This window comes from Esox lucius, chromosome 12, assembly GCF_011004845.1.
Source record: "Esox lucius isolate fEsoLuc1 chromosome 12, fEsoLuc1.pri, whole genome shotgun sequence".
NCBI classification, from domain to species: Eukaryota; Metazoa; Chordata; class Actinopteri; order Esociformes; family Esocidae; genus Esox; species Esox lucius.
This window is the reverse complement of record NC_047580.1, coordinates 5,411,517-5,528,981: the sequence shown is the minus strand read 5'-3', so window position 1 is coordinate 5,528,981 and position 117,465 is coordinate 5,411,517. Positions and strand designations below refer to the sequence as shown.

Below are 117,465 nucleotides of genomic sequence, written 5' to 3'. Positions count from 1 at the left end.
ACATTTGGAATACCCTTTTTTAATCTCCTATTCCTTCATTTCCTATTCTACAACTTCTGTACAAGGCTTTTGTCTTCATTTTCCTTCAGACTGATGGCCTGACCAATGATCCTTCAGCATTTGGGGTTTTATACAGAAAATGTTAGTGCTACTTAGATGGTTCAAAGGTGAAAGCCAGTGTTAATGGCCAATGTTTTTGTGTCCATGAGCAGACTGCCATGCGTCAAAGTGTTCATGCTTCTACTGCATAGGGGTGAATACTTATGCAAGTAACATTCCATTGTTTTATTTTTCTTGAAAATATTTCCCAACTTAAAACCAATATCAATTTAAAATAATATGTTTTGAGATTGTCTTTTAAAATAAAATATCAAAGCTACATCATTTCTGTGTAATATTTGTTATTCAGTAAGAGAGACTTTCTCTGGGGTTTGAATACAAAACAACATGACAATAAACATAAAGGATAATTCAATAATTTTTTGTTCTGAAATGGACCAAACTAGGAACCTCTGCTACTGTGAACATCAGCCAAATTCTCACAATTCTCACCCAACCATTTCTCTGTCTAGGGTTGCATCCTAAAATTCTTACATCATGAAATTCTTGATCTTAGATTAAAGGATTAGTTGAATGAATGGACAGACCTGAATAATTAGGCTTGTCAAAGATCTCCACATATTTACCACATTATTTCCAGAAGCCAGCAGCAGTCTTCACACTGAGTTAGCAGCTTTTGTGATTACAGTCTGGCAATTTGTATTTATTTAGAATGTTTTCTTTTAAGAATGTAGGTGGATGGCATTGGCATCATAATAAGTAAACATAATAAAAACATGCTCTTTTGTTAATTTGAGTGAAAATACCATAACTTACATAAGGTGGTCCTAATATATTCTTTTGTACAAAAGCCTTGGAGGCAAAAATTTTGAGAACCACTGCATTAGCTCAGCATTCAACATGACCATCCCCTCTAGGCGGGTCAACAAACTCCATGCCCTGGGGATCAGCCCCTCTCTCTGCAACTGGACTTTGGACTTCCTAACCAACAGACCCCAGTCTGTCAGGTAAGACAACTTCATCTCCTCCACCCTGATCCTGAACACTGGTGTTCCACAAGGCTGTGCGCTGAGCCCTCTCTTGTACTCCCTCTTCACCCACGACTGTGTTCCTGTACACAGTTCCAACACCATCATCAAGTTTGCAGACGACAGGCCTGATTAGTGACAGTGACGAGTCAGGGAGGAGGTCAAGAGCCTGGTGGCATGGTACGCTGAAAACAACCTGGCCATCAACCCAAATAAAACCAAGGAGCTCCTTATGGATTACAAGAAGCCTAGAGGCTGCAGACACGCCCCAGTTCTCATCGACAGCACTGAGGTGGAGTGTGTGTTGTTATGGAAATTTTGAACTAAGGTACATTTTAGAAATGTCTGTCTTTCTATTGGCTGGTATGTAAATCTTTACTTTGATAGTGACACACATGTCTGTATAATATCAGAGGATTATTAGGTATTTGGGCCATGTCCTCCTGCCTAGACAAAGAAGGGTGACAGTCCTTTCTGTTCCTTAGGAATGTAGGAAGGGGGATTGGGTATTTGTCCTAGGGGGGCATCCTCTGACCGGCACCAGTAGGTTGTAGGCTTAATCATCTGCCGACCTGTAGGTTGTCTAGATGCTTTAAGTTTCCCTCAAGGGTTGAGAAAGTTAACCAGGTGGGGGAAGACACCATGTCCCTTGTGTCAAGCCCAGGACATGTGATAGAACAAAGGGCATGTGTTTGATTGACATGAGACCGATGGGCAACAACTTACCACACCCCTTTTTCTATGTAATAAATACGGATTGTTCATGTATGGAGTTAGAGACTCCTTGGATGATTATGTCTGTAAGCGTTTGACGCGTCTCTCATATTTGCATAATAGTTAATAAAATCCATCCCACAAAGTGTTTGTCCTCCTACCATCAGGCAGGCGGTACAGGTGTCGTTGTGCCCACACCAGATGGTTCAGGAACAGTTTCCATCTGCTGTAACCCTGCTTAACTCTGTGACCCATCACTAAACACACACCCCCTCCCCACCTCTCAGAGACCTTGTTGCACTACTCCCTTCTACTACTCTGACAGTGCCTTGCAAAGTCAAAGTCAAGTTTTCAGTTGTTACAGGTACATGTCTAATTCAGGAACCACACTGCTGCGATCCCTGCATTTCAGTTGCACATGCACCTTGCACATTTAGTTTGCCTCTTTGCACATCTAGAACTGCCATCGTGCTTGCATTGGTTTTTTGTTTTTTACAGTTGTTACATACACATGTCTACCTTGGGGACCTCACTGCTGCTATCTCTGCATCCCGGTTGGACATGCTACCTTACTCCTTCAATTGCCTTTCCTGCACATCTACAATTGCCATCTGTACCCACACAACTATTATCCTACTTGTAACACACACTACACCTAATACTTGTAATTGTCTGCCCTCCCCTATTTGCCTTAATTGCACATTTAGTACTGCCATTTGTACTGCATTTGCCTTCATTGCACATCTTTAAATTCCACTTTTAATATACCTATACTTAATACTTGTAAATTGTTGTACATTTCCTGCCCTCTTCTATTTGCGCTTCTGGTTAGATGCTAACTGCATTGTACTGTGCTTGTACTTGTTCAATGACAAAGTTCAATCTAATCTTCAGAGAGCTGTACTGTATATTTTACTAAATTATTTTTAACAATCCAGATTTGGATTGTTAGGGGTGGGGCTCATTCGAATAATACCCTTTGTGCTTTGCAATTGATTATATTTCACATTGAATTTTAATTGGTAATTTAGTATCCAGAGGTATTACAGTTGTGGATTCAACTAAAGTAAATGAAATAATATCACAGTTAAAATAAGTAAAATTAACGAAAAAGTCCATTATCGTTACCAAAGTTTACCAATAATTTTGTTGACATTCAAAGGGTTGTTACAAAATATAAACAAAATCCATGTATTTGGTTTCAATTATGTTTTATTTTTAAGAATGTATTTTCTGATATTTGGAAATTGTAGCCATCTCTGCATACAGGGCTAGTGACTAGAATATGTGTAATAATAACAATTAATATTAATAATATTTCCTGAATGGTTGGCCGGTGTGAATTGATGTATTCTCGCGATGATGTATCTTGACGTCACGATCTGCATAAAAGATTCGAACCTCTCTTCTACTTCTCTTTTGTTAACGGCATTTTGTTGTCAGTTTGGGTAGCCGACCGAGGATTAATCACCATGCCTCGCGTCTATGTTGGAAAATTGAGTTATCATGCTCGAGAAAAAGATATTCAGAGGTTTTTCAGTGGCTACGGAAAGCTTATGGAAATTGATCTGAAAAATGGGTACGTTTAAACTGATGATCTCATAATAACTAGCTAATTCAGATAAAGAACAAATGGTAAGCTAGCGTTAGCATGTAATACAGTCAATGCTAACGTTAGCTTACCACCGATGGACCAAAGATTTGTATAACGAGAACAAGATGGCCCACAGGAGTGCTTAGAGTTGGAGGCTGTTGAAGCGGAGTAGTGTCGGAGGTGGTCCAAACATTAGCTAGCGAGATTCTATTGGGTGTAACACTGGCACGTTTTCGTATTGTTTCTGTTGGGAAACGTCTATTCTGAAGTATATATTGTAACTCTATTCACTTTATTCTTGAACAACCACTTAAAATATGTAAAATGGTAATGTCCAACTTGTCCAGTCTGTTCGAATCAATATAGAACAGAGTACGGTATTGAGAAGAAATGTTTAACCGATGAAAGTCGAGAGAACATTGGAAGAGTTCTATTTCGGTCCGCAGACTCTTACTTCCCTACCCAATGCTTCACATTTATTCATCTGGTGAACTATCTGGCTCGGTTCTGTGGCAATGCATCTTTGACGTAACGCTAGCTACCTTCCAAAGAAACAAGATAATAAATGGCTAGCTACTGTTACATGCGTATTTGCATTGTTGTAGCTTTTGTTTTTATGGATGGCAACTTTTGTGATGTAGCGATTATTACTACCATTATGTAAATGTACTAGAGTAGCTGTAGCTATTTACCTTAGCTAATGTTAGCTAGCTAACATGTCTAATACAAGTTGCCTAGCTAGCTGCTACAACTATACAGCGTGTTCAAAATGGCTGCTGACGACGTAGTCAGTATGCTGGTTAACCATAACTAACGAAGTAATGTTAGTTAACTGACTACACATTCCATTAGTCTAAGCAATTTTAAACATAATGCGTGGTTGAAGTAATGCTACCCAAACACAACACTGAAATATTTCCTCTTTTAGTTATGGCTTTGTAGAATTTGAAGACAACCGCGATGCGGACGACGCAGTGTATGAACTGAATGGCAAGGAGTTATGCGGTGAGCGCGTGACGGTGGAACATGCCCGAGGACCGCGGCGCGACCGCGATGGATATGGTGGTGGTCGCAGTAAGTGCATTCTGTTTCAATTTCCCCCTCCCCTTTTCCCAATGGACCAAGGCAATGTGAATGTGGACAGTACACACAGAACTGTGAAACTAAAGTGGAGTTTGACCTAGCTCGCAAATACCCAATGGTGTCACCACTGTCATTTAACAATGTAAGTAATGTTACTATTTGACCAAATTTAGAGCAGATGTCAGATTACTGCTATTGTTTAGGAGTAATGAAACCATGTTTCTAGTGTTTTCTTCCTGGTGGAAATATATTTAAACAACTGTTTAGCTAATAATAAGTCAAGACTTTATCACCATGTAGCCCAGCTGTATCGTTAAATACATAAAATGTGAATTGTACTTAACGTTTGATTATTCAACATTAACGAAGTCCTTGATGTTTCAATTTGAAAGAGTCCAGCTGCGGGCTGAGGCTGAGTCCGAGTCCATTGAGGCTAAGATGACTGCCTGTCCCGTTTGGCCTTGGCTTTCACCTTACAATGTGTGTGTGACCTATGCCCCTTGACCCTTGGCTGACCTAACCGGAAGCCATGATGACAGCATCCTTTTGCCAATAGACCAGGGGTGATGGTGAGGATTCCCATTGGTTTCTATGTTGAAAGAATAAGTGGGGCAGTTTTAAGTCAAACATGTTACCGCTCGCAAGTGGATAAAACCACTTAATTGCCCCCAGTTGGACAACCGGTTAGGCAAAGTCATGGCAATAACTTTGTAGCGTTATTTCAGTTGGCACTTAATGTTTTTGACAGCGACTTTTTGGGAGCTTCTATTTGTCTTTCAGGATTCAAGGGGTTTGTAAGAAGAACATCACTGTCCATTTGTTTGTACAGCTAAAGAATTGCAGCTATTAAACATTCGTCAGACTGGCTGTATGCTGCTGGTAACAGATGCAGTGGTGTTCTTTGCACAGATGTGAACTACTTCAGAAGCGGTACAGTGAGGAGAAAAAAAACTGAGCCACTTTGTCAAATGCCGCGGTTATAAGACTTCAGTCACTTATTAGGAGGTTTGTCTTGAGAATGGGTCTAAATGGACATCATACAGGTTAAACGTGACCACGACTTTTCCCGATAGCTGCAGTCTGTTTCTGGTCTGATCCACTAAGATGTCCATGTATCACTCTGTTGTGTTGATTGTTTGTTCATCCTGTCATTTAAAGGTAGTAGTGGTTACAGCAGCAGCCGAAGCCGCACTGGAAGGGATAAGTACGGGCCTCCCGTCCGTACGGAGTACCGTTTGATTGTTGAGAATCTGTCCAGCCGATGCAGTTGGCAGGATCTGAAGGTAAGTTATGGGAATTTTATTCATGGGGGATGGAGAAGAAGGAATCTGCCATTCAGTGATCACTCCTTTATCCTGTGCAGGATTTCATGCGCCAGGCTGGAGAGGTCACGTACGCTGATGCCCACAAGGAGCGAGCCAACGAAGGAGTCATTGAGTTTGGCTCACGCTCAGACATGAGAAGGGCCCTGGATAAGCTGGATGGGACAGACATCAATGGGAGAAAGATCCGCTTGGTGGAGGAGAAGTCTCGCCGCCGTCGCTCTGGCTCTCGCAGTCGCTCCGGGTAACGCGCTGTGCCCTGCATTTTGACTGTTTTGCAGTCTGCCTGCTACTACCCATGGAGTCCTATTGAAGGGTTTTGACGTGTTGTACTGTTGCCCCTGCAGTTCTCGCAGCAGACGACGCTCTCGTAGCCGTAGGAGCAGCCGCTCCAGGAGTAACTCTCGGTCCCGATCCCGGTGAGGTGACATTTCTGTCAGAACAGTGTTTCCGATTGACCGATGTGTACATTGAAACCTGAAAATCGGCGTTAGGGTTTATTCTATTTAGGAATGTCATTGGAATTTACCTAAACAATAAAACATTTATTGTCCCTCCAACAGATCCCATTCTCGCAGCAAGAGGCGCCGCTCCAGGTCTGGACGGAAATCTCGCTCTCGCACCCGCAAGTCTCGTTCCCGCTCTCGCTCCCGCAAATCCAGATCTCGTTCTGACAAAAGCAAGTCCCGTTCCAAGAGTCGTTCCAAAGTGAAATCCGAGCGGGACTCCCGCAGCCGTTCTAAGGAGAAGTCTGCCAGCAAGAAGTCCCGTAGCCGCTCCGCATCCCCAATGGGGAATGGAAAGGAGGACCGCGCCTCTCGCTCCCCATCCCCAGCAGCTGACCGCCGCTCCAAATCTCCAGACAAGCGCTCAGTCTCCCGCTCCAGGTCTAGATCTGCCTCCCGAGATTAAGGGCATTTCCTAGTTCTTGCTTCATTCGTGTTTTATGGATTAGAACAATCTAGTGATAAAAGAGAAATTCCAACTTGATTTGACATATTGCATCACCAGGTGCATCATGGCTTGCTCTGTTTTAATCAGCGCTAGCTGTCCTTGCCATTAAAATCTAACTACAATCTTGCAATGCATTACATGGCATGAGGGATTTAGTCTTATTTTTTGTCAGGCTGCACATCGTAGATTACAGCTCTCAGTATTTTGTATATAGAGGAGCTTGTCTGAAGGGCTCTGTATTTAAAACAAACCAGGCCTTTCTTTTATACTCTAAGTTTGTGTTAGTCTTCCGGTCTGCTTTTATTTACCTCTGGTGGTGTTTTGAAATTTTTTCATTTTCATGATTTGAGTCATTTCACCTTTTGAGCCAGAGGTTATTTGATACGCCCTAATGTAAATGCTTGTGTGTCTTGTAGACAAGCTTTTTTTTTTTTTTTTTTTTGGCAGTAAATAAAAGGATTTAAACGGGGATGGTGAAAATTGCTCCTTTTCACATGAAAGTCGATCTAATATGTATCCATGTCGATTTTTTTATTGTACATTAAAAGTTCTTATGAAAATGGAGTTGTGGTTTATCATACAATGGTGCCGCCCCCCAAACATATTTGAGATTTAAACTACACATCGATCAATTAAAATAATTTCTTGTAAAATGGTGTACAGTGTTTTTAGTGTGTGATTGAATTGGACATGGGTCCGTTGCGGTTGATCTGCGCACGCGTGATTTTAAGATTATGACCCGCAATAGAAACCGCTGGTAAGCTAAATTGAGTCCCAAATTGATCGGCTAGTAATACAAATTTGCTTTGAGTTCTATGCAATAAACGCTGCCGAATCCTGAAATTTGAACCTGTGCAGATGGTAAGATGTTTGTTTTTCTTTCGGTTGGTTTACAGCGTGTATAAATACAATTAACCACAAACCTGCTATCGAAAATAATTTACGAATTATACATTATGCCAAATTCGGTAGTTTTCAGAAGACAACAGGCTAACGGTTTGTAGCGTTATAATAGGCCTGGCAGGCTATTTTTCTCGTAGCATGACATGGACGATTCATTCATTCATTCATTCGAATTCTTGACGGTATTGTTGTACAAATTGTATCAAATTCCTATGTTTTTTCTTCTTGGCTTCAAGGATTTCTGAACCTCCGCCATTTTACAGCAGAATCTGTGATTTTTGGTCCATAATGTAGAATTTGCTTTAAATAGCTCACTCGTTATGCGAGTAGTTGCGCGCATTTGCCATTACCAACTAAATTTTTTTCTTATCCTTTCCCCGAATCTACTTTTTTACTACTGCTGTCAATCGAGACTTGGGAAGTACTGTACTGTAATTTGTGCATTTGAAAGGTTTCTCCAGAATACATGTGACAGCAAAGACAATTGGCTATTTATTCCTAAAATTTGAAAAACGTCAGCATCTGTACAGGTAATAGGCCCTGTATTTTGCCCCTAATACATATAACATGTGTAAAAGGGATAATGCAGGAAATACATGTAAAGCCTGTAACCTTTCTGACATAAAGGCCCAATGGCACTGCATGTTACATAGCTTGTCAATATAATACTAATACATTTGCAAAATTGTGATAGTTTAAAAGGCATCGCTACGATCTCTTTTCAGAGGCAATAAGTAAGGTCTGTCATGAGTTCCAAAGTAGAGGTGGATGTTTCAGCCAAAGAAGAAGATCCCACTTCTTTCACTGTCTCCAGTGACGCTCTGTCCTCCAATGATACCCTGTCACGGAGAACATGCCCGCAGACCACCACAACACTTATCCTGCCAGGTGAGATAAGGCTACCAATATACTACGGGATCTAGACTAAATTACTTTCTGTAATGTATTGCACCATAAACATTAAAGGATGGTCAAATGGGAATAAGGAAGATAGTATAGCTAAATCGGAATTCGTAAGATATGTTGCGTTATGTTATTCTACAGTCTGGTCGCTAGGGGCAGTGGTGAGCGCATTTAGTTTTAAATAAAGTGGCTGTTGGGAAGGGTGAAAACACCCCAGCATTTGCTGTAATGGTTTTCACCATGGAGAGGTTGTTGTTGTTTTCTAACTCTAATCTTAACCCCTATACTGTGCTACCTAACCTTAACCCTAACGTTAAATCACATTTGTAATAAATCATTTTTTTATGTAATAATATGTTTTTGTAAATTTGTTAAGATTTGTTTTAGTTGCATATGTTATGAAGATATGATTTGTTTTAGTTGCATATGTAAGAAATTGTACATTAAAGTAGTACATTGTTATGTACCCTAACGTAATGTAGCACATCATACAAATTAATCTGTTCCAAATTTTACCTCTACTAAATTAGGTTTTTCCCCAACTTCAGGTTGAATGTTCTTCAACTCAAAAATATGCTGTACAAAGACAGGTAGACTGTAGGTTCGCAAACCTTTCCTGGGTATCCCCAGCCATTCCATGTATCAGATGTATTCCAGAGCTAGCACAGCTGAATCAACTTGTCTACTTATTACCAAGCCCTTGACAAGTCAATTCAGGTGAACTGGGTGACAACCCAGAGGGGTTGCATGCTAACATAGACTTATTCACTCAGAACTCGGAAGCCTGGCCCCTCTTGGTACAGCCCCTGCTCCCAGTGCACAGAACGCGGAGGTCTCTTCAAGTGCAGTTGAGGGTAGTAATGGAGCCACAGCTGGAGAGGTAGAGACGCCCACTCTGGCCCCCCAGGTTGGGGGGACCTGTAGCATTGTCCATGTGCTGGAGTGGAAAGAAGGGATGGCCATTTTACCCAGCAGTAACCTTAAGGTGAATCACCTGTCATGAACATTCACACAACACTGTTCTCGAGCAGAAGATATTGTCAGGGTTAAGAGGTACAATCTATGCACATGGTTAGCATTTTTGATTTGCAATTTTTGTCTTTAGTTCTGTGTGAGTGACTGTGGAACACTGGAAATGATCAGCCCAGGGAAAATCAGCAGTGCTGAATCCGCAGTAGTGGTTTCTGGAAAAACGTCTGACTCCGAAAACAGGCCAACTAACAACACAGGTAGCCAACTGGCAATTGGTAATACTTTGTTCTAACAGTATCATTACTAAGCCATAATTAACTCTCAAGTTTACTCATTTTCTTAACAGAAACATTATCAAAAACAAAGCAATCCTTTCCTGGCCCTAAGCTGATGTAACATTTTTGTTGTAGATGTCATGTCTCCTCTCAACTCCGTGGGTGTTGTGGCCCCGGACCAGGAGAGGCCCCTCAAGATTGAGTCTAAGACCCAGGGAGGGCCAGGAGCACTAGGAGGGCCAGGTGCACTAGGAGGGCCAGGAGGACTAGGACGGCCAAGCCAACTTAAAAACTGTGATCCCATGGCACAGAGAACCTACCCCGAGCAGCTACGCAGGGAGCCCATGACTGATAAGTAAGTAACAAAGCGTAAACCCAATCCAAACTGCTTACAATGGTTTCTGTAATTTATGGTCAATTGAAGTTAAGAAAGCATCACAGTAAAATGCAAACACAAACGAGCGACCTACAGCAAGATAAACCAAGCAGAGCAGTTCCTGTAGGTCATAGCTAGCCTCAGACAAAGCTATTATGATTATGTAGTTGTGAACTATTGTTCAAGTACGGCCAATAGTAGAACCTCGGATTCAGGAGGAACAGTGTGGTTCACGTACGCAAGCGCCTGGTGGCCGGGCCTTTCCCCATGGGGCCCGGCCGGGCTTAGCCTGAAGGAGCGACGTGGGGCCGCCTTCCCGTGGGCTCACCACCCACAGGAGGGACCATAAGGGGCCGGTGCGGAGAGGATCGGGTGGCAGTCAAAGGCGGGGGCCTAGACAACCCAATCCCTGGACACGGAAACTAGCTCTAGGGACGTGGAACGTCAACTCGCTGGCGGGGAAGGAGCCTGAGATCGTGCATGAGGTTGAGAGTTTCCGACTAGAGGTAGTCGGGATCACCTCTACGCACGGCTTGGGCTCTGGAACCACACTCCTTGAGAGAGGATGGACTCTTCACCACTCTGGAGTTGCCCATGGTGAGAGGCGGCGGGCTGGTGTGGGTTTGCTTATAGCTCCCCAGCTCTGCCGCCATGTGTTGGAGTTTACACCGGTGAACGAGAGGGTCGTTTCCCTGGGCCTACGGGTCGGGGATAGGTCTCTCACTGTTGTTTGTGCCTACGGGCCGAACGGCAGTGCAGAGTACCCGACCTTCTTGGAGTCTCTGGGAGGGGTGCTGGAAAGTGCTCCGACTGGGGACTCTATCGTTCTGGTGGGGGACCTCAACGCCCACGTGGGCAACGACAGTGACACCTGGAGGGGCGTGATTGGGAGGAACGGCCCCCCTGATCTGAACCCGAGCGGTGTTCAGTTATTGGACTTCTGTGCTTGTCACAGTTTGTCCATAACGAACACCATGTTCAAGCATAAGGGTGTCCGTCAGTGCACATGGCACCAGGACACCCTAGGCCGCAGGTCGATAATCGACTTTGTTGTCGTTTCATCTGACCTGCGGCTGTATGTCTTGGACATTCGGGTGAAGATAGGGGCGGAGCTGTCAACTGATCACCACCTGGTGGTGAGTTGGATCCGATGGCGGGGGAGGAAGCTGGACAGACTCGGCAGGCCCAAGAGTACTGTAAGGGTCTGCTGGGAACGTCTGACCGAGTCTCCTGTCAGAGAGATCTTTAACTCCCACCTCCGGCAGAGCTTCAACTGGATCCCGAGGGAGGCTGGAGATGTTGAGTCAGAGTGGACCATGTTCTCCACCGCCATTGTCGAAGCGGTCGCTCTGAGCTGTGGCCGTAAGGTCTCCGGGCCTGTCGAGACGGCAATCCCCGAACCCGGTGGTGGACACCGGAAGTAAGGGATGCCGTCAAGCTGAAGAAGGAGTCCTATCAGGCCTGGTTGGCTTGTGGGACTCCTGAGGCAGCTGACGGGTACCAGCAGGCCAAGCGGACTGCAGCCCGGGTGGTTGTGGAGGCAAAAACTCGGGCCTGGGAGGAGTTCGGTGATGCCATGGAGAAGGACTATCGGCTGGCCTCGAAGAGATTCTGGCAAACCGTCCGGCACCTCAGGAGAGGGAAACAGTGCCCTACCAACGCTGTTTACAGTAGAGGTGGGCAGCTGATGACCTCAACTGGGGATGTCGTCGGGCGGTGGAAGGAGTACTTCGAGGATCTCCTCAATCCCGCCGTCACGTCTTCCATTGAGGCAGCAGAGGATGAGGGCTCAGAGGTGGACTCGTCCATCACCCGGGCTGAAGTCACAGAGGTAGTCAAGAAACTCCTCGGTGGCAAGGCACCGGGGGTGGATGAGATCCGCCCTGAGTACCTCAAGTCTCTGGATGTTGTGAGGCTGTCTTGGTTGACACCCCTGTGCAACATCGCGTGACGGTCGGGGACAGTGCCTCTGGGATGGCAGACCGGGGTGGTGGTCCCTCTTTTTAAGAAAGGGGACCGGAGGGTGTGTTCCAACTATAGGGGGATCACACTTCTCAGCCTCCCCGGGAAAGTCTATGCCAGGGTTCTGGAGAGGAGAATACGGCTGATAGTAGAACCTCGGAAATCAGGAGGAACAGTGTGGTTTTCGTCCGGGCCGTGGAACACTGGACCAGCTCTATACCCTCTACCGGGTGTTGGATGGTTCATGGGAGTTTGCCCAACCAATCCACATGTGTTTTGTGGATTTGGAGAAGGCATTTGACTGTGTCCCTCGCGGCATCCTGTGGAGAATGCTTCGGGAATATGGGGTCCTGGGTCCTTTGCTAAAGGCTGTCAGGTCACTGTACGACCGAAGCTGGAGCTTGGTCCGCATTGCCGGCAGTAAGTCAGACTTGTTCCCAGTGCATGTTGGACTCTTGCATGGCTGCCCTTTGTCACCGGTTCTGTTCGTAATTTTTATGGACAGAATTTCTAGGCGCAGCCAGGTGCCGGAGGGTGTCAGTTTTGGGGACCACACGATTTTGTCTCTGCTCTTTGCGGATTATGTTGTCGTGTTGGCCCCTTCCAACCAGGACCTTCAGCATGCACTGGGACGGTTTGCAGCCGAGTGTGAAGCGGTGGGGATGAGAATCAGTACCTCCAAATCCGAGGGCATGGTCCTCAATCGGAAAAGGGTGGCTTGCCCACTTCAGGTTGGTGGAGAGTGCCTGCCTCAAGTGGAGGAGTTTAAGTATCTAGGGTTCTTGTTCACGAGTGAGGGAAGGATGGAACGGGAGATTGACAGACGGATCGGTGCAGCTTCTGCAGTAATGCGGTCGATGTATCGGTCTGTCATGGTGAAGAAAGAGCTGAGCCGCAAGGCGAAGCTCTCGATTTACCGGTCAATCTACGTTCCTACTCTCACCTATGGTCATGAGCTTTGGGTCATGACCGAAAGGACAAGATCCCGGATACAGGCGGCCGAAATGAGCTTTCTCCGCAGGGTGGCTGGGCGATCCCTTAGAGATAGGGTGAGAAGCTCGGTCACCCAGGAGGAGCTCAGAGTAGAGCGGCTGCTTAGACTGCTGCCCCCGCGACCCGGCCCCGGAAATGCGGAAGATGATGAAGGAAAAACAGGATGAATCAACTATTGTTCTATCTGCCCCTAAGGAGGGTGGGAGGTGCAGAGAAGATACCAGGGGCCAGGTTGGCATCTTTGGACCCTGAGCTGCTGAAACCCATGAAGAAAAGGAAGAGGAAAGACTACATGAGTCCGTCAGAGGAAGAGTCTGAGCTGGACGGCATGGTGGGAAACACTTGAGTGTCACTGTATCCACAATGCATGCCTCATTTAGGAACACTTTCGTTAGTGACCTCACTTATATGTCTCTAACAGCCAAATACAATCTATTAAGAGAATTTCGGCTAGTGACAATATACTCAACAGTTTGGTGATGTAACAGTACAAGGCATCTCCCTATGAACCAAACGAACAGACGTATTGCTGTGTCAATACATTTCCTATGCGTTTTCACTAAACATCTTTAAAGGTTTTGAAATGATCTCAGGGGGAGCACACAACATAGAAGTGTGAACTATCACTTAGCAATGGCTATGTTGGTTAGTGGTGCTCTCTAAAAATTCAGAGACAAAAAATCTATTAGATAAACTCTCTCTTTAACTGTTCTTGCTGGGGGTACTATGTTTTTTATTGTTTTGAATCTATGTTGTATTTGTGGTTCTAGGATTATTTAAAGACAGAAGTCAGACACAACAGAGCAGGTACGAATTAGCAAATAATGTATGCATAATGAAAATCCATTTATACCCCCATTCAATTCATGTTTCTGCTGTTCCAGATCTCCCGTAACCTTTATGTCCTGTTTTGTTTGTGTGTACAAACAGGGGCTGGTGAGGTCAAGGTGGAGCCCTGGACATGGGCACAGTATCTGGAGGAGACCAAAGCAGTGGCAGCTCCAGCTAAACTCTTTCATGAGGTGTGATTCATTCTCTTTCAGTACATTATAAATTAGAAAAATAAAGGTTTCTTCTATATTCTTTGTAAAACTGTACAGGGATGTTTGAGACTATGCTTTTTCTAGATGTGACCCCCTGTGTTTTCAGTCTCAGAGAGTCCCACAGTGCCGAAGCGGATTCCGTCAGGGCATGAAGTTAGAGGGCATCGACCCACAGCATCCCTCCATGTACTTTGTTCTGACTGTGGCTGAGGTACTGTGTGCAGCACTGCTCAACCTACAGTCGCATGCTCTTTGAGGTTTGCTTTTACCTCTCACTACAAAACCTGACTGTACACTCTGATTGATCTTCAGAGAGAGAGAGAGAGATATCCATATGACTGGGAATGAATGCAGAGTGAGAGATCTGGGGAAACACGGTTTGACTCCCGTGTTTTTTGCCCTGTCATTAGGTCTGTGGCTTCAGGCTGCGTCTCCATTTTGACGGCTACTCAGATTCTCACGACTTCTGGGTAAACGCCAACTGTCCCGACATCCACCCGGCGGGATGGTGCGAGAGCACCGGACACAAACTCTACACCCCCAGAGGTTAGGCTTTAGGGGCTGTGGTTTGAGGATGGGCTGCGATTTGTCTCCTGTTCACATTTTGATTAGTGCGCTGATCTTTTGGCATAGAATCAGAATCATAACATTCTCCAAACTTTTATTCGAATAGCGGTCCAATGACACGCCCGCTAAGTGTGTTTTCTGTGTGCCACAGGCTGTAAAGAGGAGGAGTTTTCTTGGGCAAATTACCTGAGAATGAGTAAAGCACAAGTTGCCCCCGAAGAGGTGTTTGCCAGCCCTGGAAGAGTAAGTCAGAACATGTCTCTAGTCCTCAGTTGGTGGCGAGCGTCTATCTGAAGTGATTGACGGTCAGCAGCTAATGGGGTGTGTTTGTGTTGGTGGGCCCCTGGTCAGACGGATATGCAATGTGGTTTCGAGGTGGGCATGAAGCTGGAGGCGGTCGACCGCATGAACCCCTCTCTGATCTGTGTCGCGACTGTGACCGACGTGGTGGACGACCGCTTCCTGGTTCACTTCGACAACTGGGACGACACGTATGACTACTGGTGAGGTCATTTTTATGTTTTTTTGGGACATTCTGTTTTAGTAGCCGCAATTTCAGTTGTAATCTGATTGGTAACTTTTCCGATACCCCACCCAGGTGTGATGCCAGCAGTCCCTACATCCATCCAATTGGATGGTGCCAAGAGAGAAGCCTCTCCCTCACGCCACCTCAAGGTGTCTGACAAAGTTCTAAGAAATTAATTCAGATCTAAACTATAGGTAACAGAGTGGCATTTCAAACAGCACTAAGAACTGGGTCTTATGGTTCTGTCTGTCCTGTCAGGTTACCCAGACCCAGGCAGGTTCTCTTGGCCAAGGTACCTGGATGAGACTGGCTCTACCGCTGTGTCTGCTGACTCCTTTAAAGTGGTCAGTACATCTCTGAAGATGGGTTACAATGAAAACTAATTCCAGATGGATGAATCCAGTGTAGTGTGGATTAATCCATACTCTTTTTAGTAGAGGTGAAGTGATGTCAATAATGTAATGAGAGTGTTGAGATCTGACCCTGCCCTCCGCAGCGTCCCGCCCATGGTTTCCAGGCTCAGATGAAGTTGGAAGCAGTGGACAAAAGGAGTCCCGGCCTTATCCGGGTGGCCACGGTGGAGGAGGTCGACACCCACCGCATTAAGGTCAACCAGCAGTGTGCGTGCATGTTTGCATGTTTAATGGTTGTACGTGCCATAGCAACATCATACTAACTATACCATATTATAAACCAGGTGGTTCAAACCCTGAATGTAGATCAGTCATGGTACTGTTGTGCTCACACTTCTGCATACCCCGGCAGAAATTGTGACATTTTGGCATTGATTTAGAAAATAAGACTGATCATGCAAAAAAACATGCACAGTATTTTATTTAAGGATAGCGATCATGTGAAACCATGTATTTTCACATACAGTGAGGGGAACATTTATTTGATCCCCTGCTGATTTTGTACATTTTCCCACTAACAAAGAAATGATCAATCTATAATTGTAATGGTAGGTTTATTTGAACAGTTAGAGGCAGAATAACAACCAAAAAATCCAGGAAAACTTATGTCAAAAATGTAATAAATTGATTAGCATTTTAATAAATGAAATAAGTATTCAACCCCTTTCAATTAGAAAGATTAGGTCAGACGTTTTTTCTAGTTGGCCACCAGGTTTGCAGACATATCAGGAGGGATTTTGTCCCACTCCAGGACCTGCTTCTTCTTATTGCACTCCTTTGTTGCCTTGGCCATGTGTTTTGGGTCATTGTCATGCTGGAATACCTATTTTCAATGCCCTGGCTGAGGGAAGGAGGTTTTCATCCAAGATTTGACAGTACATGGCCCAGTCCATCGTCCCTTTGATGCAGTGAAGTTGTCCTGTCCCCTTAGCAGAAAAACACCCCCAAAGCATAATGTTTCCACATCCAAGTTTGACGGTGGGGATGGTGTTCTTGGGGTCATAGCCAGCATTCCTCCTCCTCCAAACAAGGCGAATTGAGTTGATGCCAAAGAGCTCGATTTTGGTCTCATCTGACCACAACACTTTCACCCAGTTCTCGTCTAAATCATTCAGATGTTCATTGGCAAACTTCAGATGAGCCTGTACATGTGCTTTCTTGAACAGCGGGACCTTCCAGGGAATGCAGGATTTCAGTCCTTCACAATGTAGTGTGTAACCAATTGTTTTCTTGGTGACTATGGTCCCAGCTGCCTTGAGATCATTGACAAGATCCTCCCGTGTAGTTCTGGGCTGATTCCTCACCATTCTCATGATCATTGCAACTCCACGAGGTGAGATCTTACATGGAGCCCCAGATCGAATTAGCAAATAACAATTATTTTGTGTTTGTTCCATTTGTGAATAATTGCACCAACTGTTGTCACCTTCTCACCAAGCTGCTTGGCGATGGTCTTGTAGCCCATTCCAGCTTTGTGTAGGTCTACAATCTTGTCCCTGACATCCTTGGACAGCTCTTTGGTCTTGGCCCTGGTGGAGAGTTTGGAATCTGATTGATTGATTGCTTCTGGGGACAGGTGTCTTTAAGAGTGTGCTCCTAATCTCAGCTCGCTACCTGTATAAAAGACAACTGGGAGACAGAAATCATTCTAATTGACAGGGGTTGAATACTTATTTCATTCATTAAAATGCTAATCAATTTATTACATTTTTGACATACATTTTTCTGGATTTATTTGTTGTTATTCTGTCTCTCACTGCTCAAATAAACCTACCATTAAAATTATATACTGATAATTTCTTTGTCAGTAGGCAAATTTACCAAATCAGCAGGGGATCAAATACCTTTTTCCCTCACTGTTTTTGTTTTGCTCATTTTTAAATCATAATGATAACAGAAATGGCCCAGATCAAAAGTTTACATACCCTTGAATGTTTGGCCTTGTTACAGACACTCAAGGTGAAAATGTAAATTAGGGGTCAACAAGGCCTATAGTGAACAGAATACCATCCCCATTGTGAAGCATGGTGGTGGCTCACCAATGTTTTGGGGGAATCTCTTAAGCTCTAAAGGCACAGGGAATCTTGTGAAAATTGGTGGCAAGATGAATGCAGCATTTTATCAGAAAATACTGGCAGACAATTTGCATTCTTCTGCACAAAAGCTGCACATGGGACGCTCTTGGACTGTCCAGCACAACAGTGACCCTAAGCACAAGACCAAGTTGACCCTCCAGTGATTACAGCAGAAAAGGGTGAAGGTTCTGGAGTGGCCATCACAGTCTCTTGACCTTAATATAATTTAGCCACTCTGGGGAGATCTCAAACATGCGGTTCATGCAAGACGACATGACCTGGAGGCATTTTGCCAAGATAAATGGGCAGCTATACCACCTGCAATAATTTGGGGCATCATAGACAACAGTTACAAAAGACTGGACGCTGTCATTGATGCAAAAGGGGGCAATATACAGAGTTAAGAACTAAGGGTATGCAGACTTTGGAGAAAAAAAATATTTGTAGCCATGTTTTGTTTTATGATTGTGCCATCACATTTTTACTCTAATGCTCAAATTGCATCGCCAACAGATTTCTCTGGGGTTTCTGGTATACTGCCAATGTAGCACACCCCCTTGTGCCTTGTTTCTTAAATCTACCACAGGTCCATTTTGATGGCTGGAGTCATGTGTATGATGAGTGGATGGACTCGGACAACCCTGACATTCATCCAGTGGGCTGGTGTGACAGTACAGGTCACCCTCTAAAAGTGCCCCCATGTGATTCCAACAAAACCCCAGACCTCGGTAATGTCTAACACACCTCTCCTTTTGTTGTTATGCTATTGTATTTTTATTATTGTATTTCTATTTTTTTCTTTTTCTTTGTAAACACATTGAATTGCTTCTATGTATGAATTGTGCTATATAAATAAACTTGCTTGCTTTTTATGAGTATTTACACGTTCTGTTTGATGACATTGAGCTCTATCTGTATGTGTGTGTGTGTGTGTGTGTTTTAATCAAGGCCCCAGAGAGCCTGCCACAACAGCCCAATCCAGTTTCCCTTCCATGCCCTGTAAAGGAATCACCAACTCCAGATCCAACAAGTACAGCTTCCATCACAGGTCAGTAGCCCCCGACATGATATGTGAAACATGAAATAGAAGTAGAAATGTGTTCCATGCCAATTCAATGGTATTGTTGTAATCATTTTGGAGTAATTACATTATAATGCAGTCAACACAACTTTTAAAACAGGAAGTGTCCGACACCCGGATGTGATGGCTCGGGACACGTGACTGGGCGGTTTACAGCACATCACTGTCTGTCAGGCTGCCCGTTGGCTGAGCGAAACCAGGGCAGACTCAAGACTGACCTATCAGATACAGAGGGGAGTGGAGCCAAGAGAAACATCTTAGTCTTTGGCCAAAGGACCAAAAAGTCTCGGTACCATGGCAGGTCAGCCTCATGTCAACTGAGGCTAAGGATTTATGTCTTGTTGTTTGACACAGAAGTCATGATGTAATTTATGATATTGTATGTAGTTACACACAGTAGTCTTAGTGGTTTAGTAATGGCATCCTCTGATATTGTATGTAGTTATACACAGTAGTCTTAGTGGTTTAGTAATGGCATCCTCTGATATTGTATGTAGTTACACTCAGTAGTCTTAGTGGTTTAGTAATGGCATCCTCTGATACCAAAGGATACCATAACCCCGCTTTTTACCAGGTTTCCCTTTCTTTATCATCAGGATTGGCCGGCCCCCCAAGTACAGAAAAAGCCAACAGAGAACATACCAGAGTGAGTATCACGGCTTCAAGCTCCGAACACAGTGGACAGGTCCACTGATGTTTAAGGCCGCACTTTGACATGCTATGGCAGTCCAAGTCTACTTCATCTCATATAATATTGTAACATGAGTTTCCGTGCCTTAATACCAGTTTGAATTTGTGTTCCTGTGTTGCAGCGATGACCACAGAGGGGATTTGCCCGTCTCTGTTCATGTCTGCCTTGTCAGGTCACCCGGACCGAACCCTGTCTCTGTGCTGGGAGCAACACTGTAAACTGCTGCCTGGCGTCCAGGGCATCCACGCTACACAGGTGGCAGCATGGACAGTAGAGGAGGTAAGAGCTGCATTACTTCCCCTCATTTATCTGGGGCTGTTGCACATGACTGAATCAGTAAGTAAGTCAAGAACTCATTGTTCTTGGTAACAGGTCTTCGGATTTGTACAGAATCTGACTGGTTGTGAAGAACAGGCCTGTGTCTTCAAAGAGGAGGTGAGTACAATCTGTTCAAACTAGTGGGAGCACATTTCAAACACTAGTAAGTAAACACTAGTAAGTAATGTAATTAATATTCTACCACTTCTGTTTTTTTTTTGTATGTCTTATATTATATTCCTGAGATTTCTGTGTATTCCTTCTCAGATGATTGACGGGGAGGCCTTCCTATTATTGACACAGACCGACATTGTGAAAATCATGAGCATCAAGCTTGGTCCCGCCCTCAAAATCTCCAATGCTATTTTAATGTTCAAGAGTACTGACGAAGGTCTCAAGTGATTGCGCCCTCACTTGACCAGAGACTGACCAATCATCATGTGCCAAATAATTCATTCAGAATCCTACCCCTTTTTGTGTTTGGTGTTCAACACCCATCAGAGAGAGAGCATGAGAAGTGGTGGGAGACCAGGAAGATTTGGGGTGAGAGGGCATGGGAGATGGGGACAGAATTGAAAGAGGGAAAAAACAGGCCACATGCCTAAGTACAGTTTTCTATAAGGTTGCTTAACTGCTTGTGCAATAAAAATAGTCAAATCAGATGAAATCTTACCTGAAAGTGTAAAGAGCATCAAATCTATACTTTTATAAGTATGCAAAATATATTAAAAACATTTATATGTGATTTAGTTGGATGAAATTATGTTTTGTTCAGGAATCATGCTGCTGTACCTTTAGTAGGTCAGTAGATAAAGCAAATTGAAAGGTTTTAATACCAGAAACGTTTTTAAAGCACTTAGAAATGCTGAAATTCATTTGGAACAAAAATATCAAAATATTTGTGGTATTTTTTGTTTTGTATCTTGTTTATATTTTATGTAGGTTTATGCAATGTACTTATTGAATGCTACAAGGGCTCCAGGATTCTTGGAAATACATATCTCTCTGGTGGGCGAACTGTGTCACTATATTCTTCGGTCAGAATCATTCATTCCATATGAACAAATAAATGTCCAGTTCAATTTCTTGTTTTGACTACAGTAAATTGGTGATGAAGTAAATTCAGTTTGATATTCATTAACATAAAATTGTATGTGAGATATAGATGTATACGTCATAATAGTTTACTTTACTTTGCTGATATCCATTACTGTAGTGATTAGGGTTTGTTAACATTAGCTACATTTTCAGAGAAATATCGAAAAAGACTCGAGATGGTACATTATTTTGTTGCGTGGACTTGCAGATACTGATAGTTCGATACGCCACCGTCTGAGGACACATTTTCGATAAAGCACCCCCACTGGAGGTTTGCGAGTGTGAAGACAGTGTGTCACAACTGTATCAAGCTTTCTGTGCATGGCAAATATTGCTCAATTTCCCCATGATTAACGGTAAAATCACGAGTGGTAGGCTACGTTTCCAACATGTTGGTGAAAATTCAAACACTATGAAAATGATTATGCAAAGTAAGTTGTGTATATGAAGCGTTATATTCTCTCGTAAACAAGCCCTTAAAGCGTTCGACAGCTTTGTTCTGTTCATCTGTGCCATTCGATTGCAATGCATTATATACAACTTCACTATGTGCTCAGCTGTACATTCATTTAAACACACCCAAGTTTACAGATGTCCATCTTAATTTGATTATCTTGTAGGATTTCTCTTAAATGTTAGTCATTTTACACTTAAAATGTCACGTCTGATTTGCTTTGAATGAAACATGTAAAAAAAAAAAGCCCTAAGACCTAAAACTCATGTAAAATCAAACCCCATAATTGCAAGATTAATTAACCCCAAAGCGGCAAATCGGGTTTTTGTGGGGACCACAAAATACTTATGGGTAATTTCTAGTCAGGTTTTTGCCTTTGCCAGGACCTTTTCCCCGATATATACGCGACAGATTTGGATCTCTCTCTCTCACACACACACCACCCCTACTCCTCTAGATTTCCTTAATGCTTCACTGGCTGCAGCGCAACCCTCGCTCATGACGGGTCTGTTCTGAGCTGCCACAACCACACATAAGATCCGCAGAGCTTCGATCACTCAGTCGACTAGACAGCGCCACCGACCGCACGCACCTGTGACAGGTAAGCTCACTTTTAACGTTCGTTGCGGGTACCTTGAGAATTTACTTGAGAATATTTTATGTATTTATGGAAATTCGTGAAAACTGCTGCCTGGCATGTTGAAAATGCAGAGTTTTCTGTAACAAGTAGGAAAATGTACTCGAAATAAACGAAACAGCCTTTGTAACACGCGAGGAATACAGAGTAAACATGTAGATCCACTTTAATAGGAATGCATGTTTTATGATGACAGAAAATGTAGATTTTGAATAGTGTATTTACACTCAATTTGCATATATTCTACAAGGTAGTGTAATTTGAGAACATGAGGCCTATAATACCTTCGAAAGCCCGAAATAGTTGTATATTACACTTTAAAATGTCTCTCTTACATCATGTTAAAACCTCAACTGCAACTATGTACTCCTGAGGAAATTTTGCTGATCCACAAGATTGTATGTTGTCATAATCAAGGTTACTAAATGTATTCAGTCGACATAAAGGTTAAACATTTCCTAAGACCAGGGTAGGAACATTTCAAAACATTCAAACATTCTTGGCAAGTGGCTCTGTCTGGGGGTGAGGAGATTTTAATTGTTTTGAATAATGACCTAAGCCATCCTTAAACACCTTCATAGACATGGGAAGTGCAAAATAATATTTACAGTGTAAACATGTCCACTATTACAAACTCCACAGTACCAAATGTACTTTGTTATGCCTACGTTTGGTTTTAAACCAGAACAACCTGTTTCTGAGAGTCAGGCTGGCATAGGGGGACCAGCAGAACAGTGGTCCGCTGACAAGGGTGCCAACAGATCATGATGTTCCTTTTGTGTTGTCTATGCAATGATAGGTCTGTGAAGCACTAATGTAGCCTTCCCAGTGGGCACGGAATGGATCAAGAACATGGCGAACAGTAATCCAGTGAGTGTTGCTATCGGCAGTGTCAACTGTGCCTTTGTACAAATGCAGTCCATGTTGTGGATCTATTTTCTGTTTGTCTTCTAGCTTAGATCACCGTCCTCCACCCTCAGTGAGGTCAACCTGGGACCATCAGCCAACCCACAGTATGTGTTATATTAGTAGTAATAGTTTTCAACAATCCATAATGCCACGTAGAACTGACAGCTGGCAACTCTTCACAAATGGAATAGTAGTTCACTGCATCTGCATAAACATCAACTCTGACCTTCATATGATTCCATGCATCAATTGCAACCACTTACGCGTTTTACTGTGTGAATTGATTAATATGTTATTTCAAACAGCATATCAGAGTCATATTGTGACAAAGTGGTCTCTTGCTTTTACTGTCTTATGGGGTTGTTTATCTTTTTTAGTTGTTGCATTAGTTATACTTTAAATGTATCTCGATACTAAATGGTCAAATTACCAATGCATATAAAAAAATACTTATGAAGCATGCTGGGTAACTGACCATCATATGATTCCATGCATCAATTGCAACTACAGAAGTGTTTTACTGTGCTGTTGTGAATTAATCAATATGTTATTTCATATAGCCTATCAGAGTCATATTGTGACAATGGTCTCTGCCATAATCTGTTATTAGAAGTGTCCTGTCAATCAGTATGACACATATCTGTTATCACTGTTTTTTTTTCTAGTGCCAAGCCCACTGACTTTGATTTCTTGGCTGTTATTGGAAAAGGTACCTTTGGGAAGGTAAGACAGACTGCTCTGCTTTCTGTCTGATAAAAGGCTGCATGTCTACATCAATCATTAACTCAGTCTATGCAGAACTGTTAAGGTTACCTTGATGAAAAGGCAAACACAAAAGCAATGAATAAGGAAGACATGTTAAAGACACATTGTGCTAATGATGAGAAGGCCATTTTTAACTATTTTAGTCATTGCATTATTTTCATTGATTACCTCTCCCCATATTTTGTGCCACCGATTATCAGATGTTATTTCTGTGTGCTCATTTTGTCCTACATGGATTTCACATTTACAACATTTTTAAGGGTAATTACAAGAGTGTGATGTTAGTAGATAAGTGTTGAGTAAACAGCCAGAGATTTACTGACAATGACCCTGCTTCCAGGTCCTGCTTGCCAAACTCAAAGCTGACAACAAATTCTATGCTGTCAAAGTTTTACAGAAGAAAGTCATCTTGAAGAAAAAGGAGGTTGGTTTATAACCTTTCGTTTTCGTTACTGATTTTCAAATTTACATATAAGTTATTTCCTGTGTAGAATAATTAAATTAACAAATTGTGTATGAATGTCACTGTGTAGAAAAACTGGTTTATCCTGTTTTATGTCCGTGTTATGTGTTTATAAGAAAGATAACATCTTATCTAATCCAAAAAATATGCTCTGTCCTTTGCACTCTGACAGAATGTTTTTACAGCCCCATGCGCTGTTGTGTTTCCTAGCTTACCATTGCCAGTATTGTTGTATATCATTTGTTATTTATAAAAATAGGTAAATTAATCATGGAGTTTTTCTGCTAATTACAAACACATTATGTGGAGCCAGAGATGGGCATAATTAACAATTGCAAAATAAATTACTATTGCAATTAATAAATCATATTACACATTATACACAAAATTAAAAAAATTTCTTGTGTTTAATTAAATTAAAGTTTTTTTTATTTGTAGTTGTACCATATAATTCCATGGACCGCCCTTAACCTTAACAACTTAGTTACTGTAATTATACATTTATTTTTCTTGCTTTTACTATATTATGGGGTTGTTTATCTTTTTTAGTTGTTGCATTTGTTGTAATGTAAATTTATCTCGATACTAAATGGCCAAAATAATAATGTTTATTCTAATAAGATGCATCTTTTAACATTAACATATTTTTATTAGAACTGCTGAAAAGTATTTTGTAAAAAAAGCTGTCTAAAGTATCTTAAGAAATCATGTTAAGAAATATAGTGGACTGTAAATTAGGCAAGTGAAAAAGAAATTACAGAATACTCAAAAGTAGTTAAACATTACATTTAAAATACTCAAAACAGAAATAACGCCTATCTCCGTACGTGTATGTCTCACAGATCTGGTCTGTAGTGGGTAGCTGGACTAAAGGTACAAAATGTATGAAATCAATATTGTACATATGTCGCTCTTACTAAGAGCATCAGCTGAATGACTACAGTACAATGTGAAATATAGAACTTTGTAGGAAATAGGTGTCCTCTCTCTGTATCTATTCTGTCTTGTTCCTGTGGCTGAAGCAGTGGGGTTGACATTCTGCCATCCTGCCTTCTTTTTGTTTTCAGCAAAAGAACATAATGGCAGAGAGAAATGTGCTACTGAAGAGTCTGAAGCACCCTTTCCTAGTGGGCCTCCACTATTCCTTCCAGACCCCAGAGAAGCTCTACTTTGTCCTGGATTATGTCAATGGGGGAGAGGTAGCTAGCTTACAGCCTTGGTGTTCCTAAAAGATTTAATGTGGCTGTTTGTGATGGCAGATGGAGTAGACTGTAGTGGGCTGTAGCTATGTCCCTAATAAGTAATCCTTTATTTATATTAAAGCTGCCAAAGCTGTTAGCAACCAAGAAGCAGTCGAGCAGTGTGGCACCTAGCCCTGGGCTCTACTGTTGTAAACACTTTTCTTCCAATTAATCATCGGCTCAGTGCAAAGTCTCTGTATCATTGTGCTATTACAGATAAGTTAATATAGTGTTAATATTATTACATGCTGTGACAGAGCCCAGCAGGCCAATAGTTAAAAAAAAATGTCATCATCCATTCATCCCGCTGTTGGCATGCCTCTGAATCTAAACAGGGTCGGTCCTGGATGGGAACCAAATACTGCTGGAACTGATGTTGGGGGGCCTGTAGAGGGCACTCTTCCCACTGGTTTTAAGATTAAATTCCAATGCCCCAGGACAATGAAGGGGACATTACACGGTTGAGGATAACACTTTTTAGATGAGATGATCTCTTGGTGTCTTTACACTCTGTGGTCACTAAAGACCCCATAGCACTTATTTTAACAGGCTACTGGAGCTTCCAATTGGCTCATTAATCCCCTCCTCACCGTAACTTCAAAGTTACATTATGCTTGTATAGTAATATACTATATGCAATCAGTAATATAACTCACTATGGATAAAAGCATCTACTAAATGACAAAAATATGAAGAAAAAACTATTCTCTAACTTTCTATTTTCGTCTTGTAGCTCTTCTTCCACCTACAGAGGGAGAGATGCTTCTTGGAACCCAGGGCTCGGTTCTATGCTGCTGAAGTTGCTAGTGCCATCGGCTACCTTCACTCCCTCAACATAGTTTACAGGTCAGTTCACAAAGATACATGCACTGAGAAAATTATTAAGTTGTAATGGAGGCTCTGTAAAATAAAATATATTTTTTGTTCTTATGTAGAGATCTGAAGCCAGAGAATATTCTCTTAGATTCTCAGGTACGTTTTCTCATAAGTCGATGTAATGTTATCGTAATATTTTCACTTGAGCTCACTTGCTCCTCATATTATAGAGGTTAAGATCTTAAGATTTCACAAAACAGTATAAAATGCAATCTGTCTGCTCGTGTAATGGAATGGTGCATAAAATGTGTGTGTCACAGGGCCATGTGGTACTAACAGACTTTGGGCTGTGTAAAGAGGGTGTGGAGCCAGAGACCACCACGTCTACTTTCTGTGGAACACCTGAGGTGAGGTTTAGCCCTGAAATTGATACTGTATGTGTAATATTTAAATAGACTTTCTAACTGTGTCTCCCTCTCGCTCTCTCTGTAGTATTTGGCTCCTGAGGTTCTGCGTAAGGAGCCCTATGACCGTACAGTGGATTGGTGGTGTTTGGGAGCTGTGCTCTATGAGATGATCTATAGTCTTGTATGTTTTGGTATCTTAAAAAGCTACTGTAATGTGCTAGCGCAATTTAGGTGCAACCCACATATGTGCATCACATTTCCAAGACAATTACTTTACCAACTTCAGCAATTGTGTGTGGCTGTCTGTTACAGTACTCTCTTCTCTGTTCCACTCATCCTGTCTTTGGGTCTCCAGCCCCCTTTTTACAGCCGGGACGTTTCTGAGATGTATGATGGCATCCTGCACAAGCCTCTGCCGCTGCCCCCAGGGAAGTCAGACGCGGTGTGTAGTCTGCTTCGGGGCCTCTTGCAGAAGGACCAGCACCGCAGGCTGGGAGCCATTGCAGATTTTGTGAGTGGCAGGCCAAACACTCTCGATCCACAACAGGTTGGATCTGAAATGGCACCCCATAACCAATTTAGTGCATTTCAGATGCAACCCATGTCTTTGCTAATGTATTGTTCCTTTTAAGTTATACACTGCTTATATCTCGTATGACTTGTATTTACAGTTAGAAATCAAGAACCATGTGTTCTTCTCCTCCATTAACTGGGATGACCTGTACCACAAGCGAATTACTCCACCATACAACCCCAATGTGGTGAGTTGTTGTCACTACCTATTCAATTTCTCATTAATGCAATTATCTAATCAACCAATCACATGGCAGTTGCTTCAATGCATTTAGGGGTGTGGTCCTGGTCAAGACAATCTCCTGAACTCCAAACTGAATGTCAGAATGGGAAGGAAAGGTGATTTAATCAATTTTGAGCGTGGCATGGTTGTTGGTGCCAGACGGGTCGATCTGAGTATTTCACAATCTACTCAGTTACTGGGATTTTCACGCACAACCATTTCTAGGGTTTACAAAGTGTGAAAAGGGAAAAACATCCAGTATGCGGCAGTCCTGTGGGCAAAAATGCCTTGTTGATGCCAGAGGTCAGAGGAGAATGGGCCGACTGATTGAAGCTGATAGAAGAGCAACTTTGACTGAAATAACCACTCGTTACAACCGAGGTATGCAGCAAAGCTTTTGTGAAGCCACAACACGCACAACCTTGAGGCGGATGGGCTACAACAGCAGAAGACCCCACCGGGTACCACTCATCTCCACTACAAATAGGAAAAAGAGGCTACAATTTGCACGAGCTCACCAAAATTGGACAGTTGAAGACTGGAAGAATGTTGCCTGGTTTGATGAGTTTCGATTTCTGTTGAGACATTCAGATGGTAGAGTCAGAATTTGGCGTAAACAGAATGGCCCTCATTTATCATTCTTGCGTAGAAACGGGCCTATATGTTGGCGTAAGATTTTGCTTACACTCCTCTCACCGCCTGATTTATGAAGCTGTGCGTACCTTTAAAATCCAGGTGTGCGCAATACCTTCCCTAAAATTGTTTCATTTGGCAGTTTAAAAAGCGGAATAAAAGATGATGATGTGATGTGATGTACCATTCATTCACATTAATAATTGCATGACAATTTGTAATTTTCGTCTTATTATTTCATGATATTTATTATTAATGACGTTTATTGTTATTTAGAAGAAGAATGTCGTTATTATTATTATTTCTATTATTGTTTTAAAGAAGAAGAATGTCATTTTTGTTATTTTGTCAGTCTGAATTATATTTTGGTAATTTAAAGCCTTTTATTACTGAACCCAGTCCATGCGCAACTGCCGGGCCTAACCCTGAAACGTCATGTAAAGCGCACAGGCTCGCATCTGAAGGAATACATGTAAGTCAAATGCTTTGGTAAAGTCACACAAATGAAACCTTGAAGTCCATGTTGCACAAAAATAAACACTGAAGTTTGTAATTATGTTTTTGTTTTTTTTACAGTAGGTCATAATATATCATATCTTTTAGTTTGTCAGTGCGTTAGGATTTTTTTTTCGGCGCATTTCCGCACTAACTCAAAATGTGCGTACACCACCTCCTGAGCTGGCGTAGGATTTGAGAGTGCCGTACGCCAACGTCCATATTGATAAATCTCAAAGTCATCGTGGTTTTGGGTGTACGCCAGGTGTACGCTGGAAATTTGGTGTACGCACTTTTGATAAATGAGGGCCAATGAGAACATGGATCCATCATGCCTTGTTACCACTGTGCAGGCTGGTGGTGGTGGTGTAATGGTGTGGGGGATGTTTTCTTGGCACACTTTAGGCCCCTTAGTGCCAATTGGGCATCGTTTAAATGCCACAGCCTACCTGAGCATTGTTTCCGACCATGTCCATCCCTTTATGACCACCATGTACCCATCCTCTGATGGCTACTTCCAGCAGGATAATGCACCATGTCACAAAGCTCGAATCATTTCAAATTGGTTTCTTGAACATGACAATGAGTTCACTGTACTGAAATGGCCCCCACAGTCACAAGATCTCAACCCAATAGAGCATCTTTGGGATGTGGTGAAACGGGAGCTTCGTGCCCTGGATGTGCATCCCACAAATCTCCATCAACTGCAAGATGCTATCCTATCAATATGGCCCAACATTTCTAAAGAATGCTTTCAGCACCTTGTTGAATCAATGCCACATAGAATTAAGGCAGTTCTGAAGGCGAAAGGGGGTCAAACACAGTATTAGTATGGTGTTCCTAATAATCCTTTAGGTGAGTGTATATATATATATATATATATATATATATATATATATATATATATATATATATATATATATATATATATATATATATTTATTATCCTGTTGCTCTTTCAGTCAAAATATGAAAAAAATCAAACCTTTAATCACAGTAAAACAATTGAAAGAATCAATTCTGTGTGCCACAGTTATTGGCACCCCTTAATTTAATACTTTGTGCACCCTCCCTTTGCCATGATAACAGCTCTGAGTGTTCTCTTATAATGCTTAACGAGGTGTGAGAACACATGGCAAGGGATCTGAGAACATTCCTCCATCCATAACTTTCTTGACCCTTCAGATTTTGAGGTATGCTTTGGATCATTGTCCTGCAGGAAGATCCAACCACGGCCCAGTTGAAGCTTCCTGGCAGAGACAATCAGGTTTTGATTTATTATCTGCTGGTACTTGCAGTCCATGTTTACAAATATCCTAACAAGTTGTCCAGGGCCTTTGGAAGAAAAACAGCCCCACAACTTCAATATCCACCACCATACTTCACATTGGGGTTGAGGTACTTTTCAGCATGGCTATCTTTCTGTCTACACCAAATCCAAATCTGACCTTAGAAACCACTGAAATTTCCAGTGATGTTTTGCAAACTGTAGGCACTTCTGTTTGTTGTTTGATGACAACAAAGACTTTTTTACCGCAACCCTCCAAAACAACTGGTGGTTATGTAGGTGGCGTCTGATAGTACTTTTAGAGACATTCTGACCCCAAAGACCCAGCTAACGTCAATTCTCCATCTGTGATTCTTTGGCCACTCAAACCATGTCCTCACTGTGTGGAGGATCAATATAGACACACATCCTCTTCTAGGCCGACTGTTAACATCTCCTTTTGTTTTAAACATCTTAATTATTGCCCTGATAGTGGAAATGGGCATTTTCAACCATTCAGCAAGTTTCTTATAGCCATTTCCTGATTAGTTCAAAGTTTATTTGTCAAATAACGCAGTGTCATTCTGCACAATTAAATTCTTGTGACATGGCACACGACACCTACGTAGTAAGAATTAAGAAATATATTTGTGAAGCTCAACAACCTTTATTCGCACATCATTACTGTATTCTTTTGCCTTTCCAGTAGTGATGGATGACAATGGGAATTTGGCCTGTGTTTCAGCAAATATTAATGTCTCAGTGAAACAGGAATTCATGTCTTACCACTTTAGTGTTCCAAATCACTCAGGTGAACTTAGAATACTTCAATTCGATTTCACACAGAAGAATTTCTAGGGTTGCCAATAATTGTGGTATACATTTTGTAGAAAAAAATAATCTTAGAATTTGAAAGAAACTTTACTGTAAAAGTAAAGTTTTTTTTCAATAACTTTACTTTTGCAGTTAATGGTTATATTTTTGTGAGTATTTTGAGTGAAAGAGCAAAAGGATTAATAGCAATTTTTTTCTACAGCCTGTTTCGCTTATATTTATCAAGGGTGCCAATACTAGAGGTGGGGGGGAAATGTATTTGATCCCCTGCTGATTTTGTACGTTTGCTTACTGACAAAGAAATGATCAGTCTATAATTTTAATCGCAGGTTTATTTGAACAGTGAGAGACAGAATAACAACAAAAAAATCCAGAAAAACGCATGTCAAAAATGCTATAAATTGATTTGCATTTTAATGAGTGAAATAAGTATTCAAACCCTCTGAAAAACATGACTTAGTACTTGGTGGCAAAAACCTTTTTGGCAATCACAGAGGTCAGATGTTTCTTGTAGTTGGCCACCAGGTTTGTATACATCTCAGGCGAGATTTTGTCCCACTCCTCTTTGCAGATCTTTTCCAAGTCATTAAGGTTTCGAGTCTGACGTTTGGCAACAATGGGATTAAGGTCTGGAGACTGGCTAGGCCACTCCAGGACCTTAATGTGCTTCTTCTTGAGCCACTCCTTTGTTGCCTTGGCCATGTGTTTTGGGTCATGCTGGAATACCCATCCACAACCCATTTTCAATGCCCTGGCTGAGGGAAGAAGGTTCTCACCCAAGATTTGACGGTGCATGGCCTCGTCCATTGTCCCTTTGATGCGGTGAAGTGTTCCTGTCCCCTTAGCAGAAAAACACCCCCAAAGCATAATGTTTCCACCTCCATGTTTGATGGTGGGGATGGTGTTCTTGAGGTCATAGGCAGCATTCCTCCTCCTCCAAACACGGTGAGTTGAGTTGATGCCAAAGAGCTCGATTTTGGTCTCATCTGACCACAACACTTTCACCCAGTTCTCCTCTGAATCATTCAGATGTTCATTGGCCAACTTCAGACGGGCCTGTACATGTGCTTTCTTGAGCAGGGGGTCCTTGCGGGCGCTGCAGGATTTCAGTCCTTCACGGCGTAGAGTGTTACCAATTGTTTTCTTGGTGACTATGGTCCCAGCTGCCTTGAGATTATTGACAAGATCCTCCTGTGTAGTTCTGGGCTGATTCCTCACCTTTATCATGATCATTGTAACTCCACGAGGTGAGATCTTGCATGGAGCCCCAGACCGAGGGAGAGTGACAGTTTTTCATCCATTTGCAAATAATCGCACCAACTGTTGTCACCTTCTCACCAAGCTGGTTGGTGATGGTCTTGTAGCCCATTCCAGCCTTGTGTAGGCCTACAATCTTGTCCCTGACATCCTTGGACAGCTCTCTGGTCTTGGCCAAGGTGGAGAGTTTGGAATCTGATTGATTGATTGCTTCTGTGGACAGGCGTCTTTTACACCAGAAACAAGCTGAGGTTAGGAGCACTCCCTTTAAGAGTGCTCTTAATCTCAGCTCGTTACCTGTACAAGACACCTGGGAACCAGAAATCTTTCTGATTGAGAGGGGATCAAATACTTATTTCACTAATTGAATTAGTAAAGTTTTTTGACATGCGTTTTTCTGGATTTTCTTGTTGTCATTCTGTGTCTCAATGTTCAAATAAACCTACCATTAAAATGATAGACTGACCATTTCCTTGTCTGTGGTCAAACATACAAAATCAGCAGGGGATAAAAAACTTGTTTCTCTCACTGTATATATAGACAAACAACAAACATAGTTTATTTTTGGTATAAATTCCTGAAAGGCCTGTTTATTTATGTCTAAAATGTAAACGACCATATTCTGTTAGCTGAATTGCTTTTTCACTGAAATGTTTTGCCCTTTAGAAAGGACCAGCAGATATGCAGCACATAGACCCAGAGTTTACCAGAGAGATGGTGCCTAGCTCGGTGGGCCGCACTCCTGACCTCAACGCCGGCACCAGCAGCTCCAACGCCTTCAATGGCTTCTCCTACGTCTCTGGTGATGACAGCTTCCTCTAAAACAGGGAGGTCCCTTTCAGCAATACCACTGCCTAAGCTTGAAGTAGTCTCCCCTAGCGATACGTCTAGAATATGATTCCTCAACCCTAAATCCTGATCTAAACTCTTTAAGTCTGTAGGATAAAAATACATTATTGCACAAGTACCTCAAGAAAGGCAAAGAGATTTTAGAAATAAAAAGCACCTCTCAGTTACTGCTTTTACTAAAGGTGTGTGCTCTATGCGTTTCATGTCTTTACTGTCCCCTTGTCTCTGCTTGGTGGGTGGGGTATTTTCTTAGGACAAAGTCCTTTGCCACATGTAATAACATGCTGGTCCTTTACTAAACGTAACACCTGAAGGGGGACTACACTGAGGAAATGTGAAGACAGTACATTTCCCCAGGTCCAGAGTAGGTAACCTCAGTCCTGGAGGGCCCAAGCACTCAGACCTGGGTTACCAAATAAACTGTTTCAGCTCTCCACCCCCAAGGTTGCCTACCCCTCTTAACAGGGGTGTTCAACTTGTGTCCTACAAGGTCCAAATCCTCCTGGGTTTCTGTTCTACCTGAAAATGATCATACCTGGCATCTCAGATCTAACTCAGTGCCTCATTAGATGTAACAATGAAAACAAGTTATCCAGAGTTAAGTTTGAGAGGTCTAGAAGTAGTCTCAGGTTCTAATGTTTTGGTATAAAGATTAAGGTGGGCTAATTATTAGAGTTTAGCAGACATGGTTTCTGCTCAAGAAGTGCTGTTATTACAAACAATTCTAAACTATTCTTATTTTTAATTAAACTGTTGAGTAATATATAGTGGTTCATTATTGATTTAGACATGCTGCATGTACTATAAGTTTAACAAATATATATGTATACTCAAGTGTATGGGTGTTTCCAATCTTTTGACTGGTACTGTATGTTAGCTTGACAAAAATGTGGCGTCCAGGCATGCTTAAAGAGCAGTGTACCCAAATTACAAAAATACTTATACTGTAAGGAGGTTTTTGTAATGTGCGTAAACAATCCCTTTAATAGCAATATATACTGTACCAAGGACATCGTCATACAACTGCAAAGCTTTGTGCTCTGATGTTATTAACCTTTTAAACCAAATGATGATTGTAATAACACTACAGATGATTTTACTGTTGACCCATGTCTGCCCCATGTTAAAGTTGACTGACGCTCAGTGAAGTATGTGTACATAAAATGTTCCAATAAATAATTATATGTTTACATGTTTTGGAATTTCCATCTGATTGAAGTGTGAAATGAGAACTACTGCTATGAAGAATGACCTAAAACATTGTTTTCTTTAAACATTTTATTTTCATCTAACATAATAAGCAAAACATACAAGTTTCCTATTGCTTATTTACCATTCTCCACCCCACTTTAATACATTTCAGATCAACTATATTAGTTCCTAAAACTGAAAACAAGACAAAATCTAGACTGGGATAACTAACTGACTGAAAGCATATGCTGAACAGCTAATCACATTTTTGTCAGAGTGCTCAGAATGCATGCATTATATTCCTTTGTGTCAACAGAGGTGCATGTTTGCCCGCTCAATGCAGGAACCCTGACAAAAACTAAAAACAGACAGGTGTTCAACCTTGTGATCTCATAGAACCCTGATTCCACTGTTCTATGATTTTAAGTTGTATCGTAACTGTGTGTTTGGTTGTAAACAACAAGTCACACGTGTATGTGTGTAAAGTATGCCTTCAACTGATTTTTAGGTGACTGGGCCGGCGGAGAAAAAAGCCAATAATCAGTAAGACAACAAAGATGGCCAGGAAGAGTATTAGCACCACCCCAGACGGCAGAATGTTTGGGGGGAACCCTCCATACACATACACACTGAATGTGGTGGACAGCATACAATAGCTGCAAAAACAGAGAAATTGCATGTTACCGGACACATTATGAGATTAACAACAGGCCACTTTCAATTTGTTCTCTAGAATATACCCAGCGTCCAACCACATTTTGGGGGAAATTTCCAAAATGATACTCCACTTGTGTTACAGTAATGTATTCACCCTTGATGTGTTATTCAGCCTAATAATTGTGCTCTCATCAAAAGGCTGTTTACCCTCCTGGTCTGAACCTACCTGTAGCTAGGATCCACCACGACGGCTTTGAAAATATACATCCCATTGAAGTTGGGAAACAAGATTCTGTTTGCTGTTCCCATGTTGAGGACCTGATACTGAGCTCCTGGGTCAGTGAGCGGCGGACCGTATTTGTCCTTGCAGCTTTTATAGTTCTGAAGCAGAAAGAGGGAAAGGGATGCTTGGCAGCCAGGTATAAAGCAAGCAGAGGGACAAATATATGAGATATTCATGAGAGGATGAGAACAATGTATCTGCATGTGATAAGTTGATGAACATGCTCAATGAATATCACACAAAAATCGGGGAAACGAGCTAGATAAGTTCCTTCCTTAGGACACCAAGTGATTTGATTTTGGGGCTTTGAGTCTAGAATGCAGTGTGAACTAATTCTAATCTGCCATTATTAACTAGTGATAGAATAAAAACTGCATTGAATATTCTTTAGCCATGTCCATACGTTACTAGTCCAAGCTGTGTTGGGGTTAGGTCCGTTTGGCTGCAGCCTCAGCAGAGTGGTCCAGTTCTGGGGTTGGGAAACACACTGGGCCTCCTTTGCCGACTGGAGGTACTTGTAGTTAAACATGCCATTCACTTCGAACATCACAAAGTCAGCGCTCACCTGCTCTATAAAGTCATTATTGTTCCACCTGCAAAGATACAGGGCTGGTTCGGTGTTGGATCAGGTTTACAACCAAACAGTGTTGGATCAGGTTCCCAACCAAACATTGTTGGATCAGGTTCACAACCAAACAGCCATCTTTACCTGCTTTACAAAAATATATTTGCCATTCCTGTTCTGTCTATTTATTTTGTGTGTGTGTGTGTGTGTCATTTGTAACATTGACACTATCTGAAAACCACTACACACACTGAACACTATACAATAACAACTGTCTGAGCAATGGCATGACATGGTCACTCACAGCTCCAGAGTGGGTATCCAAGGAGTGTCATGATAGACCAGTAGGGGGCAGAAGTATTCTGTGATGTTGTAGGAGACGTGCAGGTCACTAGAGGCAGAGTCAGGCCGGTACAGGAGTAGAGGGTCATATGCAGCTCTGACAGATGGAGGTGTTGGAAGAGAATAATAAGAGGAAGACTAGCCATTAAAACTGTACATAATGACAACAATTCTATGTATATCTACCGGGGCTGGACAAAAACGACAGAAGAAATATACTAATATTCTAGGAACTAATAAGAAGTAGGGCCACCCTTTGCCTTCAGAAGAGCTCCAACAATCCTTCTTGGAATACTGTCATACATGTCCTGAACTGTGTGTAGTAGAAAATTCTCCAGTTCTTTGAGGGATGGAGGCAGAAATCTACTTTGCACTCGGCGCTCCAGACTTTCCCATGAAGGTTGAATGTTATTCAGATCTGGTGACTAAGAGTCATAAAATCACTCTTGGATTAGGAGTTTAGCCGTGTGTATGAGGAATTATCTTCCTGGAGTACTGGAACATGAGGGAACAGTGTTTGCACCTCAGGGTCCACCTAGTCCTGTAAAATGTCTTCATATTCCTTGTCAGTTATACCACCATGCAGAGAAATCATCTGACCCAATGACTCCCAAGAGATGGCTGCCCATACCATTACAGATCCCGACCATGTTAAACAGTTAGCAGCAGACATTGTAAAATGAGGCCATCCTTTGGCTTTTTCTAAATGTAAACCTGTCCAGATGTAGGAAATATCAGACCATATAACGCAATTCCATTGCTCATGAGTCTAGGTTTTTCCCCACCAAACGATGAGTCTGTGTCTTGGCTTTCCAAATGGCAGCCCTGCCATAAATACTGTAACTGTTACTGTTGCATTTGTATGTTCGGTGTCTTTTAATTCTATGTGGTCTGATTCTATGTTCTGTTTGAATCCTGTGTCCATTGATTTCACCTGTGTGTAGTTTAGTCATGCCAACTGTGTCTTGTTTGCCCCTCGTCACCTCCCTATTTAGTTTCCCCGGTTCCCTGTGTTTCAAAAATCCAGAAAATCACATTGTATGATTTTTAAGTAATTAATTTGCATTTTATTGCATGACATAAGTATTTCATACATCAGAAAAGCAGAACTTAATATTTGGTACAGAAACCTTTGTTTGCAATTTCAGAGATCATACGTTTTCTAAGAATTATCTTGAACCAACAGTTATTGCCTTCTCACCAAACTGCTTGCCTATTGTTCTGTAGCCCATCCCAGCCTTGTGCAGGTCTACAATTGTATCCCTGATGTCCTTACACAGCTCTCTGGTTTTGGCCATTGTGGAGAGGTTGGAGTCTGTTTGATTGAGTGTTTGGACAGGTGTCTTTTATACAGGTAACAAGTTCTAACAGGTGGAGTTAATACAGGTAATGAGTGGAGAACAGGAGGGCTTCTTAAAGAAAAACTAACAGGTCTGTGAGAGCCAGAATTCTTACTGGTTGGTAGGTGATCAAATACTTATGTCATGCAATAAAATCAAAATCAAACCAAAATCATACAATGTGATTTTCTGGATTTCTGTTTTAGATTCTGTCACTCACAGTTGAAGAGTACCTATGATAAAAATTACAGACTTCTACATACTTTGTAAGTGGAAAAACCTGCAAAATCTAAAACTTCAAAACTTGTTCTCCCACTGTAAGCCTGTAGGTTAGCTTTGACTTGCGACCAGTTCCTTTTTGCCAATGCAATTTGTCTATATTCCATATGGAAATTCTTGAACTAATGTACATTTGAGAAAGGTCTGCTTTTCTATTACCTGGTATGTAACTCTGGTCTTTGTGACACACATCTGCGTAATATCAGAGGATCATTAGGTACTCTGACCATCTGTTTATCTGTCTAAATCAATAAGGATATCTGTCCTTTGTTCCTTAGAAATGTGGTCCTTGGGGGAAGTAGGGGCAACTGGCCCCATTAGGTAAACACAACAGTAAACACCTAGGGCAGGAAACCTGCGTGAAGTTGGCCCCCCCACCAACGCAAAACGTCGTCAAACTATGCTTGTTCGTTTGTGCTCCGTTTGTGCTGGTTTGTGCTGTAAAAAGTTTTGTTTGTGCTGCTTCCGTTTTTTAGATATTAACATAATATTTTTAGGTCAATCTGAGGTCAACCAGCCCCCCCACATTCTCCAAATTCACCCAAAATAGTCTCGATCATTTGTGCTTCGTTTGTGCCGGTAAAAGTTTTGTTTGTGCTGCGTTGGGTTTTAAAATATTCGACATTGAATTATAGACGATGACGTCACCAGCCCCCCCACATTCTCCAAATTCACCCAAAATAATCTCGTTTGTTTGTGCTTCGTTTGTGCTGGTTTGTGCCGGTAAAAGTTTCGTTTGTGCCGCGTTGGGTTTTAAAATATCAGAAATGTAATCAAATTAATATTTAGGCCTATAGGCTACAAACAAGACTGACTGAATAAAATATATAAATCAATGGTCACAAGATCAAAAATAGTCAGACAGCTCTGTATTTTGGTTTGTAGTTAGTCAGTAGCCTATAGCCTATGAGCATTTTATTTCGGTTTTGTCTATTCAATCTCTAAAATGTTAGATGCTAATAAAGATGATTTAATAGAACATCATGCAATTTCTTATCAGGTTTTTTGTAGTCCTGTAGTGTTTAATAAAAACGTAATGTTTTTCTTTTATTAGGCCTATGTCACTTATCTTCTGCTACTCTCTGAGCAAAATGGATTTGTGCGCGTGTGCCATCAAGTCGTAGTTTAAATGTAACTTCAGAAAACAGCTAAACTATCCTCGAGGTGAGCACACTTTTAAAGTAGAATTGACGAAGACGTTCTGTCATCACATAATTTGTTCAATAAACAATTATCCTCACTTCAGTGTCTTGTGATTGTATTTTATTTTTACGAGTCTCATCTGCTACACTCCACTCCCACCGCAAGTGACACGTCCATTCAAGAATGCTCTTGTATAAAATTGTGTAGAGTTAGTGGAGAAAAGGTCGATATAAATCAAACTACAAAAGTCGTTACTAATCCAAATTTCTGAACAATGTAAGTATACATTGTTTTAAAACTGTCTGTTACAATACTAGTAGCTGCAAGAATATTGTACAACATTCAAGAGAGCTAACCTTGTTATTGAACAGAAACCTCAATAACACTTCTATTACTAATTTAGCTATGAAATGCTATTTACAGTTGCACAAAGTTTCGACCATGGGTGCAACTGTATTTAACATTTCATAGCTAAATTAGTGATAGTGTTAGCAATGAATTTTCAGTTCAATAAAAAATGACAATCTAGGGGTGAACATTACCATATTGGTCCTAATATAAGATATATTATCCATCTACATTATCCTTACTATATTATATGATCATTATATTCAGACCAATACAGTAATATATTAAAAAAATGTATGCTGTACATGATATTTTTTGGAATCAGATTGATTGAGGGTAATAATGTTTTGCTTATGCCAGATGCCCAAGAAACCAGCAGTCGACAGGGATTCCATTTTCACAGTCCTGTGTTCATCAAAAGAGGCACAAACCAGCACAAACGAACAAGATTATTTTGGGTGAATTTGGAGAATGTGGGGGGGCTGGTGACGTCATCGTCTATAATTCAATGTTGAATATTTTAAAACCCAAAGCAGCACAAACGAAACTTTTACCGGCACAAACCAGCACAAACGAAGCACAAACGATCGAGACTATTTTGGGTGAATTTGGAGAATGTGGGGGGGCTGGTTGACCTCAGATTGACCTACAAATATTATTTTAATATCTAAAATACCGAAGCAGCACAAACAAAACGTTTTACAGCACAAACCAGCACAAACGTAGCACAAACTAACAAGACTATATTGGGTGAATTTGGAGAATGTGGGGGGGGGGGGGTGGTGACATCATCGTCTATAATTCAATGTCGAATATTTTAAAACCCAACGCAGCACAAAACGAAACTTTTACCGGCACAAACCAGCACAAACGTAGCACAAACGATCAAGACTATTTTGGGTGAATTTGGAGAATGTGGGGGGGCTGGTTGACCTCAGATTGACCTACAAATATTATTTGAATATCTAAAATACCGAAGCAGCACAAACAAAACGTTTTACAGCACAAACCAGCACAAACGTAGCACAAACTAACAAGACTATTTTGGGTGAATTTGGAGAATGTGGGGGGGGGGCTGGTGACGTCATCGTCTATAATTCAATGTCGAATATTTTAAAACCCAACGCAGCACAAAACGAAACTTTTACCGGCACAAACCAGCACAAACGTAGCACAAACGATCAAGACTATTTTGGGTGAATTTGGAGAATGTGGGGGGGCTGGTTGACCTCAGATTGACCTAAAAATATTATTGTAATATCTAAAATACCGAAGCAGCACAAACAAAACTTTTTACAGCACAAACCAGCACAAACGTAGCACAAACGAACAAGACTATTTTGGGTGAATTTGGAGAATGTGGGGGGGCTGGTGACGTCATCGTCTATAATTCAATGTCGAATATTTTAAAACCCAAAGCAGCACAAACGAAACTTTTACCGGCACAAACCAGCACAAACGAAGCACAAACGATCGAGACTATTTTGGGTGAATTTGGAGAATGTGGGGGGGCTGGTTGACCTCAGATTGACCTAAAAATATTATTGTAATATCTAAAATACCGAAGCAGCACAAACAAAACTTTTTACAGCACAAACCAGCACAAACGTAGCACAAACGAACAAGACTATTTTGGGTGAATTTGGAGCATGTGGGGGGGCTGGTGACGTCATCGTCTATAATTCAATGTCGAATATTTTAAAACCCAAAGCAGCACAAACGAAACTTTTACCGGCACAAACCAGCACAAACGAAGCACAAACGATCAAAACTATTTTGGGTGAATTTGGAGAATCTGGGGGGGCTGGTTGACCTCAGATTGACCTAAAAATATTATGTTAATATCTAAAAAACGGAAGCAGCACAAACGAAACTTTTTACAGCACAAACGGAGCACAAACGAACGAGTATAGTTTGACGACGTTTTGCGTTGGTGGGGGGGCCAACTTCATGCAGGTGGGCAGGAAGGGTAAGGTGGGGGGGACAGCCTGCTCTTTGGGTAAAACCTGTGTGACATAAGACAGCTGGGCAGCATCTTACCACACCCCTTTTAACTTAATAAATACGGACTGTTCATGTATTTTCCTCAGAGATTCCTCAGAGGGTTATTTGTAAGCTTTTGACGCGTCACTCCATTTGCAAATAAACGGCTAATTATGCCAAGATAATTTTCTCTCTGTACTCACACCTTTAAGAGTTCCTATCGATGGAATTACCATCACAGCTGTCATGATTTTTGAGACTCCATGACACAGTAATTCTGGTAGTTTTTGTGACCAATGACACCTGCATTTCAGGCTGTGATGGCAATTCCATCGATTAGAACTCATAAAGGAGGAAGTACAGGGAGAACATGGTCAAAGTACCAAATAATCATCTGATATTATACAGACATGTGTGTCACAATCAAAGTAAAGATTGACATACCAGCCAATGGAAAGACAGACATTTCTCAAATGTACCTTAGTTCAAAATGTCCATAACACAGGCACAGACTTTGGCCTCTTTGGAACACTGTTAGTTGCCTCAAGTTTCTTTGAAAACTCCTATCGAAGTGCAAATTGTCAGAACTCTTTCATAGCTGACACTTATGTACTGGAAATGATGTGAGCTTTGTGACATGACGTGTTATCCTGCTGGAAGTAGCCATTAGAAGATCGGTACACTGTGGTCATAAAGTTATGCAAATGGTAATAATACTAAGGTAGGCTGTGGTGTTTAAATTATGCTCAATTGGTACTTTCAATGTGTGCCAAGAAAATATCCCCCCACCATTACAACACCACCACCAGCCAGAACCGTTGATACAAGGCAGGATGGATCCATGCTTTCATGTTGTCTATGACAAATTCTGACCCTACCATCGGAATATCACAGCAGAAATCAAGACTCATCAAACCAGGCATTGTTTTTCCTGTTCAATTTGGTGGACCCGTGCAAACTGTAGCCTCAAATTTCTGTTCTTAGCTGACATTAGTGGCACCCGGTGGCGCTGTACAACAACCCTGGGGGAAGAACTGAAGATTAATCAGACAAAAAGACCTTCCAGTCTTCAGCAGTCCACTGGCGGTGCTTCATTAAAGCCAGGTAAGCCTCTTTTTCTTATGGTGCCTTCTTAACAATTCCTTTCTTACTGCCAATTGACCGGTCGAACCTACAGCTTGAAGTCTTCTCTTCACAGAAACTGAAAACTTCGACCAGTGTTAAGCTGTGCCTGAAGCTGTTGTCCTGTGAGCTGCCTATCATGCAAGACTCTCAGAAACTTTTCTTCTGATTCTGTTGTGGCTTTGTGTCTGCCAGACATATTCCTGTCAGAGTTTCCTCCAGTTTCCAAATGCCTCATGGTGTAGGAACCTGTACTCACTGACACCTTGGATTTCTTTGCAATTTTTCTAAAGGAAAGACCTACACTTTTAAGGGTTCTGTCTTTCCTTTGTTAATTGCCTTTTTCTATTTTGATAGCAATATCATATTACCTAACTCGAAAATGTACATTCTTTTTCAGTTTTTGGTAATCTAAATGGGTTTTTTAGCAGTCTATTGCTTACATTTGTTCCATTTCAGGTTAGTCACTGGACTTGAACTGCTTTCATTTCTTTCAAAAATGAAAATATGGGTGTTTTCCAAATCTTTTGACTAGTAGTGTGTATATATACACACATTCACACACACAGGGTTGGGTAGGTTACTTTTTAATTGTAATCCGTTAAAGTTACCTGTCCACATTTGCAATTAGTAATGTAACTTTTTGTTTACTCAAACACAGAAACGTAATCTGATTACTTTGAATTACTTTTAGATTGCCACATTGGAGACATTGGAAAACAAACAGGAATAGCCTATAACCAACTGAACACCTTTTGCGGGATCAATCAATTTTAGAGTTTACATAGCTGGCCAAAAACAGATTTCGTATTTTACCTTATGGGTTGTGTAGGCTACAGTGCCTTTGGAAATGGGTTTCTAAATCATTGCTTTTTACTTCAATATGATTGGGTTACATCTCTACATTACACGCTAAAGGTCTCTCAGATATTCAGTCATTCCAATTAATCCAATAAACCTCGATCTTCCAGAATCTGACTTTTTATCTGAACATAACCCAAAATCTAATGATGCTTAAGCCTGTTCTGTTATTTGTTTTATTCATGTTTTTAATTGCTTCAAAACATTGTTGAAAAATAAATGGCAATTACTCAAAAAGGGTATTGACATTGTTGTATATAAAAATTAAGATATCCGTAGTTTTTCACACATAAATTAAATCTGCAGTAGTCTGATGATTTGCTCCACAACCAACATTTTCAAAATGTTGCAGTAACCCCTGGTACGCAAATGCACATTTGCAATCGTGATCACCTGCATAGAAATAATATTTACCTGCGCAAACGTAACCTGCGATTATTATGGCCACCAGTGATGGATTTTCAAAACGCAAATGAAAGAAATAAACTGTTATTAGAAACCGGCACTCTTAGCTTAAAGTAAATGATGTCAGCAGCCAATGATAACCAATGAACACAATTTTCAGAGATACAAAGCAAGCAGAATCACATGGCCTACCTGTATGGATGGAAATGATGTGGCCGCGTCAAATGCAAATAATCATCCTTTGGCGGAGTGCTTCCCAACACACCTTTTCCTCAAATGTATTGGTAAACTCCACATAATGATTTATCTTAAAGGCAGCGCCATGTCGGCTATCTAACAAATAGTAGCCTAATCAATTAAACAAATCCTGTAAAAGTTATCCGGTCCATCTCGTCCTGGCTGTGTTGTTAGGTACATTTGACAAATAAACCTTGAAACTTAAAAAAGATATAACACCAGGTAGGCCTATTGTCTATCATTGTTCTGAGAATATGCGTCATTTTATATGACTCTGCTAATATTATCTTAGATATTCTCTGTTTTTACCAGCCATCCAACCAACCAAAACCAGAGAAATTTAAACTAGCACTTCCTCCGTCTCTACACTGGTTATGCGCGTCCACCTTTAATAAACTCAAACATACAACGTGTCTTAATTATTTCGCGCACCTATTCTTTTTCATTTAAAGTGATCCAAAAGTAATCAATTTTTTCCAAAAGTATGTGTAATCCAATTACAATATTTTCTTTGGTAACGTAATGGATTACGTAATCCATTACTCCCCAACTCTGCACACACGCACACACACATATATCCAATAATAATCTAATAAATACGTGTTATTTTACTTGGTTGAAGCCATATGTTCCACAAATGAACAAACAAAATAACCTACTTTGGCATTACAAGCACAAACTACGAACGGTAGTTAAGAATATAGCTCCATCCGCACAGCCTACCTGGGGATGACGTAGTGGAAGTTGTCCTGGAGCTGCTCTTGAGTGAGTACGCCTTGATTACAAGTGGTTATGTTTCTGTGGCAAAACAACAATAACCAAAAGAACAAATGACAGAACACACAGTGGTCTTTTAGTAGAATAGTTCTGAGATGTTTTGAATGTTTTCAAGCAGGAAGATTTATTCCTCACCTCACAATTCGCATATGCTTTTCAGGAGGACATCCGATGACAATGTGAGCTTTCTAAAATGGTATGAAACCAACAAGCACTGATAATATAAGAGCATGTATGTAAGTCCACACTGTAAAGTAATAGCCTTTTCAGTATTGCATAAGAACAAACTGACAGGTCCCATCAATGTCATCTTTCCTAAACATTATGGTGACTGTAAGAAAACCGTTTCTAACCAGGGGATTGAGGTCTTTGCAGGCTACATCCCTCCCCATCAGGTCTACTGTGATTGTTGAGAGGCTGCTTTTTGGTAGACTGGAAGAGACAGAGAAAACACATCCGCAACGGAAAACAACAGCACCCTCTGCTGGAGAGACTAACAATGACTCCTCCAACTGAAACTCCTATGGCCGATTTGTATTTCTTACCTGGGCTTGAGGGATCTGTCTTCTGTCTGTTCAACAGACAGTTGTGTCACTTCAATGTCCTGCCAGTAAGACATTATTCAGATTAGACCAAAACAACACACACAACCCCCGCCCCCAACACAACTAGGGTTTCAGGTATACCAGGCGGTATTTCTTGATACCCTCGGTGGTAATGCCATCCTCCACACACTTCTCCTTGAAGGACAGCACCTTAGAGTCAGTCACTGTAACCTGGTCACACACAAGAAAACAGGGTTGACGGTTCAGATTCAGTCTGGGTATTTGCATGACAGCAGTGGCATAGACCTGGGACCAGACTCCTGTGAAGATGATTACCAGTGGGAAGAAGGTGCAGAGAGGAGAGGGGATGTAGACGACAGACAGGTAGACATGGTCGCCCATGCCCATGTAGAAGAGCTCCCCATCAAAAGTGCTGCGAAACTGCTCCACCTAGGGCGGGGAACACAGAGACGTGGCAATGGATCAAATGACACAAACGACAGTGGAGAGAACAAGGATTTGATTCACTGACGATTTTGCAGGTTTTCCTACTTACAAAGCATGTAGAGGTCTGTCATTTTTATCATAGGTACAATTCAACTGTGAGAGACTGAATCTAAAACTAAAATCCAGAAAATCACATTGTATGATTTTTAAATAATTAATTAGCATTTTAATGCATGATATAAATATGTGATCACCTGCCAACCAGTAAGAATTCCGGCTCTCACAGACCTGTTCATTTTTCTTTAAGAAGCCCTCCTGTTCTCCACTCATTACCTGTATTAACTGCACTTGTTTTAACTCAGATACCTGTCCACACACTCAGTCAAACAGACTCCAACCTCTCCACAATGGCCAAGATCAGAGAGCTGTGTATGGACATCAGGGATAAAATTGGAGACCTGCACAAGGCATGGGCTACAGGAAAATAGGCAAGCAGCTTGGTGAGAAGGCAACAACTGTTGGCGCAATTATTAGAAAATGGAACAAGTTCAAGATCTCCCTCGGTCTGGGGCTCCATGCAAGATCTCACCTCGTGGGGCATCAATGACCATGAGGAAGGTGAGGGATCAGCCCAGAAGTACAAAGCAGAACCTGGTCAATGACCTGAAGAGAGCTGGGACCATAGCCTCAAAAAAAACATTAGTAACACACTACACCATCATGGATTAATATCCTGCAGCGCACGCAAGGTCCCCCTGCTCAAGCCAGCGCATGTCCAGGCCCGTCTGAAGTTTGCCAATGACCATCTGGATGAGACAAAAATAGAGCAAAAATGTTTGGTCCAAACTCCACTCACCGTGTTTGGAGGAAGAATAAGCATGAGTACCACCCCAAGAACAACATCCGAACCGTGAAGCATGGAGGTGGAAACATCATTCTTTGGGGATGCTTTTCTGCATAGGGGACAGGACGACTGCACCATATTGAGGGGAGGATGGATGGGGTCATGTATCGCGAGATCTTGGCCAACAACCTCCTTCCCTCAGTAAAAGCATTGAAGATGGGTCGTGGCTGGGTCTTCCAGCATGACAACGACCTGAAACACAGCCAGGGCAACTAAGGAGTGACTCCATAAGAAGCATCTGTGACAGTGGCCTAGCCAGTCTCCAGACCTGAACCCAATAGAAAATCTTTGGAGGGAGCTTAAAGTCCGTATTGCCCAGCGACAGCCCCAAACCCTGAAGGATGTGGAGAAGGTCTGTATGGAGGAGTGGGTCAAAATCCCTGCTGCAGTGTGTGCAAACCTGGTCAAGAACTACAGGAAACGTATGATCTCTGTAATTGCAAACAAAGGTTTCTGTACTAAATATTAAGTTCTGCTTTTCTGATGTATCAAATACTTGTCATGCAATAAAATTCAAATTCATTATTTAAAAATCATACAATGTGGTGGCTGACTTCAGCTCAGACAGTTAATTTCCTCTATTATGGACCTGGTTTTTCTTCTGAGCTTTTTCCAAGGCTTAACTGTTTTTGTTTTAACCCAATCCTTAACTGTAATCCATTTTGATTTTACATTTACAGATTTTGCTTGAAAAAAAAAAAGCATGTGAAATATTTTCATATTGTTTTTTTATCAGCTTGATCTTATAATGAAAAACATTTGATTCTAACCTTCAACTGCGTGAGAAAAGTATTTTCATTCAAGAACATGTATGACACAATTACAGGCTCCCCTAGTAAATCTGAATAAAATCTAATTTATATTTTTCAATTAAGATTATACTGATTATACATCTGCGATTTTACATTTTAAAGTTCAACTTTAGCTCTCATCCATGCCATCCTTTTTCACTGGGGTTTAAATATGAGATGACACACAGGATAAACCCCCTTGGAAAAATGAAACAAAAGGTTATAGACCTTTACAAACCAAGCAAGGGCTATAAAAAGACAGCTACACGTCTAAAATTACCCATCCCAAATATGATTAAACGCCACCTCCAAGCCAACAAGTCATTTGGAAGGGTTGCAAGATGAAGGCCTCTGCTACCACTAAAGGCCCTGGGAACCTCCTCAGGATACACTGCAACTCCATCAAGTACCAGGAGATCTTAGGCCAAATCGCGTCTGCCTCTGCCAGGAGGCTAAAACTGTGTTGCTGGATTTTCCATCAGGAAAACCATCCAAATCCACTCGAAAAGTGGAGTCAAGGTTTTGCCATGGCCTTCACAGTTCCCTGACATAAATTCCATTGAAAACCTGTGGGTTGAGCTGACTAGGAGTCCTCAATTGAGGACAAAGGAGTGCACAATGAGAGACAAAAAGAGAGTGCACAATGAGAGACAAAAAGAGAGTGCACAATGAGAGACAAAAAGAGAGTGCACAATGTTTTAAATGTATGAAGGAATAGTCTCAAACCCCTTCCTGAGTTCTCCCTCATCATCAAACATTACAGCTGTTATCTTAGCAAAAAGAAAGTGCACAATGTTTTAAATGTATGAAGGAATAGTCAACCCTTCCTGAGTTCTAACTCATCATCAAACATTACAGCTGTTATCTTAGCAAAAAGAGAGTGCACAATGTTTTAAATGCAATTATTTCTTGATGACATTTGATGACATCTTTGAACAATTACCCCCTAAATGTTAGAATATAAAGATTATTTTAGTGTAAGATCAAGCTGAAAGTCTTTTTTGTTCATATTTACCTAGAGGGAGGAAGTTTATCTTTACTCACTGGGCAAGACTGAACAGGTGGCGTGGTACGTGTGAGCTCCTGCTGGACAACGATAGCCCTCTTGTCAAAGGCTATCCCGCCAAACAAAAGGTCCTCCCTGACTTGAATCTGCATCAGGTCCCCATAGTCAGTGAAAAGCATCAGGTTTTCCCTGGATGTGTCAATGACAGACACAAACTGAAAAAGGCAAGCAGACGGAGAGTACAATACATAAAAAACAGGCAGCTCTCTAATAGTGGTTTTAACTATCCTGTCAGGATAAAAGCGATATGGAAATTAAGTATAATAACGTGTACTTTAAAGTGTATATGTAAGACAACACTCATATTTTTATCGTACACACATTTTACAGATGCTATTATCTAAACAAAAATATACAGTGGTGGGTGCACAAATCCCTATTGGTAGTCAAACCCACATCACTGGCATTGTGAATGCTTACCTTAACTGCATTTGCCTCCAGGCCAGCCCGGCCATAATATAGCACCCCGTCGCTGGTGAGAACAGCTACCACACCGTTGTCATCTAACCATACGCAGGACATTGACTTAGTGTAATTTACAACACAAACACATGGTTCACTGTGGTGACACTGCTTTAGTCTCATTGACTTAGTGTAATTTACAACACAAACACATGGTTCACCGTGGTGACACTGCTTTAGTCTCATTGACTTAGTGTAATTTACAACACAAACACATGGTTCACCGTGGTAACACTGCTTTAGTCTCATTGACTTAGTGTAATTTACAACACAAACACATGGTTCACCGTGGTGACACTGCTTTAGTCTCATTGACTTAGTGTAATTTACAACACAAACACATGGTTCACCGTGGTGACACTGCTTTAGTCTCATTGACTTAGTGTAATTTACAACACAAACACATGGTTCACCGTGGTGACACTGCTTTAGTCTCATTTATGATGCATTCACTCACATAGGAAATTCTCCTCACACCAGTGCTTAACACATTTAGTAGCACCACTATTGACAAAACCAATATCATTCGGAAGAGGAAGACTAACATGTCTAGCTATTTGTCTGTCTTTTCTCAATACATTTTTGCATTAATTATGTACATTTTCAACCCAAAGTCTAATTAATTCCACAATGCATAGTGAATAAATGATTGGGTCATTAAAAACTTCAGAAAATCTTCAGAAAATACAAACGTGAATCAAACAGTATGTATGTACAGTAACTGTAGTGCCTCCATAACTGACAAAAATGCTATGCCAGATAAATCTGACATTAAAATACTATTTATTATTTACTTATTACTATTTACAAGACAAATCTCGTTTACAGGATTTCTCATTACATAACAGTTTCAAATTCTAGTACAAACGTCACACATGACACTGGAAATTGGGCTCAGATATATCCTGTGTCTTTTGATCATCCTTAAGATGTCTCAAGAACTTGTTTAGGGTCTATCTGTGGCAAATTCACTTAATTTGACATGACTTAGAAAGGCATACACTTTTCTATACAAGATGCCAAACTGTGAAATGGACAATGTTCGGAACCACCAAGGCTCTTCCTAGAGCTGGCTGTCCCGCCAAACTAAGTCAGGGGAGAACTAACGGAGCTTCAGAGTTAATCTCAGCAGGGATAACCAACCTGCAAGAAGGACAACCATCTCTGCTGCACTCCCCCAACCAGGCCTTTATGGTAGAATGGCTGGGTGGAAGTGACTCCTGAGTAAAAGACTCATGATATGCCATATGAAGGACTCTAAGAGCATGAGGAAAAAGAGGATTTGGTCTCATGAGATCAAAATCAAACTCTTAGGCATGAATGCCAAGCACTACGTTGGGTAACAAAACAAGGAACTGCTCATCACTTGGCTAATACCAACCATATGGTAAATCATGGTGTTGTGAACATCATAATATGGGGATGTATCTCAGTGGCAGGGACTAGGAGACCGTTCAGCAGTGAGGGAACGGTGAACGGAGCAAAATACAGAGGTCCTTGATAAAAAACTGATCCAAAGCACACAGGACCTCAAACTAGGACTAAAGATTAAACTTTCAGCAACCACCCAAAGCACACAGTCAAGATAATGCTAGAGTGGCTTTGGAACACTGTGAATGTTCTGGAGTGGCACATCCAAAGCCTGGACATCTGTAGGGAGACCTGAAAATTGCAGTTCAACGACGCTCCCCATTCAGTCTGACAGGGCTTTACAGGATCTACAAGAACAAAAAAAGGAGAAACTCTCCACATCCACGTGATGCAAAGCTTGTAGGTGCATATCCAAGAAGATTCAATAGGAAGTTGCAAGGCAGAGACTTTACCACAGCACAATTTAGGGGTTCACATGTTCAGTATGCTTAACCATCAGTGCCACCAATGTTTTAAAGAAGGGCAACATGAACTCTTACTCCCTACGACAACTAAAGACATTTGCAATGCCTCCATGGATTCTCTCCAAAAGACATCCTGATTTTGGCTGCATCGAGGCTTCGTGTGGGAACTGTTCTGCACATGTCCGCTGGTCCCCTCAACAGGCCCCTCAAGTCAGTGCAGTGAGAACAGATTATACGAATTTAACTCTAAACATTTTATTTTCAATTATGTTTAATTAAGAATTTTTGTTTACTATAGGTGTATAGCGGTGTAAAATACATAAACATTTGTCTTACTCAAAAAACTGTTTCTGAAATGATTACTTTTGCATTTGAAGTTGTGGAAATTCTGGTTAATGCATACTATCTTCCCAGCATAAGAACTATATGTGAACTATGAAAGGTACAAATTCTAAGTGATCCAAGTCGATATTTCCTTTGAAAATACACTTCGGCATTTTTTTGGTCAATTATCAAGTCTTGAGTCATGACTCAAACATTATGAGTTTTCAAGTCAATATTACCTGTTGCCACCTGTAAAATGGTGACATTAGAAGGCGGAAGGTAGGTATTTTCTTCTCCAATCACATATACTGGTGCAATCACCACACCTGAACACCAAAATCAGCCTTAGTACATGTGAGTCACTCAATGTTACCCTTTCAGTAATATCACAAGGATTACCCAGCTTCCAGCTAATATCCTCAAGCATGAGGACTCATTAGGGTGTACCATGGTTGGGTGAGTAACGCAGCATGTGGGGACTCCATGTTATAAGGTGACCTCTGAAGCCTGCCGGCTGGATCACACTGATGCTGGACACAGGGTCTGGCAAGTGGTGCTCGTCGGTCTGCAGCAAGTTACTTGAGGAAATGAATCTGAAAGAAAACTGCCACAAGTTTTACAGCTGGTAACTGATTGTGTCTGTGAGTATTTGGAGACTTCAGAAAGTGCAATGGTCAACCTTTCACCTTGCTTTGGTTGTTAATGATCATAGCCACAATGCTTGACACAGTGGGCATGTTTAATACCCCTCCGATAAATTCCTATGAAAAAGAGAGTGTCTGCTTTTAGTGTTCTGGTGACCTGTTCATGTTACATCTAATGAACTGTAGGCTATAAACCTTTTTGCACTATTTTGCTTTCTATGCTTAACTTTGAGTTAACACAGAGAAACCAAGCTCACTGTTCCCTTAGGGACCATCGGGAGGTTAGTAAAAAAGCTGCCTCCATTCCTGGACAGGTACACCTGTTGTTCCTCAAGAGCACTCCCTAGATTGTACAGCAGAACACAAGAGCTCACTTCCTGTTGACAAAACAACACAGCAGTGTAAAAAAAACTGTTACACATACAATTTAGTGGCATGTGTTTGAAGGCTTAGGTGTGACATGTACCATACAGGCCTTCTCTTTACTAAAGCAGCACTGTAGTGTGGATACCGTAGACACTGTGGATTTCACTCCTGAAACAAGAGATCTATAATGACAACTGAACAATAGCTTTGATATGCAGACAGAAAATGATGATAGTAAGGCCATAGGAAAACAATGTTTTATTTAAAAAGTTGTATATTTGAGGTGTGTTGACTGTTATACAGTGTGCTCCAAACCTTGAGCAGGAGTCCATGTCCCTTCAGTTAGAGAATGTAAGTATAATTTCCCATCAATCACAATGGCAAGGTTGTCCAACACAAAAGCTGCTGAGCTTACTGACCCATGAAGCTTCTATAAACATGAATAATGGTTGGAAACTTTTAAAAAACATGTTTATTGTACAATGTTATTAATAGGCATCTGAATTACTGTAGAGAACAGATAGTTCATCCCACAAATATTCTTCAGAGAATGTGAACGCCTACATATCTAAAGATGCTATTTGAAATTGGGTGCACAATGAATCCTACCATAATCTTGACCTTAAATTATTGAGAGAAATTGCACATTGGTGGCCGGGTGAATCGGATTTGTACAGACTTACATCAGCCCCTTCATAGCGGAGTGGAGTTGTTGCATCCTCAAAAAATGTCCTTGTAATGGCGATCCACTTCCTGTTAAAACGTTATTCGAAATATAATTGTTAAAACAATAACATCTCCAGATAGCCAGATTGGTTGCTGTTAGTCTAATGTTTTATTATTACCCCATGTACAAGGCCAGACGACTGTCACAGTGGCTTCGAACCAGAGTTGGTTGTTTCTCTCGGTAATACAATGATATCTGATAAGGAACGATGAGGAAATAAATGTTTAGCTTACTCTATTAGCTAGTTAATCGTGGGTAGCTAGTTGTGGCTAAACTAGCTATCTTGCTAGTCAACGTTGGCTAGTGTACGTATAGACGTTGGATTTAAAAAATCACCGGAGATGGCCCTTGTATCGATCGAGCCTGCCTTTCGACCCCTTGCGTTGCTATGGAGAACCATGGCAAACCTGGACTTTGGATGACAAAAGCAATGGTAAATACAAGAGAGATGACATTTCATTCTTGCTGGCATATTCTACCCGTAAAAGAAGATTCCCTAGCCTCTAAAGTAGTGGCTACTGCCGAGGTATTGAATAGTTAACGTCCCCCTACCAGCCACCCCTTTACCCGCCCTTTCCAGCCGTTGGAGAACAAAATCCTTTGAAGTTCAACATTTAAATGCACTGGAAAACAACGGTACATTTTATTATTAAATATACACTTTCAGTTTTTTAACACAAATAAAAAAGAAATACCGTAATTGGACAAAACAGTAAATTGACCGATATCGTGGGTCGTATTTTTTGCTACGTCACTTACAACTAGGTGAAAAAATGTATATTCCCACTGACATTTCAGAAATGGCAATTAGTGACATGCTACTTAACATTTATATGTCACTAGCAATCATTAAACCTTGACAACTTGATCAAATGATTTCCTCAGTACAGTACAAGATATATTTCAAAACGTCTGTTGGCTATGCCGATAATATGGGTTTCTCCTCTATTCAGTTAGCAAGGAGGTTACAGTACCTGACTTCATTATTACAGATTAACAATAGTACAACCATAAAAATAGTTTGGGCTTGCGTCCGCCACATTGTTGTATACAGTATAGCTAATTAGGTTGCTGTGTCGTTTATGTTTTTGAGTCGCCATAGATACAAATATCTATCCTAATCTTTCATACCCGCTTAACATTATAAAACTATTTCCGGGTATTAAGGGTTCATAGTGTACTTGGTATTTGAGGAAGAAATAACTGAATCAGAATTTCTTCCACAAATACCTTTTTTCTTGATAATTATATTTTATATTTTGTTTTCACTATTCCATACAATGTTTCTATTTATAAAAAGAAGTCTAGGCAGTTGCTTCCATCGAACTACTTTTCATCCGTTTTTTTATTGGTTATATATAGAGTAGTTATGTGTATTTTGTATAGCTACACTGTAACCATAAACGTATTGTTGTATGTTTATGTAGGTGGTCAAGTATGTTGTAAAATGTGTAATATTTACGTGTTCAACTGCGACTGCAAGCGTTAGCCGTTATTACTGTAGCCTAAAAAGATTGGTTAGCTGTCGGTAAGTAAATTATACAGAGTTTCTGAACTAAATCATGTTTCATATCATAAAAAGGATCAAGGCCTGTACCATGAAGAAATATAAAATTACATTTCAGAGAAGAGAGGTAAGCTCCTCCCAACTCCTAAGGCCTATGTCTGTGCCACTTGTTTCCATTGGAACATTAATGTTCTAAGTTGAGGCCTAAAGGTTTGGAGAAGTGTCCGAAAACTGACATTGCAAATTGTGGAACCATTGGCGGAACTGAAGTTGCTAATGGTATGGACTCTAAACACGAACACTGTGCACTCACTGCAGAACACAGGCCAGCAGCAAGCCATTGAGCTGTTGAGAGCAAGGTACCGCTTTGCAGAGCTGTGCGTGGCCAGAATTTTAAGCCAGAGCCTACCGCTTTCCCGTGAATTTCAAGCCCTACCCTACCCATGTCAAAATTGCTCCTGTCACATTTAGGCACGGTTGGCCGAGACCGAAAAAATAAATAGTTTACTGATAAAAAAAATTGTTAATCAAACTTTGCACAAACGCAATATTTATAGGGATTATACGGATCTGGGCACTGAAGGGTGCTGAATTCCTGCAGTGCCTCCATTATTGAGAAAGTAAAATATATTAAGCAATTATTTCTGCTTTTTCACTTATTTCTAAAGTTGACAAATAACATAATATAAGCACACACACACACACACACACACACTGGGGGGGGGGGGGGGGGGGTTAGTGCCCCACGATAGTATAAGTGCCCTCTTGGATGCCCAATTGGTAGATAGAACATGATAAATGCTCTCTACGGTGGCCCAGTGTTTAAGAAAACGTGATAAAGTGGCCTCTAGGGTGCCCCAACGTGCGAAAAAACATTATGCAGTGCCCTAATCTGTGCCCTTATAATGGAGAAATGTTGATGCAGTGCACTCTAGGGTGCCCCTATTTGTGAGGAAATGTTGTTAAATGCTCTCCAAGGTGCTCCTATACGCAAAAAAGGAAATGTGATGAAGTGCCCTCTGGGTGCTCTTCCAGTGGAGAAAATGTGATGCAGTGCACTAATGGGTGCCCCTATGTGTGAGGAAATGTGATTAAGTGTCCTACTGGATGCCCTTCCAGTGGAGATAATGTGAAGTTGTGCCATGTAGGCTGCCTTACATGCTAGAAAATGTGTTGGCCTCTATGTGCTCCTGCATGCAAGTTTCAAGGTTTAATTGTCAAATGCACCGAACAACAAAGCGTCATCCTGTACAATTAAATTCTTATGACATGGCACCTGACAAACTACGTAGTTAGAGTTAAGAAGAAGAGTATATAAGCAAAAATATAGCTACACAGAAAATCATAATAAAATAAAGCAACAATATACATAACACTGTACACTAGCAGCAGTTTAAAAAAGAGTACTGTAAACTAGCAGCAATCTGTGTAGTAATGTCTACAGGTACGTGTCATTGCTGCTATTCCTGTATTACATTTGCACATGCCAACTTGCACCTTAATCTTGCCCTCATTGCACATTTAGAACTGCCACTGTACTTGCATTTTCTATTGTTACATACACATGTCTACATTGGGAACCTCATTGCTGTTGTCCCTGCATTTCAGTTTTGCTCATGCTACCCTACACTTTCAATCTGCCTTGATTGAAAATTCAGAGGCCATTCAAAACTGCCATTTTTACTCACACAACTATTTAACCACTTGAACAAACATTATACCTGTACATTTTCTGTAAACCTGTGAATTTCCACTGCACATTAATAATTGCCATATGTAATGCATTTGCATTAATTGCACATCTATACATTCCACTTGTACATACATGTACTTAAACTGCATTTCGTTGTACTGTACTTGTGCTGTTCAATGACAATGAAGTTGAATCTAATCCAATCTTTAGAATGTTCAGGTCTCATTGGGTTTAGCGCAGTCTGAGCTGTAACCTTCACATCCCACTACAGTGTATGAAGTTGGTTACAAACCAATATGTTACATGTAAACTAACAGAAAGATTGCAGTTTACTTAAAATGCATTAATAACATGTGTAGACTTTTCTGGTTTGTTTTGGTTTTTAAGGTGTATACCATATTTCTACAATATGCAAGCATTTCTATGCTTACTGGTGGACTTGATCCAACTCAAATCAAGCAGAAAGTGTAGTAATATCTTTAACTTATATGTACTCTGATTCCACCACCCTGACTGTCTCTCTAAACGACTATGCTCCTCAATATACAGTTGATGTTGTAGATTTATACAGCAGATACCACTGCACCTTTTTCTTTCCTTTCCAAAAAAGTTGAAAATGTTTTGAGTGAGGAACAGAAAGGTTAAAATTAAGAGACCACTGCAAATTGAACTCTTCTGTTCCTCACTCAAGGTGCAGTGGTGTCTTAATTTTTTCCGGAGCTGTATATATTTAAACTCAATTGTTCACAGTTCCTGGCATTTAATCCTAGTAAAAATTCCCTGTCTTAGGTCAGTTAAGATCACCTCTTTATTTTAAGAATGTGAAATGTCAGAATATTAGTAGAGAGAATTACTTATTTCAGCTTATATTTTATTTCATCCCAGTGGGTCAGAAGTCTACATACACTCAATTAGTATTTGGTAACATTGCCTTTATGCTACCAAATACTAATTGAGTGCATGTAGACTTCCAAAGCCTTGCCAGTCTGTACTGTTCAATCACTCATTAAGAAGTGGAAAATTCGGGGATCTCTTGATGCCAAACCAAGGGTCAGGTAGACCAAGAAAGATTTCAGCCAAAACTGCCAGAAACTGTTCGGGATACAAAGAAAAACCCAAAGGTAACCTCCAGCGAAATACAGGCTGCTCTGCAAAAAGACAGTGTGGTTGTTTCTAGGAGCACAATACAACAATACTTGAACAAAAATTAGCTGCAGTTCCCAGAAATGGCCACAAAGAAGCCCAGTTACAATATCCCCGGCAACACCATGACACGCTTCACAGCCTCTGGCACACTGTAATTTGGAGTGACGAGATCAAAATAGAGCTTTATGGTCAACAAGGCCTATAGTGAACAGAATACCATCCGCACTGTGAATCATGGTGGTGGCTCATTGATCTGTTGGGGGTGTGTGAGCTTTAAAGGCACACGGCATCTTGTGAAAATTGATGGCAAGATGAATGCAGCATGTTATCAGAAAATACAGGCAGACAATTTGCATTCTTCTGCACGAAAGCTGCGCATGGGACACTTGGATGAATGGCCAGCTATACCATCTGCAAGAATTCAGGGCCTCATAGACTACTATTACAAAAGACTGCCCGCTGTTATTGATGCTAAAGGGGGAAATACACAGTATTAAGAATTAACAGGGGTCAGTTAATTTCAGGGGTCAGTTAATTTCTTTCTTTGTTGCCATGTTTTGTTTTATGATTGTGCCATTCTGTTATGTCCTACAGTTGAATATGAATCCCATAAGAAATAAAAGATGTGTTTTGCCTACTCAAATGGTACATACATTACCAATTCTCCAAGGATATGCAAACTTTTGAGCACAGGTGGTTGTAATGGTTGTAAAAATATTGTGTTTGAAAGTTTGTTCAAATTTATTATTTTCGAATTCAACTGTCTGCTGCCGTTAGCACAGCTGTTACTAGCTAGCTGTTAAGTTCTGGCTGAGTAACTTTACAAAACGATAGTTTCAGTGACAAATATCACCATGGCATGAACAGGATCAAGACGTGCCATGAAGAAAGACACAATTACATTTCTGTCATGGTTGTGGAGGCATGACACAAGGGCGGAGTGATGGTTTAACTCCATTCTTTTATTTCCGCTCAAAAGGAACAAAACAGCACCCAAACATCCACACCGGGTTTGGCAAAATCCAAACTTAAATAGGATCCCCAATTGGAAGCAATGATGTACAGCTGCCTCTAGTTCTGAAGAACAAAAAACGGAGAAAGGAGGCCGTGCAACTTATTTTCCAGTTGGAACAGTTATGTTCTAAAAAAATCGTAAAGGCTGAGTGTTTGGGACAGGAGAGAGTGACCCATCACCGACCATGCAGATGATGGTTTCATTGGCGGAGGGGGAGATGTTTATATGGACTGTGCTCTGGACCATGGCTACTATGCATCACCAGAGCCAGCAGCTAGTGACTTAGCTGCTGACTTGACATAGTCTGAAAAGGAGGAAATGCAGACTGGGGCAGCCAGGCTGTGGAGAGAGCCTGAAGAGATGACTGTCAGAAGTCGGTTTGGTCTGCAGCAATTTGCAGGATCAGATGAGAATATTAGATTGTACACTAGGTAGGTAAATAGGCCAAGGAGATGTTAGATAGGGAATTGTCAGGCAGTCTTTTTATTTGTCACTTTCCAAACTCCTAAGGCCAGAGGAGAGTTCTTTGTTTCTAGTTGAAATGTTTGCTGCTGCTTTCAGGTTTTAATGTATAGGTCATAAATACATATTGCATGAAATCTTATTGTAATTTCTAGGGTTTCTTCATTCCATCACTGTAACGGTTATTTCCCCACTTGAGACATTTGTTTCATGTTTAATAAGATGCATACATTTTCATTTATAATTTCTGACTAATGGTAAATTCTGGCTTTAGGTATTCTATTTTGAAAACCTATCCTGATTAAGAAGTTGCACATTTTAGTTTAATACACTTACTGTAACGAGGAGGCGCGTGGAGGACACGCGCCATCCCCCCCGACGTGGTATTCAGCGCGCGTAGTCGCCGGTCTTCTAGCCACGCCGCTCCTCCTCCCACGGCACTGTCATGTCTTGTTATTGCACACACCTGGTATCCATTCCCTCATTAGGTTGCCTATATTAGTTCCTGTGTTTCTGGGTGTCTTTGTGTGGTATTGTTCTATGTCTTTCTATTGTGGAGAGAGGCACGTTCGTTTGAGCGTTTTTGATTCGCCGTGTTATAGCGTGCCTTGTGTTTCATTTACTAGAATACAGTTTTGTTATCGACCTCCCTGCGTTTGGCTCCAAGTTCTTTCTACACACTCCACTACACCCATCCGTGACAGAATACCACACCACCATGGAGTCAGCGGGTAGTGACCTGCTCCACCACCATGGCAGCATGATTGCGTCCCTGGGGGAGGCCATGACCGAGATGGTCCAGGCTATGCGGCGGTTGGAGGCGAGGCTGCCACCTGAGCAGCAACCCCACAACCCATACACGGCCGAGGTGCCCCTGCCATCGTCTCCACCGTCGCAGAGGAGGACCATTCAACTGAGCCTTCCTCAGGGATTCAGCGGAGACGCAGCCCAGTGCTCTGGGTTTTTGCTCCAGTTGGAGCTATATTTCGCCTCCCTCAGCCCTCACCCGGGGGATAGGGAGAAGGTCTCGGCCCTTGTCTCCTGCCTGAGGGGCAAGGCGTTGGACTGGGCCAACTCCGTTTGGTCCACTAACGGGCCGGAGTTGGCCCATTACGATGGGTTCGTCGGCCTCTTCCGGGCCGTGTTCGATCACCCGCCCGACGGCAGGGAGGTCGGCGAGCGTCTCGTGCACCTGAGGCATTTCCGGTGCCACTTACGGTCCGACGTCCGTAGGGAGCTGGCATGCCGGGACGCCATGTTGACATTCGACCAGCTCGTCGACATGGCGATCCGGCTGGACAATCTGCTAGCCACCCGCGGACGCACCGGGAATGATCAGCCCACTCCGGTACACCCCCTCGCCTGACCTGAACCCATGGAAGTGGGAGGCGCCGCACGAAGGGAGACGGTGCGGCCTAGGGAGTGTTCCTTTTGTGGGAGGAAGGGACACTCTGCCTCCTACTGTTTCCAGCAAAAAGGAGTCGAGCGAGGAAGCCTGACACCCCTACACCGAGTCAGGTGTGTAGACCACACACACTGTCAGGTCTCTCTGTGAAGCACATGACACTTTCGGTGGCCTTCCCTGATTTTCCTGCTAACTCTCAGTGTAAGGCGCTCAGGCGCAGCTGGGAATTTTATGGACAGCGGTTACGCACAGAAACTGCGCATTCCGCTGGTGCCATTGTCTCAACCTAGGTCCATTACGGGCTTAGACAGCAAACCACTAGGCACTGGTCTCGTTGAGCACGTCACGGTGCCCATCACTATGACCGTACAGCACGCCCATACCGAACATATTGAGTTTCATGTTATTCACTCTCCTGCTTTCCCTGTGGTGCTGGTTCTTCCGTGGTTGTCGGGACACAACCCAACGTTTTCCTGGTCGCAGAGAGTGTTGACAGGGTGGTCTCAGGGGTGTCAGGAGAGGTGTCTAGGTGTTTCCGTTGGTGCGACCTTGGTGGAAAGTCCAGACAATGTTTCTGCAGTGCACATTCCCCCGGAATATGCCGATTTAGCACTGGTCTTTTCTAAGGCCATGGCTAGTCGTTTGCCGCCACATCGGTCCGGGGATTGTGCTATAAACCTAAAGGGAGATGCTGTGCCGCCTTATTGTCATGTGTATCCCCTGTCGCAGGCAGAAACTGCAGCGATGGAGACCTATGTGGCCATATCACTGAGGCAGGGGCAGATCCGCCGTTCCACCTCGCCCGCCTCCTCGAGTTTCTTTTTTGTGAGGATGGGGGTTTGCGTCCGTGCATTGACTACAGGGCGTTAAACAAACTGATGATCCGGTACTCATATCCTATCCCCCTGATTTCCCAATATATTGAGTCAATGCATGGGGCGCGCTTCTTCACGAAACTGGACCTCCGGAGTGCGTACAATTTGGTGAGAATCCGAGAGGGAGACGAGTGGTTGACGGCCTTCAGCACCACCACGGGTCACTAAGAATACCTGGTGATGCCGCATGGGTTGATGAATGCCCCGGCAGTGTTTCAGTCCTTTGTGAACGATGTGTTTAGGGACATGCTGGGGCGCGGAGTTGTGGTTTACATTGACGACATCCTCGTGTATTCCACTACGCGTGCTGAGCATGTGTCTCTCGTTCGCAGGGTGCTGAAGCGGCTGTTGGAGCATGGCCTGTACGTTAAAGCAGAGAAGTGCGCGTTCTTCCAGCGAGCCGTCTCTTTCCTCGGGTTTCGGATTTCCGCCGGGGGGGTGGAAATGGAGGTTGATCGCGTGTCAGCCGTGCGTAATTGGCCACGGTTAAGGCGGTGCAGTGATTTATTGGGTTTGCCAATTTCTACCGTAGGTTTATACGGGGCTTCGGCAAGGTGGCAGCTCCTATTACTTCCTTATTGAAGGGTGGGCCGAGTCGGATCACCTGGACGACCGTGGCAGACGTCGCATTTCGCACCCTTAAGAGAATGTTCACCTCCGAATGCCCCGGTTCTGGCTCACCCCGATCCGTCACTGCCGTTCATAGTGGAGGTGGATGCCTCGGAGGTGGGGATAGGTGCTGTATTGTCCCAACTGTCGGGTACCCCTCCTAAGCGTCGCCCCTGCGCTTTTTACTCGCGAAAGCTCAGTGAGGCAGAGCGCAACTATGGCGTCGGTGACAGGGAGCTGTTGGCTGTGTTTAACGCCTTGACTATTTGGAGACATTGGCTCGAGGGAGCGAGACACCCGTTTGTAGTCTGGACCGACCACCGTAACCTGGAGTACATCCGGGCGGCGAGGAGACTGAACCCTCGCCAGGCCAGGTGGGCGTTTTTTGCCCGGTTCGATATCACTCTTTCATACGTTCCGGGTACGAAAAACGCCAAGGCAGACGCGCTGTCTCGGTTGTGCGACGCGGTTGAAAGGCGGGTAGATGATACACCGATTCTGCCCGCCTCGTGCATTGTGGCGCCGGTTGTGTGGGACATGGACGCGGACATTCAGCGAGCGTTACGCAGCGGTCCTGGGCCACCTCAGTGTCCTGCAGATCGTCAGTACGTTCCGCTGGATGTTCGTGACCGTCTCATCTACTGGGCCCACACGTCCCCTTCCACTGGTCACATAGACCGTACTGTGCGCTGCCTTACCGATAAGTACTGGTGGACTGGCCTGGCCAAGGATGTGAGGGCGTACTTGTCCTCCTGTTCGGTGTGCGCTCAGTGTAAGGCACCTAGACACCTTCCGGCGGGTAAGTTACATCCTTTGCCCGTTCCACAACGACCATGGTCTCACTTGTCCATTGATTTTCTGACCGATCTCCCCCCCTCACTAGGCAATACCACAGTCCTGGTTGTTGTGGATCGGTTTTCAAAGGCCTGCCGGTTCCTTCCTCTCCCTGGTCTCCCGACGGCTCTGCAGACCGCAGAGGCTTTATTCACCCATGTCTTCCGGCACTACGGGGTGCTGGAGGACATTGTTTCTGACTGGGGCCCCCAGTTCACGTCTCGGGTCTGGAAGGCCTTCATGGGCCGATTGGGGGTCTCGGTCAGCCTCACCTCCGGGTTCCACCCCGAAGCTAATGGGCAGGTGGAGCGTGTGAACCAGGACTTGGGGAGGTTCCTGCGGTCCTATTGCCAGGACCGGCCGGGGGAGTGGTCGGAGTTCCTGCCCTGGGCAGAGTATGCTCAGAATTCACTCCGCCACTCCTCCACATCCCTGACTCCTTTTCAGTGTGTCCTGGGGTACCAGCCGGTCTTGGTGCCCTGGCAGAGCCAGCCCGAGACTGGGGTTCCGGCGGTGGACGACTGGTTCGCCAGAAGTCCGCTGCTGACCGCCGGCGTAACGACACCCCGGTCTACGCTGTGGGCGACCAGGTCTGGCTCTCGACCCGGAACCTCCCTCTCCGCCTGCCCTGCCGGAAGCTGGGCCCGCGGTTTGTAGGGCCATTCAAAGTCCTGGGGAGAGTGAACGAGGTAACCTATAAATTGCAACTTCCACCTGATTACAGGATTAATGCCTCGTTCCATGTGTCTCTCCTCAGGCCGGTGGTGGCTGGTCCCCTCCAGCAGTCTGAGGTGCGGGAGGTCCCTCCGCCCCCTCTGGACATCGAGGGGGGCCCGGCGTACTCCGTCCGTTCCATCCTCGACTCGAGGCGCCGGGGGAGGGGCCTGCAGTACCTGGTGGAGTGGGAGGGGTACGGCCCGGAGGAGCGTTGCTGGGTGCCGGCGGTGGACATTCTTGATCCGGAGCTCCTCGCGCACGTCGTCGCCGGTCTTCTAGCCATGTCTTTCTATTGTGGAGAGAGGCACGTTCGTTTGAGCGTTTTTGATTCGCCGTGTTATAGCGTGCCTTGTGTTTCATTTACTAGAATACAGTTTCGTTATCGACCTCCCTGCGTTTGGCTCCAAGTTCTTTCTACACACTTATTGTAGAATGTGTACATTTCTCTACATATTGAAGTTCAGGTGATCTTCCAAACACAAAAACATGTAGATACAGTTCCACTAAATAAATAACACTAAATATATGAATACACAACACAATAACCTAGAAAAAAGGTTTCACACTTGTACTCTTGCAGTTCAGGTAAAAGAGACATTGTGCTGTGTCTTCACTGATATTTACTTCAGCATGTTGACCCTCAAGCTGAAGTCTTAGTAGCCCCTATGCTTTCTCTCTGATTATCTGTGATTTTTTTGAATCATTTCTCTTTGGTGTCATAGCAGACAGTATAAAAAAATGTATCTGATGAATTTGCCTCATCCAGCTATAAACTCACAGAACAGAACCGTACTTGAAGGTCACTTCTTTGAATGACAGAAGAAAATCCACTGAAGTAATTACTTAGCATCTGGCACTAAAGTAAACACTTTGACCATGACAAGAATTCAAGATATGCCATATTTGACTTATTGCCTAAACCTTGATTTTTCAGTAATTGACAAACGTGCTGTGGGGGGGTTACATGGACAGGGAAAAGATCAAACAGCAGCCAAAGTCAAAAGAGGAGTTATGGGAAATTCTCAAATAAGCTTTAAAGAATTTACCACAGGACAAGTTAAAAAATATTACACAGCTGTCTACCAACCCAAAAGGTGGTCCATCCTAAGGTGATCAATACTAATAACGAAATAATCAATAAGAAAAGTCTGAAAATGAATGTAAATGTATTAAATATTTGATAATAATTACACATTCTCTTTCTGTACTTTATAAAATGCCTGGATACAAATACACTACAAGCAGATCAAGTCCAGTGAATAACTTGGTACCAAAACATTTTACAAAAGTAAGCTGTTAACTGCCAGAGGATTAGGTTACCAAAACTGAAAAATAATAGTACATTACAGAGTTATAAAAAAATGCATTTTTTCATAAAAGCAGTGTTGGAACAGACCAGTGGACTACTGAAGACTGGAAGGTTTATCGAACAAAGAATCAAAATTAAATCTTTGGTTCATCATGCAGGATGTTTGTACGCCGTTGAGTAGGCAAAAGTATGGTTCTTCTGTGTGTGACACGAACTGTAAAACATAAAGTAGAAAGCATGATGGTCTGGGGCTCTTGCTGGATCCAGATTTGTCAACTTGCACAGAGTGAGTGGCACACTGAACCAAAATGGCTACCACAGCATTTGGCAGTGTCATGCAATACCTTCTAGTATATGCCTAGTTGATCAGGAGTTCATCCAACAGCAAGATAATGACCCAAAACATATCCCCTGGCTATGTCACAATCACCTTAGAAGAAAAGAACGGTAGGCTTCAAATCATGGAATAGCTAGCACCGTCTCTAGACTTAAACCCCATTGAGCTGGTTTGGGATGAACTGTGCAGAAGGGTGAAAGCAAAACATCCTACAAGTCAGGGTCCTAAAATGTATTTCTGCCAAGCCTGCCAAACATGGGTAGGCTAGATTTTCCATTTGTCTAGTAAATCTCAGAAGGCTATCTGCCACACTCGTGGTTAAATGTTTGTGCCAAACACTGGCGAAATCACCGGGGTAGTAAGGAGTGGCAGCTGCCACACTACAAAAATGTCTTGTCACCCCATTTGCCACCCCAGATGTCAGGAGTGGCTGCTATAATATATTCTTAATTTTATTGAACTGTATTATATTATTCTACTTGATAATCTCTATGGTAAACCGTTATAATCTCTATGCTAAAATATATTTGAGTACCCCTTAAAATAATCTTGCATTAGCAGCAGCCATTTATAATAGTTGAAATATGTCTGATATCGTCAACTAGCTAATATCATGCAATCGTTATTGGCAAAGTTCGCTAACTAGTTGTAAAATGTAAAAACAATAGCTTTACTTGTCTAAGAATGTTGACATGTTTACAGATTTATCATTAAAATGTATGTGGTTTCAGCCTGTGTTAAGCAATGGACATAGTAGTCCTAGCCTCAACAACGATGTGTGACGTCACTCGGAATCCTTACCTTATATGGACTACTGTATGAATAGAATGCTAGTTTAAAATGTTGCAGATTTGTCGAACAATTGTACCTTTTGTATAGAGCAGAAGGCCGCGGGTTCGCGCCGGGTGTACGTCCCACCATGGAAGCGGACCGACAGCGGAGGAAGCATAACTGTTAAGTAACACCACGTTGTCGACAAGCTATACAAAAGGTACCCTTAGATGACAATTGCACCATCTAAGGTTCCATTTTGTATTAGCCAAAACAATTGGAAGGTTGTCATAAAGGCGATCACTTATGTTACAAAGCAGTGGACCGCGAGTTTGAGTCTAAGGTGGCACTGGCGAAACCACTGGGGTGTCAAGGGGTGGCAGCTTAAAATGTTTCTTGCAATCCCAGTTGTCAGGATTGTCTGTGGTAAAATATTCATATTTAATTTTATTGAATAGTATTATATTGTTTCTACATTCGTTGTTAATCTCTATTGTAACCTGTTCTAATATCTTTGAGTCCCCCCTTCCCCGTAAAATGGTTGAGTCCCGAAGCCTGCCTGCTTCTGTCCCGGTGCTGCTCCCCTCCCTTCGTGTGAAAACACCAGGCATCGGTCCATGGTACTCTACCCCCAGTGTCTCCCAACCTTTTTCAGTTACTGTACCCCCAAAATGTTTTTGCACTGCTTTCAGTACCCCTGAAGTACCCCCTCATGTTAATTTCACTAGTAAGTCTATGGTGTCATGAGTGTTTTCAAGTATCCCCTGTGGAGAGGCCAAGTACCCCCAGGGGTCCTAGTACCCCTGGTTGGGAACCACTGCTCTACGCAACTGAGCAGTTAGGATGGCATTAGACTAGCCTAGCAGTAATAGAAAGAAGGTACTGCTGCACATGTTTACTCTATATATACGATACAAAATGTACTCTTATAATCTTGCATTAGCAGCAGCTATTTATTATAGTTTAGATATGTCTGATGTCGTCTACTAGGTAATGTAATGCAATTTTCAATATTATTGGTGAAGTTCGCAGATTAAGTAGTAAATTTGCAGATGAAGTAGCTTGCCATTATTGCCATGTAATGCTTGTCCTGATAGCTAGCAAAGGGGCTAATTTCAGTAATACTAAATCAAATTTTGGATAATTAAAGGTTCATTTCATCTGTGAAGAAAGTAATGGTTTATCTATAATAATTCTAAATTAGTCTACTCTGGACATCTATATAACCTCAACATTTTTTTATGTGTGGTCATGTGAATAACAGTTGTAATTTAAATTAGTTAGTATATTAAATTGCTACTGTATAACCTCAGTAGCCTATATTTAGTGTTTGTGTATTATTTCAAGCAATATAAGGCATTCATTTTCAGGATTAATTGATTTATGCTTCTGCACTTGGCAGAATAATATAAATAATGTGTCCAAGTAAAATACTGCATCTTTTCCCTCAATTTGTAAGTTGCATATATAATACTTGCCACCACTCATAGAGATTTTGCACACTCGAAAGACTCATAAACACATAAACATCAAAGTGTCGAACAGGAGTATTCAAATCAGATACTCGAAGCCAGTTCCACTCCATTTGTTCATTGCAACCCTCCAGTCAGAGACTTATTCAGACTTAAAACACAAGGTGGGTCCAATTAATGATGAGGTAGAACAGAAAATCTGACCCTTGTAGGGTAAGATTTGAATACCCCTGGTGTAGAACATGTATTATATTTATTAGCAAGACATTACACTGTCCATATTTAGTAGCTGAATTTGTATAAATAAAGTAGACATAACCAACGATATAATAATATGCCTCCCTTGAATTTCAACTTGCCACCCTTCTGCCACCCCATGTAACATTATCTATCTGAAAGGAATGTATATGTATTTTTCTGGCCAATACAAAATATGCTTGGCTGGTGGATCTTTTTATTTACCAGTCCCCTTGGCAGTTGAGAAAAAAGTTAATTTCGGACACTGATACAAGTGCAACATGTGTGGGAACCTCTGCAACAGTGTTTGGAAGAACATTCAGAAAAACATTTGATTTCCATTGTAGAAGAAATGCCACGAGTGTGTTTGACTGTTTTGTCTGCAAAAGGTGGGTAGTTTGATGAGGCAAAAATGTTGATTCAATTCTGTTAAATAAAGAGATTCCGTGATTTCACTTTTGTCTCCAAATCATTTATTTTTTCTGTGCTTTAATTTCAGAGTACATTAACACATTAAACTTTGTGTATTTCAATAAAAACTGGAGAAAGTGAGGTTTTCTCTTTTTGACCAGTAGTGTATTGTAAAGAAGGTATTTGACTGAATAATAGCACACAAAATATTACAGGAGCATTTTGGATGCGTATTCAGATGAAAGAATATTCAGTCTGCCTCATTGTTCTGCCTCTTCAGCTGTGAATGAGGACAGCAGGATCAGAATACCAAAGTGCAATATAAACTGAGACCAAGAAGCATGTATGTACTATTAGAGATATCATTAAAAAGATTGATGACAGTGTGACATTTTGTCTGTATGTAGTATATATTGTGCAACATAACTAAAAACAAAGCTAGCATAACCGAACAGTTTAGGCCTAGTCCTAACCCTCCCAACCCATTATGGTCTGAAAGCTTTGGTTACAAAATTGTACCTTTCCAACATAAACTATGTACAGTAACATCAAAGTCAGTAATACTAAATCCATCATTTATTTTACAATTCTCTTTTTAAATTAACAGCTGTCACAAAGTGCTTGTAAAAATACCCAGCAAAAGGAAATACAACTAACAGCAGGTGAACTGTATAAATTGTCATATAAATACAACTAGCAACAGGTGAGTCGTGGCTAGTATTTTAGAACCAGTCATCTGCATTGAAACTGGTTGCAAAACATGAGAACATTCACATTTTACCTCATAAACAATGAGGCTTCTAAATTGTTCCTTCGACATGTGCAAACAGGCCCTCATGCAGGCTTATCCACTCAGCTTGTCTCCGTTTACACGAATAAACAATTAAGTCGGAAATTACACATAAGGCTTCCTCTCTAGTAGTTTTAAAGATAATCAGCAGTAGTTAGCTACTTAGCTATAGTAGTTACATTTGCACATGGAAACATAATTCAATGCTGAATATCAATAATGTTATGTCTTAGCCAATTACCTCTGAGTAGTGTACTCATAGCTTATGTCAATACAAAGAATTTGAGTAATGAGACAACCCTGTCCTTTTTAAACTAGAATATTAACAACCTAAACACACTATGTATACAACTTAGCTGTATGGGTACAGATAATTACTTATGGAAATGTATTATATTATCTCAGTCTGCCTGCCTAACCTTTTAAAAGTTATCATGCACATGCTATTGTTAGACCAGTTTGACAGCAGTTATACTGTAGTAAATTGTTGCCATATCTTTTGATGTTGGCTACTTTCTGTCATTTTCCTTGTCCAAGTGATCACACACTTCTTCCATTATGTTGAAGTGGGGACTCCATGGTGGCCAATCTGTGTTCTGTCAGCAGACGTTCTTTCCAAGCAGGTCTTAATCGAGTCCTCAAACCCCATATAACAACACCATATAACTAAATTGTTAAAATAAAATGTTTACTGTCTTATGGTTTCAAACTATGTGTCATGTGACTGTCAGTTTATAGTTCAAACTGCCAACTCTTTGAACCTTTCCTCATTTTGACCCGGAGTTGAGGGAGATGTAATGGGTGACGTTTTGTCTAAATTAATGCAGCCTACGGTCAACGTGAGTTCGTAAGAGAGAATGTATGTTTATACTTTCTTTAAAGTTATAAAAAACACAGGAGATTGGCATTCTCATATACTTTTTACGTATTATGTAGCCATCAATATCGCAATAACTCTTGAGCCAAACAAATGCGTTGTTTCCGGAGGTGATGCGCAGTATTGATGGTCTTGAATGTACACTTCCTACCCCAGTTCCCGGGAAAATCTGCAACTAAAATGCGCTAGGCGCGAGATTATACAAAGTGAAGGTTAGGCTATATGACTTTTGTGGTTTCGTTTTCTGCTTTGTTTGCAAACTATTGTAACGTTAATTTAAAGTGATTTGTTACAGTGAACATTTAGTTTTGATCAAAGAAATGGACTGCATGTGACACAAGACCGTGGCAGTTGGGTTTGGGAGGTTACTGGACCCTCTGAAGCTGATGTGATGATGGAAATGTCCTGTTGGCCGAGCGGGTAAGCCAATGCAATAAGCGACCATTAAGTAACGTACATCGTATTCAGCAGTAAAATTTGTCAATCTCATTAAGGAGAAAGGGGCATTGTAGCTGTCGAGTTTACTTTATCGGGAATTTGTATGTTACAGTAGTTGTGAGTTGAAAAGCACGCTGTAACGGCACATTGCCCGTTTACAAGCCGTTAATACCTTGGCGAGGACTAGTTGTTCGCTAGTATGCTAACGTTACCGGCTGTTTCACCACCCACCAGTTGCAGCCAATCAGACGTTTTCCATGTAAGAATGGAACTATTTATCAAAGTTATAGATATTCACTTCAACATTTATCGTGTATGTTGCATATGGCTTCAAGGTACTGGAATACTCAATTGATTAGCCTAAATGAAAGGTTCGCGTTATCTCGCAGCAATACAGTACCGTAGCCTAGTAGTACTTAGTTAGCTAACCTTAGCTAGTTAGCTATATTGTTTTCAATATGGGTGGGATGGGCCTTAGGAACTGTTACATGAACTGTGAACACGTTTCTACCATGTTGCACAGTTGGAAAGTCCTTTGGAATTTTGTATTTCATGTAAAGTATATGGACCAGGTTACATTATAATTGTGGCCAAAGCAGGACTTAGAGCTTTGTTAAGAACTGGGACCACTATGTCAGAATTAGCCTGCACATACCAAAAAAACTTGTAACATGTAGTCGGGGATCACTGTAAACTGTAATCGATTCTGTCTATAAAACTGGACTTATTTAACAGCTCAAGTGGGCCGTGTTCATTAAATTCAACTCAATGGCGCAGGTGCGTAAGTGCAAAAGTTGCTTTAAGTTTTTAGATATTATATAGACAGTAACAAAAATATTTTCTTGCCTGGCACCTTACAGTCATACAGACTGATATATTTAAATTTTTTATTTATTTTAATTGTGATGATTATAACCGACAACTAATGAAAATCCCGAATTCAGTATCTCAGAAAATTAGAATATTACTTAAGACCAATACAAAAAAAAGATTTTTAGAAATGTTGGCCAACTGAAAACAACGAACATGAAAAGTATGAGCATGTAAGTTTTTAGATATTATGTAGACAGTAACAAAAAAAAAAATCTTGCCATTACCCTGTATGTGTCCTGGACACCTGAGCAGAGGAACAGCCCATAATCTTTTCTACCCTTTACTAAAGCATGCAGAGTGAAGATGGCGAGGAGATGCTGTGTGTTGACACAGACTCTGATTTGGCAGAACAGCGAGAGAGTTGTAAAGTGAAGGTGAAGTGGACAAATGAGGAGGTGAGTGCTTGATCTGGGGCAGTAGAAGCAATTGTGTATTTTTAAAATATAACAAATACAATATAGAAAGGTTGCATGTTTAGAAAAAGTGTAATTCTTCTAACAATTGTATGCAAACCTGTAGGAGATCCCCATTGATAAATACCAATTGTTCTTAGCCTCTGTGCTCCTACATGAAATTGTGCATTTCCCTAATTATCCATATATGGTTAAAATCATCCATTACATTGCCGAAGCATGAAATAAAACAAATGAGCTTCCCATTCGGGAAAGTTTCCCAATCTACTTTGTATTTTCTCAGTCTGTTATACTATTCGATAATGGTTTAACACTAGTTTAAAATTTAACAAAGGACTATGCTGTATGGATTCTTATGATTACCAATTAACGGATGTTGTTCAAATTACATGAAATATCCTTGCCTGTTAAGAAACATTGGAAAAACAATTAAATCAACGCATTAATTGTTTCTTATGAAAAATCACATTTCAAAAATATATTTGACATATAACTAGTATACATATCTGAAGCATTTCCCCTTATTCCAAGAATTAGCACTGTGCATAAACATGGTCATGGCTGTGTACAAGTGTATGAACATTCTAGGCATATGGATACGTTTCACACTTTGCATAGCAATGATTGTGTACTTGGCATGGATAAATTCCACACTTTGCATAGAAATGATTGCATACTTGGTTTATGGACAGATTTGGTCGAGAACGGATTTGTGTCCCCTGGACTAAACTGGGTTGTAGTGGACCCATAACTCTAAAATGGCCTCCTTGTCAACTATATCTGTCAACTTTAACTGACCAGAGGCTCCCAGGTCAGACCTAAAAGTCTGACTGTTTGATACATGTGTTATTAAACACTTTGAATTAGTGGTGCTGTGTCAATTTAGGACTGGTACTGTATGTTCTTTCTAAGTTGTTTTCTTTCTTTCTTGCAGGATGAGAATCTGAAGATCCTGGTGCACAACTTTGGAAATACTAACTGGAAAACAATTGCCAGCTTCCTACCAGTGAGTATTGGGGATATTCAGTGCCTTTGGAAAGTATTCAGACCCCTTTTATTTTCTCCACAGTTTGTTTTGATATAGACTTAATTGATTATACATTTTTGTAAGCAGTCTACACACAATTCCCTTATAATGACAAAGCAAAATTAGGTTTTTAGAAATTAGTTGCATATTTATTTAAAATAAAATCTCATGTATATAACTATTTTTTATAATCAATTAATCTTTTCAAATTCATTGTTACTGCAATTAATCCGGGAAAATGTAGGAAGCAAGTGTTTTATTTATTATATTAGAGTTTTTCCTCATCTTGCACAATGCTCTCTTTGAAAAAACTTGAGATAACTTTTGAAATTTGTTTTATTACTGCTTTCAAATAAGGAACTATTCTTAATTGTTTTGATACGTAATGAATAATAAAGAAAACATTGCAAAATATTATGCTAAAATACCCTCCTAATTGAATGCTTTAACTGTTGGAATTCACCCACAACTGTTGTAAGGAGGAATAAGGAAAGGTAAGACATTGCTGAGAACAGAACTAGCAGCTTTAAAAATAGCTCACAGCCTGAAGTACAAAGACAACATTCATATAATTCAATTAATTGGATATGCATTTAGCTCAGTTTCTGTGACCTTCATAGCATGATCCCTCACAGCTGTATTGTTTGGAATTCTTAGCATACTTGACTGATAACCAAGCCCACAGCTTTAGTGGTGCTACTGCCAATGTTACGTTAATTCACTACTCATCAACACATGAAAATCAGTACCTCCAAATCCGAGGCCATGGTCCTCAGTCGGAAAAGGGTGGCTTGCCCACTTCAGGTTGGTGGAGAGTGCCTGCCTCAAGTGGAGGAGTTTAAGTATCTAGGGGTCCTGTTCACGAGTGAGGGAAGGATGGAACGGGAGATTGACAGACGGATCGGTGCAGCTTCTGCAGAAATGCGGTCGATGTATCGGTCTGTCGTGGTGAAGAAAGAGCTGAGCCGTAAGGCGAAGCTCTCGATTTACCGGTCAATCTACGTTCCTTCTCTCACCTATGGTCATGAGCTTTGGGTCATGACCGAAAGGACAAGATCCCGGATACAGGCGGCCAAAATGAGCTTTCTCCGCAGGGTGGCCGGGCGATCCCTTAGAGATAGGGTGAGAAGCTCGGTCACCCGGGAGGAGCTCAGAGTAGAGCCGCTGCTCTTCCACATCGAGAGGGGTCAGCTGAGGTGGCTTGGGCATCTGTTTCTGATGCCTCCGGAACGCCTTCCCACCAGGAGGAGACCCCGGGGAAGACCTAGGACACGCTGGAGGGACTATGTCTCCCGGCTGGCCTGGGAACGCCTCGGTGTCCCCCCGGAAGAGCTGGAGGAAGTGTCTGGGGAGAGGGAAGTCTGGGCATCCCTGCTTAGACTGCTGCCCCCGCGACCCGGCCCCGGATAAACAGAAGATGATGGATGGATGGATCAACACATTGGAGATGTTTTACTTAAACTCTTGGATACTTTGCACTGCTCGACTGAAAACAAACTCCATGTGCACAAGTAGCCCTCCGGTTTATTGGTGGTAGTTTCCTCCATCTTTGAATTTATTTTTTGGGCAGCATCTCACGCAGACCCAATTCAATTGATAAAGAAATTTTTTGCCAACTATTTTTATCATTGACAGCAATATTTTACTTTGTTGTTGCAGCTCTTATTCTGACCCTTTATTTAGTATTCTGTACTCAGGCTGCAATCACAACTTTGAGTCTTCTTGGGTATGAGTCTACCAACATTGCATAGGTAGATCTAGGCGGTTTCTCCCCATTGATGTTCATTGAGGTTTAAGTCAGTGCAGACCTTTCCCAAAGCTTGAGCGTTACCTTGGCTGTGGGCTTCAGGTCGTTTTCTTGCTGAAAGATTAATCTTTGCCCCAGGCTGAGATCCTGTGCTCTGGATCAAGTTTTATTTGAGGACCACTCTGTATTTTCCTCTATTAATACTTCCCTCATACTGACCAGTGTCCCAGTCCCTACTGCTGAGTAGCATCCCCATAGCATGTTGCTCCCACCACAATGCTTCACCGTAGGGATTGTTTAAGCCAGGTGATAAGGGGTACCATGTTTTCACTATATGGCTTGCGCATGCAAGTATAAAGCCAAATACATAAAAAAATATTAACTTTGACCAAAATGTTAAAGTCAGTGGAAAATTAGGTCTAACATTCTAAAAGATTCCATTAATAAAATGTGGAAAATGTTTTTTGAGCTAATTATTGAATTGTTTTTATTATAGTGTTCAATGTTTGGGGCAAAATATTTTCTTGTTTAGTGTAATTGTACTGTAAAAAACTGTAATTAACATCCCTGCAAAATAGTATTTCTTGAACCATTCAAGCTAGAGAGATCAATGTTTACTCTACCTGAACTTCAGTTTCTAATGTGTTTCAGTTGTTCGTTTTACAGGTGTGCTCATAAGTTTGCATACCCTAGCAGAAATTGTGAAATTTTGAAAATATGACTGATCATGCATAAAAAAACAGTCTATTTAAGGATAGTGATCATATGAAGCCATTTATTATCACATAGTTGTTTGGCTTTTTTGAAATCATAATGATAACAGAAATCACCCAAATGGTCCTGATCAAAAGTTGACATACCCTTAAATATTTGGCCTTGTTACAGATACACAAAGTGACACACAGGTTAAAATGGCATTTAAAGATGAATTTCCCACACCTGTGGCTTTTTAAATTGCAGTGTCTGTGTATAAATAGTCAATTAGTTTGTTTGCTATCACGTGGCTGCACTGAGCAGGCTAGATACTGACCCATGTGGAGCAGAAAAGAACTGTCCAAAAACCTGTGTAAAGGTAATGGAACTTTATAAAGATGGAAAAGGATATAATAAGAAATCCAAAGCCTTGCAAATACCAGTCAATACTGTTCAATCACTTATTAAGAAGTGGAAAATTCAGGGATCTCTTGATACCAAGCCAAGGTTAGGTAGACCAAGAAATATTTCAGCCAAAACTGCCAGAAGAATTGTTCTGGATACAAAGAAAAACCCACAGGTAACCTCAGGAGAAATACAGGCTCCTTTGGAAAAAGACGGTGTGGTTGTTTCAAGGAGCACAATACGATGATACCTGAACAAAAATGAGCTGCATGGTCAAGTTGCCAGAAAGAAGCCTTTACTGCACCAATGCCACAAAAAAGCCCAGTTACAATATGCCTGACAACACCTAGACCCGCTTCACAGCTTCTGGCACACTACTATTTGGAGTGACAAGACCAAAATAGAGCTTTATGTTCACAACCATAAGCGCTATGTTTGGAGAGGGGTCAACAAGGCCTATAGTGAACAGAATAACATCCCCCCCCTGTGAAGCATGATAGTGGCCCACAGATGTTTTGGGGGGGGTGTGACCTCTAAAGCCACGGGGAACCTTGTGAAAACTCATGGCAAGATGAATGCAGCATGTTATCAGAAAATACAGGCAGACAATTTGCATTCTTCTGCACGAATGCTGCTCATGGGACACTCTTGGACTTTCCAGCATGTCTGGAGTGGCCATCACAGTCTCCTGAACTTAATATCATCGAGCCACTCTAGGGAGATCTCAAACGTGCGGTTCATGTAAGACGACCAAAGACTTGACCATAATGACCTGGTGGCATTTTGCCAAGACGAATGGTCAGCTATACCAACCTGCAAGAATTCAGGGCCTCATGGACTACTATTACAAAAACTGCACACTGTCATTGATGCTAAATGGGGTGATACACAGTATTAAGAGCTAAGGGTATGCAGGGTTCTGTACATTTATTTCTTTGTTGCCATGTTTTGTTTTATGATTGTGCCATTCTATTATGTCCTACAGTTGAATGTGAATCCCCTAAGAAATAAGACATGTTTTGCCTGCTCACTCCTGTTTTCTTTGAAAATGGTACATATATTACCAATTCTCCAAGGGAATGCAGACTTTTCAGCACAACTGTAATAATCTTATTTGCAGAATTAACATTACTTACACCTCTATCTATACACCACATTTACTTCTGTAGATGTATTTTTTTGTTCTGGTATGGTTTTCCTCTATCAGCATTGATATTAAAGGCCTGCATATCTGTGCAAAAGACATACACGTTTATTTCTTACAGGGACGCACAGAGTATCAGTGTATGCACCGCTATATGAAGGCACTAGATCCTGATTTAATCAAGGGGACTTGGACCAAGGAGGAGGATGATAAGGTAAGCGATGAGAATGTATTTTTAATTATACAGAAGGTCCTTAGAGAGGAACATTGCTTTCACAACTACTAGTCATCCTTCCCCATCTGTCATCCTTGTTCTGTAGGTTATTGAGCTGGTGGGTAAGTACGGGACCAAGCAGTGGGCAATGGTGGCCAGGCACCTGAAGGGTCGCCTGGGGAAGCAGTGCAGGGAGCGTTGGCACAATCACCTCAACCCAGATGTTAAGAAGTCTTCGTGGACCCCAGAGGAGGACCTGATCATCTACAAAGCCCACTGTGTCCTCGGGAATCGTTGGGCAGAGATTGCCAAGCTTCTACCTGGAAGGTAATTCATCAATGCATGATTCACTGTTAACCTTTTTCTTCAGGCAGGTTTATGCTTTATTAGACAGGAGAGTGCTACTGAAGTAGTGTGGATTTGAACCCACTCTGCAGGAGTGTTAGTGCAGTGGCTTAGACTGCACTGCACTTTTCTGCACCACCCTAGGTCTCTGTGGTAAACTGGGCTGTCGGACCAGTTAACCCAAAATCTGTCACAAACAGAATTATTTAGCATTGTATAATGTAATTTTCTATTAAGGTGTGTGTTGTTATTTGTAATATTATCTTATTTAGTTTCCTTAATATTTTGTTTTGATGTTTCCACTTTAAGACCTGATTTGTTTCTCTATGAACTCACTACTCTAGACATTAAATTAATCTGCAAGTTGTTTCTTGTATTTATCCCCCCAGAACAGATACTCCTTTATTGTCTGTTCAAATCATTCTTGCTAACAATTCAATTATTACAAAGATTTCAACTGGTGAAATGTTTTCCTTTTTTCCTTTTTATTTAAAAGCAGTACGATGTCATAGAGAAAAACGTCCTCTCTTCAGAGAGCTGAACAGCGGGGTGTTCACTTAAACTGATGTCTACATGTTTTTCATCAGTGTGGTCCTGAATAAATGATAAAATACACTCAACTTGCATTCAACTCATTTCTACTGGCCCAGGGGACCGTCATTGAAAATCTAATCTATGTTGATATGACAGGGTTTGTGTAATGTTTTGAAAAGACACCATCGACAATTTGCTGGTGAATGACATATGGCTCTTCTTTTCTGACAGGACAGACAATGCTGTCAAAAACCACTGGAACTCAACCATCAAACGTAAAGCAGAGCTAGGAGCATATACTATGGACGAAGATGGGAGCCCAATACTACCCACTGCTCTGGAGCAGGGCGAGGTCAGCACTTATTCCTCACATATTAACCCAACTTCACTGTCCACTGCTCAAAAACAGGGCAAGGTTAGCCATTTGTATTCCTCACCTATGAACAGGCACCTTGTCACTTTTAACAATTAACTCAACATGTACTTGTACAAACAAAAAGAGGCCCATATGATTAGTATAAGTAAAGGTGTATTATGGATGAATTCAGTGGTTGCTAACTTAGGTTCTTTGCTTACAGGTAGATTTCCGTTTTGATGTTGTTTTAGACTCTGAGCCTGAACCCCCAGAGGTGGTAAGAACCCAGTCCTTAACTCTGTCTATTTGTACATACTCCCTACCAGTGTTATCATGTCTTTTGTTATGCTCTTATGAAGCATTATGCATTACTATTACTAAATTAATGGAGACTGTTAAACCTTTTACCTTAAAATAGTAAAACTGTCAACTTGTTTTGTTTTGCTCCCCGTAGATGAGGCAATACAGTGAAGCTATGGCTCCCTCATCAAAAATGAGACCAGCCAAGTCAAAAACAGTGGTGTCCCCACCTGTTTCATCCAAGAGAGACTCCAACAGCCCCTGTTCAGGCACCACCGTAACTTCGCCCCACCAGTCCCGCCAGAAGAACTTAACAGAGGCTGTGCTGCGAATGATAGCAGAGGACATGCTTCCCCTCAGCTTCGTGGAGGGCTCGGGTTTCAGGAGCTTCATGTCTGTGATCGGCCCCCAGTACCCGAGGCTGTCCCAGCGCACCGTGGGCCTACGGCTGTACGATGATGTGGAGAAGGCCATCAAGCCCCACCTGATTCGCGACCTCAAGTCCTGCTTAGCGGCCAGTGACGCCGTGGTCCATGCCACCCTGGACCTCTGGGCCAGCACCTACTCCGACCCAATTGTTGCAGTGCAGCTGCACTTCCTGGACGAAGACTGGCACATCCAACGGCCCACCGTGGCCTTCCGCCATATCGGCCTTAAAAACATGAACATTGCTGTGGCCCGGGAGCTGGAGGCAATTCTGCTAAGCTACGGCATGTTCCCCAGCAACCTAGGTTACCTCATCACCAACGAGGCCAAGCACACCATAGCTGCATGCGACCTCTTCTGCGATTACAGGATCATGTGCTCATCCCAACGGGGCGACCCGGATGAGGAGGAGATGCTAGCCTTTCTAGGCGACCAGGTGCCTAAGGAGGACTTTGCGGAGATCCAGTTTGGCACACGAGCGAGCTGTGTGGCCAAAACTTTGCAATTGGTGATCAAGGAGGCTCTGAAGAACTCTCGTGTGGTGGAGAACCTGCTGTCACAAGTGCACAATGTGGTTGCTTTCTTCCGCCGCAGTGCCTACTGGAACGAGGTTCTGCAGAAGGAGTGTGGCCTGTCCCTGGCCCCCTCAGCTGGGAGCTGCCGCTGGAATTCCACTTTCGAGTCGATGCGGCGGATGGTGCAGGAGGTGGTGTGGGGCTCAGTCATCACCCTGCTTGCCCAGGCCCGCATTGAGGCTAAAGACTCATCTAGCTCCCCGCCCATGGTAAGGGCCAAGCGGGAGCAGGTGGAGGATATCATCGGTCTGCTGGAGCCTTTTGAGGAGGCCATTCAGGTACTGCAGAGTGACGCAGTCACCTTCTCCCTGATCATCCCCTCTCTCATTGGCCTGGACAAGACTCTGGAGACCCGTTCCACTAACTACAGCCACTTCTCCAAGGGTCTGCGGTCTGGCCTGCACACACACTTCCAGCCCCTCATCCTGCAGAGGGACTTGATCCTGGCTACAGTGCTGGACCCCCGCATTAAGCTCCAACCCTTTGATGACGCCAAGAACGAGACGGACAACACCTACCTGGCCGCCCTCTCCAAATTTCAGGTCAGAGCACTAATGGAGACATCGCTCAGCGATTCCTGGAGCCCAGCGCATGTGAAACAGGAAGAGAGTGAGGAGAGCCAGGAAGACTCTGAGGCCTCCAGCTCTAATAGTGGCAGTGGCAACCTCAAGCGCAAGTCTATCTTCAGTTTCCTCCAGCCTCCAGCGAAGACGTCCAAACTTTCTGAGCTTGACCAGTACTTGTCAGAGCCTGTGTTGGATGGGGATGGGTCAACCCTTATTTTCTGGAGAGACGCGTCACGGTTTCCCCAGCTCCAGAGGGCCGCCAGGCAGCTTCTGGCTGTACCAGCCACATCAGGGGGCTTTGACCGACTCTTCCCCATGGCATCTTGCATCGTCAGGGCGAAGAGGAGCAGACTACCCCCTCACACCACCGAAAGGCTGCTGCTCTACAGGGAGTCCCTGAGGGGGAAAGACGGGTGGAGGTCCAATTCCAATGTCTCCTCTAAACAGTGAAAGAAATGCTGAATCCAGTGCCTCTTACTGCTGTTTTAATGTCAGTCCTGTGTGTGCAGGGTTTCTTACCGTAATCTCTTACGATTTTCATCAAGTTGACAGAATTGGACAAAAACCTGCTCAACAAGGGTTGAGCCTTGATGGCTAAATGTCATGTCAAGAAATGTGACGCAAAGTAAATATACCTCTTTAATAATGCTATTTTTTCAAATTATGATGGTAATGTTGGACATTTCTGGGATGTAAATGTTTGGTTTTGGTACATTATGTAATGGACATTAGAGGGAGATGGGGAAACTTCTTTGAGTGTGTCCTGAAAACATTCTTCACTTGTTTGTCTGGGTTTTCAAACTGCAAACAGATTTAGAAATTAAATTTTCTATTAATTTTTCATTACTTACAGAAGTTACTGCTTACCATCTTCTCTAAGGATCAAGTAGCATATAGGAAATCTGTGTTATCAAGTGTCATTTGAGTTCATATTGAAAGGGGAGTGGATTTTCTGGTTTATTTTTTCTTCAAACAAATTTTAATCAATGGACATTGTTTGCATACTACTGTAAACTTGTCTCATTGCATGATGGTGAACATAATTTCACCAATAGAAAGATGTGCTTTTCTCTACCTCTTCATAACTTTGTCAAAGATTTTTATGACTTAACCAAGACTGTGCTCAAGCTGTTATTTTCATTGAGAAGCTATACCAGAAAGGGTAGAACCTAGGAGGAGTTGGGCAAAGCAGGCACCAGTTAGCGAGATCGTATTAGCGCATTCCAGCCATTTGTTGGGAAACTTTTGCTCTGAAGTGCATGTTTGCAACAAATCAATTCACTATGCACTTCCAAATGCATCTTTCTAAACTTCAGCAGCAAGTAAAAATAAATTTTACTGTGATAACATTCTTCTTTTGGGAACAAAAAATAGACTGAGCTGAGATGTTTAATTAATGAGACAATTGTCAGTGTATTTGGCCTGTTTCCATCCAACAATTTGACTGCCCTGGCTCTGGTTATCTTTTCCCTGTGGGCTGTGGAAATAACAACCTGAGGCTTCAGATTTGGTAGGCTGTCAAGCTCTCTGTCCCCCTGTGTCTTAGTTCAACTTCAACAGGTTGCAGTTGCTTTTCATGGTGAACTCTTACTTGGGGACAAATCTCAAGTCATGTTGGATTAGGACTTTGATAAACTGCTTTTTATGTTGAATAAATGTTAATTTATTGGTATCAAATGGGTCAACATCAGTTGTAAGTGTACTTATATAAATACAATACCCCAAGAATGTATTTTAAAGGTGCAGTACAGGATTTGAATGTATATGGGGACTGTTTTTGTTGGTATTGTATTCAACTGGGTTAGGCAGTGAAGAGTTTTTATTGCCTTGGCACAGCTTGTATTTAGTAGTGGTCCAACCATGTTTTCTTCTGAGATGTCTGGAAATTTCAGTATTATATTCTTCTTGGTTTTGTGAATAAAATAATCTCATTTTCTAAGACTGAAAGCTTATCAGGATATCCACATATCTGCCTTGAATGTATGAAATGTATCATTGAGGGGGACAATACAAAACTTTCATGAGCAACCAGTGATAATGTTTTATAAACCTTTCAAATAGTACTTTTTCCAAATGTCAACCTCCATATTTTGTTGGGCTTTATCAACTTGAAATGTCTAGGGAATCTATGGACAATAAAGACTTTCATTTTCTTTATATTTTTCAGTTTCATGGACTTGTTTTTTGCTGGACTGCGTAAGTGGAGCTGGCTGAGAAGAGTGAATGTTGCTGACTAAAAGTGGAAGTGCTTCAGTCAGTCAGAGCTTTGGGAATGCGTCATCTGTCTGCTTAATGCGTATTGCAGAAGCCTGCAGTCATGTGGACAGGCATCTTTGTATAGTTAGTGAAAAACCAAAGTTGAGGATGTGAGATCATGTCAACAATACTGATGTGATTTGGTATGAACAAAAACATTAAAAAAGCTAGATCAAGTAGCTAGGTTGACTAGATCAAAATGTTTTTAAATAATCTATACTTGTTCATTTGTGAAAAACAAATGAACATCAGAAAATTCTAAAAAGCTCTTTCGGAGGATTTTAAAAGAATATTTCAAATAAATTCTATAGTCATTATTTTGTCATAAACCAAAGTTGACAACAAGAATATACTGATGCGATTTGGGACTAATATCTCCAAATATGCAAAAGCCATACAAAGAGAACCTTTAAAAAAAATGTTTTAATCTACAGCGGACAAGTATTTCATACACTGCCGATTTTGCAGGTTTTCCTACTTACAAAGCATGTAGAGGTCTGTAATTTTTATCATAGGTACACTTCAACTATGAGAGACAGAATGCAAAACAAAAATCCAGAAAATCACATTGTATGATTTTTTTATAATTAATTTGCATATATCCATCGCCAGCACATTAACCTTGTCCGGCCATCAGTAGACCAAAGAGTTGTATCCAGATTAGGGAACAGGAGAACGTTTGAATATAAAACAATGTTTACCGTTGTAAGGAAAATACAGCCACATTGGCTGAACTTTCTGCATAGGCAGTAGTTTCCACTTGATACAATATAGTGTTTTAACTGGGAAAGCTGGCCAGAAAAAATATAGCTGATATCTGGACAGAAATGCTTTCCCCAACAACAACAAAATCAACATCAAAACTAAATCATCAGTGTCTTTTAGACAGCTAAGTAGCAAGGTGTCATCATTTCAATACTATTTCAAGGCCATAATGTAATACCATTTTCGTTGATGGTTATTCCTTGGATCCGATCCTTTCAAAGGCTATAGCAGTTATTGATGTTAGCCAGTTAGCTTTGGAGCAACATATCTGGCAAGTTGGTTTATGAAACAATGTCATTGTGGTGATCTTTTCATATAATATACTGTTAAGATATTACATTTGGCTCTGCATTATCAAGGTGTTGTATAATGAATTGCATGTCCATGACTGCATTGTCCATATTGTCCCCTACTAACAAAAAGGTAGCTAACAGGCATTAGGAAGGCAAACATTCTTGTGACCACATCAGGATTTCGAAATGGAGGGCCACACATTGTTTTGTAATTTCTTAGTTATATATAATTTGCTGTCCAGAAAAGGGTGCTAATTAAAACATCTATACAAGAGGTCCATTATCATGTCTAAATAATTTAAATCCAGGTTCAGATGGGTGAAAGTGGGCTGGTGAGTTATTTTTTACTTCCCCTCAACAAAAAGTTATTAGGCTACCGCGGGCCGGATGGAATTGTATTGCGGGCCGAATTCGGCCCGCGGGCTTTAGTTTACCCAACTGTTGCGATTAGCTTTTCCACTATTTTTCTCCTACAGAAAATGTTTCTACTTTCCCCACTGGCGAGTGAGGTTCACGGGTAGGCTATTGCCGACGTCCCAACCTAGGTAGAATTCCTCTCACCACCAAGGATCCATTGAAAATTATTGAGCCGGCCCGTCCAACGCTTGCTGTCTGAAAGCACCTATAGGAGTAAACCAAGCCAGAATAGGCCTATAACTTCCTAATACTATTAAAGTAAATAAATAGCTACTCCCCCTCCCTGGCTCACAACACTCACTTCTACCCGCGGCCCTGCTTGATTAGGCTTGCCAAGTTTTCCTTTTTCTAGTATGTACCAAGACCTACAGAAGAATGTACCGCTTTCAGTTTACAAATGACTACCAACCTCCAGGGGGCAGTAACGCCCACTGAACGTCAGTGTTCCTGCCTGGGATAAAATACGCTTCGGTTAAAATACGTAAGTCTACGCTGCTTTAATGTTTTGTAATATATTTTATTATCTACAGCAAAATGTGCTATCTGAGTCTTTTCAATAACGACACCGAAATTATATCTCTAAGAAATGTAAACCGAGTGCAAAATGTTGTAGTCGTCATTGTATGTCGTCGTAAAATGTACGTTTAATATTAACTCCTGTTTGACTTGACAACAACCGTACAGTGTACCGGAAATTAACCTACGTTTCGGTGATAGCTGTCAGTTCAACTGATGAGCACACGACAAAATTACAGTGCATATGATCACGTCCTCAGTGGTTTTATTGAGTATGTAATGCACTATGTTTACGACATTGCATTTTTAGGATGACACAAGTGCCCAAAGTTCGGCTGGCAGGGGGCTTGGAGGTCTGCCGCATCCTGAACGGCATGTGGCAGGTGTCAGGTGCGCATGGTCCGGTGGATCAGACCAAAGCAGGTACAATTTACTCAGATCAATGCCCACACGTTTTAAGGGTGTTAAAGTGACAAGTTGATGTCTTGCATGAGTAAATACAGCTCTGGAAAAAATCTAGGGACCACTCCTAATTTTTCTTAAATCAGCATCTAAGGCAGCCATTCCATTCCAGTGTGTGTTAAATTCCAACACAGGCACACTTCATTTTACTTCATGAGGTACTGATTAGGTGGTTACCTGAACCAAATCTGATTTAACAAGGAAAAGTATAAAAACCACTGCTGTGGTCATCACTATCCTCTTGCAATAGGACCAGTTGGATGGTAAAAACCATGCAAGTAGTACCTCAAAGTTAATTTGAATTAAAAAATAAGTATTCCGCATGACAAAAGAGTTGAAAAGAAAAGCTTTGAGTTAGGAAAAGAAGGGTTCTATTCTGGCTTTACTGGCAGAGGGATACAGTGAGCGTCAGGTTGCTTCCATCCTGAAAATTTCAAAGACAGCGGTTCATAAGAACAGGGTAAAGCAACAGACACTGGGGACAACAAAGCTACAGAGTGGCAGAGGGCGAAAACGACAAAGATGACCGTCAGCTCATTTGAATGTCACTCAACAACCGTAGGATGACATCAAGTGACCTACAAAAAGAATGGCAAACAGCAGCTGGGGTGAAGTGCACAGCGAGGACGGTTTGAAGCAGGCTCCTAGGGGCAGGGCTGAAGTCGTGCAAAGCTAGAAAAAAGCCCTTCATCAATGAGAAGCAAAGAAGAGCCAAGCTGAAGTTTGCAAATAACCATAAGGATTGGACCGTAGAGGAGTGGAGTAAGGTCATCTTCTCTGACAAGTCAGATTTTCAGCTTTGCCCAACACCTCGTCATCTAATGATTAGACGGAGACCTGGAAAGGCCTACAAGCCACAGTGTCTCGCACCCACTGTGAAATTTGGTGGAGGATCGGTGATGATCTGGGAATGCTTCAGCAAGGATGGAATCGGGCAGATTTGTCTTTGTGAAGGACGCATAAATCAAGCCAAGTACAAGGTTATCCTGGAAGAACACCTGCTTCCTTCTGCTCTGAAATTGTTCCCCAACTCTGAGAATTGGTTTTTCCAGCAGGACAATGCTCCATGCCACACAGCCAGGTCAATCAAGGTGTGGATGGAGGACCACCCGATCAAGAACCTGTCATGGCCAGCCCAATCTCCAGACCTGAACCCCACTGAAAACCTCTGTAATTTGATCAAGAGGAAGATGTATGGTCACAAGCCATCAAACAAAGCCGAGCTACATTTTTGTGACAGGCGTGAGAGACGCGTCAAACGCTTAAAAAATTATCATCAGAGGAGTCTCTAACTTAACACATTAAACAGTTCATATTTATTACAGTTAAAAGGGTTGTGGTAAGATGCTGCCCATCTGTCTTATCTGTCAATAGAACACATTCCCTTTGTTCTATCAATACCCAGGCTTCACACAAGGGGCAGGCTATCCTCCCACATGGGTAACCTCTTCACCCCCCTAACAGGTCTTACATCATCTGGACAAACAATAGATTGGCAGATTTACGAGTAACCATATAATCTGCTGATACCTGTCAATGATGACCCTAAACATCAGATCCCCCTCTCCTACATTCCTTTTCTCATCCAAACATGGGGACTCAGTACCTTTAACTAAGAACCCATTTTTACATGTATAGGACTAAGTATACATCAGTTCAAGAATTTCCACAACATCAACTACAGTATTAATGATACTTTGTTCCTTTGTTTTTTTAATGATGATTCTGATTTAATTTGCAGAGTTTTGTTGAGCAGTTTTTAACATACTGACTTTCCCATATCTCAAATTTAAGTTCAGGCGATGCAAGCCTATGTTAATGCTGGCCTGACAACATTTGACATGGCAGATATCTATGGACCAGCAGAGGAGATTTTTGGACACTTCAACAGCCAGGTATGAATAAAAATTTGCGCCATTGTAAACCTATAATAATCAGTAAATTCAAGATTATAAATGTATTGGATGTTAGGTGGATGTAAAGATTTGTATTATTAGATTGTAATTAACATTAATGTCTATACATGCAAATGTTCCCAAAGGTTTCTTCGTCTGTACACAGTCAAACCTTTTTTTCCTTAGCTGGAATTATTTTTAAGAGAACAGTTTGGTTCTAGATATTTCTGTAGCTGAGTGCATTTGGGAATTCATAGTAGAATTTACAGCATGTTATCTGAAATGCTGTTGCACAAGGTTCATCGGCAAATCTGTGACTAAAACAACAACAAAGCAAGTGGAGAAACATAACCCCTCCCAAATTCATAGAGCAATGGATGTAATGATTGATGATCCATAAAATCTAAATCCTATTTCAATTTTTAAGCAATTCACTTGAATTCCATGTGGGAGAATTTCAAAGCTAAGACATTAATGCATACACACAACAATACTGTACATTAGCAGGTACACAGTATGCAATGAAGAATTATTAGACTGTGAACATTTTGACAGGTTTTACCTTACAAAAAGTTATATACACTTGAGCTTTCAACATCTATTTCATTTCTTATTAACCTACACCAATGACTAACTTTATCTAGAACCTTGGAGTGTTAGACAGCATTTTATCCTACTTCTCAAACTAAGGATTCTGGTACATTACACCAATGTAAAAGTTAGCTAGGAAAAAATTTAGCAAACCAACTACAAAAAATGGCTAGCTAAAGACTAGTAATCTTATACACAATCATTTGTATAATATGGATAATAAGTAGTCTAAATTCTCCTAAATAACTCTGTCATGCCAAGTTTCTTTTTGGTGCTTTTGAAATGCGCTCATATCATTGGTATAGCAATAACAATTAGGCATAATTGAAATAGTGACTTTTGAACATAAAAATGTAATACACAAATATTATTTGGAATTTTTGTTTATCCCATTTGTCTACCCTCACTATTTAATAATATTACATTTGGGATTATTGCCTTGCCTCGTTACAATTCTACAGCAACTCAGTGGTAGAGCCAAATATGGAGACCTTTGGTGTCCTCAGATGCACGTTTCACCAAGCCATTCTGATTATCATGCTGCTTGCTCAATCAGGACATTTTGTCTGGCACACGCGCACAGGAGGTGAACTCATTCCCTAGCCAATTACCACAATTGAGCTGCTGCCCAACCTAGCACAAGTAAACGTGTCTAATATCTACCTGTCCACTCTGGGCAATACTGAGCCTATTTTGTGCCAATCTCCTGGGCAATGTCGTTATACTGCAACCAGGATTCAAATAACTGGCCTCATTATTGACAGGATTGAGACCTAAGTCATGAATCAATGTAAACCTAGCTACTTACAAATCCTGTAGCCAAGTAAAATTCCACATGCACAAACTGTAATTGGATGGAACTATTCTTCTTGGTTTAATGCCTTTTTGGTCTTTATTCATGGTTATTTAGAGTTAAGCTGGAAGTGACTATGACAAAAATATATATTATTTACAACATATAGAGCAATAATGGAAGTGGTTTTGGAGGAATGTTTTGGATGGAACATTAAACGGGTCTTATGACTCAATGTGATCATAAAAAATCCAATAGCACTCAAGAGTAGGGGTGACCCAGTATCTAATAGAGCATCTGACCAATTACGCAATACTTTATTCTACCGTAGATTAGGGGAGCGATTGGGCGTGGTAAGATCTGATCTCAGTCAGACAGTTTAGTCCCTACACGTGGAGTCTTGCTCTTAAACACATTGTGAAATTCATTCTTAAAACACAGATTTTTTCCTGTTCCATTTGTTTCAATATAAAATGGTTATTCTTTATTTTGTGTGGTCATTTGTATTTATAGCTTCTATTGAATTTTAGACCATGTCTGTGGCCGACTTCATGTCACATTTATACTTGATGTGTTCTGTAATCCTAATGGCATTGACCCAGTGGAGTCCATCACCTGGAATAATGTCCATGGAGAACACATCTGCTCCTTTGTTCCGCTCTCTCAAACTGGACACATGGAGTACAGTATGCTCTGCTGTTTTGTGGGGACAGGAGAGATTTAGCAGGTCTCCTGTGTTTGCCTGATACGTTTCTTAGAGGCAATTATGTAAATTGAGAGGATGCAGATCTACAAAGTGTGAATCACAAACAGACGCTGCATGTTTACAAAATACATGAAGATGTTAATATATTGAATACGTTTTAGTTTATTTTAACGAATAGCACTGATAGTAATTATAGCATTCTGTTTGTCAGGTAAAATCGAAAGCCAGCGGTGATGCATTACAGCTGCTGCAGGGTTTGACTAAATGGGTTCCTCGACCTGGACCAATGGACCGTAAGGTAAGCTTTAAAGCAGAACAATAACACATTTTAAAAATGTCTGTGCCTAAACCTCCCTGAATTATGACTCAACGGTCTGTCTAAGAGTGCAGGGAGGGCGAGTTTGACCAGAAGCGCAACAACACCTTTTACCAGCCCTATCTGTTACATAAACTAGCACTAGTCCCGTGCACAACACCCAGAGCTAAATAAATGGACAATCACAGGCTTCTTGACGATCTATTATCGGGGAGGTCCTTTTGCCTCCATCCTCATTTTGCATCCTCATTTTGCAGAGTCCCTTCTGCACACCACTGTTGTAAAGAGTGGGTTTTTTTGGCCCATGAGTGTGATGAATTTACAAGGCAATTCTCCTCGGACTTCTCTCATTTACAAGGTGTTTTTGCCTACAGAACTGCCTCTCACTAGGTGTTTTGTGTTGATAGCACCATTCTTGGTAAACTCGAGAGACTTCAGCAGGGGCGCCGTATAGGGGGGGAAAGTTAGGACAATTCCAAGGACCCATGACTGACAGGGGCCCCAAAAAATAGGTAACAGCTGCGCAGAGGGGACTCAATTGGATTTTTTGTCATGGGGCCCAAAATAACAATCATACCTTGATTAAAGCCAATTAGATTACGTCTCTTCCCCATTCTATTATTAGATCGAAAAAACTGTTTCACCATGATGTATGCTTTACATGGGTTAGGGTTAGGATATAGAAGCACATTAATTATGTTTTGCTGTTTGGCTATCTGCGTTAATGATCTGGTGTACCTAATAAAGTGGCCAGTGAGTGGTTATTTCAGAACACGTTTCAGCCAAGTTTCAGATAAAGTCTAGCTGTTGCAGAGTAAAAATAAGATAATAATAATTCCAGGGACTCTGGCTTTTAATTTAAACATCCACACCAAACCTGCTGGACACCTATGTTTATGTTCCAATTTGGTCCAGTCCACATTTAGTGAAAGGTATTGTTTTGGGTGTTTTGAAGCTGATGGTGTGTTTATGTGAGCATTTTCATCAATTGTGCAGAGGCTACTGCTACATGTAAGTCCAGCTGCGGGCCAGATGTTTTAGAAAATGTTACTGTTGTCACTACTCTACCCAAATATATCACAGAAAAATTATGTTATATCTCAAAATCCATTATACTTCCCTAATTTAGTATAGTCCCTGACAGAATCTTTATTTATTTTATATTTGCTGTATTCAATAATGTTGTATGCAGCTCTGCAGTGATTGGGGAGTGGGGTATAACCCTATAAACATAGATGGTGCTGTTGCTGTTACCTCGCTTTACCTGAGAGATTTCCAAGTTGTCCAATGCGAAGTTAGGGGAGTTTAAGCACATAAACATTATTCTTTAATTTGCCATTGTTGCCGTTTTTAGAATAGATTTGTGTCTGCAAAACCATCCTGCAAGTCCCATCCATTCATCTGAAAGGCACAATCAGAATATTCCTAGGAGTCAGTCTCACCCGCCAATTAACAATTTCCACCACTAGAGGGTGTTGTCTCTCAACACTGTGACTGTGTTTTCAGCTTCATGACTTACATCCTGAGATGAACCAATGTGAGAGAGAACAAAGACACCATGAAGTAGAATGAGACTCGATCAGAAAACTAAGCAGCCCTCTCAGGGTAATATTATCTGCCCCTGGTTTATGTTTTAATACGTCTGGTGACTAGGTGGTGGAGAAAGCCTTACAGCGGTCCATGAGCCGTATGCAGGTGGAGTCTCTGGACTGTGTGCAGTTCCACTGGTGGGACTACAGGGACAGAAGATACCTGGAAGCCCTGGGGCACCTTTCTGACCTGCAGCAGGACGGCCTCATACGTAGGTCACCTGATACCTCCTAAATCTTTCCCAGGCACACACGCGCCACACCATCTACAGTGCTGTGTAGTCTAAGACAGTTTGCTAAGTCTCAGTGTACTCCATGCTTTCTTCTAACTATTCAGGAGAATTGTCCCTTACTAACTTTGACACTCAAAGGCTTGAGGAGATCTCCAACAGAGGGATCCGCATCTCCAGTAACCAGGTACAGTGTCTTCACTTCACAGTGCATGAGTCCCGATCGGCTTCCAGTATTGTGTATGCACATCCATTCCACTAATGTCTCCTTCCAGGTGCAGTACTCCCTGATCGACCAGCGGCCCGCCGCTAAGATGGAGGCGTTCTGTCTCTCTCATGGCATCCAGCTCCTGACCTATGGAACACTGGGTGAGAACAGGACAGAGGTCAGGGCCTCATCATAGCCACTCAGCTCCCAGTGGACTTAATTAGAGTTCAGCATTTTAAGAGGATGAAGAAGCACAATCATTGTCAGTGTTGTGAAAGAGTTGGTGTTTAGTTTAAGGGTTGGGGTAACTCCCTATGAGTCTGGCTTAGGTCCCTCTGTCCTCTAGATATTGGCCATGCTAAGTAACATTCCCTTATGTAACCATACTGACCAGTTATTTACATTTTATGATTTACAATATCATATGACAAATCACATAACTGAAGACATTCTCATTAGTGTTCCAGCTAGGCAGGACCACTTGATATTCTGTTTTTGACTCTGTAAATTATTGTTGCTGTTATGTGTTTGTAGTCCAAGACACATTCTGACCCGGTATTGAAAGAATGCCACTTTACAGTTTTTCTGAATTGCTAAGCCACATTTCTTGAAACCTGCTCTCCTTTTCTCTAAACTGTGAACACAAAACCCAATTTTCAAGCTACATTCACAAAACCTCTGACTCCTCTTGCAAAACCAAACATTTGACCCAAAACCATTTTAACTTTAATCAAAATCACTCACTACCGTCAAAAACCACACAAAACCAGCTAATGTGCAAACACAACTTAGCAACCATTACACACTACATAAATAAATGCAAAACACTGTGGGATAGCAGGAACATTTTTATTCTTGTACTCAGATTTAAACAAAAATAAATAAAATAAAGCTTTTAAAAAAACTGCAGCAGAAAAGAGAAACAAGTTATGTAAAGAAAAAAATAAATAAGACATGTTTACAGCATTTATTCTGCCTCAGGATCACGCCGCTCTGCTGGGTGAGGCCACAGGACTTCATCCACGTCACATGCTATGTTCTCCCTTGCAAGGCAACAGGGAAAGAATCCTTTAGCATGCCGAAACCAGCCCTGGCAAGATTCCACGCTGATGTCGCCACATGCTCCAGTCATTGCTTGAATTAGGTTCTCCTGTGTGTAAGGGTTATGGTCATACACTTTCCATCTCCATGCCGAGAAAAACTCCTCGATAGGGTTTAAGAAGGGAGAGTATGGTGGAAGAAAGACATTAATAAAATGCTGCTCATTTTGAAACCAGTCGTGTATTCTCGGACCACGGTGAAAGCTCACATTGTCCCAAATGACAACATACATGGGACGCTCCGCCTCCTCGCGCTCCCTCTGCTCGAGCAGAGCACCCCGTAGACCATCCAGGAATGTTAGTAGCAGTTCGGTGTTGTATGACCCAACAGTAACATGACTGTTGAGAACCCCATAGCTGCTGATGGCAGCACAGATGGTTACATTTCCACCACGCTGGCCAGGCAGTTCAATAATGGCACGTTGACCTATCACGTTGCAACCTCTTCTTCTCCTTTTGGCTAGATTGAATCCATCTTCATCCATGAAAATGTATTCATGAGGCATAGCCATTGAGTCAAGCTCAAAGATTCTCTGTACACAGTGAAAACTACATTTAGTTCCATAAATGACACAGTAAGATGTATACATGTGCTGCTTCCCAAACTACACAGTACTTTCTAGTACTGAGTTTACTTACGTGCACATATTGACATCGTAGCTCTTTCACTCTCTCACTGTTTCGCTCAAATGGTACCCGATAAACTTGTTTCATCCTTATCTTGTTGCGTTGCAGGAGACGATCAATTGTTGACGGACTCACACTATTTATTCCCTCGAAATCTACGTTGTCTTCTACAATCCGCTGCTGTATTTCATGCAGTGGAATTGCATTGTTCTGACGGACCACATCCACAACAAGTGTCTCCTGGTGTTGTGAGAACATGTGTGTCCTTCCACCCTCATGAGGCCCTCTTTCAATTCTGTAAAAAGAACCCCATTTAGTTAGAAGTATACACATACACACACATTTTATTCAGTAAATGTTTTAAAAACACAGTACCATGGAAAAGTTCTGTCTCATTGTCCCCTTTCTGAGACAAGTATACTTTACCTGTTTTCTTCTCTGAAGGTCCGGATTCTAGAAGCCACTGAGAAGCTGCTTAGGTTTGGTTGCACACGTTGCCCTGCCTCCCTCATAGTCATGCCATGCACCAGAACATGATCTATGACAGTTGCTCGAATGTCATTTGAAATTATTGATCTGCTTGGTCTTTGTCCTCGCCCACTACCTCTGACACAGACTCCTCTTCCTCTTCCACCTCTTCCTCTGTTCTGCTCCATTGTTGGATCAACTCATGCCATTTGCATTTGACCAGGCTGAAATACTGTTTTCTAATTGTGTGCACTGATTGGACACATGTGTTTTCAATTTTGAGTGGTAGTGTGTAAAGGATGAGAACAGTGTGTTAGTTGTGTTTAACTTCTGTAGCCTGTGTGCACCATTCTGGGTACAAGTGTATGACACTGCAAAGTTGTGATCTGTTTTGGTAAATGGGGGCGATTCAGATTTGCAAATTGTGTCCTAAACAGATGAATAGAGTTTAAGATTTTGACAACAGTGTGATTGATTTGATAAAAGAGTTTTGGCAGTTGCCAGTTTAGTTTTTACAATGGGATTTAGTGTTTTAGCAATTCAGAAAAACTGTAATAGCGCATGTTTTGCTTTCATACATTTTGATGCATATAAAATGTTTTGCTTTCATACATTTTGATAATATTAGTAGTGTGACCCAGACGGATACGCTGTTAAGTTAGCGTTTTCAGAAGTCCATACTGTTATTGAATTGCCATGTGGTGTGTTGTGATGCAAAATGGTGGGCTTCTAAGATGGAGACCAAACTAACGCTGCATCTCTGCTGGTTATCCTATTCTGTGTTCCCTCCCATTTTCTGAATGTCCTTCTTTTCATTTATCACATCTTAACCCTCTGTCTGTCGGTATCCACCCCCTTCCTCATGCATGTATTCTTACCCTCTCTACCTCTGTACCCCTTCGCCTCTCAGCTGGGGGTCTGCTCTCAGAGCGTTATCTGGGCAAGGAGGAGCCTACAGGCAGGGCAGAGCTCAGCAACGCCTCCCTCAGTAAGTATAAGAACGTGATTGACAGCTGGGGAGGATGGGGGCTCTTCCAGGAGCTGCTAGTCGCCTTGGACACGGTCGCCAAACACCACAGCTGCTCCATCGCCAACGTGGCTACACGCTATGTCCTGGACCGCCCGGTGGTGGGAGGAGTCATCGTGGGCTGTCGTCTCGGCATCGCTGGGGCGGAACACATCGAGGACAGCCTGCGCAGCTGCAGGCCAGAGTTGGCACTCACACCAGGAGACCTGCGCCCCGTTGAGGATGTTCTGCAGCGCTCGCGTGACCTCATGAGCCTAATCGGAGACTGCGGAGACGAGTACAGGAAGTAGAGGGGGATGAAGAAGGACTAGAGCATCTGGGTTGGGAAGAAGAACAGGCACAAAATCTTCAGCGCTGACGTTCATAGGACGTGTTGACGTTCATATGACGGGTTGACCTTCATGTGACGGGTTGACCTTCATGTGACGGGTTGACCTTCATGTGACGTGTTGACCTTCATGTGACGGGTTGACGTTCATGTGACGTGTTGACGTTCATGTGACGTGTTGACGTTCATGTGACGGGTTGACCTTCATGTGACGGGTTGACCTTCATGTGACGGGTTGACCTTCATGTGACGGGTTGACCTTCATGTGACGGGTTGACCTTCATGTGACGGGTTGACGTTCATGTGACGTGTTGACGTTCATGTGACGGGTTGACGTTCATGTGACGTGTTGACGTTCATATGACATTGATACATATATTAGGAAGATGATGGTAGAAAGAAAAGTGGTTGGAAGAGAAAGCAATATGAGGGGAGTGACATGGGAACTGTGAGAGTGCATACAGACAACCTTTTGTTTTGTAATGTTTAATGATATGGTGTGTGGGTGTGTATATATAGTGCAATTGGGTTTCTACATGTATGGAGACGTCTTTGAATTAAATATACAATGGGGGTGCCAATATATATACTTTTTTTTGGCCCTCATATAAAATGCTCACAAATCAATAAACATAAAAACTAAATTTGTTCGTAAAATATTTGCTCTTACTTATATTAATTATTTCCTCTTTGTAAGTTTACTCAGTATGGAAATGTGTTTGAGTCACCCTGTGATGGACCTTTGTGTGTGAGTTACCAGGCGTTAGATGTGGGATGCCCGCAGGCTGGTCTGTCTGGGGACAGTTACAGTAGGGAAGGAGACCATGGTGGAGCCCTCCCACTGTCTAGCCAACTGGCAAGTAGACGCCAGGCTGCAGGGTTGGGGGTGAGGGCCAGCTGGGAGGCAGGGTTGGGGGAGGCTATGGTAAGACAGCTGCTGCAGCTCACAATGGGGGGGTGGGGGGGGGGGTGGCACGGACGGACGGACAGACAGACGAACGGCCGACCATATCCTGTTTACGAACCCTCTCACCGGGGGACGTCCCAAAACACTGAGGCCATGATCCCCTGCTAGGCACCTTGGGGTCGGAGGTGAAGCCGCCATGTGTGATGGTCGGGGTCAGATTTATGTTGTGGGCTTTTGGTGTGGCATCTGTGGTCCTCTCATCTGGATGGATGTCCAAATGTTTACAGAACATCTCTGTTTGCAGTTTCTTCCACACACCCCCATGCAGCTGGGCCCTTAAATCTTTCAATAGGCTTTTGAATTATTAACACACATGAAATATGCACAGCGCGTGAAGGATGTGTGCTTGTATGTTTAGCTCTCAATACTGAATGCAGACAGGGCCTTGACTCTATAGCGCTCCCTGCACAAGGTTTAATCAGGTGTGACTCACATGTGTGTTGCCATGTTGGCTGTACTCTGCAGGGGTGTAGAACGATAGAAATTGAATACATTTGCAAAAAAAGTGAATCGGACCAAGGGGGTGTGAAGACAACTTTCTTTATTTGGCGTGAAGCCCCGGTCAGGGGGGTGGGGCTTAAAACAGTGTTCAACACCAGACCCATGTGCACTCAAACACACACTCGCTCAGGTAATGTACAGGTCGCTTGTGAAATAATTGGACAGAAAAATGACATTTACCGTTTCCTCAGACTACAGAGGTACCATTGACTTTCTCTGGGATCAGGTCATGTGTGGGGAAGTGGTGTAATTAATTTACAAGGGGCCAACTTGAGGGGTCAAGAGTCAAAACCACATCATTAACAGTTAACAGAAATACCATATTAGCTTTTTTTTCAATAAGTCGATTCATACTTCTTAATCACAGAGAGGGACAGCGAGTGTGGCCAGAAGTGCTTTCCCTGTCGACGTTTCCATGACAACAGCGTTTTCCCCCATGGCATTGGAGGCGACCTACTTGGCGTTGGCAGAGTTGCTGAGCATCTTGCGCACGGCCTGCACGATGGCGTCGCGGTCGATGCCGAAGATCTTGAGGAGCTCGGCGGGCTTGCCGCTGCGGGGAACGTGGGCCACAGCCATACGGTGCACATTGAAGCTCGTCTCGTTCACCACCGCAGAACACACCGCCTCCCCCAGGCCACCTGGGGAATTACACATCACTGACATGATTAAAGTGCATCTCCACCGGGATTGCTATCGTGGGGTTTCATAGGCCAACCTCGTGTGCCGATGCAAACACTACATATGTCACGTCCCCTGGGGCTCCATTGAGTCTGTCTAGTTGCCTTTCGGCCGCGAAGCCCCGCGGTGCTGTGATGTGGGTACAGTAGCTGGCCAGTCTGTACAGTACGAGTCTTCCACTCCGCTGACAACGCGTATCGTTCCACGGCTCACTGAGCACCAGAAGAACCTGATTGTCTCTGACAGGGTTGTCGCCACCCCCTCACTGACTGACCATCAGGCCTGGGGTGTTGAATGGGGGGGGTTGAGTTCCACTACTGCTGTGGTAGCCATCTACTCGACGGGGGTCCTAAAAAGCCTGAGCCTGAACGCAGCCTCCCCCCTCCCATTGGACGCCTTCCCCTGTCTCGACCTTGCACGCTCACCTGTCATAACGTGCTGTACTGTACACACTTGTGTGTGTGGATGGCATTTGGGGGTTGGCATTTGTCTGGTCATGGATTATGTCGGTCGGGTTAGTTGACGTTAAGATGACTGTGGCGTGGTCATGCGTATTGCTTCCTTTGTTTAGTTCTGTTAAACTGACTGTAGAAATCCCAAAGGACAAAATGGCAAATGTGCCCAATTAAAACTTGACACTTTAGTTTTTTTCCGCCTTTCCTGTTATCTAGGTCAAGGGAAACCCAAAGGCCAGAGCAGAGCTGACATTGAAACAGACGATAGTGTCTCCTCCTGCACATGTTCAAATATTGCAGCTATCACAGGAGTTTACCTGCAGGCTAAGAGGTTTAAAGTGGCCACCAGTCTCCTTTTCACCCTTATTTAACACCTACTGAACAGAATGCACATCTCAATAGGTTCTCCAGTGATGTCATGACAACTGTGGACGTTTTCGTGTTTTGTTCTCTATTGATCCTCAAAAAAGGGGGAGGTCGATGACATCAGACATTTCCATCGGACCTACTTTGTGAATGCAGTGCTCCTCAGCATTGGCTGTGTCTAAGGACACAGTGTTATACTGAACAGCAACATTCACTGGAACACAGTTCAAAGGTCAGCGAGTGTCCAGAGTACCCACCCTCATAGTAATGGTCTTCCACAGTGATGATGCGCCCCCTGGTGGCCTTGGCGTGCTCAATGATGGTCTTGGAGTCCAGGGGCTTAATAGTGAAAGGGTCAATCACTCGAATGTTGATCCTCTCTGAGAGAAACACAAAACCAAAGAATTAATCACAGAAAAGCACACAATGTACTTAAAGTTTCCTAACCATTAACGGATACAGAGTTACAGAACTCCACAAACAAGTACCAACGCTAGAGACAGAAATGATTGCTTACTGTTGTTGGAGTCATTGTCAGCATACACCACAAATGACTGGCAAACATGACCATTTGGTGTGTGTGTGAATTGTGGTTCTGTACCTTTCTTCAGCATTTCAGCAGCTGCCAATGCCTCATGAAGTGTCACGCCCGCTCCGATCACAGTCACATGATCATCGCTGGTTTTGTAGACAACCTGGTGGACAGAGGAGGTATGTTTCAATCATCAAGTACAGTGTTTTAACAAAAATAGCATGTTAGTACCTTAAGAAAGATTGATCCAGTAACAGTTTAGTCCATCAGCTGTAATTCTGCGTACCTTTGCCTGTCCCACATGGAAGTCCTCGTTACTGTTGTAAAGGACCGTGTTCTCGGGACGACTGGTTCTGATGAAACACACACCCTGACTCACGGAAAGGAAGTGTCAATAAACCTGGGCTTTCATGGCGGTGTCCTTAACAGACAGGTTCATTAAACAGAGATGCAGCTGTGCGAATCAAAGACATTGCAGAGCGAGTGCAAGGAAACAGTACCTTGGTGTTGGCGGCCAGCTCCACAGCTTTTTCAGTGGACACAGCATCGCTGGGATAGAACACAGTCGCTGTGGGAATAACTCTGAACATGGCAATGTCTTCAAGGCCCATCTGAGAAGGACCATCCTCTCCTGTAACACACACACACACACTAGTCAGATTCAAGCCCCTGGAATGTTTGGGTGGCTGAAAGTGAAAGCTACAGGACTTGCATGCGTTCAGTGGGACATGCATTGTACCTGAGGAACCAAAAGGAAAGCTGGCCGCCCCGCCACCACCACTTCCATGACACAGAGAGGGAGGGAGTGAGGGAGGGAGGGAGTGCAGGCCGGAGCCACACTGATACAGTAGGAGATGGAGGATTTGAAGAAACAAAAGCTACATTTTAAGATTCAGGAAATAATACAGGATTAAAAGGCGTGAGGCCCAGTTTGAGACGAAGATTCAACCCACTGTGGTAGCGTCGCCAAAAACATTCCGTTTTAACCAACCAAATCCTAAAGCCTACTTTCTGTCTAAACAGGGTTTAGCAATATGTTACACCTTGACATTTAGCTCAGTCACCTACAGTGGGCTGGATTGGTCCCCAGAGGAACAAGTGCCGATTACTACATGGGTTTGTCACTACACTGACGGGGGTTATAGTTCAGGGGGACTGACCGATGGACACGCCGCAGTGGGAGCCACACAGGTTGATGTTGCTCTCGGAGATGGCGGCCATGCGGAGCTGGTCGTAAGCACGCGTGAAGAAAGTGGCGAACGTGCTGGCGAACACCACGTTACGGTCCCGCGTGGCGCAGCCCACTGCGATGCTCACCTGGAGGGTGGGGGGGCATAGGGGAGAATGGAGACGAAAGAGGAGGAGGCATGAGGCCATTCTAAGGTGGTGAGGACGGTGTTAGTTAATAACAATGATAATTAGGTGCTTTAAACAATGCCATGTACTAGCTAGCATTGTTTTTTACATGGAAAAACGAAGAGAGATCATTACATCCTCAAAGTGCTTCATAATATCAATATTTGATGTGACAGCGTGAAAATGGGATTTAAATAATCGGAACAACAGCTGACCTATATTTGACTCCTTTGTTGTGTGTGTGTGAGTGAATGTATGTGTGGGAGTCACAGGTCACAACATAGCTTTGTTAAGTCTGCTAACAACACCTCTGACAGAACTGCCACTGGAATCACATAAAGCCTCTTAGCCAGCTGGGCAGAAGGATTATAAAGGTGTCAGACCCAGGAAAGGAGGCGGTGTCAGACCCAGGAAGGGAGGCGGTGTCAGACCCAGGAAGGGAGGCGGGGTCAGACCCAGGAAGGGAGGCGGGGTCAGACCCAGGAAGGGAGGCGGGGTCACACTGTGTGTCCGAGGTGAGTCTTTCAGACATTTGGATGAGAAGACGCCTACTTGGCCGCTGGTAGACTAGTGAAGAACAACGTTTCCGTTTCTAATGATTCAGACTCCAGCACAAGTTATGGATGAAGTTGAATGGTAAGTCATCCTACATCTGGTCAAATACAGGGCCAACATTATGAATGGTCTGGATGGAACGTTGATGGTCATTTGATGGTTATTTTTGTCAATTTTGTCACGGTTTGGAACCTTGATGTGTTCACTATGGCCTGTTTATAGTGACCCCCATATCACTCTTCTCCCCCACACTGTCCCCAGACTCTGACTCTGAGACATGTGGAATTTGGTACGGGCTGAGCTTACCATGTTCTGCTCAGCGATGTAGCACTCGACGTAGCGCTCTGGGTGCTCGTTCTTAAAGAGCTCCGTGAAGGTGGAGTTCTTGGTGTCTCCGTCCAGAGCCACCACATGCTCGTTGTAGCGGCCCAGCTTAGCCAGAGCCATGCCATAGGCCTTCCGTGTGGCAATCTGCAGCCAATCACAGCCGGTGGGTTAGTTCATTAAAAAAAACGGTCAATGCAGCCATTTATCACTATTCAAGTTCTTTGACTTTGTCATGAGTAAACCAAGACTGTGTTTTTTCTCTCTCTCTGTCTCTCTCTCTCTCTCTCTCTCTGTCTGTCCCTCTCTCTTTGTTTCTCCAACGTAAACACACACACACACCTTCTCGCCGAGTTTGTAGGTGGGTGCGCTGGGCATGCGAATGTTCCGAAGGCTGACGGGCTGGGCATCCTCGGTGGGTGTACCGGGGTACAGGCGCTTGGTGCTGCTCATTAAACGGCTCTGGAGGTCCTTCACCACGCCTTCAGCCATGTCCTTGGGAAGGGCCTTTCCATGCCAGCCCATCTTGTCCTCCGCCGCTACGACACAGACAACACGTGATGAAATAGACACAAAGGGACCGTCCCACGGGTCAGGGGTCCACATCAAAAGCCATATGCTTATGCCAACAGCCAGAGACAGGCCAGTGTTCTGACTATATCCTACACATTCTGGGGGATTACCAGACTGCTGCTGAAGCTCTTAAGCACTGGCCAGATTAGCCCGGGGTTTAGGTTCCTCTCGGAAAAGAATACGAGGAGGACAGATTCGGTGGTCGGACAAGGACGGACTATAGCTATTGTCTGTGCCCATTCTAATATGTATGAATGTCAATAGGTAGAGAAAGGCCATTCATAAATAATCTGTGGTGATGTACCTCCAATAGGAGAAGGGTTGGATAGTCTACGGGGGAACATGTCTGTACTCGCTGGGTATTTGAACATGTTGAGGTGTGGGCGGTACGTGTTGAGTTGTGTTTGTGGTAAGTGTTGAGGTGTGTGTGTGGTATGTGTTGAGTTGTGTTTGTGGTAAGTGTTGAGGTGTGTGTGTGGTATGTGTTGAGTTGTGTTTGTGGTAAGTGTTGAGGTGTGTGTGTGGTATGTGTTGAGTTGTGTTTGTGGTATGTGTTGAGTTGTGTGTGTGGTATGTGTTGAGTTGTGTTTGTGGTAAGTTTTGAGTTGTGTGGTATGTGTTGATGTGGGTGTGGTAAGTGTTGAGGTGTGTGTGTGGTATGTGTTGAGTTGTGTTTGTGGTAAGTGTTGAGGTGTGTGTGGTATGTGTTGAGTTGTTTGTGGTAAGTGTTGAGTTGTGTGGTATGTGTTGATGTGGGTGTGGTAAGTGTTGAGGTGTTTGTGTGTGATAAGTGTTCAGGTTTGTGTGGTATGGGTGGATATTTGTTTGTGGTAAATGTTTAGTTGTGTGTGTGTATTGCAGTGGGTGAGGGTTCACCTGGGATTCCCTTGCCCTTGATGGTTTTGGCAATGATGGCAGTGGGCTGGTGACGGGTTTGACTTAGAACTTTGGTCAGCTCTTCCACACTGTGTCCGTCCACAATGATGGCATTCCACCTACACACACACATATTTGATTAGTGCCAATACTTGTTGGGAGTCATTTAAACTCTCCGGCCCATCCATTTCCTCAGCCAGACATCTGTCCCAGAACTCACCCGAAGGCCTCACATCTTTTCTGGTACTTCTCCACATGGTGCTGCAGGGGAGCTGGGTCGCTCTGCCCCAGACGGTTGATGTCCAGGATGGCCACTAGGTTGTCCAGCTGGTAGTAAGAGGCAAAGGCCATGGCCTCCCACACCGAGCCCTCTGACATCTCTCCATCACCAAGCAGGCAGTACACATTGTAGCTATACAGGAAAGGACCGACAGAGGGAATTAGACACCCGCAGATCACAGCAGCCAAGCTTTGCAACAAATAAACCGTAATAAACAGAACATAATTAAAAAGGTCAAGTAACATGACTAACATAAATTTATAAATTCACAATGTTTACTAGCCAAGCAATGAATAAGGGGATGACAGAGAACAAAGGAGCAGAACAATAATATTCTCTGCGTCACCATCCCTCCCCTTTCAGCATTAAAATGAGCCCGGCCTCAACTGCCCCCCCCCGTCCAGAGTAAACAGACAGTTGGCCCCGCCTCATAGCTCCGATCACCCTGAACGGTAACAGGGCCTGACAGCTTTCCAGTCAAATAGACACATTCTCATTAAAGCCAGAAGATAGACTGAGACACAGCGCATTACTGCACGCATTCCGAGCTGGACCGCCTGGGGAAGAAAAGCATTCCAGGAGTCCAGAGAGGGATTCACAGACACCTGGTCCAGATAGCACTTAACGCCCTCTTTCCCAGTCACTCCCAGTTACTGTGGCCTCAGGGGAACAGCCCTCCTCTCCGCAGGCAGACAGCTCTTAAACGCATCATGCTGGTTAAACTATTCAGCTTTAATTCAATTTGAATCAGATCAACACATTTAACTGGCTTTCATGATGGTACATGATACAAAAATAGGGTGTTGTCTATTTGGCCGTTCTAACGTATGTGTTGAAGACGACGTGAATAACATCAAAAGCAGATATTAAAATACGAACGGCGTGATTAATGTGTGAGACAGTGAATGTTACTGTCTTAAGAGACCTATTAAAAAGACAAAAGGAGTTTTTTGCCTACAGCATAACGTCTTTCCGACCCTCATGTGTCACTGGCTGTCAAAGACTTTTCCGAAGGGGTGGAAGGTCTGGATGAAAACATCCTTAAGACAACACGCTCAGCAGAGGGGGCTCTATGTTTAAGAAAACACACACACACGCACACAAACAGGGGAGTGTATCTTACACATTCTGTAGGATTACTAGACTGCAGCAGCCTAGACTCTAAAGCTCTGCCTGGATTAACCCAGGGTTTAGGTGACTCTCGTAGCACACAGAGAGAGAGAAGGAGAGAGAGAGGGAGAGAAAGAGGGAAAGAAAGAGGGAGAGAGAGAGAGAGAGAAGGAGAGAGGGAGAGAGAGGGAGAGAGACAGGGAGAGAGACAGGGAGAGGGAGGGAGAGGGAGAGCTTGTCAAATCACACACAGCCTTTGAAACAACAGGTAATAATCACATTAAACGTACACCTCAGTGCGTGTGCCAGGATAACTACAAGACCACTTTAAATCAACTTCTGATTTAGACAGATAAGTCATTGAGATGAAACCTGTTGTCATTTATAAAAACACTGTGGTTGACAATTAAATAGTCCACCTAGACATGTTCTGGTCTCCTTTGGTCTCCTTAATATTCAAACAGTCTTGTTCACTCTCATTTGATGCCAGAAGATTGTCAGGAAATCAGAAGTTGAGGACATTGCTGAGGAAATATTATATCTCAAATTGCTTAAATCTGCATTGAGAGTCTGGCTAATATATTACTGACAAAACAAAACAGATTGTTCTATGTTTAATTTCAATTGGCCAGTTAAAATCAAACCATGTACTAAATCCAATAAACAGTGGGTATTAAAAATTATATTCTGTTCACCAGGAACAAAAATTGTTCAGCCAGAGGTTTTGGGAACCTGATTTTTTGGGAGACAGAATTTACTGTTCCACCGCAACAATCCAAAACGAACAACACATTCTTATAATCTTTAAATGTAGATTTTTACATCAACTAATAACTTTCAATTTTATATTATATTTTCATCTTTAAAAAATGTATCATTTAAAATAGATATATTATATTTACACTCATTAGAAAAAACTTCTAATTATCTTTCTCAAAATTCTCTGTGTATAGACCAATACATTAATCTGTATATTTTATTGTTTGGTTCCAAAAATAAATCTGACACATTCAGTCATTAGGTCCATAGACTGTTCATCTGTGACCCTGACCTAAGCATGCAGGGCTGTCTTCTGGAGGTTTATTGTATACTGTGAGCCCAAACTGATGGAATGGGTATTACTGAAGGAAAGGAAGGAAAAGGCAGTGAGATGAGTACAGTAAGATGAGGGAGGCTCTCTAGCTGCCCTGATTATTAGAGCAGAAGAATTGACAGAACACAAAATGCAGAGAAGGCACAGCCAACATATCACATACATTCAGACTGCTTTGTTATACAGACCCAAACAAAGCGACGCTCTTTAGCAAAAGGTTTTGCAGTATTTTCCTAATCCCACATTACAACACAGCTATCCTTTACTGTTATTGCTGGGTTCATGATCTAACATTGTCTGGTGTGTTTATGTGGCGGTTATAGAGCAGACCATGTCACGCACGAAAGACACGGGCTTCCAAACCATGCTCAGTATTGAAACAACCGGCCTCTCAGCCCGATCCTATACACAACGCAAGCCTTGGCTGTCAGCCCTCATTTACTCTCCTGAGGGGAGGTGAAATGTCAGATGTCAAGGTTTCTTACTGTTTGGAGAGCGCACCATGAGTATCGGTGTGTGTATTGCATGCACGCCTGTCTATAAAAGGGCCTCCCTCAGCTGATTAAACTCAGCTCAGCGAATTACAATGCAGATGAGCGCCGATTAATGTCGGTGAACTGAAGCTACGGTGTCACACACATTTTTGTAAGATAAAGAAAATCCACGTATTTAAGAGCCTATACATGAGCCCAGAGCCTATACATGTTGCAGCTTCACTGTGTATATTTGTAGTAGGGTGTGTCTGACAGCAGAAATCATACTCCACCTTTGTCTAGGCTGTGTATCTGATTGTGTTTGTGTGACAACATTTGATTGTGCAGCTAAAGCATGTCCATATGGGTCTCTCACCTGGCTTTGTCAAAGTATTTCCCAGTGTAGGCCATCCCACAGGCAGCCCCCAGACCTTGTCCAAGAGAGCCGGTGGCCACATCCACAAACTGCTGCTTCTGTTAACCCACACCAATGTTTGACATTACACAAACAAATCACATAATACACATGCATTATACCGACACACATTACCCTTAAAGCAAAGTAATAAAATATAACAGAACGCCCGCTGTTCCATTAAACTGTAGTTAATTAATTGTACACAAAGCACAACCAAATACAGTTTGTACTACACACAACGCAATCACTGTACACATAAATGTCTTATTTCAAACCCATTTTCCAAATACAGACATGAATTCCAAGCCCAATATAACCGCTTTTCTGGTTAAATCCATGTATATTATAGTTGAAGAGACACTGAATCTTGGTTAATGGGATTTTATATGTTACTTGTGAATAGAGTATGTCGTTACTGTGAAACTCTGTGCTCACAAAGGTGCATAGGACAGCCTGTCTCTGATACACAAGGACAGCTTTGTTGTGTACAGTCTGCCACTGCAGTATGTGTGGTGTATTGAAACATCCTCTCATCCACACGGAATACCAGTTATCTAAGTCAGGATTTGGAAGTTTAATGTGACCGTTAGTTTATAAGAGAGCAGAGGGAACAAGCCGTCACGGCCAAATGTGTCTTTGAGGAAGAAAGGTTTTAAAGATAAACCAAAGGCTCCTCTCTAGGTTTCTTCCTAAATTTCGGCCCCTTTTAGGGAGCTTTTCCTAGCCATTGAGCTTTAATACTGTTGTTGCTTGCTCCTTGGGGTTTCAGGCTGGGTGTTTTGTAAAAACACTTTGTGACAACTGCTGATGTAAAAAGGGCTTTATAAACACATTTGATTGAAATGTGATTCTTGTGGGCTTAGTGGAGGTTATTTTCTATGCTGGTTGTGTCTTGTGGCCCTTCGCTTCCTGTTCTCACCGGCACAGGATGTCCCTCCAGAATGGAGTCAACCTTACGGAGGTTGAGCAGTTCGCTCTCCTTCAGGTAGCCTGTCTCTGCCCACACTGCATACAGCACTGGGGCTGCGTGACCCTGGAGGAAGGACAGGGAGGGACACAGTCAGAGAAAAGACTCTCGAATAACAGACTCTCAAATATTAGTTACCATAATACTGGTGCTGACTAAGAACTCTAAACAATGTGAATAAGCTCTCACATCCCTGATTAAACTGAGTCCCCCTGCCAAATGAGCCCACAGGGAGCTTAAGGAAGCGGAGGAGCTTGGCTACTACACACCTTAGACCATAAAGGCACTGCTTTAGGAGAAGGATTCAGCAGACAGAATACACTGACATCATTTCACAAACACCATAACAATGTAGACAGGTTGAGCATAGAGGTATTGAGGTCCATTTACTTGAAATAAATAATTGAAAGTATAGCAGTGGGAGCTGTTACACTGACCACAGACAGTTCACCACTATCTAGTTCTGGTTATCTGTACCCCTGTAGAGAGATTGGGTTAGGAGTTAAGGACATCTGGAAACGAGGAGAGGACACAGGAGAGTTGTACCTTGGAGAGGACAAAGCGGTCGTTGTTGATGTTCCTGGGGTCCTCAAGGCGGTACTTCATGGTGTGAAAGAAGAGCACAGACATGATCTCTGCCACGCTGCAGCATGACGTCGGGTGTCTGGGGTGGCAGAGGAAATGACAGCACAGGTGGTCAGACAAGGTTCTGAGTTACAAACAAATGAAAATAAACCCACACGCCGCACACTATTCACGCGAGCTGTAAGGGCAGAAAGTCCCTCTCTCATAATGTCATCATGAGAAACAAAGGCATATTCTGCTGATTTCGAGGACTTGAATTCTGATCTTTATTATCCATCCGCTGTGTGCATATTGTAACATCCGTCATTACAAAGCTGCAACACACAGTGCATGTGAAACGTGTTATGTTCTGCTTCTTATTACTTCATGAGTTATTTGAAAACCATGGATATATTGTTGTTCGGTAAAATAGTGCGGACTCTCTTCAATACATTCAGCTTACGTTAGACAGTCCCGCAAGTTACAAACTTCATAACATGCAGATGACAAAACTCCACTTCAGACGGTTTTTATTGGAGTAAACGCGAATACACCGCTCTTTTAATGAGTACGCAGCGATTCATGCATGTGGTTAAATGCAAAATAAAATAGTTGATTGCTTACAATAAACCATTATAAAGACTTAAAACAGCAGAGCATGCCCGTTTCATACGTCACCTTAGAACAAAGCTCAAGTTTAATGAGTCGTTTTTTTTTTTATCAGCCTGAAACGGAATGATAGGTAAAACAGACAAACAATTAATATAATATTTATTGAACGAAAAAGCAAATGAACTCACTAATTAATAAACAACAAATGAATAGTAACCTATTGCTTTGGTCTTATTGAGGTGGAGGTATGAACTTGAAAGACTATCCTCAGACTTCCATGTCTCGTTCTCCAACAACACATGCGCTACAAAAACCTTAAGATGAAGGCACTGGCCAGGGAGGATAGCCATGTTACCGCTGGGCTAATAAGCATCAGCCTCAGCAATCCTCTCGATATGTGAACAGGATGGGAGGGTGGGCTGTGTTTACGCAGGCGTGTTGAAGCACCAGGCAAGAGCGCGGTCCCTTTAGTTGTGGATGGTGACCCATTCCTTAAACTCAACATCCCACTTTCCCCCCGAGCGTAAACGACCCATTCATTACGGAGTTATTTTTAATATATTTATCTTCTCATCTTGAATAGCTAGGAAAATTGTAAATATAGACCTATTGGCTACTCAAAAGCAATGCATTCAATGTCTTCCAATGAGTACGGTAGCATATTAAAACTTAATACGACATTAATAACAAAACGGCACAATATTATTTATGCATATTTTTCGACAGCTATATGTATTAAAAAATATTTATATAAAGCAAGATTTAAGTAATGTAAAATATAAACACCAAATTGCATTTTAAGGGTAGATAACAGCCAATTCTGGAGCAATGCGTAATATGCGCACAAAATGGGCACACCATAGCCATTAGGCATGTATTCATCACATAGTCTGCATGAGCACCACATACACCAAATTTATTTTTTATTTTGTTCAAACCTCAAAGCGTGTTGCTTACCCGCTGCCTGCAGCAGTTGTAGCCTTAATAGAGTTGATCCTGAGCCGGTTCGCGATGTTTCTAAGCGCCACCAGGGTTTGCTGGTCGGGTTTGTGATAGTCCTCCATCTGTGCGCACTAAAAAATATAAATACAACTGAATAAAATACTGCCTTGAATGAAAACACGTACAATGTCAGAGTACAGACCGGCAAGACCGCCTTGAACCTGTGCGTGGAATATTGGCAGTTAGAATGGCAGAGGGGGGATTGTTGGTAAGACTATGAATATGGCTAATGATAGAGCTGAATGGAGTCAGTACACGGGATCAACCACCGCAGTGCGTGTGTGGCAGTACACAAAGCTACGTCCCCAAACGATCACGCATGGCATGAACGTTAAGGTGGAGGCGGAGTTGCCAAGGCCAAGTGCAAAGGACTTAAACTGCCACGCCCCCGTCACCACTCCACGTCACGTCCTTCCCCGCGCTGTCGCTCATACTGCAGGGTCAGGGACACAGGAGTCAGAAACAAAGGGAACTGCTGATGACAGTGTAGGTTGCTTTAATATACAGTTAGTTATTTGGTCACTGACACACGTTTTGTTATTTTGACCGTTTACCAAAATATATTCAAGTTACAGTTTTGTAATGAATATGGGTTTAAAGTGCAGTCACTCAGCTTTAATTTGAGGCTATTCACATCCAAATTGGAGGAAGGATTTAGAAATCATAGCTCTTTATGGAGCCCCATCTTTTTCAAGGGACCAAAAGTAATTGGATAATTGACTCAAAAGCTGTTTCATGGACAGGTGTGGGCTATTCCTTTGTTATTTAGGTCTGGAGTTGATTCCAGATGTGAACCCACAACATGCGGTCAAAGGAGCTCTCAATGCAAGTGAAACAGGCCATCCTTAGGCTTCAAAATATAAGAAACCAAGCAAGCCTAGTTCAGCCAGCCCGCAATTAGAAGTGATGAATTTAGGTGCCCTCCCAGGATTCAAACTCAGATCTCCCATGTTAAAGGCTCTGTCCTTAATCACTACGCCACAGAACTATACATGTTTCTTAGTGTTGGTATAGTATTTAAACATTAGATAATTTTGTCACGAATTAACACTACGCCAAGTTTTGCTAGACATCATTAAGCATTGTGTTAAACTGACTTACGTTTCTAATTAAGTTTACCTCAACCAGAAATAGCATCTATCAACTATATGACTTTTGCTACTGGCCGTTTTAAAAGCTTATTAGCCAGTAATATTTCGCAAGACAACATTAAGCATTCTGTTAAACTGACTAACGTTTCTTACTAAGTTTACCTCCACCACAAATATCTATATATGGCTTTTACCGTTTTAATAGCTTATTAGCCATTTGTGAATGACATTGATACAATAACTACCAATCTAGGTGACAATAACTGACTTTTTCGTCAAGTGAAAAAACAAGAGAATCATGTAGCCAGCGAAGTTTTTGTCAATCCTGAACAAATCATAATGCATAATTCTAATATCCACCAGAAACAGTCGCAATATAACATGACTATATAAAAGGCTTCCTATAAGGGAGCTACTGAAGGTTGTAGCCAGCAATGTTTTTGACTATCCTGAACAAATCCTAATGCATATATCGCCAAAAGCATACCACATAATCTGTAAAACACGATGGAGGCAGTGTGATGGCATGGGCATGCATGGCATCCAATAGCACTGGGTCACTTGTGTTTATTGATGATGTAACAGAAGACAGAAGCCGCCAGATGAATTCTGAAGTGTATAGGAATATATTGTCTGCTCAGATTCAGACAAATTCAGCTAAGTTGATTGGATGGCGCTTCACTTTACAGATGGACAAAATACCCATAAAGTACTGCAAAAGGAACCCATGAGTTTTTTAAAGCAAATAAGTGAAATCTTCTGCAATGGCTGAGTCAATAACCTGATCTCAACCCGATCAAGCATGCATTTCACATTCTGAAAACAAAACCTAAGGCAGACAGACCCACAAACAAAGAACAACTGAAGACAGCTACAGTAAAAGCCAGGCGAAGCATCACAAAGGAGGAAACCCAGTGTTTTTAAAGTTCAGATTTAGATTCAACTTTGTCATTGAACAGTACAAGTACAGTACAACGAAACGCTGTTAGCCTTTAACCAGAAGTGCAAATAGAGGACGACAGAAAAGTATTAAGTATAGGTATGTTACCAATGGAATGTGTAGATGAGCAACACTAGAAGTGCAATAAGTGAAATAGAGGAGGGCAGACATTTTACAAGTATTAGGTAGTGTATATTACGACTGGGATAATAGTTGTTCTGGTAAAAATTGCAATTTAAAATGGCATTCAAGATGTGCAAACGAGGCAAATGAAAGAGTGATGTATTAAGGTAGCATGTGCACCCGGGATGCAGAGATAGCAGGTCCTGAGGTAGACATGCGTATGTAACAACTGTAAAAATGCAGACACAATGGCAATTCTAAATGTGCAAAGAGGATTATTGAATGTGCAAGGTGCATGTGCACCTGAAATGCAGGGATAGTGGTGAGGTTCCTGAGGTAGACACATACCTGTAACAACTGAAAAGATCCATTATCAGGAATAGCAAGGCAGTGTCAGAGTAATACAAGGGAGTAGTGCAACAAGGTCCCAGAGAGGCGGCGGGGGTATGGTGAGTGATGGGTCACAGAGTTCAGCGGGGTAACAGTAGATGGGAGGAAACTGAGCCTGCTGTTGTGGGACCGAAGAGACGTGTACTGCCTGATGGTAGGAGAGGGCAAACAGTTGGTGGCCTGGATGTGAAGGGTCCCTGATGATCCTGTGTGCCCACAGATATTGCTTCTGCTGGAGATCTGCGATGGCAGGAAGCTGGGCGCCAGTGATGTGCTGGGCGGTTTTCACCACCCGTTGCAGGGTCTTCTGGTAGGCTATGGTGCAGCTGCTAAACCACACTGTGGTTAATTAATTGTGCAGCAGAGAAGTTCACAAGGATCTTGGTGGACAGGCGTGCTTTCTTCAGCCTCCTCAAAAAGTACAGGCACTGCTGCACGTTTTTGACCAGGGCTGAGGTGTCGAGGGTCCAGGAGAGGTCCTTGGAGATGTGGACAACCAGGAATTTGAAGCTGGAGACATAATCCACCTCATGTCTCCACCTTTGTTCAACGCCTTGAATTAAAACTGAAAGTCTGCACTTCAACTGATTCTGGTTGGTTACATTTCAAATCCATTCTGGTGGTGTACAGAGGGTCAGTGTCCAAATATTCTCAGACCAACTGTACTTAGCTATACTGAAGCCATAAAGTCTCTGTTGGTACATTACAGTTCATATTTATGCCCCTCTGCATGTTGGGAAAGTATTTTATCTTCCTTTGGCTCTATACTCTAAAAGTGACATAAAATTACAGGTGTTTATATAGTGTTATCATTTAGAAGTGACAGCACTATATAGATAGCCCACCTACGTTCAGATGCTTGTGTATAATGGCTTCACCATTTAGAAATGACAGCACTATATAGATAGCCTACCTACATCTAGATGCTGTAAATAATTGTGGCAATTGGTTGACAGGTGTTTCTTGTTAGTCAGGTGTTTTCAGTCACATCATTGGTGTAGGAATAAGAGAGCTGCCAATATTGAGTCTTGGCAACATGAGGATGTGTCAAGGAACTGTCATTTACTTCACATGTTGGAGTACAGTGCCAAATAAAAACAAAATGCTTCTCTGTCCCCATAACTATTGAGAGAACAATACTCTACAAATAACTATTGGAAATGTACTTACTGAGGGTGAATGGGGGAGGGTTAAAAAATTACTGTATTAGGGTTGCAAAAAAAGAAAATATTACTTGAAATATTGATGGCACCTGTGCAGGCGGAGGCTCAGCACCTGGAGAAGCCGGAACATTCCAAAAATCAGAAACATTTTATAAAAAACTGATGCAGAAAACAAATTCATGCTTTTGTCATTTGTAGTCTAGATTACTGCAATGCTCTTCTCTCCGGTTACTCTGATAAATCAATATAAAATTAGTGCTGATCACGGCTCCCAGAATCATAATTATGACCAATAAATCTGAACACATTACTTCAGTACTTGCCTCTTTACACTGAATGCCTGCTAGGGTTGATTTTAAGGTTTTATTGTTAACCTATAAATCAATACATGGACTTGCTCCTTCTTACCTCACTGAAATTATCCAGCCATACATACAGTGGGGAGAACAAGGATTTGATACACTGCCGATTTTGCAGGTTTTCCTACTTACAAAACATGTAGAGGGCTGTAATTTTTATCATAGGTACACTTCAACTGTGAGAGATGGAATCTAAAACAAAAATCCAGAAAATCACATTGTATGATTTTGAAGTAATTAATTTGCATTTTATTGCATTACATAAGTATTTGATACATCAGAAAAGCAGAACTTAATATTTGGTACAGAAACCTGTAGTTCTTGACCAGGTTTGCACACACTGCAGCAGGGATTTTGGCCCACTCCTCTATACAGACCTTCTCCAGATCCTTCAGGTTTCGGAGCTTTCGCTGGGCAATACGGACTTTCAGCTCAATCCAAAGATTTTCTATTGGGTTCAGGTCTGGAGACTGGCTAGGCCACTCCAGGACCTTGAGATGCTTCTTACGGAGTCACTCCTTAGTTGCCCTGGCTGTGTGTTTCGGGTCGTTGTCATGCTGGAAGTCCCAGCCACGACCCATCTTCAATGGTCTTACTGAGGGAATGAAGTTGTTGGCCAAGATCTCGCGATACATGGCCCCATCCATCCTCCCCTCCATATGGTGCTGTCGTCCTGTCCCCTTTGCAGAAAAGCGTCCCCAAAGAATTATGTTTCCACTTCCATGCTTCACGGTTGGGATGGTGTTCTTCAGGTTGTACTCATCCTTCTTCTTCCTCCAAACACGGCGAGTGGAGTTTAGACCAAAAAGCTCTATTTTTTTCTCATCAGACCACATGACCTTCTCCCATTCCTCCTCTGGATCATCCAGATGGTCATTGGCAAACTTCAGACGAGCCTGGACCTTGCGTGCGCTGCAGGATTTTAATCCATGACAGCATAGTGTGTTACTAATGGTTTTCTTTGACACTATGGTCCCAGCTCTCTTCAGGTCATTGACCAGGTCCTGCCGTGTAGTTCTGGGCTGATCCCTCACCTTCCTCATGATCATTGATGCCCCACGAGGTGAGATCTTGCATGGAGCCCCAGACCGAGGGAGATTGACAGTCAGTTCTCTGGTCTTGGCCATTGTGGAGAGGTTGGAGTCTGTTTGATTAAGTGTGTGGACAGGTGTCTTTTATACAGGTAACGAGTTCAAACAAGTGCAGTTAATACAGGTAATGAGTGGAGAACAGGAGGGCTTCTTAAAGAAAAACTAACCAGTCTGTGAGAGACGGAATTCTTACTGGTTGGTAGGTGATCAAATACTTATGTCATGCAATAAAATGCAAATTAATTATTTAAAAATCCTACAATGTGATTTTCTGGATTTTTGTTTTAGATTCCATCTCTCACAGTTGAAGTGTACCTATGATAAAAATTACAGCCCTCTACATGTTTTGTAAGTAGGAAAACCTGCAAAATCGGCAGTGTATCAAATACTTGTTCTTCCCACTGTACCTACACATAACCTTAGATCACAAAATGCAGGCCTTCTAGTTGTACCTAGAAATTCTAAACAAACAGCCGGAGGCAGGGCTTTCTCTCATAGCACTCCACTACTGTGGAATGATCTGCCAATTAAGGTTAGAAATGCAGACTGTGCAAACTTTCAAGTGTCTACTGTAGTTAAGAGATGCTCTTATTTTTTAACACCATATCTGACCAAACAAGTGCGGCAGACCCTAGTATTATCACATTTCGGTTGTCTTGTCAGGAACTACAAAGGAAGATTTAGGGAAGCTACAGCTGGTTCAGAATAAAGCCCTCAGCTTGCCCTTCAGTGCTCACTCAGAACTAATATAAACAAAATGCACCATTGACTCCTTTGGTTAAAGGGTGAAGAGAGGTTAAAACATCACTTCTGTGTTTCATTAAGACAAATGATGTACTGAAAACTCCAGACTGTCTGTGTAGGCAGCTTATATTTAGTTCTATGTACACACATACCCCACAAGACATGCCACTTGTGGTAACTACACAATTCCAAAAACCAAATCCAAAACAAATTCAAAACAACGTACAGTATTTTGCAGAGCTATGGTAGAATGGTGATATTGCTAAAATTCCAAATATGATTACTTTAAAAAAAACAAGTGAAGCAAAATATCCTGTCTGTACATATTGGACATTAGTGTTCATTATATATTTATTTTTAATAATGTTTTCCTGTGTTATTTGTAGTTTTACGTGTTGATTATTTCTTTCTTTTTTTTCTTTTTGTTATGTGTTTTTGTATGGACCCTAGGAAGAATAGCAGATGTTTTTTTGCATCAGCTAATGGGGATCCTAATCAAATCACCTCTTCAACATGGTCTATGATTATGTGCAGTCTGGCCCAGGGGTATAAAGGTGAATGGAAAGGCTTGATAATGTCTAACCTTGCTGTCTTGCCAGGTGGGCTCTCATTGCCACTGGGATGCCTTCCCTCCAATACCATTTGGGGCCGGAGTCACTGGCTTTTTGTTGTCTCTCATTGTCGCCCATTGTGCAGTTGGGGTGAACTCTACTGGCAGTACTCAGCCCTCATTCAGGGTGGTTGGGTTGGTTGGTGTTGTTGTGGAAATTTCTTACACAATGTATTCTGACTGTATAAAGGATTGAGTCCCACTGTTAAGATAGGTACAGGAATGTGTGGGACCTGGTATTTGCATTGGGGGCATCTATTGTCTGTCCAGATGGAGATCAATGGGTTTTAGGACAGGATAGGAGAAGATACAGCAAGGGGGCAGTAAGGTCAGTTTGGGTAAACACTACAGTAAACATGGCAGGAAGGATAAGGTTGGGGAAGATAGCATTTGACGTGTGTGATAGAACAAAGGGAAAGGTGTTTGATTGACATGAAACAGATGGCAGCATCTTACCACACCCCTTCTTCCTATGTAATAAATACTGTCGAAATGATGTTTTTATTTAGAAACTATCCACCGTTACTTTGTAACCTGTATACTTTCTCCTTGCAAGCAAGATTAAAACCGTTTATTGCGCAATCGATTTCTCCTGTCTTACCTACCATTTTCATAGAACTTTGGAATTTTAGAAATTGCCATCACAGTGTCCCTTTGGTTGATGCTTGGCAATGTGGCTGGATTGCAAATCCAGATGATACCTGATAATTCCAGCAGCAAGTCTGCTGATCAACCCCTCCTCGGTTGTCCCTGACCTTGTCCAACTGGCCATGCTTCTGACCTGGATTAGGTTTTATAGACTCTGGTCACAGCCCACATGCATTTATTAATTATTACAACTTTTACTCTTAAAATGTTCACCCCGCCAAGCCTGGTTGCTCTCTAGGTTTCTTCCTTACTTTTGGCCCCTCTTAGGGAGTTTTTTCTAGCCACTGTGCTTCAACACTGTAGTTGCTTGCTTCTTGGGGTTTCAGGCTGGGTGTTTTGTAAAAGCACTTAGTGACAAATGATAATGTAAAAAGGGCTTCATAAATACATTTGATTGATTACATTTGATTGAATTACTCCATTTTGCAACACCATACCATACCCTGTGGACAGCGCTTTGTTGGAGCCAATTTCCTCTTACAACAGAACAATGAAACAAAGCACAGCTCCAAACCATACAGGAACTATTTAGGGAAGAAGTCAGGTGGTTTTTGTCTATAATGGTGACCAGCACAGTCACTGGATCTCACCACTATTGAGCTGTTGTGGGAGCAGCTCCACTGTAAGAAGTGCCCATTATGTCAATCCAACTTGTGGGAGGTGCTTCAGCAAGCATGGGGTGAAATCTATTTTGATTACCTCAACAAATTGACCACTAGAATGCCAAAGGTCTGCAAGGCTGTAACTGTTGCAAATGTTTTCGACTAAAGTAAAGTTTGCAGGACACAATTATTTAAATTAAAAATCATTATTTCCAACCTTGTCAATTACTATATTTCCTATTCATTTTGCTATCAAACTAATTTCATATATGATTTCATGGAAAACAAGGACATTTCTAAGTGACCCTAAAACCTTTGAATGGTAGTGTACACACCGATCAGCCATAACAATATGACCACTGACAGGTGAAGTGAATAACACTGATACACAATGATCAGCCATAACATTATGATCACTGACAGGTGAAGTGAATAACACTGATACACAATGATCAGCCATAACATTATGACCACTGACAGGTGAAGTGAATAACACTGATACACAACGATCAGCCATAACGTTATGACCACTGACAGGTGAAGTGAATAACACTGATACACAATGATCAGCCATAACGTTATGACCACTGACAGGTGAAGTGAATAACACTGATACACAACGATCAGCCATAACGTTATGACCACTGACAGGTGAAGCGAATAACACTGATAATCTTGTTACCATGGCACCTGTCAGCGGGTGGGATATATTATGCAGTAAGTGAATATTCAGTCCTCAAAGCTGATGTGTTAGAAGCAGGAATAATGGGCAAGTGTAAGGATCTGAGCAACTTTGACAAGGTCCAAAACTGCAGCCCTTGTGGGGTTTTCCAGATCTGCAGTGGTCACTACCTATCAAGTGGTCCAAGGAAAGAAAAGAGGTGAACTGGCGACAGGTTCATGGGTGGTCAAAGCTCCTACAATGTGATTGATGCACGTAGGGAGAAAGGCTGGCCCATGTGGTCCGATCCAACAAACGAGCTACTGTAGCTCAAATTGCTTAAAAAGTAATTGCGTAGCTGCAGACCAGTCAGTGTGCCCATGCTGACCCGTCACTGCTGAAAGCGCCTACAATGGGCCCATGAGTATCAGAACTGGACCACTGTGCAATGGAAGGTGGCCTGGTCTGATAAATCATGTTTTCTTTTACATCATGTGGATGGCCGAGTGTGTGTGCGTCGCTTACCTGGAGAACACATGGCACCAGGATGCACTATGGGAAGAAGGCAAGCGTGATGGTAGTGGAGGCAGTGTGATGTTTTGGGCAATGTTCTGCTGTGAAATCTTGGGTCCTGCCATTCATATATATGTTACTTTGACATGTACCAGCTACCTGAGCATTTTTGCAGACCATGTGCACCCTTTCATGGCAACGGTATTCCTTGATAGCATTGGCCTCTTTCAGCAGGATAGTGCGCTCTGCACAAAGCAAAAATAGCTCAGGAATGGTTTGAGGAACACGAGTTCAAGGTGTTAACATAGCCTACAAATTCCCCAGATCTCAATCCAATCGAGCATCTTTGGGATGTGCTGGACAAACAGATCAGATCCATGGAGGCCCCAGCTCACAACTTACAGGACTTAAAGGATCTGCTGCTAACATCTTGGTGCCAGATACCACAGCACACCTTCCGAGGTCTAGTGGAGTCCTTGACAGGTCAGGGCAGTTTTGGCAGCAAAATATTAGGCATGTGTTCATTATGTTATGGCTGAACAGTGTATATATAAATATGCAACAAGGCACATTGGGGAGGCGTGGCATATGGCCAATAAAATAAGAGCTGTACTTAGCTTAGCCACGCAATATTGGCAAAATACCAGAAATCCCAGAGATTAGAGCACTAAAAAATGTCATACCCAGGGTACATGCCCTCATAAACCAGAGCTATACCATCAGCATAACAGATGTAATACCAAATATCACTTTTTCAAAGTTATCAAATAAATTGCAAGTTACCATTGACAGATCTTCTGTTAAACCCAAAATAGTCTCCTCCAGATACTTTCAAACCCTACACTGTACAAGTCTCTGCTAACAACACAAACACTACATGTGCCACAACATAAACGTGCCAACTTCCACCACAGATCGTGTCTGATCACTTCACATCTTGTAGCTGTATGAAAAGATCTGATACCATTTGGTGATTAAAGATGGCTACTACGACACAGTATAAAATAAAGCCGCTGGATGAATGGGGATTGCATGGCGCAGCAGAAAACACTGCTATCTGGTGACTGGCAAAGGACACTACACTGAAAATGTTTTCCAAATCTGTAACCTTACTGCCCTCAAGTGGCTTCCCCCAGATAAGACCCATGTTTGATATGCAACTTTCATAGTGGGATTTCGGGTCCCTGGTTAACGGTCACTGTTGAGCCAAAACTGGTCCCTGGAAATTGTGTTTCATGTTATTTATGTGCCTATGTGCGCACGATTACATTTAAACCACTTGCTTTCAAACTTGGAAT

The 117,465-nt window shown here is 42.2% G+C and overlaps 7 protein-coding genes across 13 annotated transcripts; 5 read left to right on the top strand and 2 right to left on the bottom strand.

Moving 5' to 3' along the window:
* The first annotated feature begins 3,201 nt into the window (after positions 1-3,201).
* Positions 3,202-7,315, top strand: srsf6a (serine and arginine rich splicing factor 6a). The gene is made up of 6 exons (XM_010897734.3): positions 3,202-3,381; positions 4,325-4,470; positions 5,638-5,762; positions 5,843-6,045; positions 6,149-6,220; positions 6,365-7,315. Exons 1-6 carry the CDS (start codon positions 3,275-3,277, stop codon positions 6,711-6,713), a joined length of 1,002 nt encoding a protein of 333 aa, XP_010896036.1. The 5' UTR covers positions 3,202-3,274; the 3' UTR covers positions 6,714-7,315.
* A 185-nt stretch (positions 7,316-7,500) lies between these two features.
* On the top strand, positions 7,501-20,974 carry l3mbtl1 (L3MBTL histone methyl-lysine binding protein 1). Of its 2 annotated transcripts, none has more exons than XM_010897736.3 (22): positions 7,501-7,616; positions 8,384-8,546; positions 9,335-9,546; positions 9,667-9,790; positions 9,944-10,163; positions 13,335-13,470; positions 13,910-13,946; positions 14,070-14,161; positions 14,289-14,393; positions 14,593-14,728; positions 14,901-14,992; positions 15,101-15,252; positions 15,348-15,424; positions 15,534-15,619; positions 15,772-15,882; positions 18,350-18,491; positions 18,712-18,811; positions 18,945-19,145; positions 19,441-19,490; positions 19,657-19,814; positions 19,908-19,970; positions 20,121-20,974. In XM_010897736.3, the coding sequence occupies exons 2-22, from the start codon at positions 8,405-8,407 to the stop codon at positions 20,253-20,255; spliced, it is 2,571 nt and encodes an 856-aa protein (XP_010896038.2). In that variant the 5' UTR covers positions 7,501-7,616; positions 8,384-8,404; the 3' UTR covers positions 20,256-20,974. The 2 variants fall into 2 exon arrangements, with proteins under 2 accessions (XP_010896038.2, XP_010896037.2); XM_010897735.3 differs by having other exon boundaries at positions 9,667-9,808.
* A 932-nt stretch (positions 20,975-21,906) lies between these two features.
* sgk2a (serum/glucocorticoid regulated kinase 2a) lies at positions 21,907-33,964 on the top strand. Its single transcript, XM_010897738.4, has 13 exons — positions 21,907-22,006; positions 22,842-22,912; positions 22,997-23,055; positions 23,617-23,674; positions 24,057-24,140; positions 25,247-25,378; positions 26,154-26,266; positions 26,356-26,392; positions 26,557-26,643; positions 26,729-26,824; positions 26,999-27,154; positions 27,315-27,404; positions 32,592-33,964. The coding sequence occupies exons 2-13, from the start codon at positions 22,895-22,897 to the stop codon at positions 32,745-32,747; spliced, it is 1,086 nt and encodes a 361-aa protein (XP_010896040.2). The 5' UTR covers positions 21,907-22,006; positions 22,842-22,894; the 3' UTR covers positions 32,748-33,964.
* A 106-nt stretch (positions 33,965-34,070) lies between these two features.
* LOC105026348 (cation channel sperm-associated protein subunit delta) lies at positions 34,071-53,539 on the bottom strand. Of its 3 annotated transcripts, none has more exons than XM_020051445.2 (22): positions 53,393-53,539; positions 52,755-52,830; positions 52,537-52,613; positions 52,375-52,444; positions 52,007-52,121; positions 51,792-51,859; positions 51,583-51,702; positions 51,368-51,442; positions 51,129-51,285; positions 50,921-51,007; positions 48,481-48,563; positions 48,039-48,215; positions 45,189-45,302; positions 44,994-45,083; positions 44,853-44,911; positions 44,661-44,739; positions 44,443-44,495; positions 44,254-44,328; positions 35,775-35,909; positions 35,309-35,498; positions 34,849-35,003; positions 34,071-34,621 (listed from the first exon to the last, which is right to left on the bottom strand). In XM_020051445.2, exons 1-22 carry the CDS (start codon positions 53,458-53,460, stop codon positions 34,459-34,461), a joined length of 2,286 nt encoding a protein of 761 aa, XP_019907004.2. In that variant the 5' UTR covers positions 53,461-53,539; the 3' UTR covers positions 34,071-34,458. The 3 variants fall into 3 exon arrangements, with proteins under 3 accessions (XP_019907004.2, XP_010896049.2, XP_019907005.2); XM_010897747.3 differs by having other exon boundaries at positions 52,755-52,825; XM_020051446.2 differs by having other exon boundaries at positions 52,537-52,830.
* A 15,268-nt stretch (positions 53,540-68,807) lies between these two features.
* On the top strand, positions 68,808-80,612 carry mybl2a (v-myb avian myeloblastosis viral oncogene homolog-like 2a). Of its 3 annotated transcripts, none has more exons than XM_034296145.1 (9): positions 68,808-68,867; positions 69,181-69,305; positions 70,486-70,591; positions 71,544-71,615; positions 75,747-75,839; positions 75,946-76,166; positions 76,950-77,070; positions 77,297-77,350; positions 77,528-80,612. In XM_034296145.1, the coding sequence occupies exons 2-9, from the start codon at positions 69,277-69,279 to the stop codon at positions 79,388-79,390; spliced, it is 2,559 nt and encodes an 852-aa protein (XP_034152036.1). In that variant the 5' UTR covers positions 68,808-68,867; positions 69,181-69,276; the 3' UTR covers positions 79,391-80,612. The 3 variants fall into 3 exon arrangements, with proteins under 3 accessions (XP_034152036.1, XP_034152035.1, XP_034152034.1); XM_034296144.1 differs by lacking the exon at positions 68,808-68,867 and adding an exon at positions 68,998-69,097; XM_034296143.1 differs by lacking the exon at positions 68,808-68,867 and having other exon boundaries at positions 69,002-69,305.
* A 2,429-nt stretch (positions 80,613-83,041) lies between these two features.
* LOC105026342 (uncharacterized oxidoreductase At1g06690, chloroplastic) lies at positions 83,042-94,171 on the top strand. Of its 2 annotated transcripts, none has more exons than XM_010897741.5 (8): positions 83,042-83,152; positions 83,498-83,610; positions 85,444-85,544; positions 87,846-87,932; positions 89,604-89,751; positions 89,877-89,956; positions 90,045-90,138; positions 93,083-94,171. In XM_010897741.5, the coding sequence occupies exons 2-8, from the start codon at positions 83,499-83,501 to the stop codon at positions 93,487-93,489; spliced, it is 1,029 nt and encodes a 342-aa protein (XP_010896043.1). In that variant the 5' UTR covers positions 83,042-83,152; position 83,498; the 3' UTR covers positions 93,490-94,171. The 2 variants fall into 2 exon arrangements, with proteins under 2 accessions (XP_010896043.1, XP_010896042.2); XM_010897740.5 differs by lacking the exon at positions 83,042-83,152 and adding an exon at positions 83,172-83,309.
* Positions 94,172-95,448: 1,277 nt separating this feature from the next.
* On the bottom strand, positions 95,449-117,134 carry LOC105026343 (transketolase). The gene is made up of 15 exons (XM_010897742.4): positions 116,951-117,134; positions 107,188-107,303; positions 105,601-105,718; positions 105,007-105,120; positions 104,046-104,143; positions 100,934-101,125; positions 100,714-100,832; positions 99,607-99,803; positions 99,247-99,411; positions 98,190-98,346; positions 97,530-97,660; positions 97,316-97,399; positions 97,099-97,192; positions 96,755-96,877; positions 95,449-95,636 (listed from the first exon to the last, which is right to left on the bottom strand). The coding sequence occupies exons 1-15, from the start codon at positions 116,951-116,953 to the stop codon at positions 95,449-95,451; spliced, it is 1,899 nt and encodes a 632-aa protein (XP_010896044.3). The 5' UTR covers positions 116,954-117,134.
* Positions 117,135-117,465: the final 331 nt, after the last annotated feature.

Excerpts from the sequence above, each read along its gene's own strand:
- srsf6a (XM_010897734.3), top strand. The coding sequence starts at position 3,275 with ATGCCTCGCGTCTATGTTGGAAAATTGAGTTATCATGCTCGAGAAAAA. Across the intron at positions 3,382-4,324 it reads GAAATTGATCTGAAAAATGG|TTATGGCTTTGTAGAATTTG; the intron begins GTACGTTTAAAC and ends TTCCTCTTTTAG. Across the intron at positions 6,221-6,364 it reads AACTCTCGGTCCCGATCCCG|ATCCCATTCTCGCAGCAAGA; the intron begins GTGAGGTGACAT and ends TCCCTCCAACAG.
- l3mbtl1 (XM_010897735.3), top strand. The coding sequence starts at position 8,405 with ATGAGTTCCAAAGTAGAGGTGGATGTTTCAGCCAAAGAAGAAGATCCC. Across the intron at positions 9,809-9,943 it reads AGGTAGCCAACTGGCAATTG|ATGTCATGTCTCCTCTCAAC; the intron begins GTAATACTTTGT and ends TTTTTGTTGTAG. Across the intron at positions 15,883-18,349 it reads TCGACACCCACCGCATTAAG|GTCCATTTTGATGGCTGGAG; the intron begins GTCAACCAGCAG and ends AATCTACCACAG.
- sgk2a (XM_010897738.4), top strand. Across the intron at positions 23,056-23,616 it reads GGACCATCAGCCAACCCACA|TGCCAAGCCCACTGACTTTG; the intron begins GTATGTGTTATA and ends TTTTTTTTCTAG. Across the intron at positions 26,825-26,998 it reads ATGAGATGATCTATAGTCTT|CCCCCTTTTTACAGCCGGGA; the intron begins GTATGTTTTGGT and ends TTGGGTCTCCAG.
- LOC105026348 (XM_020051445.2), bottom strand. The coding sequence starts at position 53,460 with ATGTGGCGGACGCAAGCCCAAACTATTTTTATGGTTGTACTATTGTTA. Across the intron at positions 52,445-52,536 it reads CGTCTGGCCTTGTACATGGG|GAAGTGGATCGCCATTACAA; the intron begins GTAATAATAAAA and ends ACGTTTTAACAG. Across the intron at positions 51,286-51,367 it reads TCATTAACAACCAAAGCAAG|TTTTCTTTCAGATTCATTTC; the intron begins GTGAAAGGTTGA and ends AACTTGTGGCAG.
- mybl2a (XM_034296145.1), top strand. The coding sequence starts at position 69,277 with ATGATGGAAATGTCCTGTTGGCCGAGCGG. Across the intron at positions 70,592-71,543 it reads TGAAGTGGACAAATGAGGAG|GATGAGAATCTGAAGATCCT; the intron begins GTGAGTGCTTGA and ends TCTTTCTTGCAG. Across the intron at positions 75,840-75,945 it reads CCAAGGAGGAGGATGATAAG|GTTATTGAGCTGGTGGGTAA; the intron begins GTAAGCGATGAG and ends CTTGTTCTGTAG.
- LOC105026342 (XM_010897740.5), top strand. The coding sequence starts at position 83,206 with ATGTGCTATCTGAGTCTTTTCAATAACGACACCGAAATTATATCTCTA. Across the intron at positions 83,310-83,497 it reads ATTGTATGTCGTCGTAAAAT|GATGACACAAGTGCCCAAAG; the intron begins GTACGTTTAATA and ends TTGCATTTTTAG. Across the intron at positions 87,933-89,603 it reads CTGGACCAATGGACCGTAAG|GTGGTGGAGAAAGCCTTACA; the intron begins GTAAGCTTTAAA and ends TCTGGTGACTAG.
- LOC105026343 (XM_010897742.4), bottom strand. Across the intron at positions 104,144-105,006 it reads TGGAGGGACATCCTGTGCCG|AAGCAGCAGTTTGTGGATGT; the intron begins GTGAGAACAGGA and ends GTGGGTTAACAG. Across the intron at positions 100,833-100,933 it reads AAAAGATGTGAGGCCTTCGG|GTGGAATGCCATCATTGTGG; the intron begins GTGAGTTCTGGG and ends GTGTGTGTGTAG.